The sequence below is a fragment of the Adiantum capillus-veneris genome, chromosome 3 (assembly GCF_014529385.1).
Source record: "Adiantum capillus-veneris isolate H3 chromosome 3, ASM1452938v2, whole genome shotgun sequence".
NCBI lineage: Eukaryota > Viridiplantae > Streptophyta > Polypodiopsida > Polypodiales > Pteridaceae > Adiantum > Adiantum capillus-veneris.
The window spans coordinates 154,434,568-154,578,746 of record NC_140933.1 but is presented as its reverse complement, the minus strand read 5'-3'; the positions used below and the strand labels follow the sequence as shown (position 1 = coordinate 154,578,746).

Below are 144,179 nucleotides of genomic sequence, written 5' to 3'. Positions count from 1 at the left end.
ACATCTTAAAGGTTATTCTTTCTTACTACTTGGAGTGACCATGATAGGTTTTACATGGGGGTTTTGTTCCAAGGTCCACCACTTGTCCAAGCTAACTCTATTGAAACATAGAGAGAAGCAAAGGTCCACCACTTGTCTAAGCTAGGGTCCATTGAAACATGGAGAGAAGGATGCTCCACCATTTGTCCAAGGTAGGCTCCATTGAAACATGAGGAGAAGCAAGGTGCACCATGTCTCCAAGATGCTAGGCTCCATCGAAAAACATTAAACCCACGATATGTCGTAGATGAGGGCTTTACATTCAAGGTCCACACTTGTCCAAGCTATTATTGGTAGTAGCATGAGTGGTTTGGTCTCAAGATTCACCACTTTTCCACTCTATGTCATTATATTAAGAATATGCGCGTGTTAAGGTCCACCACTTGTCCAACCTATAAGGCTACATCTTAAAGGTTATTCTTTATTACCACTTGGAGTGACCATGATAGGTTTTACATGGGGCTTTGGTTCCAAGGTCCACCACTTGTCCAAGCTAACTCTATTGAAGCATAGAGAGAAACAAAGGTCCACCACTTGTCCAAGCTAGGGTCCATTGAAACATGGAGAGAAGGATGCTCCACCATTTGTCCAAGATAGGCTCCATTGAAACATGACGAGAAGCAAGATGCACCATGTCTCCAAGATGCTAGGCTCCATCATAATACATTAAACCCACGATATTTCGTAGATGAGGGGTTTACATTCAAGGTCCACCACTTGTCCAAGCTATTATTGCTAGTAGCCTGAGTGGTTTGGTCTCAAGATTCACCACTTTTATTAAGAATATGTGGGTGTTAAGGTCCTCCACTTGTCCAACCTATAAGGCTACATCTTAAAGGTTATTCTTTCTTACTACTTGGAGTGACCATGATAGGTTTTACATGGGGGTTTGGTTCCAAGGTCCACCACTTGTCCAAGCTAACTCTATTGAAACATAGAGAGAAACAAAGGTCCACCACTTGTCCAAGCTACGCTCCATTGAAACATGGAGAGAACGATGCTCCACCATTTGTCGAAGCTAAGTCTATTGAAACATTGGGGGTTTACGTTCAAGGTTCACCACTTGTTCAAGCTATTATCACTAGAAGCATGAGTGGTTTTGTCTCAAGATTCACCAATTTTTCACTCTATGTCATTATATTAAGAATATTTGGGTGTTAAGGTCCACCACTTGTCCAACCTATAAGGCTATATCTTAAAGGTTATTCTTTCTCACCACTTGGAGTGACCATGATAGGTTTTACATGGGGCTTTGGTTCCAAGGTCCACCACTTGTCCAAGCTAACTCTATTGAATCATAGAGAGAAGCAAAGGTCCACTACTTGTCTAAGCTAGGCTCCATTGAAACATGGAGAGAAGGACGCTCCACCATTTGTCGAAGCTAACTCTATTGAAACATGGGGGGTTTACGTTCAAGGTCCACCACTTGTCCAAGCTATTAGTGCTAGTAGCATGAGTGGTTTTGTCTCAAGATTCACCACTTTTTCACTCTATGTCATTATATTAAGAATATTAGGGTGTTAAGGTCCACCACTTGTCCAACCTATAAGGCTATATTTTAAAGGTTATTCTTTCTCACCACTTGGAGTGACCATGATAGGTTTTACATGGGGGTTTGGTTCCAAGGTCCACCACTTGTCCAAGCTAACTCTATTGAATAATAGAGAGAAGCAAAGGTCCACCACTTGTCCAAGATAGGGTCCATTGAAACATGGAGAGAAGGATGCTCCACCATTTGTCCAAGATAGGCTCCATTGAAACATGAAGAGAAGCAAGATGCACGATGTCTCCAAGATGCTAGGCTCCATCGAAATACCTTAAACCCACGATATTTCGTAGATGGGGGGTTTACTTTCAAGGTCCACCACTTGTCCAAGCTATTATCGCTAGTAGCATGGTTTGGTCTCAAGATTCACCAGTTTTCCACTCTATGTCATTATATGAAGAATATCTGGGTGTTAAGGTCCACCACGTGTCCAACCTATAAGGCTATATGTTAAATGATATTTTTTCTCACCACTTGGAATGTGCATGATATGTTTTACATGGGGTTTTGTTCCAAGGTCCACCACTTGTCCAAGCTAGATCTATTACATATATATTATACATACAATATTCAACTAGATTCCCTACCTATCATGTCCAGTAGCATGGATGCTCTAGCTTTAAGGTCCACCACTTGTCTAACCTATACTCTCTTATGTAAGGGAGATCTCGCTATAAATTCAAAACCTTCCCGCCTAAATTTAAAATATCCCTCCCAAATTTTAAATATCCCGCCTAAATTTTAAAATATCCCGCCCAAATTTAAAAATTCAAACTTTTTTGTAAAATCTAAATTTTACCACTTAAATTTAAAATATTCCACGCGAAATTGATTTTAAATTCAAGTTTACCACAAAAAGATATCATTATACCACCTAAATTCAAATATGCAAACCTCAAATCATTATATTGTACATAAATTCAAACAAATTCAAATTAACAAGACTAAACTGATATTAGTTTGCATAGATGAATTTATCACACCTAAATTATGTCACCATGTTAGAGAGAGTGGTTAGAGAATTTGAACAAGGTCCACCACTTGTCCAACCTAGATACCAAGAAGGATTGAGTGTACAAGGTATTGTTTGGAGGTCCTTATAGTCCACTGGTCTCAAGGTCCACCACTTGTGGTAAGGGTCACCAAAAAGTGTATATATTCATCCAAAAAATACACGTATTTTTGGTCTACATGTCCTAGTTTCAACCATTTATGTCCATTAGGTGTATCACTAAACAACACTACTTTTTTTGAGAAACAGAAGTTACAATCATATCTACAAATGGATTAGAGGAAAATCAGCTCAACATACATCCAGAACTCGCTACAAGAATCGACTTTAACAGATCACGCAAGTAAGTCTTCCATTCAATTTTACTAGTATTACAATGTGTTAGTTATTTGTGATATTTATGTATGTATATCTACTATGTGTGCATATCGTAATTAAGTGTAATTGTGTATCTGCATTATGTATGAGTATTACAATGAAATAACACAAATATACATACATACACATAGATAACACAGACGCACACATACATGAGCATGTATTTTCAAGAGAGAGATAGCAAGATACAGAGATAGATAGATAGAGAGAGAGAGAGAGAGAGATAAATACCTGTTTTTTAGAGAGAGGAGAGAGAAAGATAACAGATTTCACTGTGTTTATGTATGTGGAAGAGAGGAAGACGATGTATGGGAATATGTGCAGGTATTTTCAAGAGAGAGACAACAAGATAACAGATTTCATTGTGGTTATGTATGTGGAAGTGAGGAAGACGATGTGTGGGAATATGTGCATGTATTTTCAAGAGAGAGACAGCAAGATAACAGATTTCACTGTGGTTATGTATGTGGAAGAGAGGAAGACGATGTGTGGGAATATGTGTATGTGTGCAGGGATACTTTTAAACTATGTATCTCTATCTTTTGACGAGAGAGTGTGTGTGCAAGAAGAGTTACAGAGAACCATCTTCTCTATATGGAGAAAGACAGAGAGTGAGAGAGAGAGAAATACCTGTTTTTTCTCTATTCGTGAGGTGTGCAATGTCTCGTGAGAAGAAGCTATGCCCGATCCTGCCCTTCTGGAAAGCGTTGTGTACGCTGCTGTTTCTTTATCTTGTGCGCGAACTTTCAATCCTGTGCACTCCACCTGTGTGTTGTGTACGATGCCGAGCTTGCTCCTCTACGCGCGCGTATACTCCAACTGTGTGCGATCCATGTGCGCTTTCTGTGTGTTTGCTGCTCGCCTGATTTCTCTGTGTGCGTTGCTCGTGCGCTCTCTGTGTGCCTAATCTTGATAGGGTTTATTAGAATGCCACGTATGCTACAAGTCCATGTTTTATCATAGGATTAAAAAAAACAAAAGCAATATAAAACATTAACCAATTCACACGGCCAAAATTAAAGAAATCATGGTTGAAAATATGAAAAACATGCGTAAGGGGCTGCCGCCCCTTGACCCCGCCCGGGGCGCTGCCCCAAGACCCCGCCCAGAACAATATCCCAAAATCAACCTCCCAAGCCCCGCCATCGAGAGCGCTATATTCCACATCCCCATCAAGAGCGCTACCCCCAAACCTCACGTGGAAGCGTTGCCTTGTCACCCCATTGTGGCATTGCCCTAAGACCCCGCATCTGGAGTGCTAAATGGGAACATTCTTCATTAGTGAAATTTTGAACATAAATTATATTAGCATATACTTAAATATAATACAAATATTAACATATTAACTATACTACTAATTTACTATAGCAGTTCTAGATTATGTCCCATACTATATTTAAGGTGCCAAAGGTTTGGCCTTATGGTCCTAGATTTAGCCAAGTGGTCAACACATATAGGACCAAGTGCACACTGTGCCACAAAACTTGGCCACCACTTCACTTGCCAAAGTTTAGGCCACATGGTCAATCCTAAGTTTCCAATGTTCTTATTATGTCACCTTTTGCCTCGTGGAAAACCTAGGCTTGTTTTCACATACTCGGGCACTTCAAGCCACAATAAATTTTCATTACTCTTCGGCAACCCTTTTGTTCAAGTCTTTGAAAAAACATTGTTTAAGGCCACCCTAAACCATTTTCATTTAGGGGTGTCTAAAACTAGCTTTTTGGCAATTCGAGAAGAAAATGGTCAAAGTTTTATACTTAGTTTTAACCACTTGACCAATTCAAATATTGGAAAGCAAGGTCTTGTAATACTTTTCTTTGGACATCACACATTAAAACTAGGTCCCTCACTTGTCCAAGCTATGCTCTAATACAATAAAGGGCTTTTGGTTTCAAGATGCACCACTTTCCCAACCTTGATTCCATTAAAGAATCTAGCTCTACTTAGACATTTAATAGCAAGGTCCTGCAGCAGTTCAGATTGAACATTTTCCATGGCAGCTAGGTCCACCACTTATCTAAGCTATGCTCTAATAGAGTAAGGGGGTTTTGGTTTCAAGATCCACCACTTGTCCAAACTTGATTTGGGAAGCAAGGTCCTATAATAGTTTGCTTTGGACATTCACCATTACAACTAAGTCCACCACTTCTCCAAGCTATGTTCTAATACACTAAGGAGGTTTTGGTTTCAAGGAGAACCACTTGTACGACTTTGTTTTTGGAAGTAAGGTCTTTACATAGTTCACCTTGGACCTTGGACATTGGATACTACAACTAAGCCCACCACTTGTCCAAGCTATCCTCTATATATAGCCAAAGGGTTTGGGTTTCAAGATTCACCACTTTTCCAACCTTTCTTCCATTAAAGAAAGGAGGGGCATTATAACTAGGTCCACCACTTGTCCAAGCTATGCTCTGATATAGAAAGGGGATTTTGGTTTCAAGGTCCACCACGTGTTCAACCTTGCAAGACTCAAGGGATACTTGGACATTGGAAAGCATAGTCCTATAGTAGTTGATAGGTGGCAGTGGGTATTACAACTAGGTCCAACCTATGCTCTCATATAGCAAAGAGGCTTTGCTTTCAAGGTCCACCACTTGTCCAACCTTGCTTCCATTAAAGAAATGAGGGGCTACGTAAACATTGGCAAGCAAGGTAGCACGGTCCTAAGGTGTTTCACCTTGGATATTGGGCATTATAACTAGGTCCACCACTTGTCCAAGCTATGCTCTGATAAAGAAAGGGGATTTTCGTTTCAAGGTCCACCATGTGTTCAACCTTTCTAATATAGAAAGGGGATTTTCGTTTCAAGGTCCACCACGTGTTCAACCTTGAAAGACTCAAGGGATACTTGGACATTGGAAAGCATAGTCCTATAGTAGTTGATAGGTGGCAGTGGGTATTAAAACTAGGTCCAACCTATGCTCTAATATAGCAAAGAGGCTTTGGTTTCAAGGTCCACCACTTGTCCAACCTTACTTCCATTAAAGAAATGAGGGGCTACGTAAACATTGGCAAGCAAGGTAGCAAATTCCTAAGGTATTTCACCTTGGATATTGGGCATTATAACTAGGTCCACCACTTGTCCAAGCTATGCTCTGATATAGAAAGGGGATTTTTGTTTCAAGGTCCACCACGTGTTCAACCTTGAAAGACTCAAGGGATACTTGGACATTGGAAAGCATAGTCCTATAGTAGTTGATAGGTGGCAGTGGGTATTACAACTAGGTCCACCACTTGTCCAACCTATGCTCTCATATAGCAAAGAGGCTTTGGTTTCAAGGTCCACCACTTGTCCAACCTTGCTTCCATTAATATAGCAAGGAGGATTTGGTCTCAAGGTTCACCACTTGTCCAACCTATGCAAACCTTTTTCATGTTGTAGCATGATTTTTTGTTTGAAGAGTATTTTTCTATAGCTATGGATTTAACAATGTAATCTTTTTACTTACAGGATGGACTTCGAATCTGGGGAGAAAGTACATATGATACTTGACAATGAAATCGTTGGTATTGGTTGTGTGTGTAGAACAGATCCAGATTCCACTTGTGGTGGTACAAAGATAGGGTTGGGAAATGTCTCCATACTAGTGGAGGAATGCTTGAAGGATGTGGTCCTACCTTTTCCTACAATGGATACTTCATCTCTCCAAGGCTCATTATGGAGTGCTGTTCGATGGTCAAAGCTTCTTTTGCAATCTTTTGTATTAAATGGGAACTTAATTGATCCACACGAAAGCTACAATGGTGATGAAGAACATGATCATTCTGATCCTCTAGTTACAGATGCAATACCTATGACAAGCCCAGAATTTGAAGCAATGATTCGAGAGTCTTGGAGAAATCAGAGGGTCCTTTTAAAAGATGACACAATGATGCAAACCATGAATGAAGGGACCATCTTATATGTATTTCCACATGATTATGTCAACTTTCAGGAACTTGGTCCTGATTGTGTGGGTGTGGGTATTGAAAGAGAAAATGCAAGCATTGATGATGTGGTTGAAGTGGGTAGCATCACTTTGCTAAAGTGGCCCATCAAGCAGACAACAATGTTGAATGGGAGCCCATTACAACGCTTTGTTCCTGTTGATGGCATGCATGCTACATATGAGGATGTATCCAATGATGGCAATGTTGGAAAAAAACTTGATGGGAGTAATGTTGTCCAGTTGTCAAGGAAGAGACGATACACTTTCATGAACAGGACTCAAAAATCAAAAGCAGCACCAGCTTCGACTTTTTACCTTTCAAACAAATCAATTCAAAGGGTATCATGCATTGATTGTTGTGCACAAAAATGCTGCCAATTTGCAGATCGTGATATGGTGACAAGGTTACGACAACAATTTTGGGGAGAGTCTCAAAAATCACGCACTAATTATGTTTATGATGTTCTTTCTATATGTTATCAGAAAGATGAGAAGTCACGATACCAATTCAGGCTAAATGGCTCTATTGTTTGTTGTAGAGCATGGTATGAGCTACATGGAATACCAAAGACATCATTTTATCGATACAAGGAGAACTTTGAAAATGGTGTGCGCCAATATGTACATGGGAACACATGTACATTGAGAAGGGGACTTCAACATACTAGTTTAGCAAGAGCACTACTAAATGAGTTTGTGGAAAACAACTCTGAGAAGATGCCACATAGAAGTAGAACACTGCTAGATGGCTCAAGAGAGACTCAATTGGTGATTCCATCAACATACAAACAAGTGGATATTTTATGTGAAATCAACACGACACTTGACCAAATGGGCTATGAGAAGAAGCTATCCCAATCTTCTTTTGGTAGAATTTGGAACAAAGAGTACCCACATGTCACTTTAACAAAGACGAGTGAGTTCTCTAAGTGCAATATTTGTAGCTCAATCAAGGCAAGGTTAGAAGCTAAACCTTCTCTTGAAGAGAGAGCTCTTCTCTTGAGGGAGAGAGAAGTTCACATGGCACAACAAAAGAGTTGCAGAAGCCTATATTATGCATGGCGCACGTATTCAGAAACTCAACCACAAAAATATGTATGCATAATCCATGATAAGATGGATCAAAAGAAGACTGCCATTCCTAGATTACGCATTGTTCCCAAGGGTGTGGATTCAGGATATAATCTGCAGGTGGCATTGATTGGCATGATCACTCATGGACATGGAGAAGGTCATTACGGACACTTTGTCTTGAATGGTTTGTGGCCAGCTGATCCAAATCTTACAATTGGCTCAATTGCTAATTGTTTACATAACCTCGAGAGGATAGATAAGCATCCTCTTGGTGATCTAGTAACAAATGGACTTCCAAGGAGCAATATTTCACTACTACATGCTTTGAACTCAAGGGATGCTTTGGACTACCATAACTTGAGTGATGGAAAAGAGCCCATTGTGCAGTCGTCAGAAATTGCAGAAGAGGAATTGGGGTCAACATTTCGCAGATTGCCAGAGAACTTGTTATTACAATTGGATAATTGTGCAGGGGAAAACAAAAATCGATACTTATTTGCCTATTTGTCAATACTTGTTGCAAGGGGTGTTTTCAAAACCATCCAGCTGGGATTTTTAATGGTTGGGCATACACATGAGGACATAGACGCCATGTTTAGTAGGTTTTCAGAGAAGTTGAGAGTTACACAAACCTATACTTTGCCACATTTGATGGATACATTATGAAATAGCTCATCTTCATCTCCAGCTCCATTTTTTCTCACAAAGATCCCCGATTTCAAGCAATATTGTGATGGCTATCTTTGTGATGGACAAGACATACTTGTTGGACATTCCAAACCGCTTTAGTTCAGGTTCTTTATGCAGGATGAGACACCAATGATGCAATATAAGGCACATGTAGGTGTATCAAGTTGGAGTGGAAGTATTCGCCTTTGGAAAACAGACACAGAAGGCAAGCCAATGTTACCACATGGAGATCCACCTCTAGTACAAATGGCGGAGTATGTCAAGGCCCACGAAGAAGTCATTTTGGGGCTAAAGAACTATATAAAATTTTGGAAAAATTTAGGGAATGGTTCAAGTATTCCGCGATATTATAGACCCGTGATAGATTATTGGAGTAAGGTAATTGAAGAGATTGGAAAAGCAATCATATCAGAGTGAGTCTTGTATGAAATGTTTTGGCCAAAAACTCAAGAATATTCTCACCTACAAAGCACTACAATGAATTTGCAACAAGGAGCAGAAAGATTCCTAGGCCTTGAAGAGTTGAACGATCATTTTTGTGGGCCTCAACGAGATAGGCCAAGGGAAGAGTTTGACCCTATGTCTGATGTGCACCAAGGTGACTTTCTTATGCTTGTTCCGAGTGACACAGAAATCTATCCAGTGTGGCTTGCAATGGCTTTATCTGACATTGATAAAGAGCCTACATCACCAAACTACAAAAAACTCTTGATTCAATATTGGGCACCTTGCGCGAGAAAAAGTGGGATGACAGATACTCAAGCTTACAGTAATTGTTGGAAGGGTTATTGGGCTGTCAACTATAAGGACCCACAAGTGTGGGAAACTATAGATGCAATTGTTTGGTCCTGGAGACCCAACAAAGAAGGACCATTTTCTAGAATAAAGATTCCAGAAAGACATGCTCTAAAAGCCAAAGTCAAAGTTCAGATATGGTATCAAATGTGGAGTAGAATTATGTAGAGCTTCTATTGTGACTATACTAGCCCATTTGTAAACAAAATCTTTTTTGTATCTTCCTTTGTTTTATGTAATTTATAGTTATTATTCAAATCCATGTGTTGTACATCCTCTTGACTTTTGGTGTTTATCAACACCACAATCCTATGAGATTTTCACTTTATTTACTAGCCACACACCTCAATTTTTCCCACTTTAAGTGGAAAATTCCCAAATTACATGAATTCAGTCGATTTGGAGATTCCCATAATGTGAGATTTTTACCAAAATACCTAATATGGTCTTAAAAGGAGAAGGCTTGCATGTCCATGCCTCTACTTAGGGTTGTCTCGTGTTGAGTTAATGCATGCAAATAAAGGGCTTGTTATCCACATTATTCACACACATACACACACACAAAGGATAAATTTTTAACACCCAAAAAATGATGTGGCAAGGAGAAGGGGCGAGAGAAAGATAGAGCAAAATGTTAAAGGGTACATGAGCAATCTACAGAGACATTAAAGTTCTACATGGCAGGTCTTCAACAATTGAATACTTGTGGCTACTATTGGGTTCTCTCTCTCTCTCTCTCTCTCTCTCTCTCTCTCTCTCTCTCTCTCTCTCTCTCTCTCTCTCTCTCTCTCTCTCTCTCTCTCTCTCTCTCTCTCTCTCTCTCTCTCACACACACACACACACACACACACATCGGCACAATGTTTGTGAAAAAGGTTTAATGTATTTAAAATTGCAAAATCTTAAGTAGATTTCAAGCTTGCTTCGACAGAATCCAATGGGTCACGCTTCATACATTGCACTACAGTAATGCCCCCAACTACAAAACCATCGCCCTTATATGCTTGAGATTATCCTCTTGTCTCACTGGTACACACTGTCTCAATCATTCGGCTTGGCTCCCACTCCTCTCGCTGTGAGACGGGACATTGGGGCAATGGAGAAGAGTCACGTCAACTATGCACATTATGCTCACTACAAGTGCAAAAGTATAAGTAGCACACACTACTAGAGTGCTCAACGTTTGCTCACATTTGAACTTGCTTCCCTCACACTTTCAGCCATGACTTAGGCCTACATACTTTCCAATGCTAGCCAGAGTGTGGGATCAGTCTCATACTACGATCTTGGAGCCTTGATATTCACTTATAAACCCCATACAAAGTACATCATTGGTATCTTTGGTCCGATAGGCCATGTTTGAGGAGCTATTTGTTGTTTGGGATGTTGTCTCTTGAACTTCATTGATAGATGATATGCCAAACAAGGGCAAGGCTAGGAATCTTTGGGCTGTTTTCAACGGATGCAAAGGGAGGGCCTCTCTCCTCCAGATGCAATCACTTGTGCTTGCATCTCGAAGGCATGTGCCACTACTCTGGGATGTTGTCTCTTGGAATTTATTGAGTGCAGTAGGTGCTGAATGGGGGGGAGGCCAGAAAGATCCGGGCTATTTTCAACCGATGCAAAGTGAGGGCATCTCTATTGATGCAATTGCTTATGCTTGCATATTGAAGGTATGTGTCACCACTCAAGATGCTGATATGAGCAAAAAGATTCATGACGAGGGGCTGATTAAAAGCTCTTGAGACGGGCTAGGCACACACAACAATTGAAAATGCCAATTTTGCTAAAGTCAGGAGCAGCTATTGAATGTAAATGCAAGTTCCTAATGGAAAATTAATGACCTCTTGTCATAAAATCGAATATCTAACCAACCCAAATGATTTTCTCATATTAAACTAATCACTTAATGTGGGAGAATAAACGGGAACAAGGGTTAAGATACAGATGTGCTTATAGATCTATTTCAACAGAGGGCCAATGGTAAAGGGGCCCAAATGAGAAATGGTCTATCAAAGACCAAGGCTAACCAATGTAGCAAAAGACCTTAGGGTTGGCTTCATTAAAGCCTCCAAAGGTAAGTGTTAAAAGCCTTAAAACATAGTCTTTAATTTTAAACTTTAGTCAATTAAGGTCCAAGCAGGAAAGGGGGCAGCTTGCTTAAGCAAGGGTTGTGCTTATGCAGGGGGGCTGCCTACTTACCAAGTTCAAAGAACTTGCTACAAAGAAGGGGGCGAGCCCTACAAAGGAGGTATGTGAGTAGTATGTATGCACCTCACCAAGGGCCCATACTCTCATGAGAGGAAAGGGGCCACATGTCAGGTGTAGAGGCACACTGCTCAAGCAGGCAAGGGCTGTGCTTAATCAAGGGGGGTGCTAGATTAACCTCACAAGAGGGAAAGAAGGACACTTCTCAAGAGACTACACAACTTGCCCCAAAGGGAGCCAAGCTCTCATTGGCTAGAGGGCTACATGTCCCAATGAGCTTTAAGGAAAGCCTAGGAAAGGGGGTCGACCAAGCTACCTCTCTCTCTCTCTCTCTCTCTCTCTCTCTCTCTCTCTCTCTCTCTCTCTCTCTCTCTCTCTCTCTCTCTCTCTCATTTGAGCATCCCACGATCCATCTCTCTCTCTCTCTCTCTCATTCTTCTCTTCACACACTCTTGTGAAGCAAGAACTCCATCTCCTTCTCCAAGATTGAGAAGTTGAGTGCCTACTACAACAAGCTCTTGGCTATGGATGCAAAATCCACACAAGAGAATGCTTATGCTTGCTTATCAATCTCTCTAATCTCCATTATCACTATGCTAAGCTATGCTACAAGATCTATGAGTGATTGTGTGCAAGGGGGTATTGCTTTCTCGTAGAGCTACTTCTACTTCTCTCTTCTTCCTCACTCCCTACCAGCTCTCCTCACCTTTCATGGTGTTTGAGGTCTTGGGATTGAGACTGGGTATTTTTCAAGTTCATGCTAATCATGTTTATTGTTGTTGTTATGCTAATTCTTGGTGAGTGAAGCTTGCCATCTTCACCTCATCAAGAAGATTTCAAGGAAACACAATAAGTTGTATTGTAAACAAGTCTTCCGTCATGGAAGAATCTATAATACAAATGCCTATTCGAGGGGGGACCAGCTCCAACTAATCCAGTCCTCTATTGGTGTCAATTTCTATGAACTCTCACTCTCTTTTACAAGTATTGTTCATGCCATGTTAATGAAGTATGGTGGACTAAGAGGCAGCATTGTATGCCTTTACAGGCAAGCACCCAGGCTCGGTCCTCTCCCACTGTTCCTTGAGCCTAGGTCAAGGGTTGACAAACCTAGAGAAAATTGTAAAATCCCTCAATGGCGTCAAGTCAGCCATTTGCCCCTTACCCACAGATATAATTTGTAGAAAAACTAATCGACCATGATGTAATATCCAAATCAATAAAGAATAATTGTTTTTGTCAACGATTTATGTCACCATTTAGTACTTGTTTTTTTTTTCTATTCATATTGTCCAATAAATTTCATTTCTGTACCACATGCACAGAACCTTGATCATGCAGCCATCGGGTGGTCGAGGGACACGTCTCGGTGATTCTTTTACAAAATGGGGCAATGGGGGAGGCGTACGGGGTCAATCAGACGGGGCAAAAAAAGTCCCTGTGCGCCGAGCAGATTTGGCAGTGCCCATTGAGGAGGATCATCTTCATACTTTTTCCTCCTCTCCTCTTGGGCTTCTTGCTATTCAGGTGTCACCTTGTCCTTTTTTCTCTTTGCACATTGTTTGGCTCTCTGAGGAATTTTTGAAGGCCTTGAGCTCCCAACCTTTGCTTGTTGGATGGCTTGAGCTCTATCCTTTGCCGTCTTTATCTCTAACTCTGCTCGTGCTTGTAAGTTTGCCAAATGAGCTCTCTCGGCCTCTGCTCTCTCCCATTCCTCTTGCTCTCTCTATCTTCTTTGCTCTTATTGTACTCTCTGCACTTCCTTCTCAGCTGCCTCTTTCTTTTCCATCTCCCCCATTCTTTTCCTCCTCTTTGCATCTCGTGCTTTAGAAATCGGGTCGCCTGGTATAACCTTGATTACTCTTTGCTTGACTCGCGGTGGAAAATTTCACGGCCTGGTTTCTGTGGTGGCTTGAGCAACGTTGTTGTGACAACAGGCGAGGGGGCCGGATTTCAAACGGACCTCGGTATTCTTCTTCTATTTCTCTTGTTTCTTGCATGGCTCTGTGTAGAGGTAAAATTGGTGGGGGATCTGACAGAGGTGTGCGAGTGGCATGGTTTATATCGCCGAGATCCCCAAAAATATGTTGCATGGTGGTTAAATCATCTGGATTCGATGGTTGGGGAGGCTCTGTTAGGAAATATGACGTAGCTAAGTAGATGTTTGAGTAGACTACTTAATGGAGAGAGATAGATTTCATACACAAGAGATTATAGAGTAGAGAGAGAGAGAGAGAGAGAGAGAGAGAGTACACACGATATACGTGTTTCACCCAATGTGGGCTACGTCCACGGGAAAGCAGCCACTCAATGGCTTTAGTACTTCAAAACAAGAAGTAGTTTACAAAGGGATTATACCCTTAATAGAGCTCCCACCTTGCTTCACTCTCACCACCTCACACTCACTTTGTTGCATCAACTTCACACTATGAATGTGTGAAGAAATGGCCTCCTTTTATAGGCCAAAAGGGGTTGCCCTCTCTCATGAGAGGCAGCCATATGTAGCCGCCCTTGTGTAGATAAGTCCGAATCGGACCCTCCAATCCGTCCATGTGTGGCCGCCCTTGAGAAGACAAGTCCACTTTTGACTTCGGCCACTGGCCTCCGGCTATTGACTTCCGACCACTGGCCACCGGCCATTGACTACTGGCCACCGGCCAACTGACCGGTCGTTTTTCGACCACTTTTCGGCCGCCGTCCGGCCATAATATTCTGACGAAAAGGAATATTCCGACGAAGGAAAAAAAAGGCCCCTAAAGTTGCCCCTGAATTTTGGCCGTGAAAATTTTGGTTTTTGACGAGTGATTTTCCTTCACGTACGATGGCTTCTCCTCATAATGGGGTCCTTACAAATATGCGTTTTTACCATAGAAAATTACAAGGGATAAATCAGGCTCCATACTTAACAATCTCCGACTTGGAGACTAATCTCCAAACCAAACCTGTGACTGCTTTCCATCCTGGCTTCTTATCCTTGAATGCCGATTGAAGATGAGCAAAAGCTCAACTTCTCCTTGTTGACCACGTTTGTAAACATGTCTGTAGGATTTTCACTTGTATGTACCTTTCTTAACTTTAGTTGTCCCTCTTCCAAAAGAGTGCGTATAAAGTGATATCTCACCTCAATGTGCTTTGTCCTTGAATGAAAGGCTGAGTTCTTCGCAAGATGGATAGCGCTTTGGCTATCATTGTACAAGACACAATTGTCTTGTTTGAATCCAAGCTCTTCTAAGAATCTGTGAAGCCACAAAATTCTTTGCTTGCCTCCGTCATTGCTACATACTCTGTTTCCATGGTAGAAAGTGAGACCACTTTCTACAGCTTTGAAGACCAGCTTACTATTGTGCCTCCAACCGTGAAGACATAGCCAGTAGTGCTCCTTCGAGTATCTTTGTCACTTGCCATATCTGCATCAACATACCCTTCTAGAAATATATCAATTCCTCCAAAATACAAAGCATTTGTTGTTGTCCCTTTTAGATACCTAAGTATCCACTTCACAGCTTGCCAGTGTTCTTTACCTGGGTTGTCCATGAACCTACTCACAACTCCCACTGCATGTGCAATATCTGGCCTTGTCCAAACCATAGCATACATTAGAGAACCTACTGCTGCTGCATATGGAACTTTAGACATATAGGCTATCTCCTCTTGTGTCTTTGGACACATATCCTTCCTTAATTTAAAGTGACTAGCCAAAGGTGTAGAAACTGGTTTTGCATTTTACATTGCAAACCTTTCTAGCACCTTCTTGATGTAATCCTCTTGAGATAGCTTTATTGTCTTCTTTGTCTTGTCCCTTGATATTTTCATACCAAGTATCCTCTTTGCAGAACCTAAATCTTTCATTGAAAAAGATTTAGACAGCTCCTCTTTTAGGTCTTTAATGTTTTGCATGTTAGCACTTGCAATCAACATGTCATCAACATACAACATTAGGATGATGAATTTTCCATCTCCCAAATTCTTTGTATAGACGCAGTGATCCGAGTTGCATCTTGTGAATCCTGATCCAACATCCATCGATCAAACTTCAAGTACCATTTTCTTGATGCTTGCTTTAAACCATACAAGCTTTTCTTTAATCTGCAAACCATTTTCTCCTTACCTTTTACTTATACCCCTTTGGTTGAAGCATGTAAATTTCCTCCTCTAAGTCACCGTGAGGGAATGCCGTATTTACATCCATTTGCTCAAGATTTAGATCATGAGCAGCCACAAGGCTTAAGACAAGCATAATTGAGTTCATTTTTACAACAGGAGAAAATATTTCATTGAAGTCAATACCTTTCTTTTGAGAAAATCTTTTTACCACAAGGCTAGACTTGTACCTTTTCTTCCCACCTTCTTCTTCCTTTAGCTTGTACACCCATTTATTTTAAAGTACCCGCTTACCTTTAGGCAACTCAACCAACTCCCATGTTTGGTTGCGATGTAGGGAGTCCATCTCTTGCATGCTTTTCGTCCATTTTTCTTTGGATTCGTGTTGCATAGCTTCTTCGTATGATTCCGGCTCTCCAGAATCTGAGATCAAGAGATGGTTGAAGGAAGGACCAAAATTTTTTGGAGGTCTACTTGCTTTTGTAGATCTTCGGGGAATAGGTTGAAGCTCCTCATTTGGTTGACGTTGTTGCACATTGTCACCGTTTGCAATCCTTGAGTCTTCATCGTCCTCAAGCTCCATGTACTCATCACCTGTTTCTTTTGTTTGTTTTCTTTCTACGTAATCTTTGTACATATATTGTTCGTTAAAAACTACATCGCTACTCCTTAAGATTTTACCATCTTCAGGATTCCATAGGCGATACCCAAAGTCACCTTCTCCATAGCCAATGAAGAAACACTTTCTGGACTTTGCATCTAGCTTTGATCTTAGGCTTCTATCTATGTGCATGAAAGCCTCACACCCAAACACTTTGAGGAATGCATAATTCACCGGTTTACCTGTCCATGCCTCTTTTAGAACTCCCCCATCCAATGCCGTTGAGGGTGACCGATTGATTAAGTACACAGACATACTTACAGCTTCCACCCAAAGCTCAAGTGATAGGCCTGCATGTAGCCGCATGCTTCGTGCTCGCTCCATGATTTTCATGTTCATCCTTTCAGAAATTCCATTTTGTTGAGGTGTCCTAGGGTTGTTCTTTGCCTCCGAATGCCATTGCTAGCACAAAAGCTTTCAAAATCTTGGCTGCAATATTTGCCTCCATTGTCGAATCTGAGGCATTTAACCTTAGTACCTATTTCATTCTCCACAAAGGCTTTCCACTTTTGAAATATGGAAAACACATCGGATTTATTCTTCATTACATAAACCCATGTTTTCCTAGTTGCATCATCTATGAATGTTACATAGTACAATGATCCACCAAGTGATGGTGTACTTGCAGGATCCCAAACGTCAGAATGAACCAACTCAAGTTTTTAATTTTTTCTTTCATTTCCTGATTTTTGAAATTTTACCCTCTTTTTTTTAGCATAAACACAATCTTCATAGAACTCTAAGTCCACTTCTTTCCAACCTGGTAGAAGCTTCTTTGTTTGAAGGATTTGCCTTCCTTTGGTACTCATATGCCCAAGCCGGTAGTGCCACACCTCACAGTCAACTTCTGTAGTTGTTGCACAAGCTGAAGCTTACTTGCTCATAGTACACAAGTAAAGTGTACCGACCTTTTCTCCCTTGGCAACCACCAAAGATCCCTTTGAGATCTTCCACCGTTTGTTTCCGAATGCAATGTTGTGACTTTCATCGTCCAATTGTCCTGTAGAGATCAAATTTTTGCGAAGAGAAGGAACATGCCTAATATCTTTAAGCTTCCATTCATTTCCGTTAGCAGTTTTGACATAAATTGTACCTTTGCCGACAATCTCACAAGCTTCATCATCTCCCAAGTATACATACCGAAAATTACCTTTGGTGTAATCTTGGAAATGTTGCTTGTGTGGTGTCGCATGGAATGAAGCCCCGGAATCTACTATCCAGGAATTAGACACATTCTCTAATGAGAGAATTAGAGCATCCTGCTCTACTTTACCTGCCACATTGGCCTCCGATGTTGGCTTGTTGTCTTGAGACTATGTCTCCTTCTTCTTCTTGGACCAACAATCCTTCTTGACATGGCCCTTCTTGTCACAGTTCCAACATTCAAGAGCTGACTTTGTGTGTGACTTGTTCCGTCTTGAGCGATCACGACCCTTTTGGATTTTGAACCTCTCCTTAGGCCTTCCTATTGTTTCCACTGACAGTGCAGCACTTGATGATTCTCCTGTGCTTCTCCTTCGTATTTCCTTGCTTAGGAGAACACCCACAACATCATCAAACTTAAGAGTATTTGTGCCAGAGATAGAATTACTTACAGCCATCACAAGGCTGTCCCAACTATCCAGTAGAGATGATAGTATAAGGAGAGCTTGCACTTCGTCATCGAAATTGACTTCACCGATCTAAGTTTACTTATGTTTGTGTTAAATTCATTTAGGTGTTATGCAACTGAACCATTCTCTGTCATCTTTAGATTGAACAAGCACTTCATAAGAAATACCTTATTGGATGCCGATGGTTTCTCGTAGAAGTCGTCAAGTGACTTCATCAAGTCCTCCATGGTCTTGATCTCTGAAACATTGAAGGCCACCGTTGACGCCAAGCTTAATTGGATTTTTCCCAGTGCCTTTTGATCAAGGACAATCCATGCTTCATCTGCCATCGTTGCAGGATTCTTTGCAAGACCGCCTGGTGGCAAATAGAGGTCCTTCTGGTAGAGATAGTCTTCAATCTGCATCTTCCAATGTTGGTAGTTTTTTTCGTTGAACTTCTCAATCTTGAGATTCCCTTCCTCCGCCATAACTCCCACTCAATTCAAGGAATCCTTTCCTTGAGATAATTTAGCTACGAGCAAACCTTGCTCTGATACCAGTTGTTAGGAAATATGATGTAGCTAAGTAGATGTTTGAGTAGACTACTTAATGGAGAGAGATAGATTTCATACACAAGAGATTATAGAGTAGAGAGAGAGAGAGAGAGTACACACGATATACGTGGTTCACCGAATGTGGGCTACGTCCACGGAAAAGCAGCCACTCAATGGCTTTAGTACTTCAAAACAAGAAGTAGTTTACAAAGGGATTATACCATTAATAGAGCTCCCACCTTGCTTCACTCTCACCATCTCACACTCACCTTGTTGCATCAACTTCACACGATGAAATGTGTGAAGAAATGGCCTCCTTTTATAGGCCAAAAGGGGCTGCCCTCTCTCATGAGAGGCAGCCATGTGTAGTCGCCCTTGTGTAAATAAGCGCGAATCGGACCGTCCAATCCGCCCATGTGTGGTCGCCCTTGAGAAGACAAGTCCACTTTTGAATTCGGCCATCGGCCATTGAATTTGGCCACTGGCCACCGGCTATTGACTTCCGACCACCGGCCACCGCCATTGACTACCAGCCATCGGCCAACCGATCGATCGTTTTCCGACCGCCGTCCGGCCATAATATTCCGGCGAAAAGGAATATTCCAGCGAAGGAAAAAAAAAGGCCCCTAAAGTTGCCCCTGAATTTTGGCCGTAAAAATTTTGGTTTCCGGTGAGTGATTTATCTTCACGCACAATGGCTTCTCCTCATAATGGGGGCCTTACAAATGTGCGTTTTTACCACTGAAAATTACAAGGGATAAATCAAGCTCCATACTTAACAGGCTCTTGGGTGTCTGGAGCAGGCTGGGATATTGGTTTATCCACTTGTGGTTGGGGATGTATATTTGAAGCCGTAGATTCTACATGGGTTCAGGTTGCATATTTTCTTCGGTGTGAGTGGTTGTGGTGGTATTGTTATATGTAGTGCCAGTCTGCTCGTGCGAATCGTCCATGTGATGCAAGATATGAGTGTGTGCGCGTTTGTGCTCGAGTGGATCTTTTAGAATATGCAAACAAGAAATGAACTTCAAGTTGTAAGTTTTGACTTATATAGTACTAAATTTTAAAAGAAAAACTTAAAAACTCAATAAAATTTAGTACTATATAAGTCAAAACTTACAACTTGAAGTTTTAAAAAATTTTTAAAAATCAAAATTATCGAAATTTGTTACATGGAATCAAAGATTGGGACGTCAACAAATCACGTGGCATTACAATGTATGTTTAATATAGAAATAGTTAGTGTCAGAAATTTATTGGTTTTTCACCCAACGCCTACCATTTCGTCGCTTTGTCGCCAACTATGATCGGAATCGATCTTTTGCATTAGAAGCATGATATGATTGTGATCGCCTCACGCTAACCACTTTCTCTATTCTGCATTTCAAGCTTCTTTGCACTCTAGTCTTCTTCCTTTCTCTCCCCGCTAAAACTCTGTAGAACCAATTAAACATTTTGTGTAGAGTATTGCTCTTTTTTCTCCCACCTCCATGCCATGTATTTTTAAAATACACTGCTTTTGCTTAATAGTGTGAGCGCTCCATTCCTTGGCTACTCCAGATGCCCAATGAACCGAATGTGTCGAGAAAAAATGAGCTATGAGCAAAAAGAATGTGCTGCAAAAACATAAAACTTTAGTTCAAACACTAATGTTTTTTTACTACAAGACAAAATATTCAACCCACCATGTAATGTGTTATGTGTGTCTCCCCCCAGGCATCCACCATTTGCGTTGTGAAACTATTGATTACAAACTTTAAGGTGGATATCTTAGTAGAAGTTAGCTTTGCCTTTTCAAGCAAACGAAAAATATAATCTACAGACTGCCACACATGCTTAATTCTTAGGGCTGCTTTGTTACCTCTGTAGGTGGTAATGTGACACATCTTTTTCCACAATTGAAACTCATTGAGACTTTGAGAGTCAGAATAGTTTGAAAGCATATGCTTAGCTTTACTACCACTCATACATATTTTATTAGGACGATCCTATGTGCTTCCAGATACCTTCTTGTCCTTTGATAACTCTACTGCACCCCATATAGGCCAAGACTTGATAGAATAGATTCAAGTTCTCTGATACACTCTTCTCTTATTTCTACAGGCTCCATATTCCAAGCATAATTACTATGGAGCATAAGCAACTTGTCAAGAATTTGTAGACGGGCATGAAGAGTGGACACATGCACCTTTATCAGAAGAATCGATAGAATAAGATCCCAATTTGGATCGTCCATGTCTCGATTAGAACATACACTCTGGTTACAATTGAGGATACCTTAAAACCATTGTTGTAGTGCTTTACCCACTGTTTGTGTAGTGGTCATACCTTTCGCAGAATTGACTGCAACTTTGCCACCCTTATCCTTACCCTTTCCCTCAACACTAAGGAGACTTTACTGTGGCAGCAATAAATGCATGGAAAGAGGGTTATTTCACCTTGCTTGCATACTAACATAAACTTGAGAGTTTTCAAGTCTCCTACCAAATGCCACTCCACTTGGAATGTACCTAGACCTGAAACCTGCAATCGTTGTCCTTCTTGTTGTTGTCGAATGACGTCAACGATTAGGGTGTGATTAAAATACCATTTGAGAGACTCGTGTGTCTCATGTGGGAAATGAAAAGCTACCAACCACCAAATATTCTTCTCAAACTGAACACCTAAACAAGATTTTCCTTCTCGCTACCATTTAGCTCAACATCAACATCCACCAAGGCTCTATTCATAAGTGTAATGCTTACCCTTTCGAGCCGTTGACCTTTGATAATCTGGTACTCATCAAGCTTCATCACAAATATAAATTTGCCATCACACTCTTCCTGTGTCAACTCATAAAATCTAATCATTGACTCCTGGAGCTTCAATAGACATTATTGAACTCGTTGTAACAAAAGGATTTGTTCTTTTCTAATGGTAGGGCATCCTCTATATATTGAAATCCACCCAACAAGCTTGTAACATCATTATTAGCGCACCTTTTTGCAACGCTAATACTATAAGGTATTGGCATCAATCTAAAATAACCTTGTGCTATGTGACCTAGTGTGACAAGTCTATACAAAGCTTTGTAGGCCTTGAAACTTATTCTTGCGCTGTCACACACCTCCATCATCTCCTGAGGCGACACAATGCTCTTTAGCTCACTGAAATACTCATGGCGCAAAACATTAGCAATGCCAGCATTGGATGGATCATCCAATAGCTCCACCAACTCCTCTGGTTTGATGATATGCTGCAGCAGGGTATGTCCAGTCGTTTCAACATCGGAATTGATTCCCATCATCATCCGAGCCAAGTTTCTTCATATTGAAATAATATTACAGCAACCTGCAAAAAATGTATGAAATTAGAAATTTGTATTCCTACCAAGTTTGACGGATATGTTTCTTTCCAGCTCCACCGCTTCAAGATAGCTTAGACATCGCATGTCTCTTGCGCTTGCGAATGTGATAGCCCAATGGAATGCGTGTGAGATGATTGATTCGCGGGCGCATATTACGTGCAGTGTGTTGTAGCTGAACATAATTGTCTAGATGATACTCTTGCTTTATTTTTTGATGCTCTGCTTTTTTAATAAGCTTTGACATCTCGTCGTTTAGCCACTTCGTCCTCTCGTTGGCTTCCTCTCTGACTTGCTGGATGTCTTTCACGTACTTCTCTTGCAATGATGAATAGGCAACACAGAGATGTTTTTTTGCTTCCCTTTCATTGACAAAAGCTGAATGTAATTTTCAGCAGTAGTCAAACAATTCGTCTCTTCCATCTCCAATAAAACGCAGTAGCTTAGTGACATTACAAAAAGGCGATGATGCATTGGTCATTGGATCGCCATGGTAAATATGGCCATCAACCCATAAGTTGATTGCCTTGCATCCATGGTTTCGTAGTTGATCTCCAGCATTGGGATTAGATGTACCAAGTCGCACAATAGGGTACTCCTGCTCTAAATTAGCATTTAATCGATATCGTTTTGACTTGTTAGTAATGTCTTGCAGTGGTAGGGGATTGAATGACATTTGTGTTAGTTAATCAAGCAAATTAGTGAGAATGTGTAATGGTGATTGCTACAAGCAAGTGAAGGACGCTACGGAAAAAAGAAGTGGAAAGTACTCAGAGATAAGAGAAAAGGATTATGTTGTGGATGGAAGAAAGAGGAGGAGTGCAACTCAATCTCCTTTGAATTTGAATTGTTGATCATGAGTGTAGAGAGAGAAATGTTGTTGCACACAGAGTTAATGGAATTTTCCATTGCTCTCAATTGGGATTGGAGTGGGAGAAGCATGAGAGAGAGAGAGAGAGAGAGAGAGAGAGAGAGAGAGAGAGAGAGAGAGACAATAAAGGAAGAGAGAGTAGGAGAGAGGGTAGATCTGCAACCTTGGAGGATCTGCACTTTTTCAAAAAAAGGCAGTCAAGAATGTTCCTTAATGATTGAGAGAGGAAGTGACAAGAGAGAAAAGGAGGAAAACAAAGAGAGAGTTGGCTCATGCTTTAGAGAGAGAATGCAATGAGAATGTGAAAAATCTGCTTTTTTGGCAGAGGAGGGGTTGAAAAGTGTCTCCTTTATTGAGTTCTAAGTGAGAGAGAGTGTTTTATATGTTAAGAGAGAAAAGAGGGGTGGAAAAATGACATTTTAAAGTTCATTTACTCATCTCTCTTTTGGGTTACTAACTACACTATTTTCAAATTTAAAATATGGAAATGACTATTTTAAAAATCTCAGCATAGGCTTTTTTGCCCTCTCTTTTAGGTTTGGTCAAACTTGGCTTAAGCTTTAAGCATTCCCTTAAACTGCCAAATAAAGTGGCCCTCCTATACCCCATTCGCTTCCTGATGGATTAAGGAATGCTAATCATACTAATACGCAAAATGCAAAATAACAAAGCTAGCTAGCATACCCGTGCTCTGATACCACTTGATAGGAATGGGATCATGCTAGCTAGGGTGGATGAAAGATAAACATCGTGCACGCAAGTGAATGTGTGTTGGCTAGATTATCACTCAAGCGAATTACATTTGAAGATAATATGTGAATTGCCATGCGGTCCTTTAAAATAATCTCTCTCTCTCTCTCTCTCTCTCTCTCTCTCTCTCTCTCTCTCTCTCTCTCACACACACACACACACACACACAACATACACATTGTCTGTTAAAAACCAAGATTTGATGTATTTTTAATCGGTTGAAATTGCAAAATCTCGGGTAGATTCCAAGCTTGCCTTGTAAAAAACCTACAACATTTCACAAGTTTGTGTAATCACCGACAAATTCTTGAGTTTTTAACACTCGTATTTTTTGCATATTCAATTGCTTCTCTCTCTCTCTCTCTCTCTCTCTCTCTCTCTCTCTCTCCCGATCTCTTGTTAGATCCCCCCCCCCCCCTGTCATGCTCTTGCTACCCATCTCAAAACCTATAACTTACGATAGGGACTTGGACGAAGGCAAACATGTTGAGTGCGAGAGAGAGAGAGAGAGAGAGAGAGAGAGAGAGAGAGAGAGAGAGAGATTGCAACCACATTGAATGGCCCTTTGCCTTCCTCTTTCAATTGCCAAAGGGCCCATTGCCTTCCTTCATGACTAAGTGGCACGGGCATGGGAGGGTGGGATCTACGACGGGGGCATTGTGGGCCGTAGATCCCAAATGCGGGTACCCTAGATTAATTTTGTAATCTAGGGTAAAAAGTAATCTAGGGTACCCGCATTTCGGAAGTAATCTACGGTACCCCCATTTTGGGACGTCGGGTTTGAACCCGGGACCTCACGCATGAGAGGCGCCTACCCTAACCACTACGCCATGCATGCGTTGTGAAACGTGAGGGCCCTAATTTACTTAAAACATGTAAATAAAGGGCGGACGTCAAAAGTAAATTAGGATACCCTAAATTACTTTTTATTATAAAAAGTAATCTAAGATGCCCTAGTTTACTTTAAGTGCCACCACTGGGATCTACGGCCCACAATGCCCCCACCATAGATCCCACCCTCCCATACTCGTGCCACCTAGTCCTGAGGATTGCCTTCCTCAATCAATTGCCAGCCTAGCGCTCTCACCTCGGGTAGTGCACAAATCCCCCCCCCCCCAAGCTTGAGGTGAACTTGCACCCTTCTTCGAGCCCTCTCTCTATCTCTTGGCATCGACTTCCTTGAAATGAGTGCTCACTCCTTGAAGAGGGCTACCAAGATCCAGTTACTTGCGCACTTGACACTAAGTTTGCAAGAACTTGGGACTATATACACCTTGCCCCCCAGCCCTCATATCTCAACAATAGCGCTACTTACGTCCGGATCTGCTTGCCTCTGTGCTTCTGCTACTCATGGACCACCCATCCCCCATCAATCATCCCCATCTATTAGCTCATTGATCATCCCTCCCTATTGTTCATCAATTACACATCACGGGTGGGACTCTCACCTACGAAGTTGTGCCACCTTACTCTACTCGGTTGTCGGCATTGCAGACCAAGAACGCAAAGATTGTTTGTAAAATTAGATACCACTAGGAGTTGTAGATTATTTCCAAGAGAAGAAGAAGCAGAAGAGAATTTTAACATCATAGAAAACTATCCCGAGAGAGAGAGAGAGAGAGAGAGAGAGAGAGAGAAATGAAATGAAATGAAATGTTATATTAATGTCTTCAAAAGGCCAAAGTGACCTATGAGACCAGAAAGTTACAATGCGGTGTATTTGATACAAAGTCAGATTAACAAAATAAATTAAACTAGGATAACAAAGTATAAATACTGCGGGATTGTAAACTAAGCAGTACAATGTGAAGGCAATATGGGAGGGGAGTAGAGATCCATCTTCATAGGGATCCATCTTCATCTGCACTGTGGACGACGAAAGAGTATGGCTCGAATCCTTTGCTATAGCCTCCTTCGAAACTGTGTAGCTCCTCTTCCCCATCGGGGTCGTCTAGATCTCCCTAGCTCCAATGCTCGGTCTATGAGAATGCCATTAGTGTGGGTAGACCTCTCCACTGTTGGCTGCTCCTCTGTCTGCTCTTTTGGGTGTACAATATCTAGTGTAAAGAAATCTGTGATCTGTCTCTGGGGTTGTCGCTCTTCAGCTCTCCTCAGTAAAGTTTCTCTATGCCTGTGTAACTCAAGTAGATATAGCCCAAGACATCTCTAATCCTCATAACTCATGACCCTAGATAGAGGCCCAAAACCTTCTCTGAATAGACAATGAAAACGGCCTCGTATCTCATAGTACACTGTGCAATGGCATATGTAATGTACTTCTGTCTCTGGCTCTAGATGGCATAGGCGGCATATCCTGCTATCTGCTGGTGTCCCTCTGAATCTGCCAGTCTCAATCTCGAGTTGATGTGATGACGTGCGTATCTGGCCAATGGCACAGCGCAAACCATGAGAAAGATGCGTGTCCATATAGCTAGGTCGAATCACAAACCCATCCCTCGTGAGGTGGAGAAGATGCTCTCTATAGAAAGCCCTCTTTGTGCCCAACTCCTGTAACGGCTCTATCCATGTCCTCCTCGTGTCCAACTGGATCAGATCCTGACGAATAAGTCTATTAATCTCTACCCGTGTCAGAGACCTAAGGGTGCCTGTAGAGAGTATTGAAAAGGAGGCAACCTGTCCATGGTGAAACCATGTGTCTGAAACCATGACGCCATCTGTGCAAACCAGCATGATGTATCCCCATTAAGAGCTAATTGTCTGGAGGACTCTAGAGCCACCCTCGCATATCTGTCTCTAGTAGTATCCCACAGGCTGTGTACAAAGGAGACTGATCTGGTAAGCGCCTCAATCTCCATAGGGGGGGCAGCTAATTCCGCTCGAATGATATCATGCGGTACGGAAGCCTTGGCTCTAATTAGCCGAGGGATCATAGATACCAGGGGCTTCTCCATACGCCTCCAGCCATCTTGGCCTATAGAAGGTCCCCAAACCTGCACCCCATATAACATAGTAGAAGCAACCAAAGTATCAAAGAGCCATAACTTTGTCATAGGTTCCTGGAACTGAACCTGCGAACACATCCTCTCCATTCCTCCCAGAGCCACACCAGCTCTAGTTAGTCTAGTCTCTGCTGTTCTTCTCAAAGAAAATCTCGGCCCAGTAAAGACTACCCCCAGGTAAGTGTATGCATCTGTATACTCCACAATCTCCTGACCATATTTGAAGGTAGAGAGAGAGAGAGAGAGAGAGAAAGCATAGTTACCCGGAACGAGAGATTGGAATGTGGCACGGGGAACGCCAACAGGCGTGAAATGCCATTCCCTGTTACGGAGACTCACGTCTGAAACACAGAACGGGGATTCGGAATGGGAAGTTGGAATGGGAATGGGGACCGAAGACCTGAAAATTTGCCATTCCCTCTAACTATCAAAAAAAAAAGAGAGCATAGTCACAATGGCCTACATAAGATGATGAGAGAGAGTATGTGACCCCCAAGTTAATGCCCCCTCTTAAACACAAAATAAGATGATGAGAGAGTGTGTAGCCTCTCTCTTAAACACTCAATCAAAAATAGGAAGAAGCATTGCTTTTGCCAGGGGCCTTATTCAACAAATCTTAATCCAATGAATGGTCCACAGTAACTCTCGAGGGTTTCAGTATTTTACTACGACCTTCTGACCATGCTGTCTGGTGTAAGCAATCAAGCCACCAAGCTAAGCAAGTCGAGGCAGATCTTGCTCAACTCACAAGTCCAAGATACATGGGCTTGGAGGGATGCTTTTGTTGATTCTCTACCTAGTAATGTGCTTGCCAAGTTTCTTGCTTCTCTTGTATCTTGGCAAAATTTGGGTCATCAGTACAGCAAACAATATGGCTCCGATGGTTGCAAGCACTACATAAACACTGAATCCCTTCAAGTAGGAGGGTGTGTGATGATGAAGCACCGCATGGACTAAGAGTATGTCAATACCATAGGCGAAAACTATGCTTCCGGACATGGTCGGCACAGACACTATCTTGCGTAATCCTTCCACTGGGCCAACGCTTGTCAAATTGAGCTGCATAGAACACAACTAGATGTCAGTAAACCTTGATAACATAAAAAATCTTGATATTTCACAGCTCCAGAAAACTGACAAGACAATGTGAATAATTACATGCCTTGTGCTGGTTCACTACATGGTGTGCGACAGAGCCATAATTGTATTTGAGGTATTCAAAGTGTTTACAGAGCACTGCATATGTAGTGTTCACAAATAAAAAACAAAACAAAAAAACATAAAAAAATCACCAGCTAAAATTGCAAAATCTCAGCTAGATTTTGAGCTTGCCTTAAACAAAACCGTTAAAATTTTACTAGCAAATCCTTCCAATTTTGACCTAGAGTTTTAGGTGTATCCTTTTTCTTTTTGATTGTAAAAGATGTTTTTTGTCAGCCCTGCATGTGCATATGCGTATAAAAGTCCAACATAAATGTAAAAAAGAGCCCGCATATGTGCAAAAAGACTTCTATGTAAAATGCATTTGCATCAGAGGTGCATCATCGATAGAGCATCAAAAGACACAGTATTCTGCAGATTTTTTCCTCAGCAAAAGACAAAATCAAAGTTAAACAGACCTGCTGTGCTAAGGAACTGCCTAAGGATCTCATCCATTTCGAGATAGTGCCTCCTTTGCTTGTATCATTTACGTAATTCATGCCCGACAAGGTGATCTGGTTGGAAACGACCATTATCTTATAGCGGGTAAAGTACATATATATATATTTGAGAGCCCTCACCAATTCAACAGTTGTCGTTAAATACCTGTCCATCAAAAGCTCCAAACAAGAACCGTCTTGCATTTTCCGTAGAACCTTCAATGAATCCTAATGCTTTTATGTATGGGATGTTCACTGCATTCTCTGATCTCAACATTCTACTACCCTTTTTTGATTGATTCAAAGCACTCGCATTCATCACAGTACTTTGGTTTTGAAAATCCTGCAAAACACAAAAAGCTAAAGGAAAATTCTATGAAAGTACTGCAAAAAATACAGCAAATCCCATAAGAAAATTGTTAACAAGACAGAGAATCACGATGTTAAAGTTTTACTGAAGGAAGCACATCTTTTTGTAGATTTGAACAACAGTAACAAACTTATAGCACATTAGCTTTGCTACAATAATTCAAAGAAGAAAGTTACAAAATAGAAGGCGCATGCCCTATTCATAAGGCAGCTATCAGATAACTTACTACATCTTTCCAGAACAGATAGCATGCAACCATTACCGAATGTAAGGGGTACCTCACAGTTTGTTTCAAGGATCTCCAGTGTTGAAGATTTGTAAGAGCGAGCTTGAGAGTCAAAAAAGTAGTATGCAAACCAGTTTTTGTCCTTCACCTGTGAAGCGTAAGGAGAGAAACACTAAAGTGAAGATCCACACCTAATCTTACAACCAAACTAAATGAACCTGATAGATAGCATACCATGTGGACTGGCCCTTGAGCTTTTGAATGCCAAACACTGTGCCAGATTTCTCCCGTCATTGCGTCCATGACCGAAAAAGCTAGCCCACTTTCCTTAAAAGAGTCATTCTCACCAACCTTCGAGATTGATATGGAAGTAGTTGCTACAAGCATCAGTGTATTCCTCAATACTCCACACAGATCATGACGCATCACTCTGTTGCTTTCAACCTACAAATCAAATGTGAGCAGGTGGCACACTACACATCAGAGTCTAGGAGGTACGAGGATATGCCTAAATAGCTACTTGCCTTGTCAATTTCAGATGCAGCTACTAGCCGCTCTGACCTTTGCAAAAAATCTGTCTTCCAAACTTTCTTGGATATAAACACAAGGCTGGATGGAATTTCTGGGTTAGATTGCATCTGGGCCGATAAATTAAAGCCATAGCCTGAAATTACGCTCTTATCCACATCAACAACTGGAAAAACAAACATCGAATCCTGGCCTTGGAAAACTTTAAGGCTGTCTGGCAATGTAGGGAATACATGAATGTTCCTTTTAACATCCATGAGCATGTAAAGGTTCTCTGTTTGGAGAGCATTCCTTGCTAAAGGAAGAACATCCTCAATTGCATGACGTAGACGCACTGAATGCAATTCGGTTCCTGTGTAACTATCCACCCATGCAAGAATACCTGAACCATCAGCTTTAGAACCAGAATTTCCGACCACAAGAACCATTGGATTTTGAACCTGTGCAGGCTCAATAGAGTGGTACCATGGGAGAAGTTTGAGCATGACAGCTTTACTTTTTTGTATAGATTTCCGAAATGAAGAGATTAAAAGAGACCACACTATTTTGCTGCTTCCACTATGAAGTGCAAACAGCTTTCCTCCTTTTGTCAGTACAATCAAAAGCCTTCTAAATCCATGTTCATCCTGAACTAGTTTCAATTGGCCTCCTTTCTTTTTCTTCAAAGAAAACTCTTGAGCACCTCTTCCTTTAATTTCTGCCATAAGTTTCTCTATTTGTCCCTGCATTATTATAATTGTCTTAGAAACCAATCTAATTGTCCACAAAAATGTTTTTTCCATGGAAGAATAAGATGAATTCAACTAAAATATAAATCACCTAAAGAGGAAAGTGCAAGTTATAGACCCATGGTAGCCATCCGCATAACAATGTAGCCCTCATCTTGCTTACTATGATATCCTCACTTGGAGCAATAATGCCCAACAGTAAGTGCAGCAGCTCTCTCTCTCTCTCTCTCTCTCTCTCTCTCTCTCTCTCTCTCTCTCTCTCTCTTTACTGGGGAGAGGCAGAGAGAGGCAGTCCCAGAGACACATTACAGATTTCTTTTCACTAGATATGGGACAGCCAGAGGAGCAGCCACCACTGCAGAGCTCGTCCCACACTCATTCGACCACTACTGGCACTCTCATCGACCGAGCATTGGAGCTACAGAGATACAGACGACCGCGACTGAGGAGAGGAGCTACACAGCATCGACGGAGACTACAACAGAAGATTCGAGCCATACTCTCTCGACATCCAGAGTGCAGATGAGGATGGATCCTCACCATTTCTTCCATCTTTGTTTCACACACTGTTACATCCAGTTTACCGGGTACCTATTGTATCAGCTGCTACACCCACGTAGTTTTAGATTGTAGTAGTAGTAGTAGTATTTTGTTCCACTTCTAGTTCTTTTCTAGTTCTTTTGTACCCAGACATGGTATTAGATTCACTATTTTGTAACTGATTGGTCTCATAGGTCATTTTGGCCTTTTGAAGACGTTAATATAACATTTCATTTCATTTCATTTCTCTGTGACAGGTCTCTCACTGTTTTAAGGTTCGTCACTTCTTCTTTGCTGTTTTTATGGTTTCAAAACTGTTTTTTAGGGTTTTGTCACCGTTTCTTGCTGTTTTTTAGGGTTTTGCCATTGTTTTGTACTATTTTTTAGGGTTTCAAATCTGTGTTTTGCCGTTTTTTAAGGTTTCACAAGCGTTTCTTGCTGTTTTTAAGGTTTCCTGTATTTTTTTGTTGTTTTAGAGTCTCTCTCTCTCTCTCTCTCTCTCTCTCTCTCTCTCTCTCTCTCTCTCTCTCTCTCTCTCTCTCTCTCTCTCTCTCTCTCGTCGGATAGATCTTTGAGGTCTCTTGGGATAGTTTCCTACGACGTTATGAAATCCCTTCTTCTTCTTCTTCTTCTCTCTCTCTCTCTCTCTCTCTCTCTCTCTCTCTCTCTCTCTCTCTCTCTCTATCATGGGAAGCATCAAAGAAGTGTTAACGGCTTCCCCCACGTGTAAGAAGACGCATCCCTCGCCAGTCGCCCACAAAGCCTCTTTCATGAGCACAGGGAAGAGGATGTCGCAATAGAGAAGGAAATGAGAGAATGGAGAAACGAAGTTGAAGAGTGGAGGAAGGAGAGGAGCCATATTCTTCAAAGATGGACCGAAGAAAGAGATGGCATGTGTAGGAGGATCGCTTCGCTCGAGGAGAAAGTGGTCATCCAAGATTCCATTATCCAAAATCTACAAGCAAAAAGTGGGCAGCTCGAAGAAGGCGAAATTCAACCATCCATGATGGAAGAATTAAATACCATGAGAGAGGAAATGCGGGTTATCAAGGAAGGTGAGGAGAAGAAGTCATGGGCCGCGGTCATCTCCGCAACACAAAAGAAAGTAGAGGAGGCCGAAAAATGGATTGAGGTTGCCAAGACAGGGAAAGGTAAGGAAGCTCCTTGTACACCCACTCTTATTAACATGACCCTCGAAGAGGAACACAGAAGGAGGATACGGGCTCTACATGTGAGGGTAACCGGCCTCAAGGACATAAACAATGTGGAAAAAGAGGTCACAAGTCTCACATCCATGATGGGGGTGGACAAGCCTTCACACACAAAGGCATGGAGAGTGGGCAAGAAGAGTGATGACCCGGGAGAATTTTCAAAAGGGAGAGCTCTTATACTACGCTTCCCCTCCTTGGAAGAGAAGAAGGAATTCTTGAGAAAGAGGCCTACCCTCAAGAAGACAGGTATTTTTCTCGGTGATGATCTCACTCTCTCACAGCTTGCGCATATGAGAGAGGTAATGCCAAAGATTACAGCGGCAAGGGAGAAGGGGAAGATGGCCTTTTACAGAGATGGTCGATTGCAAAGCGGTGTTCTACATGAAGGTGTGAGACCTATGGGACCACACTGAAGATGGCTACTTGCAATTATAATGGATCTATGAGGTTGGACGTTGGTGCCTTTGAGGACAGTTTCAGAGACAAGGACATTGTTCTCTTCTCAGAGACTCATCAAGCCCCAGGACAGCTTATGCCACATGTGGTGGGATACAGATGGGAGACAGCCCACAGGACAATCGCAAGATTTGAGCATAAAAGTAGAGGTTCAGGAGGAGTAGCAATGCTATTTAGGGAGGAGTTACAGCCACTACTACATATTGTACGGAGAGATAATCATGCTAGATACATGTGGGTGAGGCTGATCAGAGGCCAATTTCTATACATTGCCATATGTTACTTTCCCCAAGTACGTCAGTATATACTGCATCCAGAGGACAGTCGCCTTTCTCTATACTAGATGATGATATATGACTTCAATGCCCAACGGGCAACTCTCAGACAGTCTTCTACGACACTTCAGATGAGATTCTTAGAGAGCTAGATGTGGGTGAGTTGGGGCTTGACAGATGCTCACATGACAGAGAGTAGACAAAGTATGGGAGATACCTCACGGAGATGAGTTAGCCATACTTAATGACTTACAGCGATTTTCCTCGTTCATCTCTCACCAAAGTGCTCAACAAAAAGAAGCCAAATCAACATTATAAGTAGGTCCACCCAGTCCAACACTCTAGACTTGGCACTCTATCCATGACAATCCTGTATGCCCTAGACTTGGCACTTTGGTCCATGACAATCTTGTATGCCCTAGACTCATGTTGTGCTTTGAGCTCCTCCACCTCCTACCTCAGCTAATGCACCACCTCTGTGATGGGTTTTAGGGTTAGGGTTTTTGCGTCAAGGTCATAGACGCATCTGATCAGTGCGTTTGTTTAGCAAGTCACGGACTCTCTCTCCCTAGAAAGGTGGTCCATGCCAATATCTTTGTCAGAGCCAAAATCCTCCATGTCGCACATAGATCTTCTCTCCTCATTTATGTCCTGTACTTGCATCCGTAATCGTTTGTATGAAACTAGAAACACTGAATGATTCTTGAAATGACCCTCGTGCTTTTGAACTAACTTGATTGAGTTTTATAGATCCTTGGCCGAGGGACTCAAAACCTTGCAGAAGAAGAAGAAACATAAGACCTACCAACTCACTGAAGATCGAGCTAGTGGCCTAAAGATAAAAACAAGTTAGGCTTAAAAATCCTAGCCTGACCAACTTATAAATCAATGGTCAAGAGACCTAAAAACCCCTAAAGTCAAAGAAAACCTGTTTAAAGCGCCCCAGAGTGGCCGAAACGAAGTTGGACAAGTTTGATGATGTGGCACCTGTGCGGACATCTTGAAATTTGTGGCAGATTTTCATGGAATTCCCAAAATATTAGGAAACTTTTTTTTTTGGTGTAAATTTTTCATATCTGATGCATTTTGGCCTTGGGCCTTTAAATATGAGCCTTGGGGGCTCTCTCTAGCACTCTATAGAGCGTAGAGTGCAGAGGAGGTGCTCCCCGACTGTTGTTGCGAATCATCAATAATAAAGAAATACTGAAAGTGGCGCCAATCTTTGGGGCCTCTGCTGTCTAGGAATGGAACTCCGCCACTCCGTTTGTGTGTGTGTGTGTGTGTGTGTGTGTGTGTGTGTTATGCGTAGCCTCGAAGCAATTCTTTAAGCATTTGCATCATACAAGGGTCTCACAAGCAACCAAGCGGGTTATGCTTCCCTCGGGTGTTTGGACTTCTTCGAAGCAGGAACCGTCCTTGCTACAAACTCATCAACCTCCAGGACGTCCTGTCATGAACGAGTCAAGGGTAAGAAAAAGACAATGAAGGATAGAAAAAACAACATGGAAATTAGGATAGAGTTTACCTCCTGCTCCTTGTCCTCCTCCCTATTGCCCTTTCCACCCAAGTCGACGCTTGATTTCATCGCATCTACGAGCTTTGGATCATCAAAGGGGGGGTTTTGTAGTGGAGTAGGAATCCCAACGGACACAACCTTGTCTTGCGTGGCCTGGGACTCTTCCTCAACCACGTGCAACTGCTCTACTGCCAGGACCTCTGCACACAAAACTGCAATAATGTGAGTAACAGAGTCCCAAAGTGGGAAGAGCTTGCTTTCAAAGGCATCTGGCGCACTGTCTAAGGGAATTTATCAATCTTGAGTTATCAATGGGGATCTATCAGTGTCTAGTCTATCAGTGTCTAGTCTATCAGTGTCTAGTCTATCATTGAGTCGCATCTACCACATCACATATGCCTGCACTATCTAGCCTTGATACCCCCCTTCTATCCAAGTAGCACAGTCCGTGGTCTGGAGCTGAGCATGCTGCCAGCCAATGTCTTTACTATGGTCCTTTGCAGTGCATCAAGTCTGGGTTGAGCAGTGTGTGTGTGTGTCTCTAGTGACATCTCTATTTCTGTTCACTGGTTCCATTGCGTCTTTTTCACAGTTTCATACAGGTTGAGTTATCATATCTGAGTAGCACTAAAGGCTAGCGCATCCTTGTTAGCACTTTGAATGAGACTATGAGCATACTGCTTCGAGCCCATCCACGTCACGCTCTGAGCACTTGTAAAGATTTCTCTGCTACAAGATTTCATCTTATCTCCATGCCATTTCCACATCTGTTGATTGAGCAGTAGACAGAACAACACTCTCACTTGGTACCTATACAGGCTAATGTGGTATTTCAGTGGAGGTGTTTGTAATGAAGACTGTTTTTCACATAGAGAGAGGGCATTCATAAACCACTTGGGTTATATGCACACAGATAAGGATACACTCGATGTAAACTTGCTGATTCTGCTGTCTAATAAAAAGATACTCTGAACAGATGACATGTGCAGATAATCTTTACTTATAGAATGACCTGGTGCGGAAGACCCTTTGCTACAGAAGTGTAAATTTTATGCAAGAAACCTGTTAGACACCTTGAACCAATGTCTGTGAGCTCCATTTATATGCTTGATTTCAGCTTTCTTTGGTGGCAATTCTTCTGCCACAAAAGCTGCAATGGCAGCAAGCCCATCCTCTCTGGTCCATACGACTTTGCTATTTTGCACAAACACTAAGGAATGGTCCTCCATGACAAACAGTGCCCGAAAACCACATGACTTGTCTTTGCGTAAGTAGCCACTTATGTGAACCTGCTGCACCAAGCCTCTCTCACAATCGAGATCCAAAACATGACTAGAAGTTTCATCCTTGTCACCTTCAATGGTAACAATTCGTAATGCCACTTTGCAATCTTCAACCAATCCCACATGCTGAACTGCCATTACAGATGTTTTGTTGCCCAGAAGCTCCAAAGTATTGCTGATGACAGCAGGGCGTTCAAATATTTCAAGGACCTTCAGATTGTGATCAGTTTTCCCTATCTTTATGAGTACAATCTGATCGGTAAGCTGCAAGGCAAAAACTCCTTCAAGAGTTGATCTCAAAAGCCGGGCTTTCCCAAAAGCATCAGGAACAATACTTTGAATAGGCGTTTTATGTATAGAGAAACTGTTGACTGGACCTATGTGGCCAGTGAATATTGTCTTTCCATCGCAATCTAACCCAATAACAGTATGCTTGGTAACCACTAGCTCATCTGTGCAGATATTAGCTTTGATTGTAGCAGCTTCCTGCATAACCAGGCGCCCTGTGAATAGATAGATTTTCCATACACAAAACCCTGAAGCTCCTGTGAAGCCTACTCCATACAAAGAATTTTTATCTTCGCCAGTTAAAACTCTTCTCAAACTGAACTTACCACCCTGACTGCATACAAACATCACAGAATGAACACCTAACTCTGAAGACCTTCAAAATCAAGAGTGGCTAAACTTCAATACTAAGATGGTTAGTAACAAATGATAATCAATAGTTACAAGCAGTAGCACAGCCCAAAACATAAAAACCAAAAGTAAAATTGGTCGTTTGATCTGCACCTTGCATTGGCAGTATTTGTTCTCCAAAGGATCTCTCCATCAGCACTAGATACACCATATAATTGCAGTCCTCCAAAAATTAAGAGCATTTTGGCTTGAAGATGATGTATTTGAATCTGAGAGTAGAACTGGCATAAGAAGCTGACAAGCTGTAAACGATTACAGCTAATCATTGAGTCATAGCTTACAGGTGTCACATCAAGTGTGGGAGGAGAAGCAAAGGGAGGGAATCGAGTCTCCCAAGTCAAATCTCCATTTGTAATACTCCATGCTCGTAAAGTAGTCCCTCCTGAAAGTGTTATAAGATCTGAAATGTACCAACCAAAGAGCTGTTTGACAATCAATTCAGGTCTTCTAATACTGAATGTGATGGCCAAAAGACAGATACTAAATAGTTCTGTGTTTGTGACAACATATGGAGCTCACAAATGCAACCATCTTTGATATATTAGCTTGGTCGATGATACCAAACTCTTCTTGTCTAAGTACATATGTTATCTGATGATTAGTTAAATGATTAGATCCCTTCCGATGTCTAAGGACATATGTTATCTAATGGTTAGTTAAATGATTAAATCCCTTCCGATGTTTCTACAATTGATTAAATTTGTTCTTCTTTGGCCTCAAAGAAATCTTAGTGAGCTGAAGATTTCAACTAACCTGTAACATTTTCGGTTGATAGAGAGTTTTTACTGTGGTGATATTTCAAGGTGAGGGAGCAACTTTAAGAGCTACAAAACTGTGCACATCAGCCTACCTAAATCCACTGTTGTTGTTAACAGACATTCCACACCGATTCAAAAAGCATTAATTGTACTATTGATGTTAAAAGAAAGTCCACACCCTTACAGCATCGATTGTACATGTCTAAAGAAGCAGACTCCACACAGATGCCATCTTTATCACAAACTTAAGGAAGGAGGATACTTACACTTTCCAGAAGCAATGTCAAGTCCATTTACTTTGTCAGCATCTCCTAGCATCCGCCTCCAGACTGGGTGGGTACTTCAAGATTAGTCTTCAATGTACTTTACTAGCTCAAAAGCAAAATGGAAGATGAGTGAAGCTCCGTACTGATTTGCCCATCTCGGATGTTGAGAGATGCTAACACGTTCTGCTCTGTTGCAGCCAACAATAGCTTTTTACCTTTGGCAGAAGTGTGAAATACAGCATGTTTGACCCTTCCAATGTACTTGTGGTACCTGAGCGTGCAATATCAATTCAATGACCACTTCCAAAACTCTTAAAACATTTTCATGGTAGTAGATTTCTGTAGAAAAGTTGCCGGTTCAAAGGAATCACTAAAGTCCAGCAAGATGAGATTTAGAATTAGTGTCCTACCTTCATATGGTCAAAAAAATATGAACTCACAAACTAAGACGAGCATTAGAGGAACACAAGAGCACAACAACTACATTTCCACTTCACAAAGAATCTTTTGATACACTCATAAGTCGAAGAAAAGAATGATTTGACTGTAGTGCAAATAGTGTGTCGTGCTCTCTACAGTGGGTGCTCCTCAGTGCAATGTGCGTGACAATCTCACTCAAAACAGACTGAAAACAGGAAACAATAGACAACAACTGAGCTCACAGAGACACAACAGCAACAGTAGACCACAACAAATGACTCGACTATCTCAAAGAGCTGATACAGACTCTGGCGTGACAGCACACTCAGCTCCAGCCCAAGACTCTCAAGTACAATGGGGTGTCGAGGCTCAGATGTGCAGGGATGGTGAATACGTGCTCTGTGTATAGACTCACTCTAAACGACTATGTAAAGATACCGATGACCAAACCGCTACTACTCATATATACAACCATAAAGAGCCACCAACAGCTCATAAATGACAGCACCTAAGTCTATCTCCACTGAGTGGTGGTGGTGACCTGGCCACGATGTCCACTAGACCACCGTATCCCTGCCACGTGTCACTGCGCAACGAGTCCGTCCAGTGTGAACCGACCAACCAAAGACCAACTGTAAAGTCCAAACTGTACTAATTGTCCTGTGAAAGTGACACTGTAGCCTGCTACAAGTTGCCTGCCACAAGACCGCTCACCGTCTCGGTGAGAGGAAGACTGAAACTGTGAAAGAAAACTACTAGCTACTGCATATGTACAATGGTGAGCTCCTGAATTTGTCATCCAAGAGATAGAGTGGTGTCCACTGCTGCACCCGAAGTATCAGCCTCTGGAGGTGGAGCCATCAAATCAATTGTGGGGCCCTGCTGTATGTGAGCTCTCCTGTCAGTAACTGGGCCCCCTGGGAGAGACCAGCCACTTGCTGCTGGGCAGATGGTAGCACCTGTCCTGTAGTGTACTGAGGACGTCGAGTAACACAGCCATGGCGATGTGCTCCAGCAATTCCGTCATAGCAAGTCACATTTTGCATCTGAGGCAATGATGACGACTGAAATCCCTGAGGAGGATACTGTTGTGGAGGATACTGTTGTTGTTGATTGTAGTACTGAACTGGAGTCTGTGAGTGAAGTCCCATAAATTGCTGAGAAGGACCCGTTGCTGCATGCTGCACTGGTGTACCTGCTCCAGTCCACCGATACCCCATACCCATCATCGTAGCTTGGGTTGCCCTATTTTCATGTAAGAGCAATTCTCTAAATCCTTGTACTTGATTTTGAAGGTCACTAATCACTTGAGACTTTAACTTCAGGGCCTGTTGGAGTGCGAAAATAGTGGCATCCCTATCGGCGATGGCGCTCTCAGCAACTCGCTGAGATCCCTCCATAGCTGCATAAGTAGTTGCGTGACGCTGGTGTGTAGCTGCTAACCGCTCTGCTCCAAGCTCAATGGTGGCAATGGCTTGCCTAGACTCCTGCAATATATCTTCAGATAGCTGAAAAAGTGATGTAGAGTCTGACACTGTGGAAGGTCTTGTAATAACAGTGTCGGGGTGAAGAGAGCTAGCTAGTGGTACAGCTGGTGGGACTGGTGTGGCAAGTAGCACTGCTCGTCGTGGACTGGGAGTATGCCTCTCTGTCGGAGTAGACATGGTGGGAGTGGTTGCAGCAAGACTAGGCATAGGAGAAGAAGCAACTCCCACTAGAACTTGGGAGCTAGTCACTGTGGTAGGGGTAAAAATAGCAGCATTAGAGAGAGGAACACACACTGTAGAAGCCACAGCTGTGACATGCATAGTGTGATCTGCAACACCTGAACTTACCATCGAATCAGTAGCGGAAGTATGCGAGGAACGTCAAACGGGTTGCTTCACTTGAAGCTGCTGGCTTTCCGAAACTGGCAGTGATACTAAAGATTCTACTGTGTCCTTCACTACCTTTGCCCTCTTTTTCTTTGGCTTCCCAGGGAGATCCATTGTCTGTTCAATATCTTTCCCTTTTGTCTTAGAGCTTTTACGCCGCATATCCGCATCCACATCCATAGGACTAACAGGTATGTTAATGACCCAAGCCAACAAATGAGTTGCAAAGCATTGAAAGCTAGATTGCACAGATTGCACCTGAGCTCTGAATCTTTTTGCCCGCGACTGTAAAGAGGTTAATAGAATTTGATGAAAGCCACATGGGATGGTGTGGATCAGGCAGTATAGGCATTCGCAGTGCGAGAATATAGTAGGCACGTCATATCTGCCCTTGCTTACTTTAGCAGCTCTGACCAAAAAGTAGTACTAGAAAATGGCCCAGAGCTTTTTATTCCTTGCATAGTCAGCATGACTCGTACTAAGTAGCTCTTTGCATGCCTCAATGGTCGCATCTTTCGAAAGTTGTGAATAGGTTCTTGTAGCCGGTTTTACTGTAGGAAAGGTTGTCATCCCGAAAGCATGACCAATGCGTGTAGCAATCAGTGGGTGTCCTTTGACTTTGGGAAAAAACTGAGAACCTCGTGCACCATATCCATGGGAATATCAGAAGGCAGATCGGCCTCTGCTAATGCTAACAGACCTAGCGTATGTAGCTGATCTTTCGATAAGACTTCTCAAAGAGACGGATGAGGCTGCTGCAGATGGAAGTTCAAAGTGAATTTGGTTTGAGTTTTGGAAGAAGGAGGCTGAGGAATTTGATGGCTCAGTACCTGCATGATGGCTTTCCTCTTCTTTTCGTTTTTCACAGCATCTTCGCGTTCATCATCTTCCTCTTCCTCTTGGCTAGAAGACTCTATGTCAAAGTCCGAAGCAAAGCCAGAGCCCGAGTCAGACGCTTTGTAATTCTCATCGCTGCGATCAGTGGAGGACAGATCGGTGAGGCCATGGCTGGAGGTATCCACATCCTCTTCCTCTGCAGAACTTTGGGATCTTTCAATTGGCCTCTGTCAAGACAAAGCTTTCTTCTTCCTAACTTGTTTGCTTGTACCAGCCATCATGAAGTGTGCTTGCAAATTTCAACCCTGAAAAGCGTCAGTTGGTCCGAAAAGCTAGCTGCCTGGCCTGGCCAGTGTGCAGGGTGAACTCTGGAACTCCCAGATTCAGAGATGTAGCGCTGCACTTGGCAAAAGCTTGATTACGCAGGAAGACGAGTAGGGGGATGCAGGAAGAGGAGAGTGGGCGAGGGGATTGGTGAGGACGAGGAGGGTTGGGGTATGGGCACGTTGAGTAGGGGCGAGGGGTATGCTGGGTATGGGCGAGGGGATTGGTGAGGGGCGAGGGGGTTGGGATAGGGTAGGGGCGAGGGCCAAAGAGGAGGCTAGGGGCGAGGGGGTGTGAGAGGGTGGGTAGAGGAGAGGGGAGTAAGGGGAGGGTAGAGGCGAGGGGGTGTGGGAGGGTGGGTAGGGGCAAGGGGGAGTAAGGGGAGGGTAGGGGCGAGGGAAAATGTGCAGGGCGAGGGGAGGGGTTGGTTAGGGCGGGGGGTAATTTTAGGGGTAGGGGCAAGGGGAAGTTGGTTAGGCTAGGGGCGATAGGGAAAGCAAGTAGAAAGCAAGCAGTTCCCAAGAGGCTCATCAGAAAGAGTTCGGTACTGAGCTCCGGCTCCACTTAGTAAACGGAAGCAGAAAGCTGCAACAACAAAAGGAAACTTTTTAGGTAGGTAGGTAGGCAAAACTTTCTAGGTGTGTGTGAGCACGTGTGAGAGAGATACGGGACAGACAGATAGAGATGCACCAGAGTAGTGCTAGGAACATACCAAGAAAAATCGATATTCTATCCGATTAGAGTTGCACCTCGGACATTTTAAAGAAATCCACAAGGACACACACACACACAGAGAGAGAGAGAGAGAGAGAGAGAGAGAGAGAGAGAGAGAGAGAGAGAGAGAGAGAGGACAATAGAGAGAGAGTTGTAAGCTGTAAGGACTAGAGATAGAGATACCCAAGGATACAGATAGACACGGATACAGAAACAGGAGGAAGATGATTATCCAATCTATGAGTGGATTCAACTAATAAAAAGAAAAAAATTGAATCGTAGCTGGAATCCAACCCGAATTATATCAATGAGATGACATGAGATGAGAAGCAATTTGATGCATGCAGTAAAACAAGGAGAATGTTAACGATAACACGGATTACAACTGAGATGAGATAAGGTAAATCTGAGAAGAGGGAAAATGGAAAGCCGGCGAGAGCCGAGGATTGAGGACGGGACAGTCATAATGTTGTAGGTGGGAATTATAACATAACCAGATTCTAAAGAGTCGGGCAAGTGAGTGATAGCACTTTATTCTTGATCTATTTACCAGTGGCAAAGGAACGCCTGCCAGAGTGACTAACTGGACAGCCCCCTGTGGCAAAATCTCTTGTACCATGAATGGCCCTTGCCAGGCTGGGACCATCTTCTTAGCTTTCTTCAGATACTTAGCTTGATAGAGTAGCACCAGGGAACCCTACGTTATTGTTGGCTTTCTGAGATGGCGATCATGCCACGCTTTGCGACAAAGTTGCTCAGCTTGGAGAGCATGTGAAGCTAACCTCCTGCTTTCTTCTAACATTGAGAGACGAGAGAGGTTTGCTAAAGCAATCCCCGCTGTGACACGAACACTTCCCACTCTTGCTGAACTTGAGTTGAACTCATATGGTGCAATTGCTTCTAGGCCGAAAGCTAGCTGGAATGGGGTGTAGTTAGTGGTTGCCTTGAAGGAGGTGCGATAAGCCCAAACTGTGCCGATAGCCTGAGCCCAAGATGTTGGATGCAGGTGACAAGATTTCTTGAGAAGCGCGATTAGCACTTTGTTAGTGCTTTCAGCCTGCCCATTTGCTCTAGGATAGTAAGAGCAAGACTTGCGATGAAAATCCTTGTAATACGTGAGGAGTGTGGAGATTAGGTCGTTGACAAAATGACTATCTCGATCACTGGTGACTTCCAGAGGGCACCCAAACCTGCAAAAAATATTTTCATACAAAAATTTTGCGACAGTAGCGGCTGTACAGTCGATGGTAGCCACCACTTTGGCCCATTTTGTTGCATAATCTGTTCCTACCAAGAGATACTTACGATTGCCTGGTTGAGCAAATGGAGTAACTGGATCAACAAAGTTCAAGCCCCATCTCTCAAAGGGCAACCACGCCATAGATACCTATAGAGGGCGATTTGATTGCTTGCTAGGCTTGGGCGCACATCGGTGACAGACATCACAAATCTTGACATGAGCAATAGCATCTCTAAATATATAGGGCCACCATAATCCTGTTTGTAAGATTTTTTGCGCCGTGATGTGACCAGGGTAGTGGCCACCTATAGGACCACTGTGTGCATCCTCCAGAATGTGGTCTACTTCATGAGGGGAGACGCACCTGTGCAGCACACCATTTGGCCTAGATTTGTAGAGCTGTCCGCCAATCAAACAGAACGGTCTAGATTTCAGCAAGAGTCTTCTTTTTTGCAAGGGAGAAGCATTCTCAGAATATAGGCCAGTAGAGAGCAGATGTAACACATCTCCATACCATTCTGGGGTTGTGTCCACCTTAAAAAGATGACTATCAAGAAAAATCATCATCAACCCCAGTATTGGGCTCACCTGTGTGTATGCGAGAGAGATGGTCGGCCATGACGTGCCGCTTGCCTGGACTAAGAACTACTTCGAAGTCGAACTCCTAGAATATCAGTAGCCATCTCCAGACTCTTCCTGCAACTTGGGGTTTATTCAGAAGATAGCGTAGCGCATGATGATTTGTGATGATAGTGAAGTGAACCCCTAACAAGTAATGACGAAATTTTTGTAAAGAATACACCATAGCCAACCCTTCTCTTTCTGTGGTGCTGTAGTTGCGCTCTGCTTTGGTGAGCAGGCGACTTGCATAGTGAATAGGGCGATCCAGGTTGTACTCTTTACTAGGCTGAGTCAGCACAGCCCCCACAGCCAATTGACTGGCATCCATATGCACATGAAAAGGGAGAGACCAATCTGGAGCCACTAAAATAGGTGCTTCAGTGAGACGCTTTTTGAGGTATTTAAATGCTTCAGCCTCGGGTTTTGACCATTTAAAGGGTATTGTAGCACTAGTGAGTCGGGTCAATGGTTGAGCCACCTGTGCATATATTCATATGAACCTACGATGATATCCTATGTGGCCTACAAAGCTCTGAACACCTTTCGGGTTGATGGGAGGTGGTAACTTCAAGATTGCCACGATCTTCTCTGGGTCAGGTGCTAAACCTTTGGCAGACACCACATGGCCTAGAAGAGTACCCTCAGTTACCAAAAAGTGACATTTGTTAGGCTTGAGTTTTAGCCGTGCCTCTCTGCACCTGAGGAAGACGGCAGAGAGTTGAGCGAGATGCTCCTCTAGATTTTCCACTGGGGTTGAACATTGGGCACCTAAGAAAGTCGAAAAATCGTCCATGAAGATGAGAAGATGACCCGTAAGTAAAGGACAGAATATAAGATATGCTACTCGATTGAAGGAAGGTGGAGCGTTTTTCAACCCAAACGACATCCTAGTGTAGATAAAAATACCCCAGGGAGTCACAAAGGCTGTTTTAAGCTGATCACCTGGATGGATGCCCAACTGATTGTATCCACTGAACCCATCCATAAAATTGTACAATATATGCCCTGCTACATCTTCATGCACACGCTCAGTGAAAGGTGTGGGGAAACCATCTGGGATAGTTACCTTGTTCAGAGCGCGGTAATCTACACACACGCGGATTTTATTGGACTACTTCTTGGGTGCTATCACCATGGGTGATAACCACTCAGAGTGCTCCACCGGTATAATGATCCCTACCTCTTGCATTTTTTCGAGCTCTGACTTGACAGCCTCTACATACTTTGGGTTGAGCTTGTAAGCTCGGCCTTTGACAGGCCTAGCCCCTTCAACTAGAGGGATAGTGTGGAGGACAAATTTTGGTGGGATCCCTTCCAAATCCTTGTAGGACCAAGCAAAAACATCCTTAAAAGAGTGTATCAAAGAAACTACCTGATCAAGTAATGCGGGATGCTCCCATAACCAAGCTGCTAAGAGGACGTGCTGGGGGTTGTCAGGGTCGCCCAGGTTGACTTTTTTGACCGGGTCAGGAGGTGTAACTGTGGAGGATACTTCAGAAGTTGAGAAATGAGCTACCTCTTGGAGCTTCGAGACATCATGTGCTGGCGTTTGATCGATTGGAAACTCCGCATACTCTTCTTGTAACCATCCTGGTGGAAGCTCATCGAAGGGTAAATCTTCAGACACAGACATAACAGAGTGCTTTTGAGTGGGCGGGGCGTCCGACCTGGGAGATGTTAGAGGAAGGGGGGAATCATTGACGAGTTCATGCAGAGGAGATTTTTCCCCCTTCGGTGATGTGTTATAGGTTCCCTGAGGCGGAGGGCTTCCATAGGAGGATCATCTGAATCATGAGAATTTGGGGCTGATCCACTTACTTCTTTGACTGGTCCACTGTCTGCTGTAGGACTACTGTCTGGTGTAGGACTTGGGACATTTGTGTCCGCCTGAGGAGTTGGGAGAGAGAGTGTTACCGGCACATGTGAGTTTTGAATAGACACCACATAGTATGGCATCGAGGCAGTAGCTTCCAACCATTGCAGCAAGTCTTCGTCAGACCCGTCATGTGGGATGGGCTACTCAGGGTCGGGGTTGGACTGTACTGACAATGAGCTGTGATGAACCAATGGATCCATACCTCCTTCGAGCCGAATTGGTTGCATGGGAGAGCCAGGAGTATGTATCCACATGGCGTCGTTTCCCCAATCATGAAGTGCCGCTTGAGCCTTGGTGAGTCAAAAGTTCAAGTTTGACAGACACAAATCGGCAAGACTCCTACAACCTTTACCTATTCTTGACTGACCTAGGGAGAATATAGCAATTTGTCTTCTGAAGACTCAGAGTGGTACTTGGACCATAATCGACAGATTCAACAAGTAGGCTCACTTGATACCAGTAAAGAAGACAGTGAGAGCTGACCACTTGGCTAAATTGTTTCTCTCGCAGATTTTCAGACTACATGGCATGCCTACTTCTATAGTGTCAAATGGAGACCCCAGATTCAAGAGTTTTTTTTGGAGAGTATTGTGGAAGAATATAGGCACTCAACTTGGCTAAATTGTTTCTCTCGCAGATTTTCAGACTACATGGGATGCCTACTTCTATAGTGTTAAATGGAGACCCCAGATTCAAGAGTTTTTTTTGGAAAGTAGTGTGGAAGAATATAGGCACTCAACTTAAATTCTTGTCGTTGTTTTATCCAAGACAGATAGGAAATTGGAGATAGCCAATTCAGTGGTTTTGGATTTGTTGAATTCTTATATCTCTAACAATAAGACTCAGTGGGAAAGTATTCGCCTCTGTTGGAGTTTGCTTACAACAACATTGTTCACACGTCTACGGGGAAGGCGCCATTAAGCAAGGCCCAAATAGTTGTGTAGCTTATGCTGATATGGCAGCCAATGCAATTTGTGCCACAGAATGCAGGCCAGCCGTATGGATGCTACAAAGCTTTTTACGGATGATGTAGAGCTTTTTACAGACAGTTTTTGGCGAGCCCTGATTTTGGGTATCAAGTGCTTTTGGGGGCACCCAATTTTAGCATCCCCTGTGTAGCCTTTATAAGAGTGCCTAGGGTCTTCTTCTCTCGCATGTAGCTTGGGAGTAGTACAGAGAGGAGACCTATGGCTGTTGTACTTTGTGAACCATTAATCAAGAAAGAAATACCAAAGGGACGCCAATCTTTGGGGCTGGTGCTTCTCTCTCTCTCTCTCTCTCTCTCTCTCTCTCTCTCTCTCTCTCTCTCTCTCTCTCTCTCTCTCTCTCTCTCATATTGTCTTCACATTGTACAGCTTAGTTTAGGATCCCGCAGTATTTATATTTATATTTTGTTATCCTAGTTTAATTTATTTTGTTAATCTGACCTTGTATCAGATACACCGCATTGTAACTTTCTGGTCTCATAGGTCATTTTGGCCTTTTGAAGACGTTAATATAACATTTCATTTCATTTCATTTCTCACTGTGTGTAACAGACTTGGATACTCCAAGTCAAGAATCTACCGCGACAACACCAAATAACCACTTCAAAACAGTTCACAGTTCACAATTTATTCGACAATGGCCCGGCGGAGTTCCGTGCCTAGAGATATTGGCCCCAGAGACTGGCGCCCCTTTCGGTATTTCTTTTTGTATTAATCTGAGTTCAAAGTACAAGAGTGCGGGCAGGCGCTCACACTTATACTCTTCGTCCAGATGCTCTGAGTTGTGAGAGGCCAGCCCATTTATTTAACGATTACATGGGATGTTAAAAACAAAGCCCCCAAAAGCTGAAAATCAAAAGCTTTCTAAAAATAAAGCAGAAGACTTCTCTCTCTCTCTCTCTCTCTCTCTCTCTCTCTCTCTCTCTCTCTCTCTCTCTCTCTCTCTCTCTTGCTTAATACAAATAAAGCAAAGAGGCTTTCTCTCTCTCTATTGCGTAGAAAAAGAAAATCCAGCATGCGTAACCAAAAGCTGTCCATGCGATTGTGCTTTTCCCACATGTTACTGCCACGTCATCAGCCATCCGCAATCAGCGCCGCAAATCACGGAGGCGTCCGTACAGTCAGCCCTGCCACGTCAGCAATTTCCGGGACTGTTTTTCCCGTCAGCTGGGGTGTGTGTGTACTGCTGCCCCTAGTCAAGACATGCTACGTTACTGATTTGTGACATACCCCCTCTTGAAAGCATTGTAATCTCCCTCGATTACGCGTGCAAACGTCTTAGCAGACACTGACTGTTAGTACCTACGTACTAGGAACACACATCTAGCACATGTACCAATCGACAATCACGTCACAGGACATCACTAGACATCACAGGACATCACATGACATTCAACATTCATTCGGATCTTAGACCATGATTTATCGGCAATGTAGCTAGCAATCGCATCTAGATCCAGTCAGGACCTCATAGATGTCCGATTGACTAACCTCTATTGCAACCATGTCTATTCGAGATCATTTAGACCAAAATGCTGCAATCATTTCGTCTATCAGTTCCTGCACTTAAACAATTCAAGAACAAGTCAGATTCATATTTTCCGGAATTCCATTTCATAAAGTCATCCAGCAGAATACTGTCAGTTGTCAGTATCCCTGAAGCTCAAAGAGACATCAATGACTCTAGTATTCAAAAATTCGAGGCATCTGTTGACAAAGGAGCGGAGTAACTCCCCTCTTGTGCAAACCCACTGCACCAGATCTCCCCCCAAGCTGAATTCTGGGTTCCATTTGGAATAGACTATGCTAAACCAAAAGTTTCAAGGTAAAGATTCACATTCTGAGGAATATCTGCTAGGTCTTCCTCCTCCATTCGCTTCGCATCCATTGCGAAGTAGGTCTTGAATTTAACCAAGAACCGTCAGTTCGCTTTACCTTTTTTCTTTCTCTCTGTGCCAATTTTTGTTCTGGAACGAGTATCTGCTCGTTTTCGTCCAATTCCGGTTGTTCACCAACAGGCACATCGCCTTCAAAAGGATTCAAGAGACTCACATAAAAAAAACATTGTGAATCCTCCAAGTATTCTGGCGGCTTCAGTCCAAAGGAGATATCATTTATCTTTTCGAAAAAACCTGGAAAAGTCCACACTATGTCATGCTAAGCTTACAAAGAAGCTGCTCCTTTCCCTTTTGTTTTCTTTCTCGGTCGTGCCTTCCCATAATGTAAGAGCACCCAATTCTTCTCCTTCAATTTCAAATCGCGACAATGGCGATCTGTTGCCTCTTTTTGTCTTTTCTGAAATTTCTGCAAAGCCTTCCGGACCTAGTCCCTCGTGAACTGGTCGGCTTCAAAGAAAAATCTTATTTTTCGTGCTAAGGAAGGGTAGAACCTTCGTAGCAAATTCAAAAATCTCAAATGGCATCTTCCCCATCAAACAGTTAAACTTGTTTCTGTAGACATATTCCACCAAAGGTAAAACCTTTCCCAAGTAGTCTTCTGATCAAAGACTTCAACAAATCCAGTACCACTGAATTAGCAATCTTTGATTGCCCGTCAGTCTGTGGGTGGAACGATGACGAGAACTGCAACCGCGTGCCTATGTTCTCCCAAATAGCCGTCCGAAACAAACTCGTGAACCTGGGTTCCCTGTTGGAGACAATTGTCTCAGGCATGCCATGTAATCTTAAGACCTAGGCAATAAACAATCGTGTCCACGCTGTGTTCTCGGGAGATGAAATCCATTGCAATACTCCCAAGGTGGGTGGGTATGGGTAAAAGGCTGGAACAATCCCTGTGCTTTATGCCTGTCAAACTTGACCTTCTAGCATACCAAGCAACTGCGCACAAACTCGTCCACATCCTTCTTGAGTCTCGGCCAAAAGAGGTATCTCTCTAGAGTATACTCCTTTCAAGGTGGTAGCAATGCCACGGTGACCCATAAAAGGCGGACACTGGCAATCGGTTAGAACCTTTTCCCTCAACTGCTATGTAACGCACAACATGGTTTTCTTCATCAAGTAGCCATCCTGAATGGAATAATTCGCTACTATCTCCCCTTCTGTATTCAACTAAATACATCGGCAAAATCTGTTTTGTGGCGTACTGACCGACCTTATCCTCGAAGTTCCTATGATGTATCGCAGAAATAGCCAGAACCAGCGGCTTTCGGGACAAAGTATTTGCCACCCATTTCTTCTGTCCCTGCACATGGACAATCCGGAAGTAAATTGTGACAAGATGTTAGCCCATCGCATCTGCTTTTCCGATAGCTGCTTCCATGACAAGAAGTAGCATAAACTCCCATCGTCTGTGAAAAACCGTAAAAATCGACTCCGAGTAGGTAATGTCGCCACTGAATAAGAGCCTGGATAGCCGCCAAAAGCTCTTTCTCACTAATCTGAGCTGTCAATTCCGGCCTTGAGAACAATCGGCTCTCGTAGGCAATGACATTGGACTTCTTGCATTAAGACCGCATCCAGACTACGACCACAAGTATCACAATATACTTCAAACGACTTCTGCAAGTCCGGCAAAGTCAAAACTGGTCGCGTAGTCAATTTCTCTTTCAAAGTCTGAAAGGCAGTCACCTCTGTGGGTCCCCACGAGAAAGGGACTCCTTTCTGTGTTAAGATATGCAAAGGGGAAGCAACCTCTACATACTTTCGAATGAACCGCTTGTAGTATGAACACAATCCCAAGAAGCTTCTAACTTCATGGACATTCTTCAAATCGGGCCAATCATGGATAGTCTCTATCTTGGCCGGATCCATTTGCACTCTTGCTGCTGTCCCAAAAAAAAGTGTATCTCAATTCACTTTTTTTCGCATTAATCACTAACTTGTGATCTCGTAATGCTTGAAAGACCTGAAGCAGATGATCTCTATGTTCTGCCTCATCCTTGGAAAAAACAATGATATCGTCAAAGAAAGTGCCAAAAAAAAGCCTGTACTCTCAAAAAATCATGTCCATCATCCGGTTAAATGTCGCAGGAGCATTGGTTAAACCAAAAGGCATCACCAAAAACTCAAATAACCCAAAAGTCTTCCGAAAGGTTGTCTTGTAGACATCTCCCGGCGCGATTTGGATCTGATGATATCGACTCTTGAAATCAATCTTGCTAAAACACGAGGATCCCTGTAATTTGTCGAGTATATCATTGATCCTAGAAATAGGAAATCTGTTGTTGATGGTGATTTTGTTGAGAGCTCTATAATCGATGCACATTCTCCAAGATCCGTCTTTCTTCAAAACCAACAACACTGGAGAGTAATACGGTGAAGTACTAGGCTGGACAAGACCCTTTTCCAAGAGGTCTTTCACGTGGTTCATAATCTCTTCGTTCTGGGCTCGGCTCACACGGTAAGGTGGCCGGTTCTGTGGTGTGCTTCCTGGTATCATATCAATAGCATGATCCTAAGGACGAGTGGGTAGTAACTCGCCTGACAGGTCCTCTGAAAAAGCAATCGGCATGAGTGTGGAGAAAAATCTTGGCGTTCTTTTGTTCAGGTCAAAACATATTCGACCTTTATCCATCATTCAGTTCTCTCCCAAAAAAAAAAGAGTAAAGAAACTGAAGTTCATCAAGTACAATCTCTGAGCCCTTCATTTGTCAAAGTCGCTTTCTCGGCCCGATAGTCAACCACGGCGTTGTTGTTGTGGTACCAAGGGATTTCGAGTAGAACATCACAACTTTCCAAGGAAAATACGTAAAACTCCTCGTGCCCCTAAACACCCCTGTCATTGGAAACAAAGTTTGCCAAAGCTCGGTGTAATGGAAACATCCTGTCCAGGTGCCACTCGAACTACCTTCGCCTGTGGCCTTAGCCTATCGGGCGTAATTCCAAATCGAGCCGCCGATTCCAAGTGAAAAGAAGTTGGCCTTGGCTCCTGCAAAAGAGCTTCCTGATCTTTCACTTTGCCACAAAAGCGGCAAAGTTGTACTTTCATTCATTTGATTCGGTTCAGGCCCCACGCAATGTGGTACCAGTTCTGCTTTTTATTTTCCTTTTCTGCCACGTCTCTCAGCTGCCTTGTTAGGGCACTTCGCGGAGATTCGGTGCCTTGTTAGGGCACTTCGCGGAGATATGTCCAGTTTCCCTGCATCCAAAGCACTTCCCTCCTTTATATAGAGAGCCCTCTCTTGAGGAGTAATCTTGGGTCGTGCATCCTTTTCTTTCTGTTCTGGATTGCTCTTTCTTTTTCTACTTTCATTTTTCGAAGTTTGTTCGGCTCTTTGCGTCATGATCTCATCTGTGGGGTAGGTCAGACTGCCAGAGTGAATGGAAAAACCCCGTTCCGCACGACTCGTCAATACCTGAATGGAAGCTGACTTTTGTTCCAAGCAGTGATCTCGGATCTCTATAGGTAGACCCAAGGTAAACCGCTCAATTTGTTCCTTGAACGAGATCTTCTTAAATGAAGAGGCGGGTAGAAAAGAGCTCCAGAATCTCTTGCAATAAGCGTCCACTGTATCCTTCTTGGTCATCCGAAGATGGTTCCAAGCAGTTCGTATATCACGTTCATACTCTCCAGTCAACCAAGAAGAAATAAAAAGCCTCTTGAATTTCAGCCATTTAATTGGCGTAGTCTTGCTTAATAGAAGCATCGACCACCAAGTTCAAGCATTCCCCTTAAAGTAAGAGGCAGCTCTCCGAATCTTAGAGTGCTTTGAGTAACGCCCTCCCGCGAAAGCGATGTCAAACTGCTATTCAAAAGACAAAGCCTTCGAAGCATCTCTATAACCAAAAAAAGTGTCAAAGTTAATTGACTGTCCACCTTCCTTAAACTCTCGGACTTTCTTGCTTTTGTCTTCCAGAAAGTCATACTGGTTGGCTTTGTAAAAATTCTTCTTCTTTGCATAAAAGTTGTTGTCGTCAGAGTCTAAACTGTCTATAGACGAGTCCTCTGTAGAACTGTCACTCACTGGGCGAGATTTAGACTTCTTTGCCTTTTTCTTGCCCTTTTCAAAGCATTGTTTCTTGCTTTGCTTTTTGCCTTTTCGGTCTTCTTCGCTCGAGTTAGATGAGCTAGAAGAATTGTCATAAGAAGACGAACTGGGTACTTCAAATCGAACACGCTTCTTCTGTTTCTTTGCCTTTTCAAATGTTGACTGACGACCCAAATAATTCGGGAAGTCAATGCCTTTCTTCTGCTTTTTGCCGTGCTTTTCAGCTTTGTTTTGCGCGTCAAAAAGCTGAGCAATCTGTGCATCAACCACCTCTTCTAATTCCTTCTCTGAATACTTCTTGTGAGCAGAAGGTTTCTTGAGAGCGGGTTTAGGGGGTGGTGTTGTGGTTTTCTGCCACTGCTCGTGCACCTCCTAGAAAGAAGTCTCGCTCATATATTTTGCAAGTTTTGGGTCCTTCGCAAAATTGAGCATCATCTTTGTTGTAACGCCGATCAATTGACGACGCTCCATCTCTCGACGCTCCGCCTGAGTAGGCTGAGGCGGGCCATACTCCTTGCCGGAATCTTCGTTGTGACCCCTTCCCGCATCTCCGGATACAGAGGGAGTGGACTGATCTTTGCCTGAAGCCATAGGTGCCGCGGAAAAAAATTTGGGATCGGATTTTCCCTAGAAGAGAAATCGGCCGTGCTCGGATACCACTATAATAAACTTGGACACTCCAAGTCAAGAATCTACCACGATAGCACCAAATAACCACTTCAAAATAGTTTACAGTTCACAATTTATTCGACACTGGTCCGGCGGAGTTTCGTGCCTAGAGATATTGGCCCCAAAGACTGGCGCCCCTTTCATTATTTCTTTTTGTATTAATCTGAGTTCAAAGTACAAGAGTGCGGGCAGGCGTTCACACTCAGACTCTGCGTCCAGATGCTCTGAGTTGTGAGACGCCAGCCCGTTTATTTAAAGGTTCTTTGGGATGCCAAAAGCAGAGCCCCCAAAAGCTGAAAATCAAAAGCTTTCTAAAAAAAAAGCAGAAGACTTTTCGCTCTCTCTCTCTCCATGCAGGGAGATACAGCATGCTGGTATGGGGAGATGACATCATGGTTTCAAGCGCATGGGTTCAGCATAGACAGATTGCCTCCCTTCCAGTACTCACTGGATGCACCCTCTCTGACTCTTACACAGTCCGAGATCACCAGGCTCATCGGCCAGGACTTGACTCAGCTAGACACCAGGAGAACATGGATACAGCCAGCACAGGAGCTGGGCACGAAGATGGCTTTCTACAGAGAGCATCTCCTCCAGCTTACGGTTGATGGCTTTGTGACGAGGCTGAGATACATGGACACCCACTTGTCTCATGGGATACGATGTGCTATCGGCCAGATACGTACATCTTCACACCAGCTGCGGATCGAGACTGGGAGATACAGCAGAGTACCAGCAGAGGCCAGGACATGCCCCCTGTGTGACATTGAGCCTGAGACAGAGTTGCACTACACATGCCACTGCCCCGTCTACTATGAGATACGAGGCCGCTTCCATTGCTTGTTCAGAGAGGGCTTTGGACCATTCTCCAGAGTCATGCAATACGAGGATCAGAGATGCTTGGGCTTGTTTTTGCTCGAGCTACGCAGACACAGAGAGAGCCTGATGAGAGGAGAGGCTAGCCAGTCCCAGAGACAGATCACAGATTTCTTTAGAGCTGTCACTGGACACCCGGAGGAGTTACTACCACAGCAGAGCTTGTCGTCTCACACCAGAGGCACACTGATCGACCGAGCGACTGAGCTTGGAAGATCCAGACGCCCACGACTGCGGAGGACTACACAGCATCGACGGAGGCTGCATCAGAGGATTCGGATAACGTTGGCTCGACATGCACGACGCTCGGTCAGACTACTGACCATGGAGGAGATTGATGAGATCCGCCAACGACCGATGCTGGATCTCTTGTGATCTAGATATCCCAGCTAGCTGTTGTTCACACCTAGTAGTTTAGGATTCCATAGTATAGTAGTATAGTATTTTATTGTGGCATTTGTCATTTCATTTTTGTCATTGTTGTCATCTTGTTACTTTGACTCTGACTTTGTATCAGATCCACCACATTGTAACTTTCTGGTCTCATAGGTCACTTTGGCCTTTTGAAGACGTTAATATAACATTTCATTTCATTTCATTTCTGTCTCTCTATTGCTTAATACAAATAAAGCCAAGAGGTTTTCTCTCTCTCTATTGCGTAGAAAAAGCAAATCCAGCATGCGTAGCCAAAAGCTGCCCACGCAATTGTGCTTTTCCCGCATGCTGCTGCCACGTCATCATCCATCCGCAATCAGCGCTGCAAATCACGGAGGCGTCCATACAGTCAACCCTGCCACGTCAGCAATTTTTGGGACTGTTTTCCCTGCCAGCTGGGGTGTGTGTTGTACTGCTGCCCATAGTCAAGCCATGCCACGTCACTGATTTTTGACACTCTCTCTCTTCAAGTTAAGTTGTTGCAGTTTTTGTTCATGTGTTGCTATTGATTTCTGGCTTGGGTGTCCAAGCCTGTCACACAAATGATATAGAAACTTACTTATAGGTTGTGTTCCTTCCACGAGATCTATGACATGATCCTCAAGTCACTTGGGAGAAGTGTAGGAGGGATATCATCTTGGAGAAATAAGTGCTCAAAACTTTGGTAAACAACTCACCATACTTGCTAGGAATATCCAAGCTCTTTGATGTGAGGTTGACATTGATGACCGCCGCTTGGGACTGCTTGACGTAGCTGTCTCTTTGACTGGATGTGAGAAATGAGAGGGAGAGAGGGAATCCCGCTCTCGTCTCGAATGAGGATAGACTGAGTAACATTCTCGTTGATGAAAAGCGTAAGCTTATCCCAATTGATATGGGTTTAAACTTGCGAAGCTACTTCATGTCCAAAATGACATCACACCCTGCAAAGTTAGAGACTACAAATTGACGAGTAAATTGTGCTTGTTGAATGACCAAGTTGACATTGTAACCGTAGAGGGCACCACTCACCAACTGAAAAGAACAAAATTGAAATAAACTGTAGCACTTCAAAACAACTTGAAACCGAGAGAGACTCCACACGGTAGACACGGAGTGACAGAGCTCCACTCCTAGATGCAATGGCCCCAAAACCCTAGCGTCCCTTTTGGTATTTCTTTTATAATGATCTTCATACAGTACAACCGCAGGGAGGAATCTTTCGGATCTACAACTGCAAGACTTAGTTTAGCCTCCCCCAAGGCTCAAATTTAAAGGCCACTGGTTGAAAAGCATCAAGCACAAAAAGCTGACATGGGCCAAAAGCAACTATTAAAAGCTCACCGTCCAAAAGCATCTTTTTGGCTCGCAAAAAAACTACCATGTCATCACCTAAAAACGCGCCGTGATTTTTGGATTTCCTTACAAGGTCGCCATGTCATCTCCTTTCGCAGATGCCATGTCATCAGTGGACAATCTTCATTTTTAGGGTATCTACTACGTCATCTTTGTTGAGATGACTAACATTGCTATGCCGGGATATCTGCAGACGTGACGAGGATGAGATGATCGAATAGAAATCTAAGTGTGCAAGTGTATGTGTGATTGATGCTAGAGAATCTATTGTATAGTGTTGATGTTCATTGGCATGTATCCATGAAGGCAGTGTCTGCTAAAGACTCGGATTGACTTTTTGTAGGTGTAATTGTAGGTGATTACTTTTCCTAGAGGGGGATATGCCATCTCTACAGTGCAGCATTTCCTCACAGCAGCCTTGCATAGTACTTGTGACCATGCAGTGTGGCAGGTTTCCTCACTATGCTCTTAGAGCATAGTGATGCCCATGTGGAAACCATGTCAGAGGTCTCTGGACTGAGACATTGCATGATGCAGCAGCAGATGCTTACCCACACACTCAGCCTAATCAGAGAGGCCATTCTTGGACCATGCCTCAGAACAGTTGGTCTGACGAGGAGTGTAGAGAGACGAGAGCACAGCTTTAGAGGGATCTTCTCCTAGGGGTCATCAATCACAGTTAAAACAACAAACCGTGCTCTATGCAGGAATCCCCCTCTCTTGCTCATAATTGAGGATAGCTTCAGTCACGTCTGTAACAATCAATTCGTGGTGGTAAAATGGCAGGACAGATCATTGCTCTCTCAATAAAAGGTGTCAAGATGCCCTTTCAAATTGTAACTAGTTGCTCTCCATGGAGTGTTTGTCAACAAACAAAGACATTTACCGATAGTAGCTTGGGCAAACATGTTGGTTGATCTCCTTGTGCCACGAGCCCAAGGATGAGGACTTTGGCAAGAAGAAGCAAGCTGTTGAGGAGGTCTTCACCCAGTCTAATTGCCAAGTTAGTCTGGAGAAGGTGGGCTAGCTAGTGAAAGGGATTGAGCTTGACACGGAGATGTCATGCCAACAAGCCTGCATCACCTTATGTGGATAACCATTGATGTTTCTTTCATACTTTGGGTTGGGTTTGAGCAGTTCAATTGTAATGGGCCACGACCTACTTTGGTATCTTCCTCAGTGGCCAATTGTCGCGATCACTCAAGTGCTAGTTGTGCATATTTGTCGTGTGCGAGCTCCCATGTGCTATGAATGAAAGACATTGATCTAGCAAGATCCTCCACGACAATCGATGGTGGACTCATCTCAGCTTTGATAATCTCATCGGGCACTGAGGCTTTCGCCCCGATCATCTCTGAGATCATGGATATTAGTGGTCTCTCCATGAATCTCCATCCATCATATGTGCACCTTGATCTAGTATGATGATGCAAGCTTGGTCCCCATATCTACACCCCATAAAGCATGGTAGAAGTGACCAAAGTGTTAACCCCTCTATCCCTTGCAGGCTCAAGATAGGCAGAAATTGGCTTTGAGAAGGCAGGAGTCATCTGAGGAAGGGAGCTATATTTAGTACCTCTAGAGAATAGGTCTTTCAAGGAATCAGAAGGCAGAATAGAACAATCAGCAGTAACTAGTTACTACATGACCCAAAGTCTATTTACATAAGAAGAAAAGGCAGCTTTACTACAAGGGCAATCAATACCTGAGTTTGCTAGTCTTTCTTGCTTTTTAAGATTACATCCGATGTCACTATAGTTGAAATCTTTTTGTTCTAAAGTTTTCACATATTTGAAAGCTACGATGGGATTGTTCAATACCTTTCTCACACAAGGAGAGAGAGCATCCAAAGCTTCTTGAGATCTCAAAATAGAAATTAATCCAATCTTTTTTTCCGAGAAAAAGGTCCTATTAGTTAATGAAACTGCCCATAGGGCTACAACCACCTCTACTAGAGAGGGCTACAACAATCATAAGGGGGAGACTCTCCCAATAAAAAACCAGCATATGTACAATGAGGCTGAATCAAGAGATGGGAGGAGGGAAGAGCCACACAGGTAGACGGTAGTGCCATCTGAGCACACCTTGGACCATGGTGAAGAAAGGCCACACCTTGGACCATGGTGAAGAAAGGCCCAGGGCGCCAGAGTTGAAGGAAAGCCTCTCTACGCTCCCACATGCGGTCGGAGCTGCCCTGGAGTCTCTCGAAGTGTCCTCTGAGAGTATGGATCAGCTCTAGCCAAAGATCTTGAACTATCTCTGCTGGTGGTACAGGGCGAGCCTCAAAGATGCGGAAGCAGCGGGCCCGCCAGATGAACCAGAGTGTCAGGCCGCAGATGAGCTCCCAACACTCCTCTCTCTCACTGCACCACTCCTGTGGAGTAAGCTTTGTAGCAGGCTGGAGTGTAGGTCGATCCCCCTGCATCACTATCATCCTGCTGGTGGAGGATAACTCAAACTGAAGTGCCGGGCCCGTGAGAGTGGACCAAGCAGCTGCCTGCCGTGCTGTGGAAAGAGCTGGCATCAGCCGAAGGACACGAAGCCAAACCTGCTGTGCCAACGGACAGTCCCAAAGACAATGACGCTGACTCTCCACGGGATGGTCACAAGCTGCACATACTACCGAGAGACCACTATGTACAAGCGAGCTCCCAACTGTTGTAGCTCGATGTGCAACCAGCCAACACTGGAACAAAGTGACTCGCCGCGGTTGTCTGGAGTTCCACAACCTCGCCCAAAAAGCTGACAAGAACTCAGCTGTGAGACCCTCCTTCTGCAAATGAGGTGCTGCAGCAGGACGAGCCTCTCTCCTTGCTGCCAGTATGTGACGTCCCAGTCGAATAGTGTACTGAAAGAAAGGGACACTTGAATGGTCGGCTGAGGAGAAAGGGTCCCTCCAAAACCACTCTCCAGGATCCCACTACACTCGTGCTAGTGGACAGCTCTCCCGAGCCCACAATCCCCAGTGGCTAGTCTCAAGAGCTGCTAGGTCAGGATCTACGACACAAGTCCTCCCACAGATGCCCACAACTCTGAGTGTTGTGCCTTGACCAAAGGAAGTTTTTGATCAGCCTCTCTACTTGACTGATGCAGGAACGCGAAAAGATTCAACAAGAAGTGATTTACCACATAGTAGCCAACAACACCTGGTTGGCCACTACATTTCTGCCTACCAGAGAAAGTCGTGCGGAGCTCCAATGTAACAACTTCCTCTTGATGGACAGGAGGAGGGGAGCAATCTGCTGCTCAGGAGACAAGTCCAAGCCAACCTGACAAGCCCAAGTATCGAACTGCAATCCTTGGGGGAATCCATCTGAAACCCTCACTTGGCAGCCAATCAGACGTAGGAGCACTACCAACCGAGAAAGCCACGTCTTTCTCGAGTTGATCAGTGCGCCTGATGCACAACAAAAGGTCTCAAGAGCTTGCTCACACCTGTGAAGGTTGGCCTCGTGGCCCTCCAAGTACAAGGTTGACTGGTTTGCAAACTCAGCATCCAGTAGCTCATCTCCCCGAATAGGGAGCGCTAAGCCACGTAGACCAACCTGCTGTGAAACCAAAAACCTGCGCATCGCGTCAGCATAGAACAGAAAGAAGAAGGGCGCAAGAGGGCAGCCCTGTCTGACCGTATGTGTAAGCATGAAATGATTACCTGTACCACCTGACAAAAGTACTTGACCGTGTGCCCGTCTGCAAAGAGCTGACACACCTCCGATGTCGACCATGAACCTGCTGCCAACCCTCCTCCGCTTGAGCCCCAGGCTCGGAGGGTGGCTCTGCTTGCGTATCCTGTGACTCTGTCTGCTGCTGCTGCCAGCCCTTGAAGGCTAGGGCTGAGCATTTGGTGTAGGTCGGGGCCTCCTCCGTGGACAGGCCTTCGCAAGATGGCCCATCTGACGACAATGAACATTGATTCGGGAGGCCCGAATACTCCACGCTCTGCCGGAACCAACCTCCACTTACCCGAGGTAGTAGGATGACCTTCGTGAGAGTGTGGGTGTCCTGAACCAGAACACGTACTGTGGGGATGCCGTCCGCCTTGGCAGCTATGGAGACTGCCATACGAGGTGTCTCGAGGACAGTCCCAATCGCTAAGCCTATCTTGGAAAGGAGCAGAAGGTACTTCCTCCTCAGGCCAGGGAAGCAGACTGAGATGGGCAGGTCTGCCTCCTCGTCAAGAACGTCGGTAGTCGGGTCTAACCGTGGTGCCACTGTCGAAAGTGTGCTCGAACTGCATGGATGGCCAGGAGGCTCATCGCAATGACCTTGGACGCCATCTCGGGAGTTTCAAACTCTATCTGGTAGTAGTTACGTCCGAGAAGCTGAACATCGAGAATCTTTCCCACCTCTGCGAGAAGGCGAGCTTGAAGGAGATCGTGCACTTCCCCTCTGCTGGGTCTGGTGTCGAGAATCTTGCAAATAACAGAGGTGGCCTAGAGGCGCGCCACCTCTGCCTCTAAGCTCGCATGCTCTGTCAGCGAGAGAGCAAGTCGGATGGTGGGTTCTGCGGGGTCGGGCGAGGGGGCTGCAGTGGAGTCCCTCTGTGGCGGAGCAAAATCCTCCATTTGTCTGTTGCTGCAGAGGCGAACGAAGGGGATTCGAAGGCGACGAAATGGGCGACGAGAATCGGTGCTGTTGTGAACCAGCTTTGACAGAGATAGAGACTCGAGGCAGGGGGGATGGCACAAGCAGGAGGAGCTGGGGGGAGGGAGCAAGATGATGGGTAGGGGCAGCAAGAAAGGGTGGGAGGGGGGCAGTGCGGACAGGGTGGGAGGGGGTAGCGGGACAGTGTGGGACGGGGCAGCGAGACAGTGGGGGAGGAGGCAGCGAGGCAAGGCGAGGTGAGGGGGGGGGGGGGGGGGGGGGGACGAGGCGAAGGGGGAGCGCTGTGATTGGGGTTGGGGGAGGGAGGGCTGGGCCGGCGATGGCGGGCATAGCAGGTGAGGCGCACAAGGGAGCAGCAACAACGAGCTCTGAGTGTGCGTGTAGTGTGAAATTAATCCAATCTTGTCTAAGTTAGGGAAGTTAAAGATAGTTATCGACAAATCTTTCTTCCAACCAAGGGATTTTTAGACTAAGATACTTGGACTTCAGAAATTTACCTAACAGTACTCGAAGTTGAGTACTATGAGACTTTCTTAACTCCAAATCGTGAGAGTAGTTCTCAAGGGTATATACGAGTGTAGCAAGGCTACATTGTCACTTGCACAGGACAGACAATTACAGTTGGTCTGGAGTTCACACTGGACAAACTCTCGCCTGGACAGTGACACGTGGCAGTGATATGGGCGGTGGTCTAGTGGACACCGTGGCTAGATCACCACCACCACAATTTGGAGATAGACTTAGCTGGATTGGGATATTTTCTAGCCGTTGGTGGCCCTTTATGATTGTATATATGTGTGATTGGTTCTAGTCGCCATATACACATCATCAACTTGCTATGTCTAGCGTCGTGAGTCTTGAGTCTTGGATCCAACACTGCACATCTGCACTCTCCCTGCACACTGGAGCCTCGACACCCCCATTGTACCCATGAGTCATGGGCTTGGAGCTGAGTGTGCTACCAGCCAGAGTTCGTATGGTTCTATGAGTTTGTTGAGTCCCATTGAGTCCTGAGTTTGCTGTTGTGCTTTGAGTTGTTGATCCATTGTTGTGTGATGTTTTCTTTCTGTTGGAGTGAGGTTTCACACATATTGCAATGAGGAGCACCCATTGTAGAGAGCACCGCACACTTTCCCTGCTACAGGTACTCTCATTTTTGGCACGCCCGGTGGGACTTCAACTGAAGTCTCACTCCACTCCACTGAGCATACAGGTTCAGCCCCTCCGATGGCCTAGTCTCCTTGTGTTGTCTAGCTTGGTCTAGACCATGTTTGTCCTTGTCCAGCTTGGTCTAGTCCATCTTCGACTCGTCCAGCTTGGTCTAGTCTCTCTTGTCCCTATCTAACATGAGTGGTCTAGCGAGTCTAGCATGGTCTAGTCGAGTCTGGTCCAGTGGGTCTAGACTTTCCAGCAAGTTCAAGGAGCATCGCGCCCAGAGCTTGGGTGGGTTTGTTGCTATTGCATGACACATACAAGGCAGTCTAAAGATCGACAAAGCCCACTACTAAGCCCTCTAAAGTATTACCAAAAGAAGCGTCAACCTTTTGTGCCGAGTAGAAGTCCACCAACCCCGTTACCCCTACCCTTCTACGCATTTACCTCCACTCCCTCAACCAATTCTTCACCTCCCAGGTCACCTTCTCCTGTCACAAATCGGTGACGTGGCATGGCATGGCCCTGGACATTGGGGCAACAGAGCACACGCACACCCTTCCTGGCTGGCAAACATCCCCCGGAAAATTGGTTGAAATGTTGATGTGGCACTGTTGTATGGTCCCCCGGAAATTGCGGTGGAAAGCGCGGCGCAAAAAGCGAAAACTTGTATGGACAGCCACGTGGCAGCAGCGTACGGACACTCCCGCGTTTTACGGGTAGCTATACGGATTTTTCTCTACGCAAAGGCTGAAAGTCTACACAAGCTGCTTTGTTTTTACCAAGCAAGCTTGTGAGAGGAATTGCTTTATTTTGGATGCTCTTTATGGGCAGCTTTTGGGGCTCTGCTTTTGGCATCCCTTGTAAACCTTTATAAGTGGGGCTTGGGCTCCCACTTCTCAGAGCATCTGGACGCAGAATCTGAGAGTGAGACCCTCCCACTCCCTTGTACTTTGAGCACAGATTTAATACAAAAACAAATACCAAAAGGGGCGCCAGTCTTTGGGGCCAATATCTCTAGGCACGGAACTCCGCCGGGCCGTGTCGAATCAATTGTGAATTGTGAACTGGTTTGAAGTGAATCTCTGCTGTGTCGCGGTAGAATCTTGACTTGGAGTGTCCAAGTTTGTTACAATGGTATCAGAGCCAAGTTTCGATCCTGGGACCTGTGGGTTATGGGCATAGTTACATGGGGCGGCGGGTCGGGGACGGGGACGGGGACGGGACGACAAAAGTCAGGAAACAGGGGCAGGGGTCGGAACGGCAAAAAAAAAAAAAGATTTTTTTTGGCATTTTTTGACCTACACACATGCCACACACATAGAGCATCACTTTGACCACAAATTTACACTAAATAGATCAAAGAACATAAGTCATATAGACGCAAACGTGCTTATAAAACATCGAGAAATGAGGACCAAAGGGTGGCTTTTATTGCCATTGGGGTGCTTCAAAGTTCAAACATATGGCTATTGGAGAGGAACTAGCCACTAGAAATGATCAGTTTTTCAAATTTTAAAAAAAGTCCCCTGCCGTCCCCTCTTGTCCTGCTGCCGTTCCTTGCTGTTCCCGGGACGTTTTGCCTGCGTTCCCACTTGGCAACCCATTTGCCGTCCGTCCCCACCCGTCCCCGTCCCGGAATCGGGCGTCCCCCGGCCCTAGGGTCCGTCCCCTCTGTCCCCTGTAACTATGGTTATGGGCTCTAATACCACTGTAACAAACTTGGACACTCCAAGTCAAGATTCTACAGCAACACAACAAAGATTCACTTCAAAACAGTTCATAGTTCACAACTGATTCGACACGGCCCGGCAGAGTTCCGTGATGTCACTAATGGGTGATGTGGCATGGCATGGCCCTGGACATTGGGGCAGTAGAGCACACACACCCCCTTCCCGGCTGACAGACATCCCCGAGAAAATTGGCTGAAATGCTGACGTGGTACTGCCGTACGGTCTCTCGGAAATTGCACGGAAAACTTGGCGCAGAAAGCGGAAACCTGTACGGATAGCCACGTGGCAGTAGCGTACAGACACCCCCGTGTTTTACGGGCAGCTGTACAGATTTTTCTCTACGCAAGCTGCTTTATTTTTACCAAGCAAGCTTGTGAGAGGAATTGCTTTATTTTGGATGCTTTTTATGGGCTCTGCTTTTGGCATCCCTTGTAAACCTTTATAAGTGTGGGCAAGGCTCCTGCTCTGAAACCTCCTACTCCGAGAATGTTTACAGAGCAAGATTTAGAAGAGGTGGTTGATACACGGATTACACAGCTTTTTGACGCATCCAACAAAGCCAAAAAGCACGACAAAAAGGAGAAGAAAGGAATTGACTTCCCGGGTTATTTGGGTTGTCAATTTGCTTTTGCCTCGGCAAGAAAGCAGAAAAGCATGTCAGATTTGAAGGAGTATCCAGTTCTTCTTCTTCTTCTTCTTTTGACAGTTCTTCTAGCTCTTCTGACTCGAGCAAAGAAGACAGAAAAGACAAACAGCGAAGCAAAAAGCAAAGCTTCAGCAAGGGCAAGAAAAAGGCAAAGAAGCCTAGGTTTCGCCTTGTTTCTGACAGTTCTGCAGAGGACTCGTCTTCGGATAGTTTGGACTCCGATGATCACCGATTTTATGCACAGAAGAAGAATTTTTATAAAGCCAACCAGTATGACTTGCTGGAGGATAAAAGCAAGAAAGTTCGAGAATTTAAAGAAGGTGGATAGTCAATTAAAATTTGACACTTTTTCTGGATTTCGAGATGCTTTGAGGGCTTTGGCCTTCATATAGCAATTTGATATAGCTTTCTTTAGAGGGCATTACTCAGAGCACTCCAAGATTCAGAGGGCTACCTCTTACTTCAAGGGAAATGCTCGAACATAGTGGTCCACCCTTCTCTTGAACAAGAAAGCGCCAGTTAAATGGCTGAAATTTAAAAGGCTTTTCATTTCTTCTTGGTTGACTCGGGAGTACGAACGCGACATACGAACTGCTTGGAACCATCTTCGGATGACCAAGAAAGATACCTTGGACGCATATTGCGAGAGATTTTGGAGCTCGTTTCTACCCGCTTCTTCATTTAAGAAGATATCGTTTAAAGAACAGATTGAGCGCTTTACCGTGGGACTGCCTACGGAGATCCGAGATCACTGCTTAGAGCAAAAGTCAGATTCTATCCAAGAACTGATGAGTCATGCGAAACGGGGCTTTGCCATTCACTTAGGCAGTTTGACTTATCACAAAGTGATGATGTGTCTGCCCGAGAGCATGCGGGACTGCTGCTGAAAACCCTAACTCTGCAAACCCTAAAATCTGCCAAAAACCCTAACCCTAACCCTAGGCAGCAGGACAGAATTACCGGAAATTGCGCTAGCATGCTGACGTGTCACCATACGGAAAATAAAGCACAAGCGACGCAAATTGCCAGCTTTTGGCTACGCAAATTGAAGCTTGAGAGAGGGAGAGCTGATTTGCTTTATTTTTACTCTCTTGAGAGAGAGAGAGAATTTTTGCTTTTGTTTTGGAAGCTTTTGGGGCTCTGCGTTTGGGCATCCCTTGTAAATTTAAATAAGCGGTGAGGGCTCCTAACTGCTCTCTTGTACTTTGACATTGATTAATACATAAAGAAATACCGAAAGGGGCGCCAGTCTTTGGGGCCAATATCTCTAGGCACGGAACTCCGCCGGGCCAGTGCAAGTTTATTGTGATCTGTGAATTGTTTTGAAGTGGTTATTTGGTGCTGTCGTGATTGATTCCTGACTTGGAGTGTTCAAGTTTGTTACAGTGGTATCAAAGCACGGCCAATTTCTCTTCTACAGGAAATCCAATCCCCAATTTTTTTTCCGCGGAACCTATGGCTTCACGCAAGGATGAGTCGACTCCCTCTGCATCTGGAGATGCGGGCAGGGATCACAACGAAGATTCTGGCGAAGAGTATGGCCCGCCTCGGCCTACTCAGGCGGAGCGACGAGAGATGGAGCATCGTCAATCGATCGGCGATGCAACAAAGATGATGCTCAATTTTGCGAAGGACCCAAAATTTGCAAAATATATGAGCGAGACTTCTTTTCAGGAAGTGTACGAGCAGTGGTGGCAGAAAACCACAACACCACCCTCGAAACCCGCTCTCAAGAAACCTTCTGCTCACAAGAAATATTCAGAGAAGGAATTAGAAGAGGTGGTTGATGCACGGATTGCTCAGCTTTTTGACGCGCAAAAGAAAGCCAAAAAGCACGGCAAAACGCCGAAGAAAGGCACTGGCTTCCCGGGTTATTCGGGTCATCAGTCGACATTTGACAAAGCAAAGAAACAGAAGAAGCCTGTTCACTTTGAAGGAGTGCCCAGTTCTTCTTCTTCTTCTTCTTCTGACAGTTCTTGTAGCTCTTCAGATTCGAGCGAAGAAGACAGAAAAGGCAAAAAGCGAAGCAAGAAACAACGCTTTGGAAAGGGCAAGAAAAAGGCAAAGAAGCCTAAATCTCGCCTAGTGACTGACAGTTCTACTGAGGACTCGTCTACGGACAGTTCAGACTCCGATGACGGAAACTTTTATGCGAACAAGAAGAATTTTTATAAAGCCAGCCAGTATGACTTTCTGGAAGATAAAAGCAAGAAAGTCTGAGAGTTTAAGGAAGGTGGACAGTCGATTAAATTTGACACTTTTTGAGGATACTCAGATGCTTCGAAGGCTTTGTCTTTTATACAGCAGACATCGCTTTCGCGGGAGGACGCTACTCAGAGCACTCCAAGATTCGGAGAGCTGCCTCTTACTTTAAGGGGAATGCTCGCACTTGGTGGTCCACGCTTTTTAAACAAGATTGCGCCAGTTAAATGGCTGAAATTTAAGAAGCTTTTTATTTCTTCTTGGTTGACGCAGAGTATGAACGCGATATACGAGCTGCTTGGAACCATCTTCGGATGACCAAGAAAGATACAATAAATGCTCACTGTGAGAGATTCTGGAGCTCTTTTCTACCCGCCTCTTCATTCAAGAAGATCTTGTTCAGAGAACAGATTGAGCGGTTCACCTTGGGTCTACCTACAGAGATCCGAGATCACTGCTTGGAGGAGAAGTCAGCTTCTATTCAGGAGTTGATGAGTCATGCGAAGTGGGGCTTTGCCATTCACTCTGGCAGTCTGACCTACCCCACAGATGAGGCCATGACACAACGAGCCGAATAGACTTCTGGGAATGAAAGTAGAAAGAGAAAGAGCAACCCAGAGAAGAAAGATGCACGACCCAAGCTTACTCCTCAGGAGCGAGCTCGCTTCATCAAGGAGGGGAAGTGCTTTGGATGCGGGGAACATGGACATATCTCCACGAAGTGCCCTAAAAAGGCACAGAAAGAACAGAATGATATGGACGACGATAGGCCTGAGAGTTCGAGAGCAGCTGAGGAACGTGGACGAAAAGGCAAGATGAAAACATGACTGGTTCCAGATTGTGTGGGTACCAATCCCAACACCATGGACGAGAGTACAGAACTTTGCCGAGCTTGGGGCAAAGTGAAAGATCAAGAGGCCCTGATCTTCTTTGATGGAGGAGCCAAGGCCAACTTCATTTCACCCGGAATTGGCGGCGCGGCTCGAGATCACTACCAATCGGATGGGACCACTTGCGGAGGCAGTTCTAGCGGCACCCCGCAGGGACGTAGTCATTACACCTGTCATTGGCAAACTTCGGTTGCATTGTCAGGGGTATTTGGGGCATGAGGACTTTTTCATAATGCCTTTGGAGGGTTGTGATGTTCTCTTAGGGATTCCCTGGTACCACAAGAACAACGCCGTGGTCGATTATTGGGCGAGGAAAAGCGACATTGACTACAGAGAAGGGCAGAACAATTGTACTTGATATTAAACTGAAGGGCTAGTCTGTCCCTATTGTATCGGCTTCGGTTATTTCTAAATTGATGAAATCCAGTCTGTTTGTTTACTCGATCTTTATGAAAGAATTAAGCGATAAGGATTGGACAAATATGTCTAAACTTGATAAAGAACGCCAAGATTTTCTCCACTCTCACGCTGGTTGCTTCTCAGAAGGCCTACTAGGCGAGTTACCACCTGCTCATCCTGAAGATCATACCATTGATTTGATACCTGGAAGCACACCACCGAACCGGCCACCTTACCGTGTGAGCCGAGCACAGAATGAAGAGATTATGAACCAAGTGAAAGACCTCTTGGATGAGGGTCTTCTCCAGCCTAGTACTTCATCGTATTGCTCTCCAGTGTTGTTGGTTTTTAAGAAAGACGGATCTTGGAGAATGTGCATCGATTATAGAGCTCTCAACAAAATCACCATCAGGAACAGATTTCCGATTCCTAGGATCGATGATATACTCGACAGGTTACAGGGATCTTCGTGCTTTAGTAGGATTGACTTGAAGAGTGGATATCATCAGATCAGGATCGCGCAGGGAGACGTCTACAAGACAGATTTTTGGACGACTTTTGGGTTATTTGAGTTTTTGTTGATGCCTTTTGGCTTAACCAATGCTCCTGCGACATTTAACCGGATGATGGACACGATTTTTCGAGAGACTATTTGTTGGCACTTTCTTTGATGACATCATTGTTTTCTCCAAGAATGAGGCAGAATACTGAGATCATATGCTTCAGGTCTTTCAGGCATTACGAGATCACAAGTTAGTGATTAATGCAAAGAAAAGTGAATTTTTCCTACCAGAGATACACTTTTTGGGACACATTGTCTTAGCAGCAGGAGTGCAAATGGATCCGGCCAAGATAGAGACTATACGTGATTGGCCCGATTTGAAGAATGTCCATGAAGTTAGAAGCTTCTTGGGACTGTGTTCGTATTACAGACAGTTCATTTGAAGTTTGCAGAGGTTGCTTCCCCTTTGCATATCTTGACACAGAAAGGAGTCCCTTTCTCGTGGGGATCCACAGAGGTGACTGCCTTTCAGACATTAAAAGAGAAATTGACTACAGGACCAGTTTTGACTTTGCCGGACTTGCAGAAGTCATTTGAAGTGTATTGTGATGCTTGTGGTCGTAGTCTGGGTGCGGTCTTAATGCAAGAAGGCCACGGCATTGCTTACGAGAGCCGACTATCCTCAAGGCCAGAGATGAAAGCACAGATTTATGAGAAAGAGCTTTTGGCGGTTATCCATGCTCTTACTCGGTGGCGGCATTACCTATTCAGAGCGGATTTTAATGTTTTTACAGACCATCAGACTTTGCGCTACTTCTTGTCACAGCGGAAAAGCAGATGCGGTGGGCGAACATCTTTGTGCATGTTCAGGGACAGAAGAATGTGGTGGCAGATGCTTTGTCTCGGAAGCCATTGGTTCTGGCTACTCCGCGATACATCATAGGAGCTTCGAGGATATGGTCGACTAGTATGCCACAAATACAGATTTTGCAGATAGTTTCACATGGATACGGGATCGGGAGACAGTAGCAAGATACTCCATTTGGGAAGGCTACTTGATGAGAAAAACCATGTTGTACGTTACACAACCATTGAGGGAAAAGGTTATGATTGAATGCCACTGTCCACCTTTTACGGGTCACCGCAGCATTGCTACCACCATGAAAGGGGTAGAGAGATACTTCTTTTGGCCGAGACTCAAAAAGGATGTGGAAGAGTTTGTGCGCAGTTGCTTAGTATGCCAGAAGGTCAAGTTTGATAGGCATAAGGCACAGGTATTGTTACAGCCTTTACCCATACCCACCCGCCCCTTGGAAAGTATTGCAATGGATTTCATTTTTGATCTCCCGAGAACATAGAGTGGTCACGATGGTATCTGGACTGTTATTGAAAGATTTAGCAAACAGGCTCATTTCATTCCAGTGAAGAAAATAGTCAAGCCGGATCACTTAGCGAGACTGTTTGTGGCCCAGATCTTCAGATTACATGGCATGCCTGAGACGATTGTCTCCGACAGAGACCCTAGATTTCCGTGTTTGTTTTGGAAGGCAATTTGGGAGAACATTGGAACGTGGTTGCAGTTCTCGTCATCGTTCCACTCTTCGACGGCAATTTACCTACAATAACACGATACACTCTTCGACGGGGAAGGCGCCATTTGAGATTGTTGAAGGTGCTGCGAAGGTTCCACCCTTCCTAAGCACGAAAGATAAGATTTGTGAAGCGGATGAATATACGCGAGACTTAGGTACGGCTTTTGCCAAGGTTCGCGAGACTTTGCAGAAGTCTCAAGAACGACAGAAAAAGGCAGCGGATCGCCATCGTTGCGACTTGAAATTGAAGGAGGATGATTGGGTGCTCTTACGTTTTGAGAAGGCACGCCTAAGAAAGAAAAAGGGAAAGGAGAGGCTTTTTCCAAAGCTTAGTATGCGATACTATGGACCTTTCCAAATCACTGAAAAGATAAATGATGTCTCCTTCCGATTGAAACTGCCAGATACTTGGAGGATTCACAATGCATTTCATGTGAGTCTCTTGAAACCTTTTAAGGGTGATGTGCCTGATGATGGGGAGCCTGATGAGCAACCCGAAGTGGAAGAAAACGAGGAGATCCTTGTTCCTGAACAGATTTTGGCACATAAGGATACGAAGAATAAAGGTAAAGTCCAAAGGCGGTTCTTGGTTAAGTTCAACAACTATCCTGCATTGGATGCGAAGCGGATGGAGGAGGAGGACCTAGCAGATACTCCTCAAATTGTGAAACTTTACCTTGATGCTTTTGGTTTAGCATAGTCTACTCCAAATGGAACCCAGAATTCAGCTTGGCCGGAAATCTGGTGCTGTGGGATGCACAAGAGGAAAGTCACTCCGCTCCTTTGTCAATAGATGCCTTGATTTAGATACTAGAGTCACCGATGTCTCTTTGAGCTTCAGGGATACTGAAAGCTGACAGTAGTCTGCTATATGACTTTATGAAATGGAATTCTTGATTATGATACTGATTTGTTATTGACTTCTTTTAAGTGCAGGAACTGATAGACGAAATGACTGCAGCATTTTGGTCTGATTGAACTCGAATAGACATGGTTGCAATAGGGGTTAGTCAATCGGACATCGATGAGGTCCCAATTGGACCTAGATGCGATTGCTAGCTACATTGCCGATAAATCATGGTCTAAGATCCGAATGAATGTTGAATGTCATGAGATGTCCTGTGATGTCGAGTGAGGTCCTGTGATGTCGTGTGATGTGACTATCAATTTAGTACATGTGCTAGATGTGTGTTCCTAGTACGTAGGTACTAACAGTCAGTGTCTGCTAAGACGGTTTATGGCCTCTGTCTGTTTTGTAGGCGTAATCGAGGGCGATTACAATGCTTTCAAGACGGGGGTATGTCACAAAGTGATGATGTATCTGTCCGAGAGCATGCGGGACTACCGCTGAAATCCCTAATTCTGCAAACCCTAAAATCTGCCAGAAACCCTAACCCTAACCCTAACCCTAAAACCTGCAAACCCTAAAATCCCTAACCCTAACCCTAGGCAACAAGACAGAATTACCGAAAATTGCGGTGGCATGCTGACGTGTCACCGTACGGAAAATAAAGCACAAGCGACGCAAATTGCCAGCTTTTGGCTACGCAAATTGGAGTTTGAGAGAGAGAGAGCTGATTTGCTTTATTTTTACTCTCTTGAGAGAGAGAGAGAGAGAGAGAGAGAGAGAGAGAGAGAGAGAGAGAGAGAGAGAATTTTTGCTTTTGTTTTGGAAGCTTTTGGGGCTTTGCTTTTGGGGCTTTGCTTTTGGGCATCCCTTGTAAACTTTAAGTAAGCGGTGAGGGCTCACTCTATAGAGCATCTAGACGTAGAGTCTGAGAGTGAAACCCTAACCTCTCTCTTGTACTTTGACATTGATTAATACATAAAGAAATACCAAAAGGGACGCCAGTCTTTGGGGCCAATATCTCTAGGCACAAAACTTCGCCGGGCCAGTGCAAGTCTATTGTGATCTGTGAATTGTTTTGAAGTGGTTATGTGGTGCTGTCGTGATTGATTCTTGACTTGGAGTGTCCAAGTCTGTTACATGACCTACCCCACAGATGAGATCATGACGCAGAAAACAAAACAGACTTCTAAAAATGAAAGTAGAAAGAAGAAGAGTCCCCAAGATCATAAAGATAAGGATGCACGGCCCCGGCTCACTTCTCGGGAAAGAGCCAACTATATCAAAGAGGGGAAGTGTATTGGATGCGGGGAACAAGGACACATCTCCGCGAAGTGCCCTAAAAAGGCACAGAAAGAACAAGACGAAGATAGGCAAGAGAGTTTAAAAGCAACTGAGGAACGTAGACGGAAAGACAAGATGAAAGCAGGACTGGTTCTCGATTGCATGGGTATTGACCCAAGCACGATTGTTGAGAGTACAGAACTTTGCCGAGCTTGGGGAAAAGTGAAAGATCAAGAAGCCCTGATTTTCTTTGATGGAGGAGCCAAGGCCAACTCCATTTGACCTGAATTGGCAGCGTGGCTCGAGATTACATTCGATCAGATGGGGCCACAAGCAAAGGCAGTTCTAGCGGCACCCAACAGGGACGTAGCCATTATACCTGTCATTGGCAAACTTCGGCTGCATTGTCAAGGGTATTTGGGGCACGAGGACTTCTACATAATGCCCTTGGAAGGTTGTGATGTCCTCTTGGGAGTCCCTTGGTACCATAAGAACAACGCTGTGGTCGATTATCGGGCAAAGAAAGCGACTTTGACTGCAGAAAAGGGCCGAACCATTGTACTTGATGTAAAACTTAAGGGCGAGTCTGTCCCTATTGTATCGGCTTCTGCCATTTCAAAATTAATGAAATCCAATCTGTTTGTTTACTCGATCTTTTCGAAAGAGTTGAATGATGATCATAGGACAAATATGTTTGATCTAGAAAAAGAACGCCAAGATTTCTCCACACTCATGCCAATTGCTTTTCTGAGGGCCTGCCAGGCGAGTTGCCACCAGCTCGTCTTGAGGATCACACCATTGATTTGATACCTGGAAGCACACCAACGAACCGGCCACATTACCGTGTGAGCTGAGCCCAGAATGAAGAAATTATGAACCAAGTGAAATACCTCTTGGAAAAGAGCCTTATCTAGCCGAGTACTTCATCTTACTGCTCTCCGGTGTTGTTGGTTTTGAAGAAAGACGGATCTTGGTGCATTGACTATAGAGCTCTCAACAAAATCACCATCAAGAACAGATTTCCGATTCCCAGGATTGATGATATTCTAGACCGACTACAGGGATACTCTTGTTTCAACAGGATCGATTTGAAGAGAAGATATCATCAGATCCGAATCACGCTGGGAGATGTCTATACGACAACTTTTCGAATGACTTTTGGTTTATTTGAGTTTTTGGTGATGCCTTTTGGCCTAACCAATGCTCCAGCGACATTTAACCGAATGATGAACAGGATTTTTCGAGAGTACAGACTATTTGTTGGCACTTTCTATTTGACGACATCATTGTTTTCTCCAAGGATGAGGCAGGTCTTTCACGCATTACGAGATCACAAGTTGGTGATTAATGCAAAGAAAAGTGAATTTTTTCTACTCGAGATACACTTTTTGGGACACTTTGTCTCAACAAGCAGGAGTGCAGATGGACCCGGCCAAGATAGAGACTATCCGTGATTGGCCTGATTTGAAGAATGTCCATGAAGTTAGAAGCTTCTTGGGCTTATGTTCGTACTATCGGCGGTTTATTAGAAAGTTTGCAGAGATTGCTTCCCCTTTGCATATCTTGACACAGAAAGGAGTCCCCTTCGCGTGGGGACTCACAGAGGTGACTGCCTTTCGGACATTGAAAGAGAAATTGACTACAGGACCAGTTTTGACTTTGCCGGATTTGCAAAAGTCATTTGAAGTATATTGTGATGCTTGTGGTCGTAGTTTGGGTGCGGTCTTAATGCAAGAAGGCCATGTCATTGCCTACAAGAGCCGATTGTTCTCAAGGCCGGAATTGACAACATAGTTTTATGAGAAAGAGCTTTTGGCGGTTATCCATGCTCTTATTCAGTGGCGACATTACCTACTCGGAGCGGATTTACTGTCTTCACAGACCATCAGGTTGTTATGTTATATTAACGTCTTCTAAAGGCCATATTGACCTACGAGACAAGAGAGCTACATCATGGTTTCATGAATTCGATAAAAAGAAAAAAAGAAACTAACTAAACAGAAACACTACTAGAACTATAAAGGTGGGTATCAAGAGCTTGAGAGAGAGAGAGAGAGAGAGAGAGAGAGAGAGAGAGAGATGAATTCGATAAAAAGAAAGAAACTAACTAAACAGAAACACTACTAGAACTATAAAGGTGGGTATCAAGAGCTAGAGAGAAATGAAATGAAATGAAATGTTATATTAACGTCTTCAAAAGGCCAAAGTGACCGTATCTGAGCACTAAAAAAGAAATACTAAAATGAATCTTGTAAAGGGAAATTCTCCTTGACACGACGAACAACTTTCCTTCGCACTTCAACTTGAGATTAGGTCGGCGCCTCTTGTTAAGGTTTTTTCACTACATGCTCTACTCGAAGGGCAAAGGTAGTCAGGCTTCCTTTCCATCAATATCATCAACTCTTTGCACCTTGCTCAACAACCATCTTTAAAAAGCTTTAGTTCATGAATGCAAAAGAATCTTGTAGATGAATTGTAAAGGGAGATTCTCCTTGACATGACGAACAACTTTCCTTCACACTTAAACTTGAGACTAGGTCCGTGGCTCTTCTTAAGGTTTTTTTGCTATATGCTCTACTCGATGGGCAAAGGTAGTTAGGCTTCCTTTCCATTGATTTCATCAACTCTGACATCATTTCTGCAGTGATGTCAGCAACCATATTGCCCCCTCTGTAACTTGAGCTAGAAGAAAGGTTTGCACAAACCCTTTGGTGATGTTTTTCTTCACAACAAGTGGAGCATTTCATCTTTTTACACCTTACAAAGATGATGCCTAGATGGAGAGAAATTAGCTTTGCAAATCTGGTGGCTGCACAAATAGCTTGAAATTCCTCCTTGACTTTAGGACCATTTTCACCAGCAAGTCCAAATTACTGTTGAGTATACAAACTTGTAAGAGTGATCAAATACACATCCAAAATCATGTAATGACATGCCATGCCATCATCACAAGTCCTCTATGACATAGATCCCTCATGCCATATTCCTAAGAGATTATTTATGTAAAGAGATGGTATGGACTTGTATACTTCAACAACCTTCTTCTTAGGATCCACAAAGCACATGGATCATAGGCATGCTATAGCCTATGGAAGTCAACTTATGACAAAGACAAAGATGATTTCTATAGATCAAAGAGAAAGGATGCAGAGAATTAATTTGGTCTTGTATGCAAGAAGCTAAGTGAAGCAGGAATTGCGTGGGTTGTATGCAAGTGGTTTCCATTAGTTGGAGGCTGTACACTCATGGATGTAAGTGCATCATAGGTGCAAGCCAAGGGTAGATGCAGTGGTGCACCAAGAAGGTTGAGGCGGGTCATTGCAGATCAAATCAAGGGTTGTTTTGGACCAAGAAATGTAGAGATACAAGAATTCTTTTAGGTCAGGTTCTTCAAACAAATGAGTTTTTGTTGGTGAAAGCAAGAGACAAAGGATCTTGAAGCTCAATGTGAAATGTTGAGCATATCCTTGTTGATGTTGCTCTATGTATGCATGTGACAAGTGATTCACATATTAGTCATGACAGAGTTGTTTGTTGATTGAGCTTGAGAGAGAATTGTTTGCATCACTGTATCTCTGACTATTTAATGCATCCAAAACATCCCGTTGAGTCTGATGTGATCACTGATGACTAGTTAGTGAAACTAGTGCATCTGATACATCCTGTTGGGTTTGATGAGTCAAACTTGGATTTTATGACTAATTAAAGGGATAACCATTCTATCCAGAGCATCTGGATGAGTCTAATATGGAAGGTTGGACCAATATGTGATGGGTAGTTATGTGGTTGTAGGTATGATTGCATATGGTTTGAACACCAAATGTGTATTGTATTATCTTGCCTAGTGAGGTTCACAAGAGAACTCTAGACAAGATAACTGTCAGCATCTGTGCACGATGTGGAAGTTAGCTAATCTGTTGTAAAGTATATTTTATGGTGTGTGCCAGGTTGACACACGAGCCCTTCATGCATGACAGGTGGACACACAGGCAATTCATGCATGGCAAGTGGACACATGAGGCTACGTGATGCCCACAAGAGGTAGGTATGTGCATGGAAAGGGTCATCGGCTGCATTCTATCTCAGATATCCATCCACACCTATTTAAACGCCACAAACGAGTTCTTTGTAATCAGAATTCTCAATTTTTGGGGCGCCATCTCTCCATGAGAGCTTCAATGAATTTATCTAATGAAAGAGCCTTTGGCTGCAAACATATGAATGAATCTCTGATAAAAAGCTAATATATCCCAGAAAAGATCTAAGTGTGAGGTGGAAACAGGTATGTCGTGCTCTTTACTGTGGGTGCTCCTCAGGGCAACGTGCAAGAAACCTCACTCCAACAAAATGGAAACTCAATACAATAGAGCAATGGAACCAAGAAACCAAGAAAACTCAAAGACTCACAATAAACTCCAAACTCAGTGGAACTCCACTAACTCATGGAACCAGTACATGCTCTGGCTGGCAGCACACTCAGCTCCAAGCGGAGGACTCACAGGTACAGTGGGGGTGTCGAGGCTCCAACTATGCAGGGAGAGTGCAGATGCGTGGTGCTAGACTGAATACTCAAGACTCTAGACTCATAGAACGTCTAGGAAGCATACCACTACTAAAACAAACTGAGCATATGTACAACCAAAAAGGGGAAGCCAATGGCTAACACAAATATCTTTGACAGTCCAGCTACGTCTATTTCCGAACTGTGGTGGTGGTGAGTCGTGACCTGGCCACAGTGTCCTCTAGACCACCACTACCTATGTCTGCCACGTGTCACAGCCCAGGCAAGAGTCCACCGGTGTGAACCCGAGATTAACTATAACTGCCTGTCCAGTGCAAGTGACATTGTAGCCCTGCTACAGGTTTTCCCGCCACAAGACCACTCACCGTCCTGGAGAGTGGTGGTATAGCTATTTTCTGACTGTAAAAACTAGCAAAAACTATCATAGGTGACTAGTCTCTCAACAAAAACTCTTGTAGCGACGAATTCCCCAATTGCATGCATTCCCTTCATGCATAAATTGCTAGTGTTTTGTTGGGGTATAAAGCCCAATGTGGTCGCCCAGGTAAGTGGGCGGGCCGCCAGGTATGTACACATATTCTTTTGTAAAAACCTAATAAGAACTCACTATGCTCTACACATTTCAGTAGAGCGAGTTCACCATATCGTCGTGCTCTTCTTCTCGCACTCTCTCTCACGTCGCACTTCCGCTCGTACTCCTTCAACTGGTATCAGAGCTCAGATCGAGGCTCGGGGCAGCACTGCAGGAGGCTAGAGTCACCAGCTCAGATTGGAGTGAAATTCGACAGGCGAAGACACGGCCCCAAATCCTGTGGGTGAGCCCGAAGGTCACGGTGTTGTCAGAATGATTCTGAGGTCATCTCGGCCACCGTTCAGCTTCGACAAAGGTCTGCGCAGGCCATTTTCGACTACGTGGTCTCGACGGGTGCAGATCCGACTCTGCAAATTTAGGGTTTTCGGCCTACGACTGCAGGTGCTGAGGATATCGACACTCCCAGAGTGTTGATTTGTGGCTGTCTACACATCGAAGGACGGCTCACAGTTCTTGGAGGCGTGTCACATACGACACGGGCGCATCTACACACAGACTGTAGGCGACATCCACTAGTTCATCAGGTAGCTTGTGTTTACTGCTTGATATTCCAGATTTCATCCTGACATTGCAGGTACTTCCACATGGGATGTATTGTCAGAGATGATGTATGTCTGTTGAGGGTTTGCTGGCTGTGAGTCACGCAGCAAACAACCGCCGCAGCGGTTACAGCATACAGTGGGAAATTTGTGGATGTATGACTTTGTGGGAAGTCTATGTACTGTCAGATTTACTGCAGCCTTTGTTGAGGGTCGAGTGAGGTTTTATTGAGCTGGGGGATTCTCGAATGTTGAGATCCTTTCGGTGATACAGGTCTTGGAGCGATCCCTCGAGCACCCTTAGATAGGCAGCTAGGATGTATTGACTGTGAGTTAGACAGTTGGGATTGCATCTTTGCTTTACTGCCGTTGAGGCATTGTCGCAGTCTATGCTTATAGGACAGTGACAGGACAGTGAGAAACAGTACAGGTGCAGGACAGGTTTACCCGCAGCTTACAGTGTCAGAGAGACAGTGTTTTTTGAGCTGTTTTTTGGTCTATTTTTAGTACACCAGAGCCATTTTACAAAGGAGACTCTGCCAAAATTTCTGCAGAATCTGAAGCTTTCTTGGTTCATTTGACAAGTTGATATTGGTTCAGAGGTCAGTTTACAGGGGAAACTCTGCCGAATTTTTCCCAGAAAAGTAAACTACTGTGAAGCGTAGCTATGGCTGGATCACAGGACACTGCTCTTTACAATATCAAGAAGCTGGATGGAACCAATTTCCCATTGTGGAAGAAGCAGATTTGGCACGTGTTGGTACAAAAGAAGCAGATAAAACCTATAAAGCTCAAGGGGATAAAACCAGAAGATATGGACGAAGATGAATGGAGCGAAATGGATGAATTGGCACTTTCTACCATTATGCTGACTTTGGCAGAAAGCGTTTACTTCAATGTAGCAGACGAGATGTCGGCTTATCAAGCATGGTTAAAGCTGAGTGATCTTTATGAGAAGCAGAGTGCAGCTTCACAGGTATATTGGCTTAAGAAGCTTGTTGACTTGAAGATGAAAGAAGGGACACCTATGTCCAATCATCTGAATGAATTCAACACAATCTATAGTCAGTTGTCAGCTCAAGGTGTCAAGTTTGATGAACCTGTTAGAGCTATGTTCCTGTTGATCACATTGCCGGAAAGTTGGGACACTTTTCGCACAGCTTTGAGTAATTCTGCACCTCCAGATGGTTTGAACATAGCAGTTGTAGAAGGAAGTCTGCTTACTGAAGAAACCAATAGAAAGACAATGGACAAAGGCAAAGGAACAGCCTTAGTTGTCAGGGGAAGGACCAAAGAAAAGTACAAAGGTGGAAAGAGGAATCAGTCTCGTAGCAAGTCCCGCAGTGCTAAAGGCAAGAGTGACATAGAATGCTACCATTGTGGCAAGAAGGGTCACATGAAAAGAGACTGCAGAGAATGGAAAGCAGAAAAAGGCAAAGAGAAAGCTGAAGACCATGGTGAGAAGAACTAGTCCTCAGTGAAGATTCAAGAAATAAATGTGACAAACACTGTTGCAGAGGATGACAGTCTAGTGTCAGGAGACATCTACTTCTTGAAGAATACAATGGACTCAGCTCTTCTTACAGCATCTGATGGAAATGCACTGAGTGACTGGATAATAGACTCAGGGGCATCACTTCATGTGTCTCCAAACAAGGAGTGGTTTACTTCTTATGTGACCACTAAAGATCATGTTCGGCTAGGCAATGGGCAGACATGTGAGATCTTAGGTGTTGGAGATGTTCAATTGAAGTTTCAGAATGGCTCTTCTTTCACGCTGAAGAATGTGAGACATGTTCCTGCAATTACAAAGAGCTTGATCAGCACAGGTTTACTTGATGATGCTGACTACGTCACCACTTTTGGACAGAACATGTGGAAGATATCCAAGGGTTCTATGACAGTAGCACATGGAGTAAAGTCTGGAGGACTTTACATGATTTATGTATCAAATGTCTCTAAAAATGTAATCAATGCAACCGAGCAGCCGAACGTTTCTTTGTGGCATAGCCGGTTAGGACATATGTCCAAGAAGGGAATGGAAATCTTGTCTCGTTCTGGTTATTTGCCTGGCTTTTCATTTAATGATTTTGAATTCTGTGAACATTGTCTGTATGGTAAGCAAACACAGCAGCCACATAAGCATAGAAGCAGTAGAAGAGATACACAGTTGGCACTTGTTCATAGTGATTTGTGTGGACCTATGCCTAACCTATCTCTAGGGGGAGCTTCTTACTTCATGGCATTTATAGATGATTACTCGAGGAAAGTATGGGTTTACTTTCTCAAGCACAAGGATGAAGCGTTTAGTGTTTTCAAAACGTTTGTGACACTTGTGGAGAATCAGAGTGGCAAGAAGCTTAAATGCTTACGCACTGACAATGGTGGAGAGTATGTTTCAAAGGCCTTTCAGGACTTTTGTGAGTCAAAAGGTATAAAATGTGAACTTACTGCTCCTTACAATCCTCCTCAAAATGGTGTTGCTGAGAGGATGAATAGGACCATACAAGAGAAGGTCAGAAGTATGTTGTCTAATGCACAGCTGCCAAATGGGTTTTGGACTGAAGCTGTATCAACAGCTTTTCATCTTGTAAATAGATCTCCTAGCAAGGTTTTGCAGAAGGATTCAGTGCCAGAGATGGTATGGTCAGGCAAAATGCCCTCATACAAGCATCTCAGAGTCTTTGGCTGTGAGGCATATACTCACGTTCCAAAGGAATTTAGGAACAAACTTGAGCCAAAGAGTAGAAAGTGCATCTTTCTAGGCTATGGTAATTATGGTGAGATGGGGTACAGACTTTGGGATCCCGAATCCAGAAAGGTTGTCCGCAGCAATGATGTTCACTTTAATGAATCCAAATATCATTCTAGACCAGAGAGGGTTGAGGAGATTAGAAGAGTTGTCTTCCAAGAAGATGGACCTGCACGTGCAAGACAAAATGTCAGAGCTCAAGAGGAGCAAGGACAGGATAGAGTGGAACCACAAGTTGTGGCTGAGCCTGAGCCACCTATTGTGCGTAGATCTGGACGTGTCACGCGACCTCCTGATAGGTTTGTTCCATCTATGAATTATGTCATGTTGACTGATTGCAATGAGCCTTCATGTTACAAGGAAGCAGTGCAAATGAAGGACTCCGGGAATTGGCAATTGGCCATGCAGTCAGAGATGACAGCTCTGCATGAAAACCAGACATGGAAGCTAGTCAAATTACCACGGGGCAAAAAGGCTCTACCCTGTAAATGGGTTTACAGGTATAAGATCACCGCTCATGATAGTCAGCCAAAGTACAAAGCAAGGCTTGTTGCCAAGGGCTTTAAGCAAGAACAAGGCATTGACTTTGATGAAGTCTTCTCTCCGGTGGTCAAGATGACTACATTGAGATGCTTTCTTGCATTGGTTGCCATATTAGATTTGGTGTTGCACCAAATAGATGTCAAGACAGCGTTCTTGCATGGTGATTTAGATGTGGAAATTTACATGCAGCAGCCAGAAGGGTTTGTTGAGAAAGGCAAGGAAGATTGGGTATGCCAGTTGTTAAAGAGTCTTTATGGCTTAAAACAATCACCGAGGGCATGGTACCATAAATTCCACAAGTTTATGCTTTCTCAAGGCTACAAACGTAGTGAGTTCGATCACTGTCTATATACAAAGAAGGCTAAGGATGGCAGTTGGCTGATCCTTATTTTGTATGTGGATGACATGTTGATTGCTGGCAAGCACTTGGAAGAAATTTCAGCTTTGAAGTCAAAGATGGCAAAATCGTTTGACATGAAAGACATGGGTGAGGCAAGTCATATACTTGGTATGCGCATTGAGAGAGACAGATCAAAGAAGTTGATCTGGTTATCTCAAACAGAGTATATTGACAAGGTTTTGCAACGTTTCAATATGGAGAAGGGAAAGGCATTGAGTGTTCCATTGCCACCATATGTGAAACTTAGCAAACAAGATTGTCCTATGTCTGAGGAAGAACAGGCTGAAATGGATAAGATTCCATATGCGTCTGCAGTGGGTAGTTTGATGTATGCAATGATTGCTACTCGCCCAGACATTGCATTTGCAGTGGGAGTAGTAAGTCGATACATATCAAACCCAGGCAAGAAACATTGGGAGGCAGTGAAAGGAATATTGAGATACCTGAAAGCTACAAAGAGTATGCGTATATGCTATGGGAGTCAGGAGCTAAGTGTAAAGGGTTTTACAGACTCAGATTATGCAGGTGACTTAGACAACCGAAGGTCTACGTCAGGGTATGTCTTTACATTGGCTGGTGGAGCAGTATCATGGCGTTCTAGATTACAAGATTGTGTTACTCAGTCTACTACAGAGGCTGAATATGTTGCAGCATCAGAGGCATGCAAAGAATCAATTTGGCTTAATCGACTAGTAACAGATTTGGGAATCAGAGAAGAAATGCCTGTGTTATATTGTGATAGTCAAAGTGCTATACAATTGGCTCGCAATCCAGTTTATCACTCAAAGACAAAGCATGTGGATGTGAAGTATCATTTCATCAGGGAAATGCTCGAGGATAATGTGAAGTATCATTTCATCAGGGAAATGCTCGAGGATAAGCAACTTCAGCTTGTCAAAGTTCACACCACAGAAAATCCTGCTGATCTACTTACAAAAGGACTTCCCTCAGAGAGCTTTGCACATTTTCGCAAGCAGTTAGGTGTAGGGTAGTACATCACTTCTCTACATCTCTTGTATATTAGCTTGTATAGTAGCTTCTCTCACACTTAAAGTACCACATTGGACTTTAAGTGGAAGGTTGTTGGGGTATAAAGCCCAATGTGGTCGCCCAGGTAAGTGGGCGGGCCGCTAGGTATGTACACATATTCTTTTGTAAAAACCTAATAAGAACTCACTATGCTCTACACATTTCAGTAGAGCGAGTTCACCATATCGTCGTGCTCTTCTTCTCGCACTCTCTCTCACGTCGCACTTCCGCTCGTACTCCTTCATGTTTCAACCACAACTAGATACATATGAAACTGGAACGAGCTTAGCGACTTCCTTGCACTACTTTGCTGTATGTGCCCCTGGTACGCAGCTGGCCTGGCTGTGTGGGGCAAGAGGAGACCGCCAATACGTGTTCTATCATGCGCTGATAGTGGAAGCTGATGGTGGGATGGGCAGGCATGAGGTGGCGTGGGGGCCTTAGGTGCTTGTAGTGGGGCTAGAGGACTTCATTATAGCCTTGCATCGAAGCTTCACATATGTAGCCAATACATGCTCTAATTGCATTCGAGAAATGTTAATTATAAGTAAGAGCTACATAACAAAATGAATTGGCACACGAGGTGAGCAAACCGTACCAGGCCGAAACGTTGAAGACTTGGCTTTGTTAGATAATAAGTGTTGCAGAAGATATTTATAGGAACGAGTAAAAGTTGATTGGGGATGAAAGTTTTGCGTACCACATGCTGTCTAAGAGACGATTGGGGAGAAAGCTATGGTAGGAAACAAGTGAAATATATTATGTTATAGGACCCATGGTATTGTGCTACCAACAGACTTTCTGTGCAGCAGCAAGTGGTGCACACGTTTGGCAATGACTTTTCCGAGGAGGATGGTAGTTGTAAATATGACCTCCAATCCACAGAGTAATCATGTCACGAATCTCATGTGTTTTTCATGGAATTGATCAAGTATATGAGCGTGCAGTTTCATGTTTACCTGAGCATCCAGGACTTAGAACACTACATGTACAATTGCATAGATCTAAGTCAATGTAGCAGGCTACAGTGTCACTTTCACAGGACAGTTAGTACAGTTTGGACTTTACAGTTGGTCTTTGGTTGGTTGGACTTTACAGTTGGTCTTTGGTTGGTCGGTTCACACTGGACGGACTCGCTGGGCAGGGATACGGTGGTCTAGTGGACATCGTGGCCAGGTCACCACCACCACTTAGTGGAGATAGACTTAGGTGCTATCATTTATGAGCCGTTGGTGGCTCTTTATGGTTGTATATATGAGTAGTAGCGGTTTGGTCATCGGTATCTTTACGTAGTCGTTTAGAGTGAGTCTATACACAGAGCACGTATTCACCATCCCTGCACATCTGAGCCTCGACACCCCATTGTACCTGAGAGTCTTGGGCTAGAGCTGAGTGTGCTGCCACGCCAGAGTCTGTATCAGTTCTTTGAGATAGTTGAGTCATTTGTTGTGGTCTAATGTTGCTGTTGTGTCTTTGTGAGCTCAGTTGTTGTCTATTGTGTCCTGTTTTCAGTCTGTTTTGAGTGAGATTGTCACGCACATTGCACTGAGGAGCACCCACTGTAGAGAGCACGACACACTATCTGCGCTACAGGTGCTCTCATTTTGGCAATCACGGTGGGACATCAAGTGAAATCTCACTCTGTGAGGTACAAATCTTGAAGCTAGTTGGGTCTATCTAGCTTCGCCTACCTTGCCTAGCTTCGCCTCCCTTGCCTTGCACTGTTCTCCTCTCGCCTGGTCTAACTGGTCTAGTCCTCCCTCGCCCTAGTCATCTCTCACCCTGGTCCAACCAGTCCTCGTCCTGGTCTAGTCCTCCTCGACCCTGGTCTAGTCCTCCTTATCCCTGGTCCACCCTGGTCTAGTCACTAGCCTGGTGTAGTAGAGTCTAGACCAGTCTTCAGCCAGTTCAAGTTTTTTTTGTCCAAAGGTTGTTGGATTGGTGGTCACTGCATGACACATACAAGGCGGTCAGTCGAGCGTCAAAGCGCACCACTGAGCCCTCTGAAGTACTATAACAGAAGACGACCTTTGGTACCTAGTAGAAGTCCATCAACCTCATCACCCATACCTTCACATACATCACCAATTCCTTCATCCGGTTCCACATCTTCCAGATCACCTTCTCCAGTAAAGCTCTCTCCTATTTTGCTACAACAGGCTACTGAGCAACAGGCTTAGCAAGGGGCCATGGAGCCGTTGGCTGGTGTTTTGGCCAAGGTAAACATCAAGTTCCCTACATTCAAAGGACTCTCTTCAGAAGATGTTGATGACCATGCAAGGAGGTTTGTATCTCTCTGTAGGGGTCGTGGTCTTAATAGGGAAGATGCTTATTTGGTACTCTTTCCATCCACCTTGGATGGCTTAGCAGACAAATGGTACAGCCAGTTTGCAGAGAACCATTTTGCAACTTGGGCAGCCTTAAGACAACAGTTCTGTGCAGCTTTCAGGCCAAGTGACTACCAGGAGAAGGTGTTGGATGAGTTGGCCAACATGGTGCTCCAGCCAGAGGAGACTTTTGCAGAGCTTATGACCAAGACCAAGTCTCTGGTTGCCAAGCTTCCCCAGCAACCTGGTGAATTCATGGTTAAGAAGTGGGTAGAGAAGGCGCTTCCCAAAACATCTCAGCAAAAACTCCGAGAGAGTCTCTGACCCGACGCCACCTTGGAGGAGTCCATCGCAACTGCTACTAGGATAGAGGGGGCTAGGAAGCTGTTCAACAACTCCTCTCACATAGAGACCCCCTCTGTGTTTTCGGAAAGTCCTGCTGATCCATTGACTTCTTTGCGTAGAGAACTTGAAGCCCTGAAACTACAATGCGCTCTTCAAGAGGAGAAAAATATCTCTCTTCGCCAGGAGAAACCCCCACATCTAGAGGCTTTGGATCAAATCAAGAGAGAGCTAGAAGAGCTTCGGTCTCACCAGGAGACTAAGGCTATGGTATGGTGCAGCTCGTGTCGCTCTCCAGGACATCCTCCACAAGACTGTCCCCTTCGGGCTTATTGCCACTTCTACGAGAAGTCTGGGCATGAAGACAAGGATTGCTACTATATCAAGGGATTACGGCAGATACAACAAAGTCTAGGTCCGTCTCTCCAACAAGGGCTAGCACCTGCATCAAACATGGTGTCACCATATAGCCATCAGAACCAAATGCCACCTCTGTTGACAACACCTCCTATGCAAGGTATGCACAACAACTTTACATCCCCCAACTTTTATCATGCTAATACTCCTTCAGTTCCCCAAAGCTTCTACACATCAGCATCCGGGCCCATGCAGCAAGGGCCGAGACAACCTCGCCCCTCAAATAGGCCAATTTTGTGCTACATGTGCGGGGAGTATGGACACTATCAGAGCAAATGTCTCCTCCTTGCCGACATTGCCCTGAAGCTAAGGATCACTATAGTAAGGATTGCCCAAAACAACGAGCGTCCACATCTGCAAGCACAAGCCAACAGGAGTTTACATTTCCAAAGCTTAACCTCATCACAGTAAACTCCATTCCACAGGCCCCGCCTTCCACTCTTGTAGTTGCCTCTCGAGATGGGTTGAAGCAAGTGGAAGAGCCGGCTGGTGTGCTCACACGAGCACAGAGAGCTGCTCTTGGCCTCAGCCTCCCTGGCGGTCCAATCTTTCCATCTCCTGTCACACAAATGAGTCAAACTCCATTAGTAGCTGACAAACCAGCAGGTAGTGTCAAGAGCCAACCTACCTCGCTTCTATCAGATATTGATGGTGCTTTCATGGAAGCAGTAGAGGACTTGCAGAAGCTTAAGATACCAGATCAAGATCTAATCAAAGGAAACAAGCCCACAGCAGAGTCTATCTTGAAAAACACTTTTCAGCAAGTGTCATTGTACGACATGCTTCGACTTTATGTAAATTTTAGAAGTGACACCCTTTCCATCATCCAGTCTCTGTACCCTGGTGCACGGCCTAGGGGCGGGTACCTACCTTTGCAGCCCTTGGAGTCCTACATGATATCATATCCAGCTACGCCCCTCATCGACTACAAAAGTCCTCGTCTCACTATGTCTATTCTTGGGCATCAATTCTCAGGCGTCATAGTGGATGGTGGATCTGGGATCAACCTGATGCTAGAATTTACTATGTTGGCCTTAGGTCTGCAGCCTACCCGCCCTGTTCCATTCACTGTTACATTGGCAGACCAGAGGACAGTCTACCCTGTGGGCATAGTAGAGAAGGTGCCTCTGATGGTACAAGACTTCACAGTTAGCTTAGATTTTGTGGTGGTCAGTCTTCCTCAGGTGGAGGGAGGATTTCCTTTGCTGATTGGTAGACCATGGTTGCAGCATACTATGTGCACACTCGTCTATGTCCTTCTTGAGCTAAGGCCAGTAGAAATACTTTTCCACCCCTTCATCAACATTTTGGGGTGGAATGTGGCACTTCATCAACATTTTTGCCTCAATCTACGTTGGTGCAACCAAAGTTGGTCGATGGTGTGAGCAGTATAGCACAGTGCTATGGGTGTCTACACGTACATGGCAGGATGCTAGAGCACGTATAAAGGCCCTAGGCAGGCAAGTGGTAGCTGAAATGTATGCCTGATGCGGTTTTTTAGGCCAAAAGGGCTCCACGGTGGGCCAATTAGAGTGATGGCTCCAATTGCCCGGAGTGCTGGAGTGATGCCTTGGAAGGTGGTGTTTGAGGTGATCTACATGTCGGTCCAGACGGCTTCCAAAACGAAGCCACGGTGTGGGAGATATCCAAATTCAAAGACCAAATGCATAGCAGATTCCTACGGACAAGGCAAGTTCAGATGGATGGTCAAAGCTGGTGTGAGTGGATAGGATTGAAGTACTCGAGTTGTAAAGCATTCTGATCTCTCCGGATCATCAATCGGAGCTCGCATAGGCAAGTTATGGTAAGTTGAGATTTGTCGAGGACCAGTTATGTGCCAAGTTGACCGCATTGGTAGGCGTGTCATCTGATGTTTTCTCGGCCTCGCTAGGATTCTAGAGGATGGTATGCATCATGTGAAGTCAGCAGGAGTTGACAGCTCGTCGATCCAAGTCACGGTGGCCAAGATACGCCAAGTTGAAGTTAGCTACAGTTGCCCGCGGGGCGGAACCAGATAGTTTTTCTCGTTTTTGGGCCCTCGGTTTATTGCCACGGCGAAGTCGAAAGGCGACGAGGATGGGGGAGTTCGGAGCCGATACGGTGGAGATCTGGCACGGCTTTGCGGCTCAACCACCAGATGTCTGAGCAGAGAATGGCAATACTTTGGTGGTGATGAGCGCCAACGGCGCTGTTCGATAGTGCCGGTAGGTGATGACGTGGTAGCTCTCATAAAGGGCTTGTTCCCACAGCTCATTTGGCCGCATTTTATTGAAGGCAGCATGGGAGCACTAGCGCCCCACTTCCCGAGATCGCAAGGGTGTGGCTAATGAGAGAGAGATCTGAAAGTCGACCAAAGATGCCAAGTTCGTCGTTCGATAATTGCCAAGTCCAGAGTCCGAAAGGGCCAATTAAAATCAGAAGTTGCTAAAAATGGGCACTGGCCCCTATAAAACCAATTTTTTAGTCATTTTTAGGACTTGGCACTGTCGGTGATCTGTGAGAGCCAAGGGAGGAGCCCGAAGGGCTGTTTTTTGTTGAAGCTTGCCATTTCGGCGTGATGATGGTTGTAGAAGCACTCTCCTAAGCAATATTGAGCCATTCCCCCCCCCTTTTCTCTTGCTCTTTGTGTGTGTCGGTGCTGACGGAGGTGTGTGCCCGCGGACCATTGTGTGGTGCAAAGAGAGTGAAATTGAGGTGCAATGTGTGTCGAAAGTGATGAAATGAGCCTGTTTGTGTTGAATGGTGGTCTTGCCAAGCGTGTGTTGAGAGGTGTGCAAGTGGTGGTCTACTAGTGTGTGTTGTATCTTTTGAAGGTGTTTCTGAGGAGGACAGGGGTGTTGTGAATGCCCTGGGCTAAAGAGAGGCATTTGTGTGTGTACTAGGTGTGTTCCCCATTCCCCCTTCCCATGTTCTGGTGCCCCCACAGAGGAGCATACTGATTGCTCCAAGGTAGACCAGAAGGCGCAGGTTTTTGCATTGGTGGACATGGCGTCACAAAGTTATGGGCCGATTTTTACAGGAGAAGAGAATCTAGACAAGTGGATTGCAGGTTTTAAGTTGTATATGATGTCACCAGTGTTATCGGGGAACGCGTCCCATGAGGCCTGGAACGCCAAAACAGCATTCCGGCAGGGGAGGGTGGCAAGGAACGGCCCGGAACGGATGGGCTTTCCAAATGACTTGCTGTCATCGAAACGGTTGGCCGGAACAATGGGGAAACGGGTCGGAACGCGCCAGAACACCACCAACTAGCAGAAATGGGCAAAATCCAAAACGGCCAGTTTTTTTGGAGTTTAAAGTTTGGGAGCCTTGGAGGGGAGCAAAGCTTATAAAACGCACCCCCCCCCCACCCCTTTCCTTCACTCAAGCCTCAAGCTCTCAAGCTCTTTCTCTCCATTGCTCTACGCCGCTACGGTCTACCCCCAAGGCTCAAGCTCTCTCTCCCTTACTCTAGCTCTCTCAAGCTCTAATCTGTAATTGCATGTGTTATTGTGTATGGGCATTGTGTCTGTTGTGTATGTACTATGACCGCGGCGCCGCACATCACAATCAAGTCATAAGTAAGATTGAATGGTCTTCAAATCGTGTTTTTTGTGGGTATTAGAGGCAAAGGAATCTAGTACTAGTATTCAAACATATAACGCTAAAAATTGCATTATTTTGGTGTTTTTTATGCCTCTCGTTCCGCGTCGTTCCCATTCCGGACCCCTTACCGTTCCCCTATTATGCAGGGAGGCCCCTAAGCCGTTCCCGTTCCACGTTCCGGGTAACTCTGGATGTCATTGCATATACCTAACGAGGACAGCAAGATGCAGACTTTTCCATTGGTGATGCGCGATAAAGCTAAGGTATGGTACGAAGCATTGGAAGGCGAGCCGAGGCATTTTTGGCCGGCTCTACGGGCACGGTGTTTGCACGATTTCCACAAGGAGACGTCCCCAGTCAAGATGGATGCGTAGCTTAAAGCTCTCAAGCAGGATGTAAGTGAAGATTTCAATCTATTTTTGGATCGTTTTGAAGCACGTTGGGCAGAATTAGCGACAGCCATGCAGTTGGCTAATGGCGACCACTTCAAGCTAGACAAGTTCATGGCGTGCCTACACCCTAAGGTGAGGGAGAAGGTGGACTTTGAAAGCCCATAGAATTGCAACAGTGCAGTGATGATTGCACGGGCAAAGAGCAAAAAGATCAAAAAGAAGATTGAGCAGGGCATGTCGGCCTACGAAGCGGTGGTTCCTACCCAACCTTAGAGCCCCCGAAATGTTGTTCATGAGAAGAATCGCGGGAATCGCGGCATAGCAATGGTCCCACAAAATTGGGTGTGTATAGTACAGGATTTGTCCGAGCAAATGCAGGAGTTGCAAATAAGCGGGATGGATAGAGGACAACCAAGAGGAGCAAGAGGTAGGGTGAGGCCATTGTCGGACAGGTGTTACAATTATATGGAAGAGGGACATTATGCGTCGGACTGCCGCCATCCGCCTAGAGAGAGAGAAGAGGTATGTACCCGTTGTTTGGTAGAAGAAAAGGTCAAGGACAGTTTAATGGCCAAAGAGAGCAGGCAATCGAGAATCCAGTGCATCCATCTTTGCCAGATGGTGGTGAAGTTCTTAGAGTCAACATCATTGGAGTGGACAAACAGGATGCGGAGGTTCTAGACAACAAGAGAGCAAGAGGTGAAAGGGAAACAAAGACCGAGAGGGAGACTAGAGCTCGCAAAGGTAAGGAGAAAGTGTACGAAGGTAGAGAGCAGCCAAAGACTAGCAAGAGGAGAAGGCGTCGCAAGAGCAAACGGTGGACTTTCAATTGTGACGCGGCTACCCCGAGAATGACCTAGTAAATGATGTGCAGAGTCAACTACTTTTGGGCAGCTATTGGCTTTGAATCCTAAGCTAAGGAGGCAGTAGTCCACGAGTGTTAGCACAAGGCTGCCAAGAGCTAAAGGCAATGTGCATGTGGTGTAGAATATGGCCTAAAGGGTGGGAAGTCCAGCTAATGTCCTTTGTAACAAACTTGGACACCCCAAGTCTGTAATTTGTCGCAACACGAGAGAGAGATTCACTTTAAACACTTCACAAATTTAAGTCACAGTTCAATTGACTAGACACGATCCGCCGTAGTTCCGTGCCGACAGAGATTGGCCCTAAAGACTGGTGCCCCTTTCGGTATTCCTTTTGTATTAATAATTGAGCAAGTACAAGTGCCCTCAAGTCTCCTCTGCTCACCAACTCATCAGCATTGAATGAGCCTGAGAGAGCCCTGCAGTCTTATTTAAAGGCGCTTGGCCTTGGAAAAGCAGTTTACATGAAAAGCTTCACTTTCAAAAGCATCTGGTACCAAAAGCTTGTGCTAAAACAGCCCAGCGCAAATCGCGGAATTCCGTACAGTCTGCCACGTCAACAACGCAATTCGTAGGCGTCCATATAGCCAACCACGTTCTTCGCAAAAAAAATTAATGCCTTGTGTCACTTAGGCCCCGTTGGCACTTATCCATAAGTTGAAACAACTTATATTAGGAAGTCCTATAATTTATTGTCCACAAGTCATGCTACGTCATCAGTTTGTGACATCCTTCCTCTTGTGGATGTTGTCATTGAGAAGAGGATGCACGTACAAGCCTACATAGATGGTGGAGCGTAGGTATGTGTCAGGTACAAGCCTACATAGATGATGGAGCACAGGTATGTGCCATGACGGAAGCAACCATGAGGGAGACAGGTGTCAAGGCAATAGCTAGGTCAAATGTGCGCATGAGGATGGCCAACCATGCTAAAGTTAGGTGTTTGGGCATGGCTCAGTGTAACAAGCCTGTTAACTTCAAAAAGGACGGTAGACTTTACTCCAAACCTTGATTTAGCTTTCACCCATTATTAATCGTCTATTCTACCTGTGCTATAATGACACAAGAGAGGGGAATGGGATACAGATGCTAGAATGCATCTATATGCGAGTCAGACACCAGATTGGCCCCTAAATAGGCGCCCCTTTCGACATTTCTTTATTCTTTAAAAGAGGGAATAAAAGCTGTGGTTCCCTACAAGTTGCCCCGCACAATCTGGGCTGAATTTCTTCTGTTCTGGCCCGATTTCAACAGCATAACTGTACTAGGATCCTTCACAGTCAGTATCCCCACACATTGGATGACTTTCCCGACGCATACGGGCACTTTGCAAAACCTGGCGAGAATCTGCAGCACGCTGAATTCTCTGTTTTCTGCCCCGAAAATGCGTCAGATCACCTCTACAACGGTCCCCTCGCGTCCCCGAACTTCCTGGAGGTATTAGGGTCCGTTTAGGGCCGAAACCCTAAACCTGCAAAAATACACAGCAAGCTGTAATTCACTGTTTCGGGCTCCGTTTCGCGTGCCAGTCGCATCCGTAGCAAGTCCTCAAGCTCCCGCACTTGTAGGGCTACTTGCCCCTTGAATCGGACAGGATTTCGCACATGAAACCTCTCCGAATTCACCTGTACCTGCGGGGGATTAGCCGCTAGCTAATCCAATACCTGTGCAAGAGGCTCTTGCCTCGGCAATCGCGCATGAACCCACACAACTGTACATTGGTCAAATGAAAACCCACTAGAGGGGCATAACCATAAAGAATAGGGGAGAGAGAGAGAGAGAGAGCAGTGAGAGATGTGCAGGTCATGACATCCTGCACCTCACTGTACATAGAGGGTAAGCCAGCACTCCATGAAGCTCTCCCACCTGTGACAACACTCAAAAACGAGCTCACAACTGAAAATCACGTTTTTGCCTTCTCTTTAAGTAGAGTGCCAAGTGTCACTCATTTGTGCATTTTCCCGCTTTAGACCCTCGGGTCTAAAAATATCTCATCTGCAGCCTCTGCTGACTTGGCCACAGAGTAACAAAATGATCCCCATGTCAAACTGCACGTAATGACGCGAAGACATTTTGCCGTCCAAAAATAGCAGTCCCTAAACTTTAGGAGTTTCTGCCATTACATTCTTCTAGGTCATCTGACCCTCTTTGTACACTGCAGCCACACCCAAAACTGAAATGTAGCCTATGTAGCAAAGGATTCCGCTTTGGCTGGCCAATGACCCCACTTTGGCTAACCATAGTCCTTGTCCAACCTTAGTGCTCTTTAGCCCTCAGGACTCTCTCTGAACAGTTCCACACTGGCTATGCAATGCAGGGCAGTTAGATTTCCAAAGGGGTGTTTCCAAAAGGTAAAACAAACGAAATTCCCCAAAGAAAGAGAAAATAAACAAAAATGGAATTGCCACTGGCTGGTGACACTCAGGACGTGAAAGTTAAGGTAACGGGCATAGAGTGTCTAATCGACTTTTTTGTGATGAAAGAAGGTGATAACTATCACTAGGAGGTGTATTTTTCCTGTTGCCTTCAATAAATAAGTACTATATATTTTTATTTATTTTTATTTTTACTTGTTTCCCCGGGACCCTCGAAAAGGTGCAAGTGGACATTGCATGGCCAGTGTGAAACAGTTGCGGCCAAATAGGTTTCTCACATTGGGAGTCTTGGTCGGTCAGTCTGGGACTGGTCGGGCCAATTAGCACTAAATTCTGATGAGTATGGAAGCCTATGTGCGCCAAATGAAGTCTGGGCCACTCGGAAAGTCACTTATAATTTTATAAGTCAGTGGGAACTAGAGAATTAACTCAAAGGGGCAAACTGGACACTTGGCACGAGGAGAGCTCCCTGCAAGACACCTCAGCTAGAGGAGGCGCCCAAGAGAGAGAGGGGGCTGATTTTTTACTCGCAAGTGACCTACAGTGTGTGTGTGAGTAGTGGGTGCAGGTCTACAGCTTTAATGGAAAGCTTGCCTTCTCCTCTGTCTCATGTAGCACGATGACTTGCTCTCGTGCATCTCTCTCTCCCCTTTGGCACATATGGTAATGCTCCACTAGTTGGGCTACTCAGATGAACATGTACAGTTCTGGGGTTTATGCGCGTTTGCCAAGGCAAGAGCCTTCTGAACAGGAACCGGATTAGCTAATTGCTAATCCCCCACAGGTATGCACAGTTCCATCACGAAAGATTGCGAGTTCGGAGAGTTTTCTCGCGTGAAAACTCGTCCAATTCACAGGGGAACTGTCCCATTGCGTGCGGGAGCCCTTGGGACACGCGTAGGCGTGTTCGCTCCGATAAAAACGATCCGAAACAGCGAATTACAGCCTGCTGTGTTTTTCTGCAAGTTTAGGGTTTTGCACCTAAACTACAGGGGAACCCGGGGGAGTCTCGTGAGAGCCTTGGGATGCGTGTACAAGCTTTTGGGCACCCGGCAGTGAAAAACAGGGAATTACAGCCCGCTGAATTTCTGTGACAACTCACCAGAAAGCTTCCAGATAGCGAGGAAATCCGTCCTAGACAGGTGCTTTTGACCTACAGGGGTTTTTACGCCGTTATGCTGCCAAAATCATGTCAAAAACCTGCGTTTTCAGCCCTCGCCAGGTTTGGACAGCTTTGTGAAAGCTTGTGCTAAGTGGTCGGATCGTCTACCTTAATTTGAATAAAGAAATACCGAAAGGGGCGCCAGTCTTTGGGACCTACAGGGTGTCGGTCTCGTGTGCGCACTGACATTCTAGTCGCTATATGCAACTGTGTTCTCTTCCCTTCTCAGTGCTCTGTGTAAAGTTAACAGGTAATTGAAATAGTACCACCCTCTACGTTGTACAGGCCGGTTACATGGTTCCATCGCCGGGATAGTCACTTTTTCTTCAAAAAGTGCAGCATGGATTGTTGTGGGTGAAAGCAACACAGAGCTTGTCGTTATGGCAGAGAAGAGAGACTAAGTACCTGAAGAGGGATCTTCCTCACATGGCACAGAGAAAATTCCTTCAACTCTTCAAGAAGAGGACAGGTTGTTTAGAACTCAACTGTGTTGCTGCATGGACATGTTTCAGCAGTTGGCTAACAACCCAAGGATGCAGGAGTTCTTACAGGCTCCTACAAAGGGTTTTCAGCCTCCTACACAGGACATGACTGAGTCTTTGTAGGAAAAGGAGATTTCCAATGCGCAGAGGACTCGTGATGCTCGAGGGAAAGCCCATGTGGTTGACCAACTAGCGGTGTCCAATGATCCAAAGCAACTTGCTTTAGCTGGACAAGAACCGTTTGTGAATGGTCAAGGGAGTAATGAACAGGCTATGCGTCAGACCCTTCCATTACCTATTACTTATCCTGGTTATTTTGGAGGTGATTCAGTGTTTCAAGCTATGGTTGGACCTTCCACAGGTTATATGCCGGGGAATGTGTTCGAGACAATGCAAACAGGCATGGGTAACCCTATGTACGCGAACATGGGTGTCCAACCAGGTTTTCAGGGTGCCTATGGCCAGTTTCGAGTGCCTGGAGCACAATTTGGTATGGCTGGTTTTTCGCAGCCATACGTAATGCCGATATGACAGGTAAAACAGTTGATGCGAGTGCTGGAATGAACAATCATGGAGCACCACTGTTACAGGCACCTATTTATGATAATGTGGCTCCTTTGAGTCAGCCTAAGGATTACAAGGAAGGTGCACAGGGAGTGAAGTTTGAAACTTTCAAAGGAACTGAGGATCAATTGAAGGCTTTGACCTTCATACAGCAGTTCGATGCAGCTTATGCTGGAGGAAACTTCACGGAATCTTCAAAGATACGCAAGGCTGCCACTTTCTTGAAAGGGAATGCGCTTCAATGGTGGACCGCGTTGTTGAACCAGGGTCAAGCCCCAACAACGTGGGTCCAATTCAAACAGCTTTTTGCGCCTGCATGGTTGACAAACACTTTTGAAGTGGATGTGATGACAGAATGGCACGAATTGAATGCTAAACAGTGTGCGAAGCTGAAAGAGTACAATAAACAGTTTTGGGCCGTACGTTGCCAGTCACCTCTTACAGGTTTTTCCCATTGTCAGAACAGATTGAGAAGTACTGTTGTGGATTGCCCAAGAAAATCACGGACTACTGCACAAAGACTACTGTCATGAATATGTTTCAGTTGATAGAGAATGCAAGAGTGGCCAGCAATCTGTCAAAGGGAGATTCCGATGGATTTAATAGCCACAAGAAAGGGTCCCAGGGCAAATAGTTTTCAGCCAAGGGCAATGTTGTAGCAAAGCCTTCTGAGCCTCCCACAAAGAAGCCCTCCACTGAAGAAGGTGATACGTCCAAGAAGCAGTCTAAGTCTTCTTCGGGACGAGGAAAAGGACAAAAGAGGCATTTTTCTGGCAAAACTTTTGAAGAACGGAAAGCTCTTAGGGAGGCCAAGAAATGCTACATTTGTGAACAGGAAGGACATTTTACAAATGAATGCCCACAGAAGAAGTCACAGGATAAGGATGACAAGTCAGACCATAAAGGGAAGAAGCCAAATCCAAGTGCAGGACTTGTTCTAGATTTGATTGGAGACCAGCCAAACACAGATGCCACGGAGATGTGCAGAGCTTGGGGCAAAGTTAGAGACCAGACAGTGCTGGTTTTCTTTGATCCAAGAGCCCGTGTAAATTTCATATCACCAGAATTGGCATCAAAGTTGGGCATTCGTGCAGAGGAGATGGGTATGACAAGGGAAGCAGGTTTGGCATGCCCAGGTCATTCAGAGCCCGTTACTCCCATTTTGGGTAAGCTTCGTCTGCACATTCAGAGCTATGTGGATGCGGAAGAATTTCATATTATGCCACTTGAGGGTTGTGATGTGTTACTGGGTATCCCATGGTGTTACAAGTTGCATGCTATCGTGGATACTTACAACAAAAAGATTACCCTTGTACATAGAGGAAAGACTCATGTCCTTGATGTAAAGCTTAAAGGCGAGTCTGTTCCAGTTGTTTCTGCTTCTGCTATTTCATCTGTAATAAAGAATCATCTTTCTGCGTACTTGATCTTTGCAAAAGAAGTACCTCAAGTTGTATCTAATTTGTCTACCTTAGATAAAGACAGGTCAACTTTTTTGAGTGGTTTCAGTGATTCTTTTTCGGACTCTTTGCCATGGATGTTACCTCCTGAGAGACTTGAGGATCATACTATAGATCTTGTGCCAGGTTCTAGTCCACCAAATAGACCACCATACAAGGTTAGTGCAGCCCAGCAGAAAGAGATTATGAGTCAGGTCAACGAGCTTTTAGAGAAGGGGTTGATTCAGCCCAGTTCATCCCCTTTTTGTTCGCCTGTACTCTTAGTGCAGAAGAAGGATGGTTCATGGCACATGTGCATTGACTATCGCGCCTTGAATAAGAATACCATCAAGAACAGGTTCCCCATACCGAGGATAGATGACATTCTTGATCGGCTTGAGGGAGCGTCATTGTTTACAAAAATAAACCTAAAGAGTGGGTACCATCAAATACGCATTAGGCTAGAAGATTTCCATAAGACTGCGTTCAGGACAACATTTGGTCTCTATGAGTTTCTTGTTATGCCATTTGGTCTCACGAATGCTCCTGCCACGTTTAATAGAATGATGGACAGAATTTTTAGACCACATAGAAACTTCGTGGGTACCTTCTTTGATGACATGATTGTCTACTCGAAGTCTGAAGAGGAGCATAGGGATCACTTGACTGCAGTTTTCAATGAGTTACGTAACAACAGACTACTCATTAATGCGAAGAAGAGTGAATTCTTTTTGCAAGAGATTCACTTCCTTGGGCACATTGTTTCAAAGGATGGGGTACGCATGGATCCCGCTAAAGTGGAAGCAATTAGGTCATGGCCAGACTTGAAGTCCGTACATGACATTCGAAGCTTTCTAGGCTTATGTTCCTACTACAAGAGGTTCATCCGAAATTTTGCTGAGATCGCTTCTCCACTCCATGCACTGCAAGGAAAAGGAGTTACTTTCAAGTGGACAGCCAAGGAAATTTTAGCTTTCAAACACTTAAAAGAGAAGCTGACTTCAGATCCGGTAATCATTCTGTCAGATCTTTCGAAACCTTTTGTGGTTCAGTGTGATGCGAGTGGCCATAGTCTTGGTGCAGTTCTAATGCAGAATGGCCGAGTAGTCGCATATGAGAGCAGAATTCTTTTGAAGACTGAAAGAAACTTGCAAGTCTATGAGAAAGAATGGTTGGCAGTAATTCATGCTCTCACTAGTTGGAAACACTATCTGCTAGGGGCTGATTTTGTTGTCCAAACAGATCATCAAACCTTGCGATATTTTCTCACATAGACGAAGTTGTCCGAGAAGCACATGCGATGGGCAAACATCTTGTCAATGTTCCATTTTCAAATTGTGCATGTGCAAGGGAAAAAGAACGTGGTGGCTGATGCGTTGTCACGAAAGCCCCAAATTTCAGCAGTGTCAATTCCGTACCATTGTGAACTAGACGAAATGAAGACACAATATGCTGAAGATTCAGATTTTTCAAGGATCTATGACCAGCTTGTTGATGGGCAACATCATGGGCACTATATGCTTAAGAATGACTTTCTCAGATGCATGGAAAGTTATGCGTTACTAAACAGTTACGGCCAAAGATTTTGATGGAAAGTCATGCTCCACCTTATGCTGGGTATCGTGGAATTGATGCGACAATGAAAGGAGTTGAGGCATTCTTCTATTGGCCAGCTTTGCGTCAAGATGTTGATACGTTTGTAAGATCATGCTTAGTTTGCCAAAAAGTCAAATTTGACAGGCAAAAGCAACCGGGATTGTTGCAGCCATTGCCGATTCCTGATAGGCCATGGGAAAGCATAGAAATGGACTTTATCTTTGATCTTCCAAGAACGCAAACAGGCAATGATGGGATTTGGACTATCATTTGCAGGTTCAGTAAGCAGGCCCATTTCATTCCTGTTAGGAAGAAGATAAAGCCAGAACACATGGTCAAGATATTTATGAGCAATATCTTTAAATACCACGGGATGCCTCAGTCAATTGTCAGTGACAGGGATCCACGTATGACGAGTCTTTTCTGGAAGGCATTGTTTGAGAACATGGGCACTACGCTAAAGTTCTCTTCTTCGTTTCATCCGCAAACTGATGGACAGTCAGAAGAGGCAAATTCTACTGTCCTGGACCTACTCAAATGTTATGTGTCAGAGCACAAGGAAACTTGGGAACACCATCTTCCATTGGTGGAATATGCTTACAATAACACTGTGCATACATCAACGGGTAAGACACCATTTGAGATAGTGGAAGGAGGGAAGAAAGTCCCGCCCATTTTGCAGACTAAGGACAAGATATTTGAGACAGACAAGTATGTGCAAGATAGCTAACAAGGCTCAAGAGTCATACTCTAGGCATGCTAACAAGCATCGTCAAGATGTCTCGTTTATGGAGGTGACTGGGTGTATTTGAAGATCATGAAGCAAAGTCTCAGGCAAGTTAGTAAGCATGTCCTAAACTCTCTTTTCGTATGTATAGTCCGTTTCCGATCATAAAAGAGGTAGATGCTCTTTCCATGCAATTATCTTTGCCACCTTCTTGGACAAATGCGTACTGTGTTCCATGTTTCTTGGCTTAAATTGTTTCAAGATAACCTCCACGGAGCATTCCCAGAGTGGATCAACCAGAGATAGTTGATGAGCCAAAGTTATGGAGCCAGAATAGATTCTCTTGCATCGATTCAAGCCAGTTAAAAAAAACAAGAAAGCAATATTTCCTAAAGTCCAAGGATTAAGGGGCACATTAAGCTGATTTTTCATCAACTATCCAGAAATGCTAGCCTCATACAAGGGCTTGCTAAACCGTGAGACAAGCAAATGACCCGGGGAGAAAAAAAACGAAAACAACAGACAGGGTGAGAATAGGAAGAATGCCTTCAAAGCCCAACAAAACCCAAGTATAGTAGCCCAAACCCGCAGTCTTCTTCGATGACAGCTTGTGAGAGAGAGAGAGAGACAGTGAGAGAGGAGTACCAGTGCCATGAGCTGGCGTCATGCTGCTGCGTGGGAAGCGAACAGCAGCTTTCCAGCAAAAGGGTGAGGGTGGTGACGAGCAGCAATTTCCTCATCAAGATTCACCAGCGCAGTTTTTGCCAAGTTAAACAGTTGCAATTTTCCGGCCTAAAATTCAAATTGTTGGCCATCCACGTGGCTGAATTTTCAAACGAAGTTAATTTTTGCAATATCAAAATGGCTATTTGCCTCCTTCAGACAGGCAAGAGGGTCGGTCACACGATAGCAGGCTATTGAGCAATGAAGAGGAGGGTGCAACGGTCTAGGTGTGGTTGCAGGAGACGTGGCCATAGGGCCTTAATGGGCTGCAATCATTATCTCACGAGGAAGGCAAAGAGGAGGTGCATACCCAAATCTAGTGGCTAGAGATCAAAGGCTTTTGTAGTATCAATTATAACCCCAACCCTGGTGCCATAAGGCTCGGTGCTATTTTCATAAGATGCAAAGGAAGGCCTTTCTTCGGGAGTCCGGTCTTTGAGCGAGTTCAACTGAGCGAGTTTTTTTTTTCGGGGGGGGGGGGGGATGGGTCACCCTCCCTACCTCCCTTGCTCCTCCTCTTTAGCCTCCTTCTCCAACATCCTCCCTCTCCTCCACCTCCTCTCTCCATCTCCTCCTCTAACCGCCCTCCCTCTCTCCATCTTCTCCTCCTCCAACCGCCCTCCCTTCCTCAAGGTCCTTCTCTTCTCCCACTCACTGCTTCCCCTCCCACCCTCTCACTCTATAACCCCTCTTCCTTCATCCCTCTCGAGTCTCCTTTGGTCTCTCTCTCTCTCTCTCTCTCTCTCTCTCTCTCTCTCTCTCTCTCACACACACACACACACACACACACACACACACACACAAGGGCGGGAAGGGCTCTCTCTCCTTCCTTCCAGCGGTGAGAGGGGGGGGGAGAGGGGACGGGTGAAAGAGAGAGAGAGAGAGAGAGAGAGAGAGAGAGAGAGAGAGAGAGAGAGGCGAGAGGGACGGGGGGGGGGGGGGGGAGGTTGCCGCGACAAACGTCTCTAGCATAGCTCTTTGACACTAACATAATGTCAATACTCATGGAAGTGATTCGGATGGGGCACGAAGACTCTTTGAGGGTGTCAACCTCAAGAAGCGAACCTACAGAATGAAGTCATCTCTCACACTAGCAAATCTATCACTCTCAAACCTAGAAATTTGTATATGTCCTATGTCATCGTACTCGGTCGTCACGCCATTTCGTCACTCAAACGAAGTCCAAATGCTACGAAACTTTAGGAGGAGGTCTAAGACACCTAGGGTGCTATCCTACCAAGTTTAGTCGCAATCCGAGGAGGTATCAAAATCACGATCCATCATGATCAAGCTCCTAAAAACTACAACAGAACATACCATAAAGGTCACCCTATGGTCTAGGAACACTCTCCAATGGTCGAAACGTCAAAAAACAACCATTAACGCATTCAAAACAGCTGATTTAGCTCGCTAACACATAATCGCGAACCACAACGGATTTGACAATATCACACTTAATTGAAAGAGGAATAGATAAGGAACACAATGAAAGTTTCGGAATCGAAATCAGATTATTAGAGCTCAAGAAAGATTGATTACAAAGCGCATGAGAGTAGCCACTCTCAGTCGTACGCTCCAAAACTCAAAAGCCTTTGATAATGATAATGTGTGTCCTTTCCCACATACAAAAAATGAGCTTTATGCCTAGAGCTTTCTTGGCCAGGGGGGCCGGCTTTACAAGGCTTAGACTCATTTACAAACTTTACAACTTAGATTTGGCATAAACTCACTCAGAGGTTGACAACAATCGGAGACTCTCAATTAATACAAAGCTTTCCCTGATAAATAATGATGGGAAATCAAAAATTTAGGGGTCATAATGAAGGGTTCGACTAAGAGGGTGCCCGTCTTGTCCATCTACCAACTTTCCTCCCTTCCCAGTCTTTTCACGCCCTCCTGCAAACTTGGTCCTGGTCTTTGTCTTTGTCTTTGTCTTTGGCTCTGACAACAATTGGTCTTCACTTTGATTTGTTAGAGTCTTTAGTAGTCAAATGTCCTTCTTTCCAACGTCTTTGTGAGTAGATTGAACTTGTCTGCTCACGTCACTTGTCATAATAACTAATATCTAATTCTCCTAAATGATTTTCTCATGTTAAACTGATCATTTAATATGGGAAAGTGCCAAGGGAGAAAAAGTTAGAATATTGGTTAAGCTGGCAGACCGTCCACAGTAGGGATCCAAAGGAGGAAAATAGGGATCCAAAGGGGGGGCCATCTGCAAAAGAGAAATGTGCAACAATGGGGTTTAAGACCCTAAGGTTTAGCCCATTAAGACTTCCAAAATGCTAAGGTTCCAAAAATCAAAGGTTGTGTCCAATGGTCAAAGCTTAGTTAAATTGGATGCTTTGTGTGTGTACAAAAAAGTCTTCATGATTCCTACATAGGAGGGGGCGAGCCCTATAAGTAGGGGATGAGAGAGAAACACACACACACACACACACACACACACACACACACACACACACACACACACTCACAAGCTTCCTTTACACAAAGGGAATGAGGGACACATGTCAGCTCCCTAGCCTAGATGCCCACAAGGTGCACTCAAATCCTATTGGATGGCCATGGAGGTGGACCAATGAGAATTAGGCTAGAGTAAATCTAGTTTAATTAAATTAAAAACACTTAATAAAAGAACCAATAAGAATTAAGCTCTCTAGAAGACTATTGGACAGTCTCCCAAGGGGTCCAATGAGCATTCAGCAACCCAATGGCTTGCCTGATTCCTATTGGCCACAAGATAAAGGGGTCCAATGAGAATTTAGTTGCATTAATTAATTACCTAAAGCTCTCACAAAAGGGGAAAGGGGGAACATGTCAGAAGACTATCACTTATGCTACTTAATTCTCATTGGCTAAGCTTGGAGAGGTCCAATGGGGTGTTAGCATGAGTAATTTGCATGAGGGGTCGACCAAGAGAGAGAGGGGGCTGAATTTCTCAAGGCATTATTCCACACACACTCACACTAGCTCATGTGTGAAGCAAGAAGACTCTCTCTCTCCTTCTCAAGCTTTAATGAAAAGCTTATCACCTACTCCAAGCTTGTGACAAGGGAGGCCTACACCAACAACTCTTGGCTTTGTGATGCAAATCCAACCAAGAGCCAAGCTTCAATGCATGCTCATCTCCTCTACCATGCTAATTACTAAGCTATGCTATGCTAATATGAGTGATTATATGAGGAGATGTACATCTTTCTCATAAGACTACTCATTCTTCCTCTCAATATACTCTCATATCCCGCTAGCTCTCACCATCTTCGAAGGTGTGTGAGGTCTTGGGTCTGAGACCGTGAGGGAATTGATGTTGTGTTTTATAAGTGTTTTGCTTAGTGCTTGAAGCTTCCATCTTCATTGCACTAGCTAGTTATTGAAGGAACACAAAGAATTGTATTGTAAAATGTCTCTCTTGATGGGGGAAACCTATAATACAAAGCCTTTTGGAGGGGGGTCCTGCTCCATGTAAATCCGGTCAACTGTTGTCAATAGCTTAATTTCTCTCTCTTTTGAAGTTTTGTTCATGCCTATCTAACTAGGTGTTATGCTTTTTGTTGCTCTCTCCACCCAAGCACTCTTGTTATGCTCATTAGGAACCTATTCTAATGAAATGCTCACTATGTTCATGTTATTTTCGCTACACACAAGTTACTAGGCCATTAATTGTTACATTGGTATCAGAGCACAAGGTTTCTCTTTTCTTGCTCAAGAAGGGAGGTCCTCAAGCTAGCTATAAATGGTTGTTATTATTAATTGTAATTGAGTGAGTAGAATAGGGATTTTTCAACCTTGTAGTGTGCCTGCCTTCGTGCAGATAACGGGGCATCACCCGTCGAGAGCTATGGTCTTAATAGTGGAGTCCTATTGGGCTTGCCTACGGCTTAACCACTATTGAGCTATTAGAAGCTTGACAGGAGCCAGTGTTGTTTGGTGTTGAAAGACCCTCTCTTTTATTCCTTGCAATTAATGGTATTCGAGCCACGGGTACAGTAGCTTGAGTGCTTTTCTAAAGGGGTAAAGAGGAGTAGCAACTAGGGCTTGAAGTGCCAAAGTATACCTAAAAAAGTTTACACCTAAAGTTGTTAGAATGGCTAACTATAGTAAAGACAGTGAAATTAATGTTGATAGCTTTGATTTTGCTAATGAGCAGGCTACTAATGATGCCCCTATGCTTGTTAACTACCTTGTTTCTAGGCTTCAACAAGCCATGGGCAATCCATCCCTCCAAAGTGAAGTGCAATGACAGCTTCATGCTCATGGGATTCTCCTAGCTCCCCACCATGACGAGAGAGTACCTAGGAAGCCTCCTTGTGAGACTTCCAAAAGAGGCCTCTCTCCGATTCGGGAAGAAGAAGAGGAACCATACGAAGGGCTCAAAAATTTTCTTCTTGATGATGCATCTCCTTCTCAAAGGAGAACTCAAGAGCCCCCACCGAAGGAACGAGAAAGAAGTGAGTCTCCTACCACCTCGACGGAGATGGCTCGACGAAGACAACGGGCAAAACGCTCTCCATCACCTCCTAAACGGAGAAGACCATCGCACACTTCTCCACACCATAATTTAAAGAGGGATGACAAAAAGCAAGAGAAAAAAAAGGCGAGAAAGAGGTCACCCTCTTCCTTATCTTCTTCACCTTCTTCCTCTTATGAAGAAATTGATGGTACGGACAAAGAGAACCAAGGCAAGAAAAAGGTGAGAAAGAGGTCACCCTCTTCTCCATCTTCCTCAAATTCTTCATCTTCTAAAGAAAGCGATGGTGTAACTTTGAACCATAAAAAAGAAGAGGCCATAGGAAATCCTATGCCGCGTGGAAGAGATCGTCCAAGCTCAATAAGTTCAAAGAGGGAGGAAAGAGCATCTCTTTCCTTACCTACGATGGCACCTTTGGTGCTACGGAAAAAGTCTTGGCCTTTATCCTACAATTCGATGCGGCGTTTGGAGATGAGGGCTTCACGGAGTCCTGTAAGCTACGCCATGTAGCTATGCACTTTCAAAAGTCCGCCAGGCAATGGTGGTCTAGCCTATGGGCAAACGGTGAAGTTCCACGAACATGGAAAGCTTTGAGAACTTCCATTATGAAGCAATTTTTGGCCATTGATGCCAAAGACAAAGTACTCACTGAATGGCGAAGCTTAAAATTCTCTCCCTATAAATCCATTCACAAATATGTAGACGTCTTTTGGGATTTACATCTCAAAGCCACTGTCTTCAAAAAGATGGATTTTGGAGAGCAAAACAACAATTTTGTGCGGGCTTAACTGAAGAAATGGCGGAGTATGTCAACTCCCAAAGGCCACGCACCATATCTGCTTTTATACACCATACTATGGTGGCTTCTCAAATCAATTTCCAAACAGGGGCTAAGAGAAATTCTAAGACCACAGAAAACAAGGGTTCCAATGAGCCTAAGGGGAAGGACAATGTCCAAAAGTCTCGTAAGGGCAAAAAGCTAAGGAGAAGGGAGTTTACAAAGGCAAAAACAAACTTTCTCCTGAAGAGCTTGAGCATTATCGCAAGGATAACCGATGTTTCAAGTGCAGTGAGCAAGGGCATGCGTACCACGCTTGTCCCCAAAAGAACACCCGCCATGAGCCTCCTAGAGCTACCTTGGTTGAAATCCAAGAAGAGGAAGCTCACCACAAAGGATCTCCTCTATGCCATGCTTGGGGAAAGGTAAGAGAACATGATACTTTATTCTCTTTGATCCTAGTTCTACTCACAATTTCATATCCACAGAGTCGGCCACCAAGCTACGCATCCAAGCGTATGAGATGGGAGATGTCCTACCCTCAGATGGGGTGCTTTCAAGGGGCAAGAAGCTTCAGTCACTCCCTTAATTGGGAAATTGAGGCTCCATGTCCAAAGATATGTGGACAAAGAGGACTTCTCTATCTCTCCTCTCAAGCACGAGGATGTAATCCTAGGGGCACCATGGTTTGATTGCATGGCTGCCAATCTACTTTAGGTTCAGGGAAAAAGATATGTCTTAGATGCTGAGGAAATGGGTAACACCATACCCATTGTACCTATGCAAGCTTTTAATAAGTCAATAAAGAGCTCTATTTCCGTGTACATGATTTTTGTTAAAGATTCTCAAAATGAACCTAATGCTTTACCAAAAGAAAATATAAACAACCACAAGGAATTAGAGTTATCCGATTTTCTCAAGGGGTTTCAAGATGTCTTTATTGACGACATCCCTTGTGAACTACCTCCTAAACGAGGCAATGATGACCATACAATTGAACTCCTTCCAGGAAGTTCACCGCCTAATAAACCTCCGTATAGAGTTTCTCAAGCTCAACAAGAGGAGATTATGCGGCAAGTGCATGAGTTAGTTGAGAAGGGCATGGTTAAGCCTAGCTCATCTCCATTTTGCTCACCCATGTTACTAGTGAAAAAGAAAGATGGCACATATCGTGTGTGTGTCGACTATAGGCCACTAAATAGGATCACTATCAAAAATAAGTTTCCAGTTCCACGGGTAGAAGACCTATTTGATAAGCTACAAGGGTCCACCTACTTCAGTAGGATTGACCTAAAAAGTGGCTACCATCAAATAAGGATAGTTGATCAAGATATTGTAAAGACCGCATTTTGCACTATGTTTAGTCTTTACAAATACATTGTCATGCCTTTTGGCTTGACCAATGCACCAGCCACATTCATCCGCTTGAGAGAAGCTATTTAGGCGTCACCGAACCTTCACTGGAGTGTTCTTTGATGATATTATCATCTACTCTAATTCACTAGATGAACACAAGCAACACCTCCAGTTAATATTTCAAGTCTTAAGAGATAATAAACTTTATGTTAATCGAAAGAAAAGTGAGTTTTTCTTACAAGAGATCTAGTATTTAGGTCACATAATCTCTCAAGATGGCATCCAAATGGATCCATCAAAGTTAGAGGTAATAAAATGATGGCCTAAACCAAGGAATCTTCATGAACTAAGAAGCTTTATAGGTATGTGTGTATACTATAGACGCTTCATAGAAAAGTTCTCATTAATAGCAGGACCATTACATGACCTAACAAATAAAAACGTTAGGTATACATGGTCTGCCGAGGAGAACAATGCTTTGGATAAGCTTATCTCTCAACCTGTGCTTACACTGCCGGATCTCTCAAAGCCATTTGAGGTCTAGTGTGATGCTTGTGGTGATTGCCTTGGAGCTGTTTTGCTCCAAGAAGGGCACGCCATAGCCTATGAGTTGAAGGCTCGACCCTGTTGAGCAAGCTCTAGGCATATATGAAAAGGAACTCCTCGCAGTTCTACATGCCTTAGACTCATGGAAGCACTATTTATTGGGGACTCCTTTCATTCTGCGGACGAATCACCAAAGCCTTAAGTACTTCATGACGCAGACCAAGCTCTCTGACAAACAAATGAGGTGGGAAAATTTCCTTTTGCAATTTCATTTTCATATTGCTCACATTGCTGGCAAGCATAATCAAGTAGCCAATGCACTCTCAAGATGACCGAGAGTGAATTCGATTTCCATAGCAACTCACAATGATTTATCCATAGTATGCTATTGATCCCAATTTTAGAGATGTGATTTCAGCCCTTGCACTAGGGAAGAAAGAGGAACCATTTACTTTACAAGATGGTTATCTTCTCTACGGCAATAGGCTATGCGTTACTAACTCACCACGTGACAAAGCAATGTATGAATCCCATGCTCCTCCTTATGCAAGGCATAGAGGGATTCAGTCTACCCTAAAAGGGATTGAAATATATTTCTATTGGCATTACCATGAAAGCAAACATACAAGAGTATGTTTCTAAATGTGTGGTATGCCAAAAAGACAAAGTTTGATAGAGGGAAGCAACATGGATTGCTTCAACCTTTGCCAATCCCTAATTCACCATGGGAGAGCATATCCATGGATTTTATCTTTGGATTGCCTAAGTCTATCCATGGGAATACGGGAATATGGACGATAGTAGACAGGTTCGGTAATAAACAACCTCATTTTATACCTATCAAAAAGACTATCAAAGCCCATCAAAGGGCAACCCTCTTCATTTCACAAATTTTCAAGTACCATGGCATGCCAATGTCCATAGTGTCGGATAGAGATCCTAGAATGACCAGTAATTTCTAGAAGGGTCTCTTTGAGAATTTGGGGACAAGGCTAAATTTCTCTTCGGCCTATCACCCGCAAACGGGTGGCCAAAGTGAAATAGCTAACCTAACAATTCTTAATCTACTAAAAGCCTATGTAACGGAAGTAGATCAAAGGTCCCAATGGGAGAATTACTTATTCAAAGTGGAGTATGCCTACAATAATATTGTACATAATTCCACGGGAAAAGCACCTTTTGAGGTAATTGAGGGAAGATAAAAAAGTCCCTTGCTACTCAAAGATCTTCGTTGCAGATGAGTACAGCCGAGACCTACAAGAATCTTTCCAAAGATTAAGGATGCTATCTCTATCTTACAGCAAAGGCAAAAGGCTGCTGCTAATAAGCATAGAAGAGCCCAAGATTTAAAGAAAATGATTGGGTCTTACTTAAATTTCCAAAGGCTCGATTAAGGCACACGACGGGCAAGAATCCTACAGGACATCAAAAGTACTATGCTAAGTTAGTAAAAAGGTACTATGGTCCCTTCCAGATTCTTAGATCAATCAATGAGATGGCCTACCAACTCAAGTTGCCCAGCCATTGGCTCATACAAAATGCTTTTCATGTGAGCCTACTAAAGCCTTACAAAGGAGAGCCACGTCAAGAACCAACTATTGAAGACCCACCAGAGATTGAGGACCAAGAAGAGGTGTTGCAGCTCGAGTCCATTCTCCAACATGAAGACAAGGTATTAAGGGGTGGTAAGACTATTCGATGATATCTTATTAAGTTTAAGAATTATCCTTTTGAAGATGCTAAATGGATGCAAGGCATACAATTAAAGGATAACCTAAACCTTGTCAATGCTTACAATGCTTCCCTAGAGTAAGAAAATGTACAAATGTTTAAAATGCACAAAGTTTTTGTCTTATACAACTCTCTTTTTCTTTATTGTACACAAATGTGAAGTAGTATACATGCTTAGAATCAAGTTTGCGGAGACGACGTCTCCCAAACACCAAGTAGAGCTTGTCACTCTACTATGGAAGATTGATAGGACTAATGTGCAGACATGCTTGCAACAGCTTAGACTCTCAAGCGCCAAATGGACTAGTCATCCATTTTGGAACGATGTCGTAGGGTACGATAGGGATCCTCTACCCGCTAGAAAAAGGACTAATGAATAGGGTTTATCTTCTCTACCCCATAGTCGACGACGCCTATGATTTCAAGAGAGAGGTAATGTCATAATAACTAATATCTAATTCTCTTAAATGATTTTCTCATGTTACACTGATCATTTAATATGGGGAAGTGCGAGGGGAGAAAAAGCTAGAATATTGGTTAAGCTGGCAAACCGGCCACAATAGGGATCCAAAGGAGGGAAAATAGGGATCCAAAGGGGGGGGCCCATCTGCAAAAGAGCAATGTGCAACAATGGGCTTTAAAGACCCTAAGGTTCAGTCCATTAAGACTTCCAAAATGCTAAGGTTCCAAAAATCAAAGGTTGTGTCCAATGGTCAAAGCTTAGTTAAATTGGATACTTTGTGTGTGTACAAAAAAGTCTTCATGATTCCTAATAGGAGGGGGCGAGCCCTGTAAGTAGGGGATGAGAGAGAAACACACACACACACACTCACAAGATTCCTTTACACAAAGGGGATGAGGAACACATGTTAGCTCCCTAGCCCAGATGCCCACAAGGTGCACCCAAATCCTCTTGGATGGCCATGGAGGTGGACCAATGAGAATTAGGCTAGAGTAAATCTAGTTTAATTAATTTAAAAACTCTTAATAAAAGAACCAATAAGAATTAAGCTCTCTAGAAGACTATTGGACAGTCTCCCAAGGGGTCCAATGAGCATTCAACAGCCCAATGGCTTGCCTGATTCCTATTGGCCACAAGACAAAGGGGTCCAATGAGAGTTTAGTTGCATCAATTAATTACTTAAAGCTCTCACAAAAGGGGAAAGGGGGACACATGTCAGAAGGCTATTGCTTATGCTACTTTATTCTCATTAGCTAAGCTTGGAGAGGTCCAATGGGGTGTCAGCATGAGTAATTTGCATGAGGGGTCGACCAAGAGAGAGAGGGGGGCTGAATTTCTCAAGGCATTATTCCACACACACCCACACTAGCTCATGTGTGAAGCAAGAAGACTCTCTCTCTCCTTCTCAAGCTTTAATGGAAAGCTTATCACCTACTCCAAGCTTGTGACAAGGGAGGCCTACACCAACAACTCTTGGATTTGTGATGCAAATCCAACCAAGAGCCAAGCTTGAATGCATGCTCATCTCCTCTACCATACTAATTAGTAAGCTATGCTATGCTAATATGAGTGATTATGTGAGGAGATGTACATATTTCTCATAAGACTACTCCTTCTTCCTCTCAATCTACTCTCATACCCCGCTAGCTCTCACCATCTTCGAAGGTGTGTGAGGTCTTGGGTCTGAGACCGTGAGGGAATTGATGTTGTGTTTTATAAATGTTTTTCTTAGTGCTTGAATCTTCCATCTTCATTACACTAGCTAGTTATTGAAGGAACACAAAGAATTGTATTGTAAAATGTCTCTCTTGATGGGGGAAACCTATAATACAAAGCCTTTTGGAGGGGGGACTGGCTCCATGTAAATCCGGTCAATTGTTGTCAATAGCTTAATTTCTCTCTCTTTTGAAGTTTTGTTCATGGCTATCTAACTAGGTGTTATGATTTTTGTTGCTCTCTCTACCCAAGCACTCTTGTTATGATCATTAGGAACCTATTCTAATGAAATGCTCACTATGTTCATGTTATTTTCCCCTACACACAAGTTACTAGGCCATTAAATGTTACATCACTATCTCTGTCTGGGTTGCCAACTCCGTGAAAGGGTTGTTCATTATGACGCTTTGATAGGCAATGTGGCGGGGCAGGTAGATCCTTTGTCATGGGGTTGAAGATGGTAGAATCCATCTCAAAGAATGTGGTAATGAATGCCTCTTTGAATGTTTGTAGGCATTGTGAGGGCAGGAACATGACGCGAGCGTACAACCCCATGATCACATCGGTTCTGGGAATTTTTGTCTCCATATTCCAACATAAACCTCTTGTGCCCTCCAAGAACACGTGCCATGGGTGTTCTGCTGCCTCGATGACCTCAAATGCAGTGATGCAGGTAAGCCTTTTGGCAATTTTACAAGCAACTGACACATGAGATCTGGGACATCACGCATTTGTGTTATTACCCCTCGTAGCGAATGAACCATATAGTGTTATGAAGGTGGAAAGTTTTCGGTCGGATTTAATATGATTGGGTAATTTAGTACCAATGATCTTTTGCTTTGCCAGGCATAGTAGATGTCCCAGGATCGCCTTCTATTGGTGGGACAAAACGTCGAGTTGATCATGAGATGCTATAGTGCATTTATGTATATGGTCTCATCCTGTGGCCTCTTTTATCGAACCATCTCTTTCACCATAGGGGTTGATTCTCTAGAACTATGAGTGCTTGATCTACTATCACCGATACGTCTTTGTAATCCCCCTTTTGGTTTGGCTCGAGAGTGGGCAATAGATTCTTCTTCCACAGGATGGCCTCTTGCTTCATGAGTGGTAGTGGAATCATGTCATGGGAAAAATTATTTACCACTTCATCTGGCCTAATCATCTAATTCCAGTACCTTGAGCTAAGTTGCATTTATACGTCTGAATAATGAATTTTATAGGTATAAAGTGTGATTAAACATTGTATTCCCGTATAAAATGCATTTAACTGTGTAAAGTATTTATAGTTCGATCGAAAAATATTTCAATCAAATTTTTTTTTGATCGAACTGCTAATTTATATAAAAAAGAAAAAGGCGCCGACAGTTCGAGCGAACGATCATGTTTCAGCTTTTGTTGACTAGTTAGAGCACTTGGAGAGTACCTACAGAACACTTAGAGAGCTACCTTAGGTGATCATTATGTCATTTCTTAATTGTTTTTGTTATTTTTAATTAACTTTTTATCTTATGATAACCCTATTGTTGAAGAGCACAGTCTCACACTTTGGGGTTGGTGTGCAGGTCAATACATTGTTCCTGACTGTGTAGACCAAAGCATCACATTGCAGAAACGGTTTAGCTTAGGTTGTTTTCCTGGTTGTGTAGACCATCGCATGCAAGAGAGTTAGAAAATTCACATTTTTTTCTAACTGTGCAGACCATTGTGTCGCGCTGTAGGAAAAATACAAAGAGGGTTAGATTCAACAACTCTAGTTGTGCAAACTGTCGGGTTGCACTGTAGAGACGGTTTAGGGTTTAGTAATCGATCTATCTCTAGATGTCCTCACACTGTAGAGATGGCGCAAAAGTTGATACACTTCTTTGCAATGAAGTAATTGATCACTTGGTCAGTACAAGGCATTACAAATTCAATGAGAAATAAAATGTTGCATTGTCACCACATTATTATATTTACGCACACACAGATGTTTAAATGCTTGTTTTTAATCATGTTTGAGTGTGTTTAAATATGATAGATATGTCAATTGTGTATGTTTTCTATTCCTCATTGAATTTTTAGTCGTTTATTTTGAACAAGTGACATTAATACATAGTCCAGATAAAAAAAACGCTTTGTCTCTGACCGTGCATACCACCGTATCGCACTGCAGGGAGGGCTTGAATACAAATGCTCTACCTTTGGTTGTGCAGACCATCGTGTCGCACTGTGAAGAGGACGTCACTAGTGATTGACGTACAATGAAGTAACTAATCTATCCAAAACCATTCATTACAACATCATTTTGAAATAAAATTTATGCGTTATTTGTGCACATCTTCTATTTCTAACCGAGTTTGTAATCGGTCATTTTGGAAAAGGTTACATGCTTTATTTTATAGTCCAAATAAGTGTATGTCTTATCTCTGACTAGGCAGACCATCGTGTTGCACTGCAGAAAGGACCATGGTTTATATATACACCTTGTCCTTGGTTGTGCAGACCTTTGCATTGATTGTAGGGAGGGTTGTGTTTTTTTAAGCATTTTGTTTTGAGTTATTTACATCAATTAAGATCTTTTTATGTTTATGTTTCATGTCCTTTATTTTTATGACATTTTCCTGTATAAACATTTAGATTTACTTCTCTCATGTGCTTTTCAAAATTCCAGCCATGGTAGAAACAAAGTTGTCACTTGCTCAACCTAAAGTCGTAATTGATGATCTTGTACTCTATCTATACCATGTTTTAGAGGATCATCTACGATGAACATTTAATCCACTTATGTCAAAGTTTGAGGATTTCATTACGAAGCTTGTGAGACATTGTTTCATTGAGCTCAAAGCCTCATTTTCTTTGATGCAATATGACCCGATCATACTGACAAATGGAGTCATGCATTTAAAATCGTCAGGACCTTGGAGAGTATCCAACGTCCTGAGACGCCCAAGACTCTCCCAAGGATTCTAGATCGAAGGCAACTAATTTCATAGCTACATTCAGGGTTTAAGGGCAAAAGCAGATAAGAAGACTCCTCCAAACATCCAAGGACTGAAGAGGAAGGTACAACTGCTCATGGAGCAGTTGTTGAATCTATCAACCAAACTCTAGGAGTAGTCACATCTTCTACATGTCCCTCTATTACAGAGGAAAATGCTATAGATGAAAGCCTAACCCCCCCATCCTTCACTTGCTTGGAAATTTTTTTGTTTTTCGCCTATACTTGGCAAAGGTCGCTTTGCTGTTGTGAAGCAGGTGACGGTGACACATCCAGAATTCAAGGATGTAGTGTATGCGGCCAAGATTTACAAGCTCATGCCGCATGGAAAATCTCCCATACAAATGGCACTAGGAGAGGGCACTGCCATGACTATTCAACATCGTGGTATGATCCTCACAAAAGCTCTTATGCTCCATAGCATAAAGCCAATGCTCAATGGATACAAGGATGCCATCACAATGGGAGCAAATTATCCATAAGAGAGGTCCAATACACCTCTGGCAACTTGGAGCTGTTTATTGAGAACATCTTACCAATCACAAATTCCCTCTTGCAAACGCTAAAATTTTTGCACAACCAAGATGCTAAAATTTCTGGCAAGGGACGACCGGAAGAACAAGTCCACGCTCAAGAGAAAAATGGAGGAGAGCCTCCGCGCAAGAAGGGATTCACTTACCTCCTCAAAGAGACAGCAAGCCTTGAGCAATTGGCTAGCCAAGGCATTGAACTTGCCAACCAAGGAGAGACTATACAATCATTGCACGCTCAATGTGAAGCATTAGAAGCCGAGAATATTGGATTGAAGCAAAAACTATCATGATATGAAGCAAAGTTTGGACCCTTTGAAGAAGATATATTGCAAGCAGGGACAAGTGAATCCATGGGAACATATGAGTTTCGCTTGTCGAAGATCATGGGAGATTACACCCAAGATCTAAGCTAGATCTTCTCTAATTTCTCTTTTCGTAAAAGTCCACACTTTTAGAAATAACCAAATTAATGTAATTACTTTTTGTTAGAGAGAGAGAGAGAGAGAGAGAGAGAGAGAGAGAGAGAGAGAGAGAGAGAGAGAGAGATGTCTAACACTCAAGAGATTTAATTGATTAATAATGTCGCTTATACATAATTTGGAGTGTCAATCATAGGCACCAAGTCATCTACTTCCTCCGCATTTGAACAATTTGGATCCACATCTTCAAGATCCACTCAATTTCATCATCAGAGGGGGCTTCATTTCTGCTCACAACCACCAAATAGGTGCACTCATTGTCTTGATTGCATTTATGTGCCATGGATCTCCAAACATTCTTTCCTTGTTGGTGTAAACTATCTTCTATAAGCAACCCTGCCATCTAAATCACCCAGTAATTGAACACACACTTTCTTAAAATTATTGATGACCTTGTTATTAGATTGATTGTGCATTTGAAACTTTGGATCCAACACAAAGCTTGCTCCATGTAATGGGGTGTGTAATTGATCACACCATTTCTCAACAAAAGAGACCATCATGTTTTTCTCTCTTACTACAAAGGACATACTCTCTTTCAGCTTGTGAACAACTTCATGCATGTACTTGAATAACCTCGCCCAAATATGAATGCATCATGGTCAACCAAGCACACTAGATGCACGAAGGGATCTGTAACATTGATAATTTTTTCCACATTTGTCCAAAAAATAGGAGAGTCCACAAGCTGAAAGCACTTAGTGACTGCAGGCTCATAGTGAGGATACTTGTCAATCCAAATATCCCATCTTCTTTTTGAAACTATTTCACAAAGGGACGGCTTTACCTGTTGCAACGTATCAAGAATGTAAAAAGTTGTTGCAAATCGTTTTTCACAAAAGATCTACAAATTCTTGCTAGCTGATTTAGTTTTAAAAAGATCATTTTTTTTTACTCACAAGATCTACAAATTCTTGCTAGTTGATTTAGTTCTAAAAAGATCATAAGTAAAGGCATGCTCTCTAATGAACCTGACAACATGATTAGCGTCTATTAAAGTCCGTCTCAATGACGACACTTTTCCAAAGTCTTTGAGAAGAAAATTCAAAGTGTGGGTAGCACATGGAACCCAAGGTAAGCTCAGGATACTTTCTTTCAATTGCGCGCCCTCCACCTTTATACTTAGATGCATTGTCTGAGACAATGGCAGTAACATTTTTGGACCCACCAGCTTTCAAAATTGCACCACTAAAAAATTGCTTGTTTTTTCTTTCAAAGATGTATCAATTGCTCCAATGAAAATGGATCCCCTAGGACAAATTAACATCACATTTATCAAGGGGTTTTTTTCTAGAAAATTTGTCCATCCATCAAGAGCAATTGTACATCCATACTGTGGCACATACTCAAGCACTTTGCACTTCAAAATACTCTCTATTGAAGCTTTGACTTTGTCTAAATATTATGTATGCATCTTGTTATAATCAGGTGCCACAAACCCTTTCTTCGATGTGATCATCAAAGCATCTTTGAAGATGGGATTACGGATAACATTAAAGGGGATTCCGCAAGCGACAAAGGCTTGAGTCCACTTGAGATGTAGCTCAAGCAACCATTGCTTGTCAATTTCTTGATGTAAAGTAGCAGTACTATACGCATGTTGACCACAAACTGGTGCTACACCACATCCTTTTAAATGGTAAGTGGTAGGTATGTGGTTTGAACCACCAGAGGCTTGATTGTATGTAGTAGTAGCATGGGAGCATTGTTCACCCCCTTCTGCACACACGAGGGACTGGCTTACTTCATCTTCAAAAGTCATCTCCACATCCCTCTCGCTTAATGAATTAAATATTTTTGAATCAAACCTTTTTTTCCCCTTCGGCAAGTATTCTCTTTTCTTTGAGCGCCCATTCATGAAATTTTTCAACGATACCTTTTGGGAGTTTTGCAAGCTAGCACATTTCTAGGTATTTTGAACACATGTTCTTTAATTTTGTGTGCATTCCCGCTAAATTTTTGGCCACAAGACTTACACCTCAACCTCAATGAGGTATTTCATGCTAGCAATTCATTTACCGATGCTATTTTTCTTGCAAAAATCACCTCCAGTGTGAGCATTGCTCTATACTTGGCAGGCAATCACTAGCTTAGTTTACTTAAGTTACTTTTAAGTGTGAGAATGGCTCAACATAAAGAAGTAACTACAAAATTAAATAAAATTAAATTACTTTCAAGTGTGAATTTTTCTATACATGGTGAGCATTCACTAAATCTACTCTAGCCAATAAATTATCCACAAAATATAATCCAATTTATCTAAATATCAAATTTAAACCTAATTTTGTATCTTTTTACTAACATAATCTTACTTCTAAATGAAAACTCAATAAATACAAATTTTTTCCTTTGATTTTGGTTTTTAGAGTTCACCTTTAGGTTGAACTCAATGCAATTAGTTCAATAAAGAAGCCTACAATGGAAAAGGACTCGCGGTTCATGTAAATATAAAACAATTTATTTGATCAAAATATAGTTGGATCCAACTATATTTTGATCGAACTACTAAGCAATCAAACTATACGGTGATTTTACTACCAACCAGATAAATTGTCAATCCAACAAATAGAGAAGTTGACTGGCCACTACATTGGCTGTCTCAAAAGAATTACCATGTATGCAATGCAAGCTCAGCCAATCTATTATGTAGCCTACTCTACTTGGAACACAATGTATTCTCTTTCCTACAATGCAATGCAACCTGTTAAGCCAAATGTGCAATACAACTCTCTACTCAATGCAATAAGAAGGGATGTATATCCTCCCTGACTGTAGGATGGAGACAATATGTGTGCACAAATAACTACCCCAATCCTGCTCTTCTACTCTATACCTACTATTATGCACAACCTAATTAGCAAAACTAAGATTCAAAATACACCACACATTTATTAAGCAAGCAAGATTTAGAACCACCATTGATTAGCTACATCAAAGACACATTGCAATGATAAAGAGAGCAAAAATCATTTGTTGTATCGCATAAGCACACCCATTTCATAGAAGCGAGATGTAGGACTCAATAGATATAAACAAAGTGAAGCACTTGAAAGAATATGGAAGCTATGATCTTCTTGGTGAACACAAAATCTTTTAGGCTCTTGATGTTACTAGCTCTCCAACTTTGGAACCCTCAAAATGACTCAAAAAGAGCTATTTAACAATGGGATCATAAAACTAGGGTTCATACATGACCAGCCAAATCCATTTTAAAAATGGTTTTTAGGGCTCTCTAAACACCACAAAATCACATAAAGATTACACAAGCTTCTTGATCCTCTTCCAATTCCATTTGATCCAAAAAATAGAGTTTACTTACACAAGAAATAGGGCTAGGATAGTTACAATCACTTTGGGCAGAATAGTGGCTCTTGGCCAAAATCTTCAACAAAAATGCTGACTTTCTTCCCCTTGATTCCAATCCATTGCAATCCCTCTTCACTTTGTATCTTCCAAGCGCTTTAGCAGCTTTTTAGTGATTGATATACATTTCTAACTTATGTGCACTTTTGCGCACACAACTCCCCTTGGTGAGTCAGCACTTAATCATGGGAGGCTGTTTAAACATTGATTTACATTAGACTCGGAAAGGAAGTGTGGTGAATCATCAACCTTCTGATTTCTCTTGTATCTTCTTTTCCCCATACATCCTATTGGTGGTGGACATGGTTGACACCTCTCTGATGGTGGTGGTGGCGATAGGTCTAGTGTCTTTTGCATGTCAAGTTTGTTTTTTATTTGAATTGCAATGGGCAACATGCTTTGGAGGTGCCTTGTTTTGGTGTGATCACTTTCCAAAGCCCATATCATATCTCATGAGTTAATAAGAGAGGATTATTAATACTCAAACTTGTATAATTTTATTTATACATTAAAGGGGTTGGGGGTTTTAAAATAGATCTATAGTGTTAGATATAGCATGTATATTGCAATATTTCTATTACTCTTTTGAATGCATGTTATATAGGGAGATTTTGATGAGTGATCACCCCATGTGGCTTGTTAGGGTGTGCCAATCAAGCTAGGTGAGCTTATCTCCTCAAGGGAGAGTGGCACCCTTGCTATCGAGCCTTTTGTCTGGCCATATCTAAATCATTGTTTTCTAGTTGGTCAATATGTCCTTGAATATTTGCAAAAAACTTTGACTAGAGTTGAGGCATAAAATTTCTCTCCGGCTCTAATGATGCCAAAGCTTGGTTTACCTCGTTATATCTTCTTTTTCTTACCTCAATGTCCCCTTGACAATAAGGGTATAATGGCCTTTCTTTGCGTAGTGCTTCCAATCAATGCATGGGATAGGAATTGGCATTGAAAGAAGCATGGGTCTCAAAGAACTGAAAAAGCCCAGTCTCGAACAAATCTTCAATTGCAAGAAGTTAATGGCCTTGCAAAGATTTCTTGCATGATGCATTCTGTCACAAATAGGTTGTTTGTCTCAAAATCCATACTCTGACGGGGTTTGAGCCATCAATTTCTCTTAGACTCCAATGCTGCTAAGGCTTGGTTCACCTTGTTTTACCTTCTTCTTCTTTTTACATCCCCTTGCCAGTTAGGGTATAATGGTCTTTATTTTGGTGTTTGGCATAGTGATTCCAGTCAATGCATAGGATATGCATTGGTGACCTTGAAAGAAGCATGGATCTCAAAGAACTAAAGAAGCCTAGTCTGCACCATCTCCTCACCTGCAAGAAGGTGATGCTTAGGAAGATTTGTGCCCTTGCAAAGAATCTTTGCATGGTGTACTCTTCCACCAGTAGGTTGTTTGGCTCAAAATCCATACCTTGCTCCATGACACTCAATCTATAGTGAATGGGGTGCACTAGTGCTAGGTCTCTGCCATCTTCAATTAGTTTTATGAGCACCGACAAGAACTTCATCATTAGCTAGACTCCAACCTCTACAAGGGATGCTCACATTCTTGGCATATCTCTTGCCACTTGAAGGAACCATTCTTCAATCAATTGTTTATTGGGAGGAAGTGGAGAGAACTTTGGAATTTTTTTTGCTAAGGGATAGTTATTTCTTACCATCCTCATCTCATCACATGTATGGTGGAAATGACTAGGGTAGTACGTGTGATCAACCCTCTTTTCCCTCATAGAACTGTAGTCAACTTTGAAAAGTTTTTGCTAAGGGATACTTCTTTCTCACCATCCTCATTTCATCACATGTGTGGTGGAAATGAGTAGGGTAGTATGTGTGATCAACCCTCTTTTCCCTTGTAGAATCGTAGTCAACATTTCAAATTTCAAGGAATCTTCTGAATAATCCATCTACCACTCAAACAAACCTTCACTAAAACTCTTTTTTGTTATCATTCTTGAACGGCCACCAAGCAATTTGTATCCAACTTGTGTTGGAGAAGCATGATACATTTGCCAATATTTCCACTTTGTTGATCTTCATTCTCAAAATTGCCTTGGGCCAATAGATGACATCATTGTCAAGTTGTTAGAGGCAAAGATCTTTCATTGTGTCTAGGAGTTTAGCTATTTCCACCACTTGTCTCTTTTGAACCATTGTCAAAACACCAAAGGCTATTCGTACATACTTCCATGGCTACCTTGATTCTTCCAAGTCCCCGCTAGCTTTCTTTGAAAGTGACCAAACCTATATATCCACAATAGAAGCTTTTGACCCCATCTGTAGTGCTTCCATGTATGTGGTTCTCTTAAGTTGCTCCACTTTCAACCTTTCTCAAATCTTTTGTTTCTTTTTCTTCCTTTTCTTTGGCTTCTTCTATTTTCTTCAATATTATCTCTTCATTAATGGCCCTTGTAGCTTTCTTCACTCTATGTATAGTCTCTTTCATGGCAGTTTATTGAGCTTGGTTAGCCAAAATTTTATTCTTCTCCATTTCTTTTTCCATTACTTGGAGTCTTTGTTTCAACTCTTCATTTTTTCCACTCAGTCTAGCTCTTTCTTCTTGATCTCTCTTGAGAATTATTGCATAATCCTCGAGTTTCCTTTTGCATTCACTAACCTCCATGTATGAGACTGAATGGGTGGTTGAGGCCTGAAATTGTAGCTTAATCTATTGTGAATCAAGGAATCCAAGGCTGTCACATTGGTGTTTCTTGGGTAGACACAAGCTACATTTATAACAAAGCATTGTCCTATTTTGCTAAGTTTTTACCTTCTGAGCAATAGCTAGTTGAGCCTTAATTTATTCGTCGCGGGGTCCTCTCTTATAAAAAGAGCATGCCACCTTCTAGCAGAGAGTCTTAGAAAACCCTCTATTTACACGTGGTATATGGTAATTATGACCCCCCTTCTTATTCTTATGAGACTTGTAGTGAACAATGTTATTATAGCCTTATCTTACATATAATTTGAAAGTACACTAGGATGATAGTGTTGTGTAGTAAATCTCTCTTTTGTGATTTTTGGCATTAATTTATGTGAATATACCTTCAAAAGATTCTCCTTATTTTTAAGCCTCATATAACCCTAAAACCATAAGAGATAACAAAACTTAAGAAGTACTTGAGATGCAATCCTCAATGGAAATGTGTTGGTACAGATAGACTTGAGTTGATCTATGTGAAAAGGGTCTAGGTTTTATAATATCAGAAACTAACTTTCGACCAATATTAGATAAGAATAATAAATATTGAGCTAGCAGTGTTGGTGTCTGATGTATATATCCTACTCTTTGTCTATATATCTGAAGGGGAGATATATGGTTTTGATAGTCTTCATAGAGACAATATATGTTCCTCTCCTTCCAATACATCTCTATCGCTTCTCTTTCCCCTATCCTCTTTCTCCCTCATGTGTGACTTGTATCCCACCCCCTACTTATAAGCTTGGAAGATAAAATAATAGGGGCCCTACAAGTAACCTACATGCTTATCTAGCTTTTTGAACACCCCCCCCCCCCCCCCCCCCCCCCCCCCCCCCCCCCCCCCCCCCCCCCCCTCTTTTTGCATTTACATAATATGATACGTTTTCCATGGTTGATCCCCCAAGAATTCTTCATTTTATTTGGCAATCACCTTTGAAAACTTTGTTGCTTCTTTAATGTCCATTAACATTTGCTTCTATCTTTCCATGATCTTCTATTTGTTTTTTTTACCATCCTTTTCCTTATTCAACTATTTCTTTAGGATCCTCTTTCTTTCTTGTGTTCTATGAGCGGCTTTTCAAATTCTATTATTGCAATCTCCCTTTGGGTGTCCATGATGCGATTTTTGCAATGTATTGCTCTATAACCGACAATAGGATTTTTCTCTATTGGAGGCCCTTTCTCTAAATCGTGTTATGTCATAGAAGCACCTATTTATTAGATTCCCCACAATACCTAGCTTCGGTTCTCCTAGATCCTTGGGTACAAGGAAGGCTAGATAGAACTTTCTAGCCTCCACTACCTTTTTGTTATGCTCAAGCAAAATTGGTCCACTGGAAAACGTCATTGAACAATAGCCAAACCAATGGAGAAAATGCATTCATGATCATGCAAACTTTTACGTCAATATCTCGTCTTTAGTAGGTGGTCCTTCCTTCATTTGTTCTTGTTGTCTCTGCAAGCTCTGTGCCAGTTTTGTATCATCCTTTTTAGATCATTTACCCACTAGTCTACATGGTATTGGAAATCTAGATTTGATTCCATGGATAGTTTGTCGGCTATTGTTTCTTAGTCTCTAGCTCAATTTCTTCATCTATTACCTCCTCTTGTGTCTTCTTGACACGGTATTTCCCTTCTACAAGCTAGAGAATCTTTCATGGATTTCCCGTCTTGTTGAGCTCTTGTTCCACCATATTTTGACTTCCGTTATCGCCATAAATCTTCAACTTTTCCTTTTGTGCTTCTTTTAGGGAATCCTAATTCTAGCATTGAGGAACATATCCTCCATCTTACATACCTCATCTAGAATCACTTAGACAAGCATGTTCCTCCCACTGAAGCAACTAGCTCTCCAGTAAAGGATGCCACGTTTTTTGGTGCCTCTTGACCACTTTGTCTTTGAGTTTTCGCAACTCATTTTCCCCTTTAGCTTTGAGCTTGCTTCTTCGTTTGGATTATATTGTAGTATTAATTTGCCTTTGTCTTTAATGGTTGATGTGGCTTCCTTCAAATTCCCTTCATCTTCCTCTTCTTCAAACTCTACCTCCCCACCATGATTCAACATCAAAGTGTGCAATCTTGTGGGTGGGGTGGTGTTTGGGGGAAAAACCAATCTTTCCTTTACCAAATGGTCAAACTCAACCTTTGTGCTATCAAAAGATTGTTGTCTATCTTTATGGGCCAGGGATGGTTGTACTTTTGTGTTTCCTTAATAAATTTCCTCTTTGTTTTCTTGTTGCTCTCTAGGTGTGGTAGTAGGTTGCTCTTGAGATGGGATCTACCCTTCTTCCATGTTTTTCTTTTGTTGTTCCCCTAGGGGTTCCACCACTTCCCTTGTAGATCATTCCATGTCTATATCTTGTGCTTCAAAAGGAGGGGATTAAAAAACCTAGAATGTTACATTTCCCCCAAAATATAGCCTTTGAAAACGTCCTTAGATGGTGCCTCCAAAGTAGGAAATGAGGCAACAATATCATATCTATGCAAATACATCGAATTGACAAAATTCAAGTGCCTAAAACATGCATCCCGTACTTTAGCATCTGAAACATCTTTAGTATCCATAACTACATTTACAAACTTTTCCACACACTCACCATTAGAGTTGAGCTTGTACAGTGCACAAGACAAACTACTTGATGTTGTGATAGTATTATTTAAACTAAGATTATGAACCATGCATCTGCCATCCGCAAACTTTACAACAAGATCAAGTCTTTCTAATGTGGAAATGGATAATAGATTATTCTTAATCCCAAACACAAAAATTACATCAAAAAGTGAGTAGAAACTTCCATTAGCTATAGCAAGCACAAACTTTCCAAGTCCCTAAACTAGGTAAGCGGCATTGTTAGCACAAGTGAGAATATTTCCATTAGGAACAACATCAAGAGAAGTAAACAAGTCACAATGAGATATTATGCACTTCGTAGCACCACTGTCAAAATATGCCATGTGTGAATCTTCAGCCTCAATCATGCATGCATCGTAGATAGAAGGTTCATATTGACACTACGTGTTAAATGCCCATTTTGCATCAAAAATAGAAATTGCAGATTCTACAATGGTTGCATTTAAAGAAGATTCACTTTCTTTACTGTATGCCTCTTTAGCCTTTAGCTTAGGAAATTTCTATATTAGAAGACCAACAACATTGCAATAGCTGGATGCACAACTTTTTCTTTCCTCTTTTGACCGATGCATTGTTGTTATGGGAGGCATTTTTTGTAGATGGTTTGCTACTTCAAGAAGGAACATTGAAATTAGCATCATTGTTATTGCTACCTCTTCTTGTGCAACAACAAAAGCCTGATTAATAGCATGTTGCTTAGTCTTTTCTTTTATTGACATAGCCTTTTGAAACATCAAAGTGACCAACGTATCAAACTTAACAACGTTACCATTTCCATGTACAACAAGCCCCCAAGTAGAATCAAAAGTCTGATACAAATCTAGTAATGCATCTACGACAGTCTACACAAGTGAATGGTCGGGAATGACTTTACCTATATCAATGACTTGCTCATTGGAATCTTTGATTTTAGTAAGAAAAATATCCATTTCATCTTCCTAATGCATGACCTTTGATTGTAGCTATTTGTGAAAAAATGATGATTTTTGCCTCATTGCGACCTGCATACAAGCTAGCTAGAATGTTCCAAGCCTATTGTTTTGGCTAAAAAATGGTGAGGAGTAATGGTACACTTGACAAATAGTGTAATCAATGCATGCACTTATGCATACCTACTATCCCAACAAGTGTGTTCATCTATAAGTAAAATGACACTAGCAATAGGAGAAAGACGCTAGAGCTAGTAACATCCTCCACAGCATTTGTATACATAGAACTTGGACATACATCATAATCTTTAACAATGTTCTATACACCCTTGGAAGAAAGTACATGTTGCATCATGTATGCTCACACTAGATAAAAGTCTCAGTCCAATTTGTCTCATCAGCAAACATCAGCCATAGTGAAAAATTGAACAAGAAAATGCTCAAACTGGGTAGAAATTGAAGGGAAAATTTATATGCTATATAGCACAAACCTTAGTGGACTGTCAAAGACTTGTTATGCAAAAAAATTACAAAGGAAAGAAATTTTGCACAAAATGATGAAATTGTCTACACAGTAGTACCTGTCGTAGTGGAAACACATACCAAAACAAGCACATTAAGCTCTACAAGTTCATCCGAAGTATATATCAACCTACTGACACTTGTCAAAGCACACCAAAATCAAAGAAAGTGAGCAAGAGGGTGTTGGAGATGTCTGCGACTGCTTGGGAGGAAGCAACTTGATCTTACACCAATTGTAGGAGTTAGGATTGCAAGAACGCACACACAACTTGGAGATGGAGAGAAAGCTCAATGCATACAAATAGAGAATTGTGCCAACACAAGATAAGTTATCCCTAGAGTTATGGGCATATATACAAAGCACAAGGGAAAAAAACCCTCTTAGTGAGGGAAAAAAGTGCCTTGGTGTCCTAAGTGTGTTCACACACATCACTACCATATGCATGGTAACACTCTTTGGCACTTGCTATTGCATCATAACACCACATGTAATTGACTTCACGTGTGATGGCACGTGAACTTCTTCAACATGAAACCAACATTGCCAAAATCATAAAACACTTTGCTTTGATACCATTGTTAATTCAAGGAATGAAGAAACCACAACTATTCTACTCTTTGCTCACATACACAAACCATCTCCATCATCCATTTCAATTTGGATGTAGATTTTCTACAATTCAATAATGCAACAATACTCTCTCTCTCTCTCTCTCTCTCTCTCTCTCACACACACACACACACACACACACACACACACACACACACACACACACACACACACACACACTTGGTCACAACATTTAACCTGGATAGCATCTATGGGGCTTGGATAATGTCCTGAATCATTATTTTTGGCTACAAAATATGACATCCAACCTGTTACACTCAAGCTATTTTTGAGTTGTGGCCTTAGGGGAGTTTTACGTTATGCTTTACATATTAAAATACTACCTTCTTTTTCTATAGGGTTGTGGTTGCTCTAGCATCTCATCTAAAGGGAGTTGTTGACTATACTCTGAATCACAGTAACATCCAACTTTATGAGCTCGAGTTGAAAATTTTAGTTTCTGCCTTATGGGAGATTACCTTGTTACTATACAGCTGCTAGCTTTTTTATTTGGATCACATTGGTTGAATTAGAGCTATTTACCATAAATTTAAATATATATTCTTATCCAAAAACCCTCCCAACATCTTGTTTGGGCTACCTTATGGGTACAACCCCCTAATTTATCTCTTACCTGTTTTTAGTAAAAACCCATTCTTTGGCCTCTTACCTGGGCGCCTTTCGAGTTGATTGGTTTTACTAGGTTTTTATCACTATGTCGCGGCACTCATACTGCATCACGACCTCGCTCTGATAACCTTGCGTAATGAAGGGTTGCTCGCCACAGATTCGTTGCCTCCCTCTCATTGAATGAGTCTTACCTGGAAAACCTCTTACACTCATGAGAATGATCAATGCTATGCTGCCATGGCACCGCCACAAGTGACTATTTTTTGGAGGTCTTCCCTGCCTCTTCCACTATAAAAGGTGAGGGGTTCTTCCCTTCACTTAGGCTTAGTCTCCCTTGGCAACTTGGAGAATTACTTGGGATTGCGTCTGCTCACAGGTTTTTTATCTCAATGCTAAAAATAAAACCCATGCTCTGTGGTCTAATTATAAACATGATTTTTTAACTTTTAGACTATTGGAAGAATTGTTTATTTGGGTTTTTCGTTAATAAAGGAATAAGAAATGAGAAACTGGGTACAATTTTTTACACATGAGTAAAAGGTTTTTTTTGGCTTCTTGCCTGGTACTGACTGCATACCTACTTAATCTTCTGGCTTATTACTTCTACTGGGATGGATTAGCTACTGAACACTGGTTTTTTGTGAGGGCTTCTGTCTTGCTCATTTTTACTCTCTAAAGTAATGGCTTACCATGGAAACTTATGAAACATTGGGGCTTTGTGCATTTACTTGATACTTATGGTAAGTATGATATGGAAAGCCTCTTACATAGTGCCCCGTGTAAACAACTTCACACACACACACACACACACACACACACACACACACACACACACACACACACACACACATTCACATTCTAGTAAAAGATACAGAAAAAAAACAAAGATCCATAGATATAATACTAAAACAGTAGCATTACAGAGAAGAGAAGACAAAATCTGTACACTATCGACCTCAAATCTTAGTCCCCAAGTGCATGACACACCCCTCTTTTTACATGTTCAAGACGTTGATGCGGGGAAACAAACTTATGATTAATTTTTCATTCAAGGTCTACACAAATTCTTGACAAGCTTTTTGAACAAGGATTGGAGGATTTTTCCTGAGATGGAATCTCTTTGATTGCACTTATAAGAGGATATGCTCAACAAAGCCTAACAAAGGCACTCTGGACTATTTTCAATTGACGTAATGGAAGGGCATATTCTTGAATAGAATCACGTTAATTGATGTTAAAATTTCAATGGTCTAGGGGATGAAAGCAAAAAAAATTGGATAAAGAAAACTTATGGCATTGCACTTAAAGAACAATATATTTAAAGTTTGGACATAGGTTGACATTGCCATCAGCTAATCATTCGTTAGTTTGATCTGGTTTTCTTGGTGGAGAATAAGAATTTTGGATAGCATGTCTGACATATCTTGAACTTAAATTGTCCCAATTAGGATATTCCCCCCATTTGCATTTGGTCTCGCAAAACCAATCTGTTGATTTCAAGAAATCACCATAGTATTTCACAGGATCACTCGCCTCTCTTGAAGGTAATCAATGTTGGAGCTTTCCCTTTTTCTTGTTTTGTGTAGCAAACACTATCTTTAAAGTGATACCTAGAGTCTTGCTATAGATTTGTAGTGTTGGATCATAAGAATCGCATAATATTACCCCAAATGAAGTTGTTCTTAAGTTCATGCTTTCAATTATTACTTTTCATGTCCTCTTGATGGGAGCATGGTAAGGTTTTTGAAAACAAGAAATATTTTGTAGAGATTATCAATGGTAAACGAAAAGTTGTGAAAATTTGTGTACAAAAAGAGACTTCGTTTCCAAAAATGAACTTTTTAAAAAGGTTAAGGTTATGGTTGCTAGGGTTTCTTTCTTTGGTTTGTGTCTTCTAGATGGGAGAGAGGGCGCACGCACGCACTCATGCACACACTTTTTTTGTAATGTCAGATTGAATAACTAATAAGAAACCTCAAATTGAGGAAAACCCATAGAAAAAATTACAAGCGATAAATAAAAAACAATCAAAGTAGAGTTCGTAATGGCTAGAGGGGAGCTCATCCAATAGGCAACTTTAAGAGAACGTCGAAGAGATGTTTTGAAGAAGGATATATAGTCCACTTGAATCTTCTGAAACATGAGGAAATTACGTGCTCTCCACATTGTCCATAGCACCTAGAATCTAACCCAGCTGAAATAGTATGCATACGGCCAAAGTAATGGCAGAAGCACTCCAAAAAGCCAAAAAAATCGACCAAAATCTATCCTAGGGAAGTGCATGCAAAGAGATGTAGAGATTCAATCCACAAATGGTTGCATTCGAGAACAAGACCACAATAAATGTGGAATATTCTCAATGCCTGCACCACAACAAACACATCACGAGGAGGCCAATCTTCTGAAGCGCAAATTTTTTTCAGTTGGGAGAACCCCAATGATGCATGTCCACATAAATAATAACTCCTTTCGAGGAAGCTTAGCATGCCATACGTTCATAACTTTACTTTGCCACCATGTAGCACCCTTATTCATATTCCATACCTTATTACAGTGTTCTTGTATCCAAGAAGATGACTGCAAATGACAATACACCTTCTTTATAGATATAGATTGAATCAAAGAACCAACGTAATGCCAATTACAATTTTGATCCTCCGCAACCAACGACAGAATGGGAAATATGGAATCAAGCAGATCCTTAATGGTGTTCCACATGTCTCTGTAGTGCATTCCAAGCCCAAAAGTAAGAGCAGCCTTTCTAAACGAGAGCACCTATCCAATACCCATCCATCAACATTGTCATAAAATCTAATATCTAACCAACCCAAATGATTTTCTCATATTAAATTGATCACTTAATGTGGGAGAATGAACGGGAACAAGTGTTAAGATATAGATATGTGCTTATAGATCTATCTCAACATGGGGCCAATAGTAAAGGGGCCCAAATAAGAGATGGTCTATCAAAGAGCAAGGCTAATCAATGGAGCATAAGACCTTAGGGTTAGCTTCATTGAAGACCTCCAATAATGTGTGTAAAAGTCCTTTGACCTTAGGTAAGCTAGGTCTGAGCTTGAGGTGGGAACCCAGCCCAAGCTCGAGGTGCTTGTCGTGCTTGAGGTGCTTGATTAAGGTGATTGAGGTACTTGACCTGCTGCATGATTAAGGTACTTGAGGTGCTTTGACATGCTTGCCTGAGATGCTTGTGGGAACACCCCTAGTCCAAGTGCTTAGTCATGCTTGATGACTAAGGTGCTTGAGCACCAAAGGTCGAAAAGATCCCTACAAAGAGGGGGGAGAGCCCTTTTCTTAGGGACTGGAGAGAGAACACACACACACACACACACACACACACACACACACACACACACACTCTCGAGGAAAGCCCAAGCTTAAAGAGGCAACAGGGACACATGTCAAGCCTTACCCATGTTACCTCCATGAGGTGCTTGAACTCTATTGGCTAGGATTAAAAGGGGTCCAATGATAATTTACAACAATTATCTAATTGTTTTTGCATTTATCAAGTCCTCTCTCTCAAAGGGGAAAGGGGGGCACTTGTCCCAAGACTACACCTATTGCTAGAAATGGCTCAAGCTTGTGATTGGCTAGGCTTGGCATGAGCCAATGAGCTTCAATGATGAGCTAGAAGAGGGGGTCGACCTAGCAAGGAGGGGGGTTGCTTAGGGGGTATACTCACCCACACACACTCACAAACACTCTCATTGTGTGCTATGCAAAGTGCAAGAGCTCCCTCTCCTTCTCCAAGCAAGTAGAGGTTGAGAGCCTACACCAACACTCTTGGATATGGAGTGCAAATCCAACCAAGAGCCATGCTTCAATGCTTAAGCTTGCATCTCCTTCTTCTTCATTCCTATGCTATTATGTATGCTAGCAACAAGAGTTATGATAAGTGAGGAACTAATTCTTTCTCCTACGAAATGTTTCTTCTTCCTCTTCCCTACCCTCATTCCCTGCTAGCTCTCTCCACCTTCGAAGGTGTTTGAGGTCTTGGGACTGAGGCTTGGGATAGTTAAAGCTTTCTTCAAGTTTATGTTATGTTGTGATGCATGAAGCTTTCCATATTCATTGCATCACCTAGGTCACAAGGAACACAAAGATTGTATTGTAACAAGTCTCTCTTAATGGGAGAAATCATAATACAAATGCCTATTGGAGGGGGGACTGGCTCCACATAAATCCGGTCCTCAACTGTTGTCATGTTCTCTAAATTCTCTCTCTTGCAAAAGTATTGTTCATGCCAAGTTAACTAATTGTTATAATTATGTTGCTATCTTCAATTATGTTCACCCGCTATGCTCACAAAGTCATTTCTCAAAAGTACTCTCATTAATTTTTGCTACTCTCAAATTAAATAGGCCAATTCCATTACATTGGTATCAGAGCATTTGGTTTCTCTTTTCTTGCTTAAGAAGAGAGGTCCTTAAGTAGCCTATAAATGGTTGATGTTGTTAATTATATTAGGGTAAGTGGAATTGGGATCTAATATCGGTTTTGTTGAGCCCACTATGTGGAGGATGGTGCACACCTCGGGAGCTTTGGACTTAAATAATGGAGTCTTTTTAGACTTGCCTACGGCTTTACCATTATTGAGCCATAAGAAGTCCGAAAGGAGCTAGCCCTTGGCAACTCTGCTATGTTAGACCTACTCCTCTACTCTCTATAATTAACCACTTCGAGCCGTGGGTATAGATACTTAAGAGCCGATTTTCAAAGGCTAAGAGGAGTGGCAACCAAGGTTTTGAATTGCCATAGCATACACTAAGTACATATATAAATTTTGTTAACATGGCTGACAATAATCAAGAGAGTAGAATGAACATTGATAGCTTTGATTTTGCACATGAAGGTGCTAATGATGATGCTTCCATGTTTGTGAATTATCTCGTTACTAGGTTGCAGCAAGCTATGGGCAACCCTGCTTTGCAAGCCAAAGTTACTCAACAACTTCGTGCTTATGGAATTTCCCTTCCTCTCCAAGAGGAGAGAGAGCTTAGGAGGCCTCTTGAAGAGACCCCCAAAAGAAAACTCTCTCCCATTCGAGAGGAGGAATCCAAAGAGCGAGAAAGCAATGAAAGTTGAAGTTCCTCTGAAGATGTGGCTCCACGAAGACGGCGGTCTAGACGATCGCTCACTCCTCCCAAGAGGAAAAGATCAACAAACAGTCCTTCTCCTCATCACTCTGAAAGGCAAGAGAGGAAACAAAGTAAGAAAAGGGCTAGGAAGAGGTCACCCTCTTCTCCTTCTTCTTCACCTTCCTCCTCTTCCGACGAAAGTTATGGCTATTCTCCTAGAGAATACAAGAGGGGAGGACATCGCAAATCATTTCCTGCACGGCGAAGGTCACAAAAGCTAAAGAAGTTCAAGGAGGGAGGAAAGAGTATCTCTTTTCTCACCTATGATGGCACCTTCGGTGCTACCGACAAAGTGTTGGCCTTCATCCAGCAATTTGATGCGGCCTTTGGAGATGAGGGCTTCACAGAGTCCTCTAAGCTACGCCATGTAGCTATGCACTTCCAAAAATCAGCTCGTCAATGGTGGGCTAGCCTTCGTGGAAATGGTGAAGCCCCAAAGACATGGAAAACTCTACGAGTTTCCATCATGAAGCAATTCCTTGCAAGCGATGCAAAGGACAAAGTGCTTACCGAATGGCGCAGCTTGAAGCTCCTCTCCCACGAGTCTATCCACAAATATGTAGACAAGTTTTGGGATTTACATCTCAAGGCTACTGTCTTTCAAAAGATAGACTTTGCCGAGCAAAGGCATCAATTCTGTGCCGGATTACCTGAAGAGATGGCCGAATACATCAACTCTCAACGGCCTGGTACTATTAACAAAGTAATCCATCACACCATGGTTGCTTCACGCATCAGTTTCCATCAAGGGGCTAGACGTAATGTCAAGCCCATGGAAAACAAAGACAAAAATAATGCAAAGGGGAAAACCAATGTTCAAAATACTTCCCAAGTCAATTCCAACAACAACAACAATCGGTCCAAGGAGAAGGGAGTTTACAAAGGTAAAAACAAACTCTCTCCTGATGATATCCCTATGGACTTACCTCCAAAACGAGGTGATGATGACCATCGTATTGAGCTCCTTCCTGGAAGCTCACCACCTAACAAGCCTCCTTATCGAGTCTCACAAGCTCAACAAGAGGAGATTATGAGGCAAGTACAAGAGCTGGTAGACAAAGGGATGGTGAGGCCTAGTTCCTCTCCCTTTTGTTCTCCAGTCCTTTTAGTGCAAAAGAAAGATGGTACATACCGTTTTTGTATGGACTATCAAGCACTAAACCATATCACTATCAAAAACAGATTTCCCGTACCTCGGGTAGAAGATCTGTTTGATAAGCTACAAGGCTCGACCTACTTCAGTAGGATTGACCTTAAGAGTGGCTATCATCAAATAAGGATAGTGGATGAAGATATCTTAAAGACCGCGTTTTGCACAACGTTTGGTCTTTATGAATATCTAGTCATGCATTTTGGCTTGACTAATGCACCAGCTACGTTCAATCGTTTGATGGAGAAAATTTTTAGACCATACCGCAAATTCACTGGAGTGTTCTTTGATGATATCATCATCTACTCCAAGTCTTTGGAGGAACATAAGCAACATCTCCAAGTGATTTTTCAAGCATTGAGGGAGAACAAGCTTTTCTTAACCAAAAGAAAAGCGAATTCTTCCTTCAAGAGATTCAATACCTAGGTCATATTATCTCTAAAGATGGTATCCAAATGGATTCATCAAAGTTAGAGGTAATAAAAGCATGGCCTAACCCAAGAAATCTACATGAGCTAAGAAGCTGTGTTGGTATGTGCGCATACTATAGACGCTTCATAGCAAAATTCTCTCAAGTAGCCGGACCACCACATGACTTAACTAAGAAGAACGTTAAGTTTGTATGGACTGCTAAGGAGCAAAATGCTTTTTTAAAGATCAAAGAGAAGCTTACTTCCCAACCAGTCCTCGTGCTTTCGGATCTCTCAAAGCCATTTGAGGTCCAATGTGATGCTTGTGGTGATTGCCTTGGAGCAGTTTTGCTTCAAGAAGAGAATACCATAGCATATGAGAGCCGAAGGCTCAATATTGATGAGCGAGTCTTGGGCATTTATGAGAAAGAACTTTTAGTTATTCTACATGCCCTAGACACATGGAAGCACTACCTATTGGGGACTCCATTTATCCTACGAACCGACCACCAAAGTCTCAAGTATTTCATGACGCAAACCAAGCTTTCCGACAAACAAATGAGGTGGGCAAATTTTCTTTCACAATTTAATTTCCATATTGCTCACATAGCTGGTAAGCACAATCAAGTGGCTAATGCACTTTCACGACGACCCAAAGTTAATGCGGTGTCTATAGCTACTCACAATGATCTATCCTCTATGATAGATGAGTATGCTACTGACCCGGACTTTAGAGACATAATGTCATCCCTTGCTTTGGGAAGAAAGAGGAACCGTTCACCTTGCAGGATGGTTATCTTCTCCACGACAATAGGCTATGTGTTACCCATTCCCTTCGTGAGAAATTTATGTATGAATCCCATGATCCTTCATATGCGGGGCATAGAGGTATTCAACCTACTCTCCGAGGAGTAGAGACGTACTTCTATTGGCCTACCATGAAAGTGGACAAACAAGAGTATGTTTCAAAATGTGTAGTATGCCAAAAGACCAAGTATGATAGAGGGAATCAACCTGGATTACTCCAGCCATTGCCTATTCCAAATTCACCATGGGAGAGTATATCCATGGATTTCATCTTTGGATTACCCAAGTCTATCCATGGGAATACAGGAATATGGACAATAGTTGACAGGTTTAGCAAGCAAGCACATTTTATTCCTGTCAAAAAGACTATTAAGGCACATCAAATGGCAACTCTCTTCATATCTCAGATTTTCAAGCACCATGGATTACCCACATCCATCGTGTTAGATAGAGATCCTAGAATGACCAGTAATTTCTGGAAAGGTCTCTTTGAAAATCTAGGAACAAGATTGAATTTCTCTTCGGCCTATCACCCACAAACGGATGGCCAAAGTGAGATAGCCAATCTTACGATACTCAATCTACTCAAGACTTATGTTACCGAAGTAGATCAACGCTCACAATGGGAAAAGTACTTACCTCTTGTAGAGTATGCCTACAATAATACTGTACATACTTCTACGGGAAAAGCACCTTTTGAGATCATTGAGGGAAGACCTAAAAGTCCCTTGCTACTCAAAGTACATGGGAAGATCTTCGCCGCCGATGAGTATAGCCGTGACCTACAAGAATCTTTTCAAAAGATTAGGGAGGCTATATCCATCTCTCAACAAAGGCAAAAAGCTGCTGCTGATAAGCACAGAAGAGCCTTAATGTTCAAAGAAAATGATTGGGTCTTACTCAAGTTTCCTAAGGCTCGATTAAGGCAAACGACGGGCAAAAATCCTACAGGCCATCAAAAGTATTATGCTAAACTAGCAAAAAGATACTATGGTCCTTTCCAAATCTTGAAGCCCATCAATGAGACGGCTTATCAACTCAAGTTGCCCAACCATTGGCTCATACACAATGCCTTTCATGTAGGCCTACTTAAGCCCTACAAAGGAGAGCCACCAACTGAACCAATTATTGAAGACCCTCCCGAAGTTGAAGACCAAGAAGAGGTGCTACAACCCGAAGCTGTCCTTCGGCATGAAGACAAGGTACTACGACATGGTAAGATTATCCGACAGTATCTTATTAAGTTCAAAAATTATCCTTTTGAAGATGCTAGATGGATGCAAGGAATACAGCTTAAGGATAGTATGAACCTTGTCAATGCTTACAATGCTACATTGGAGTAAGCAAATGTACAAATTTCTTTTAAATGACTCATGTTTTTTTCTTATAAGACTAGTCCTCTTTTTAATTGTGCACAAATTTAACTAGTATGCATGCTTAGAATCATGTTTGTGATGACAACGTCTCACAAACACCAAGTAGAATTTGTCACTCTACTTTGGGAGAATGAAATGGACTAAAGAGCCGACATGCTTGTGGCAGCTATGTCTCCCAAGCACCAAATGGATTAGTCATCCATCTTGGAAAGATGTCGTAGGGTAAAAAGGGATCCTCTACCCGCTAAGTAAAATTGACTAATGACTAAAGCTTTATCTATTCTACCTCATAGTCGAGGACGACTATGATTTCAAGAGAGAGGTAATGTCATAAAATCTAATATCTAACCAACCCAAATGATTTTCTCATATTAAATTGATCACTTAATGTGGTAGAATGAACGGTAACAAGTGTTAGGATATAGATATGTGCTTATAGATCTATCTCAACACGGGGCCAATAGTAAAGGAGCCCAAATGAGAGATGGTCTATCAAAGAGCAAGGCTAATCAATGGAGCATAAAACCTTAGGGTTAGCTTCATTGAAGACCTCCAATAATGTGTGTAAAAGTCCTTTGACCTTAGGTAAACTAAGTCTGAGCTTGAGGTGGGAACCCAGCCCAAGCTCGAGGTGCTTGTCGTGCTTGAGGTGCTTGATTAAGGTGATTGAGGTACTTGACCTGCTGCATGATTAAGGTGCTTGAGGTGCTTTGACATGCTTGCCTGAGATGCTTGTGGGAACACCCCTAGTCCAAGTGCTTAGTCATGCTTGATGACTAAGGTGCTTGAGCACCAAAGGTCAAAAAGATCCCTACAAAGAGGGGGGCGAGCCCTTTTCTTAGGGACTAGAGAGAGAACACACACAAACACACACTCTCAAGGAAAACCCAAGCTTAAAGAGGCAACAGGGATACATGTCAAGCCCTACCCATGTTACCTCCATGAGGTGCTTGAACTCTATTGGCTAGGATTAAAAGGGGTCCAATGATAGTTTACAACAATTATCTAATTGTTTTTGCATTTATCAAGTCCTCTCTCTCAAAGGGGAAAGGGGGGCACTTGTCCCAAGACTACACCTATTGCTAGAAATGGCTCAAACTTGTGATTGGCTAGGCTTGGCATGAGCCAATGAGCTTCAATGATGAGCTAGAAGAGGGGGTCGACCTAGCAAGGAGGGGGGTTGCTTAGGGGGTATACTCACCCACACACACTCACAAACACTCTCATTGTGTGCTATGCAAAGTGCAAGAGCTCCCTCTCCTTCTCCAAGCAAGTAGAGGTTGAGAGCCTACACCAACACTCTTGGATATGGAGTGCAAATCCAACCAAGAGCCATGCTTCAATGCTTAAGCTTGCATCTCCTTCTTCTTCATTCCTATGCTATTATGTATGCTAGCAACAAGAGTTATGATAAGTGAGGAACTAATTCTTTCTCCTACGAAATGTTTCTTCTTCCTCTTCCCTACCCTCATTCCCTACTAGCTCTCTCCACCTTCGAAGGTGTTTGAGGTCTTGGGACTGAGGCTTGGGATAGTTAAAGCTTTCTTCAAGTTTATGTTATGTTTGTGATGCATGAAGCTTTCGATATTCATTGCATCACCTAGGTCACAAGGAACACAAAGATTGTATTGTAACAAGTCTCTCTTAATGGGAGAAATCATAATACAAATGCCTGTTGGAGGGGGGACTGGCTCCACATAAATCCGGTCCTCAACTGTTGTCATGTTCTCTAAATTCTCTCTCTTGCAAAAGTATTGTTCATGCCAAGTTAACTAATTGTTATAATTATGTTGCTATCTTCAATTATGTTCACCCGCTATGCTCACAAAGTCATTTCTCAAAAGTACTCTCATTAATTTCCGCTACTCTCAAATTAAATAGGCCAATTCCATTACAAGCATCGATCACATCTAATATCCTTTCAAGACCTTTCCATCAATGTCGATCATCTGATATCCTTTCAATACCTTTTTGGGAGAGAAAATAAGCCTATCTGGGAGACTGCTAAATAAGAGTGTGATAAAAGAACCCGACTCCAATGCAAACTCTCCAATCTGAGTGAATTTCCACTCGTGTCATCTCGACCATGCAACATCAATTCCTTTGTGACTATTTTCCAATCAGCTATAAAACTGGAAGCAAGGGGGCATCCACGTATCGTGGTTTCAAATTTACCAAAAACTACATCCCAGTATGAAGGCTGCCAATAACCAAAAGTTGGTGTAGAAACCGCACGAGAACATAGAAACACAACCATTTGCGTCCAGGGCTGTGTTTGCTCTACTAGTACCAATAATAAGGTGGCCTTCCTCGCTATAACATGAGAACACAAATGTAAATTATTCAAACCAGCACCATGGTTTGAGTACACAACTTATCCAGAGCAAGCAGTCGTAGGCCTTTTTTCTTGGAGCAAGTAGACCAAAAATGCCCAAAATCTGAGACATGAAGGCCTAAAGATGACAGGGTGGCCAATGCAACAATGGCAAGAAAAATTGCATATATGCCACCAAGATGGACTACACTATTCCGAGTCTTCCATGCAACGGCCAAGTAGACAATTTCCAATAGTGCAATTTAGACCTAAGTTTATTCTCAACCCAATCCAAGAATTTGGCATTGTTCACTGACCAAGCCAGGTATCCAAGATGTCTTGCAATTTGATCAGGCTTCACTATCTCACCTGTCCATAATGTAGACTGCTAATTCATTTTGGTGCAACGGCAACAGTTTATATTTTTGAATTAATGTGAAGACCTACAACCAATCCATAAACATGTAGAGATTTTGTGATACATCAAACATCCTCTGATTGATTTCTAGGTTAAAACATGGAGTCATCCACAAATGCTTGCACCACAGAATCATTACAAGATGGTCATTTCAAGCCATGTAAATGGCCAAATGCCGTAAAGGAGTCAAGATACAACAATAGAGGATGTGTAGCAATAGCATACAACATAGCACTTAAAGGGCATCCTTGCCTGGCCTATCAACCAAGATCCCATAATTGAGTCAGCTCCCCGGGGCAGTCACTTATCAAAAGACCCCTATATCACGTGGTTTCAAGAGGTAATTAATAATACCCCAATATACATACTATACTTACAGTGTGAGCCTATTTAAAAAAACCCCACCCCCCTCTGTATGTATACATTTTTATACCGTTTTGTCTTTTAATAATCCTCTCCGGTTAACTCACGTGATATCATACACATTCTAAAAAGTGACTGCCCCGGGGTCAGCTCACCATCAATTATTCCCGTAGATTGACTATGCTCATAAAGAAAATAGACCACACGATGCATTTTGGACCCAAAGCCCAAGGTCGCCATTATCTGTGCAATGAAGTCCCTATGAACAATGTCAAATGCTTTATCTATATCAATCTGCATGATAAGTACATCTTATTAAGTATATTATGCATACTCAATTTAGATGAAAGCATTAGCAATATTATCCATAATTTGTCGACGAGGAATGAATCCATACTAAGCCGGATGTATGCTAGAGAACAAATGATCTTTAATACTACGTGTAGCTATCATTTTTGACATCAATTTGTAAATGGCTGGCATAAGTGTGATAGGACACCGATGTGAGAAGGATTCACATAGTGCTTGCTTGGGAAACAATTTCATCAGTCCTTCTTTCCACGATTGCGGAAAAGATTGTGTAGTCCATGCATGATTTATTATGAAAAGTAGAGGCTCCTTAAGGAACTCCCAAAAGTGGAGGAAAAATTCAATGGTAAGACCGTTCCATCCAGGTGATTTCCAATGACCAAGATATAACAAACTATTGTGTAATTTGGCTTCAGTAAAGTTGGCCTCAAGACTAGCTACATCATCATTGTCAATATAGGATGTACATATGACAACAGTAACTGTCTAGCTTGCAAAAACTCACTTGAGGGCGCCTTAGGAATGGGAAAAACCTGTTAAAAATGATCCACCATGGAATTTGCTAATTGAGCTTTATTGGTTGTCCATTGCCCAACATCGTCCTTCACCCTTTTAATAGCCAGACATTACTGCAAATGGTGCAAATGCTTCAAGAACTATTTTCACGAACAACCTTTATCCATAAAAGCATATTGTCTCATTCTAACCTTCCATTTTTCAAGTTTCCTCTTGTTATTATGTATCAAAGAGGCTTTAGTCGCACATAACTTCTCATGTTCCAAATCAATAAGCGGTCTAGTATCTACAACACTTAAGTTGCCTTACCTTCATGTACTTTGTCTCTTTGCTAATACATGTACTACAAACCATAATCCTTTATGACTGCGTGGATCCGCATAACAAAACGATACCAAGCCACGCCCACATCAATAAACATATGTGAGACAAGTGGAAGAATCACCACTTCAATCAAGCTTTGGAAGGCTTGGTGTGAGAGATATACATTATTAATATGCAACAACCGCTTGCGGGAAAGAGGGATGCAGTGTGCCTCAAAATGGACCAAGAGCCAAAGAAGGAAATGATAAGATAGAGTAAAAGAACGATGGATCCTCATATCATATTGCGGCGTGCCCAACACAAACCAACGATCCAATCATGCTCCATATCCAATGGCCCACAAATCCAAAATACATGTATTACTGACCATAGCATCCTAAGAAGAACACTTAGATCTCAACATATGCGAATGACCAGATGTATTGTATGTGTTTGTGGGTGAATTATTTAAATCCCCACACCAAAAAGAATGCGAACGCTAGGGGTATTTGGCTAAATCTTGCCAAAGGTGACTTCTTTGTGCCGAGGAAGTATAAGCATAAACACCACCAAATTCCAGTATGTTTCCTTGTACAAGACACTGAACAACCATCCAATGTCCCATCGGGTCATTATGGGCTAAGACTGGCCGCAACTCATGCAGCACCATCATCAAAACACCCAAAAAAGAACTAGCACCAACATAAGCAATCCAAAATCCCTCATAATACAAAGATTAACCAGCGAACTCGTGTTGATTATGCTCCTATAATACTACTATGTCTGCTTTATGTATATGTATATAATGCCAAGTTAGTTTCCACTTGTCGTGGTTGCACAACCCGCACACATTATACGTGAAACATCTAAGAGGAGAATGCATCTATACAACATTTACAAGAGAACCACAAGGAACAATCATCAAGAAGAGTTTCCCCCATAGGCACATCTGCCTCCATACTAACAGTCAATAAAGCAGACTCCACATGCGTTCCTTGCGAGGGATTTTGATGCATAGGCAATGACGTAGATGTGGAACCAAGCATACCATCTTTATATGAGTGAACCACTCTATCCCACACTTCAACTAGTGACTTATAATTATGAGATGCAGATGCAGACGTCCCACCACTTCTCCCATCCGAAGAAAGTACATAATTTCTTGAGAGAGGTGAAACATAAAGTTCATTAACATTCTTCTTTGGAGTTTTCCAACCATCAAATGAATCTCCCATTTTGACTTTACAATTGGTATCAAATTTTGCACTAGAATGCACATTAGCCAAAGTCTTAATTTTGTCTTTATCTTGCTGGACCTTCATGTTTCCATTAGAATCTCCCAACTTTTTCCTCATAGATGAAGAGGAGGAAGAGGCAGCATGAGTTACAGATGTAGGAACAATGGAATGTGGTAGTTTCAACAAAGGTTCTTGACATTCAAACTGCATATGGCCAAATTTACTATAGCTAATACATGTCCTTGCAAACTTCCCCCATTTGAGTTGAACTGGCCTTTTGCCTACTACTCGATCACCAGAGTCAACCGCGATTGAAGGTGTCGGTTTATCTGTATCTTACAGCACATAAAATCTATTGGAATTAGTATCCAACCTTAGGGGACATATCACTTTGCCCAACTGAGCAGGTAAAAGAGGCAAGAAATGCTTCCAAGTTTGTGGAACTCTAGCTATTTCCACCCAAACTGGACACCTATGTCCTATCAAATTGTGATAGTCTTTAGTAAGCGCCCATGGCAATACATGTGTCATTTGCATGTTGAAAAACATAGGCGACATTTCCAACAATTGAGAACGAGAGTCCATGTTTGCCAGTAACACCTCATAAAAACCTCGGGCACCAAAATATACTCCTCGAACTGCTTGTATTTTCAACAAAAATAAACCTACTAACCTACGTCTTGTGCCAAGGGCATCTTGCTAGGGAAAAACAAGATACCGCATTCAACGCATATTGTGCAGCCGGATCCATAAGCTGTTGAACTGGAATGACCACTTCAATAGTGGATTGCTGATCTTCCCAGGCATTCCGAGCATCCACAAAATCCTCTGACAAACACTCTTTGATGATGTTTGCAACATCCATCGAGGAGAGATCAATCTGCTTGCAACGTTTATATACAACTTATTTTTCCATAAATCAACCAACTCAACACCTTCTACAAAGGAAGCTCTACTGTAGTTAAAGTCTACGGCTTCAAGGATACACTAGTTGAGCACTCACTTTTTTTTTGTTATATCAAACTTTATCTCTGTAGAAAACCCACAAAAAATTGTACATAAAGTGTCATAAAATCCAATATCTAACCAACCCAAATGATTTTCTCATATTAAACTGAACATTTACTGAGGGAGAATAAACAGGAACAAGGGTTAGAATATAGACGTGCTTATGGATCTGTCTCAACACGAGGCCAAGGTTAAAGGGGTCCAAATGAGAGATGGTTTGTTAAAGAGAAATTCTACCTAATGGAGCTTAAAGACCTTAGGGTTATCTTCATTAAAGACCTCCAAAAGTTAGTGTTCAAAAGTCCTTTGATCTTAGGAAATCTAGGGCTGACCTTGAGGTGGGAATCTTACCCAAGCATGAGGTGCTTGTCAGTTTGCTAAGTGTTAGTGGGAACCTTGCCCAAAAGCTTCAGGTGCTTCTCACATGCTTAAATGACTAAGGTTCTTGAAGTGTTCAATTCAAAGATAAATTCTCAAGAAGCATCAACTTTTCCATGCTTCATTGACTAAGTGCTTGAAGTATTCAATTCAAATAAAGTGACTGAAGAAGCATAAAAGACATATGCTCAAAAAATTCTCCACATGTGGCCCTCATGATGTGCTTGAATCCTATTGGATAGGCTTTAAAGGGGCCCAATGAGAATTGAGATGCATAAAAATAAATAATTAGGTTCTTTCTCTCAAGGAAGAAAAAGAGGACACGTGTCTCAAATAATATAATTAAATATTACTAGAGAGAGAGAGAGAGAGAGGTGTGGACCAAGCATGAGAGGGGGTATACTCTCCCCCACACACACACACATTCTCTCACTCGGGGAGTGCCCCATGTAATCACGTTAATGTATAACGTGAGTTCGAAAGGAGGGGCTTTAAAATACAAAAAAATTAAGCAATTTAACAGAGATACATTAAAATAAGGGGTTTTTATATTCAATTTTGAAAATTTTTCCTAAAATAAGAGGTCATTTTATTCATTCTGACATGTTAAAAGAGGGTTTTTTAAAACACCTCGCGAATGCACGTTACATAGGGGAGTACTAAATGGTGAACCCCCCGAGTTCTCTCATTGTGTGGAGTGCAAAGTGCAAGAGCTCCATCCCCTTCTCCAAGCTTGTTGAGAAGTGGAGAGTCTACACCAATACTCTTGGCTATGGAATGCAAATCCAACCAAGAGTCAAATGAAAATGGTAGGAATGAAGAAGAGTTAGACTTGTCTAATTTTCTAAATGAATTCCAAGATGTTTTCATCAATGACATCCCTATGGACTTACCTCCAAAACGAGGGGATGATGACCATCGAATTGAGCTCCCACCAGGAAGCTCACCGCCTAATAAGCCTCCTTATCGAGTTTCCCAAGTTCAACAAGAGGAGATCATGAGGCAAGTACAAGAATTGGTAGACAAAGGGATGGTGAGGCCTAACTCATCTCGCTTTTGTTCTCCAATCCTTTTAGTGCAAAAGAAAGATGGTACATATCGTATGTGTGTGGACTATCGAGCACTAAACCATATCACTATCAAAAACAAATTTCCTGTTCCTCGGATAGAAGATCTGTTTGATAAGCTACAAAGCTCTACCTACTTCATTAGCATTGATCTAAAAAGTAGTTATCATCAAATAAGAATAGTGGATGAAGATATCCTTGAGACAGTGTTTCGTACAACGTTTGGTCTTTATGAATATCTAGTCTTGCCTTTTGGCTTGACCATGCACCAGGCACATTCAATCGTTTGATGGAGAAAATATTTAGACCGTACCGCAAGTTCATTGGAGTGTTCTTTGATGATATCATCATCTACTCCAAGTCCTTGGAGGAACACAAGCAACATCTCCAAGTGATTTTTCAAGCATTGAGGGAGAACAAGCTTTTTCTCAACCAAAGGAAAAGCAAATTTTTCCTTTAAGAGATTCATTTCTTAGGTCATATTATCTCTCAAGATGGTATCCGTATGGATCCATCGAAGTTAGAGGTAATAAAAGCATGGCCTAATCAAAGGAATCTACATGAGCTAAGAAACTTTATTGGTATGTGTGCATACTATAGACGCTTCATGGAAAAATTTTCTCAAATAGTAGGACTATTACATAACTTAACAAAGAAGAACATTAAGTATTCAAGGATTGCTAAGGAGCAAAAAGCTTTTGACAAGCTCAAAGAGAAGCTTACCTCTCAACCAGTCCTCATGCTTCCAGATCTCTCAAAGCCATTTGAGGTCCAATGTGATGCTTGTGGTGATTGCCTTGGAGCAGTCTTGCTTCAAGAAGGGCATGCCATAGCATATAAGAGCCGAAGGCTCAATACGGATGAACAGGTCTTGGGCATTTATGAGAAAGCGTTTTTAGTTGTTCTACATGTCCTAGACACATGGAAGCACTATTTATTGGGGACTCCATTCATTTTACGAACAGACCACCAAAGTCTCAAGTACTTCATGACGCAAACCAAGCTTTCCGACAACCAAATGAGGTGGACAAATTTTCTTTCGCAATTTTATTTTCATATTTCTCACGTTGCTGGTAAGCACAATCAAGTGGCCGATGCACTTTCACGACGACCAAAAGTCAATGTGGTGTCTATAGCAACTCACAATGATCTATCTACTATGATAGATGAGTATGCTACTGACCCTGACTTTAAAGATGTAATGTCAGCCCTTGCTTTGGGGAAGAAAGAGGAAGCATTCACCTTGTAGAATGGTTATCTTCTCCATGGAAATAGGCTATGTGCTACCCACTCCCTTCGTGAAAAAGTCATGTATAAATCCCATGCCCCTCCCTATGCGGGATATAGAGGCATTCAAGCTACTCTTCGAAGAGTAGAGATGTCTTCTATTGGCCTACCATGAAAGTGGACATACAAGAGTATGTTTCAAAATGTGTGGTATACCAAAAGACTAAGTATGATAGAGGGAAGAAACCTGGAATACTCCAGCCATTTCCCATCCCTAATTCACCATGGGAGAGTATATCCATGGATTTTATCTTTGGATTACCCAAGTCTATCCATGGGAATACGGGAATATGGATAATAGTCGACAGGTTTAGCAAGCAAGCACACTTTATTCCTGTCGAAAAGACTATTAAGGCACATCAAATGGCAACCCTCTTTAGATCTCAAATTTTCAAGTATCATGGCTTGCCAACATCCATAGTGTCGGACAAAGGTCCTAGAATGACCAGTAATTTCTAGAAGGGTCTCTTTGAGAATCTAGGAAGTAGATTAAAGTTCTCTTTCAGTCTATCATCCACAAACGGATGACCAAAGTGAAATAACTAATCTAATGATTCTTGAATCTAGTAAAAGTCTATGTCATGGAAGTAGATCAACGTTCTCAATGAGAGAAGTACCTACCTTTTATAGAGTATCCGTACAATGACATTGTATATACTTCTATGGGGAAAGAACGTTTCAAGGTTAAAGATGGGAGATCCAAAAGTCCCTTACTACTTAAAGTCCATGGGAAGATCTTCGCTGCTAATGAATATAGCCGAGACTTACAAGAATCTTTTCCAAAGATTAAAAAGGTTATATCCATCTCATAGAAAAGGCAAAAAGGGTTGTTGCTAATAAGCACATAAGAGCCCTAGATTTTAAGAAAAATGATTCGGTCTTGCTAAAGTTTCTCAAGGCTCATTTAAGGCATACTACGAGCAAGAATCCTATGAGCCACCAAGAGTAAACTAGCAAAAAGATACTATGGTCTTTTCTTTTAAAATTCTTAAGTCAATCAATGAGATGACTTATTAGTTAAAGCTGCCCAATCATCATTGGCTCATTCACAATTCTAACCATGTGAGCCTACTCAAGCCTTACAAAGGAGAGCCACCAAAAGAACCAATAATGGAGGACCCGCTAGAGATCGAAGATCAAGAAGAGGTGTTGCAACCCAAATTGATTCTTCAACACGAAGACAAGGTACCAAGAAACAAAAACGTTATCCAATGATATCTTGTTAAGTTTAAGAATTATCCTTTTAAAGATGCTAGATGGATGCAAGGAACCTAGCTTAAGGAAAATATGAACCTTATCAATGCTTACAATGCTACACTAGAGTAAGCAAATGAAAATGCATTTTTAAATGAACAATATTTTTGTCTTATAAGACTAATCGTCTTTTGTGCACAAATTGAAATAGTATGCATGCTTAAAATCATGTTTGTGATGACAATGTCACTCAAACACCAAGTAGAATTTGTCACTCTACTTTGGCAGTATGATATGGACTAAAGAGCAGACATGCTTGCGGCTGCTACGTCTCCCAAGAACCAAATAGACTAGTCATCCATTCTGGAGTGATGTCGCAAGGTGAGAAGGGATCCTCTACCCCCTAAGAAACGTAGACTAATGACTAAGACTTTATCTCTTCTACCTCATAGTCGAGGACGACTACGATTTTAAGAGAGGTAATGTCATAAAATCTAATATCTAACCAACCCAAATGATTTTGTCATATTAAACTGATCATTAAATGTGGAAGAATAA

At 43.0% G+C, this 144,179-nt stretch overlaps 2 protein-coding genes across 9 annotated transcripts; one reads left to right on the top strand and one right to left on the bottom strand.

Annotated features, from left to right (window-relative positions):
• Positions 1 to 27,081: 27,081 nt before the first annotated feature.
• On the bottom strand, positions 27,082 to 98,516 carry LOC147461998 (uncharacterized). 8 transcript variants are annotated; one of them, XM_086509469.1, is made up of 13 exons: positions 98,305 to 98,451; positions 54,502 to 54,747; positions 37,149 to 37,276; positions 37,006 to 37,068; positions 36,263 to 36,381; positions 36,075 to 36,190; positions 35,073 to 35,904; positions 29,270 to 29,995; positions 28,980 to 29,189; positions 28,798 to 28,893; positions 28,316 to 28,492; positions 28,129 to 28,224; positions 27,082 to 27,568 (listed from the first exon to the last, which is right to left on the bottom strand). In XM_086509469.1, exons 4-13 carry the CDS (start codon positions 37,055 to 37,057, stop codon positions 27,302 to 27,304), a joined length of 2,691 nt encoding a protein of 896 aa, XP_086365595.1. In that variant the 5' UTR covers positions 37,058 to 37,068; positions 37,149 to 37,276; positions 54,502 to 54,747; positions 98,305 to 98,451; the 3' UTR covers positions 27,082 to 27,301. The 8 variants fall into 8 exon arrangements, 7 of the variants coding, with proteins under 7 accessions (XP_086365595.1, XP_086365598.1, XP_086365597.1 ...); XM_086509472.1 differs by having other exon boundaries at positions 36,263 to 36,363; XM_086509471.1 differs by lacking the exon at positions 54,502 to 54,747 and adding an exon at positions 37,277 to 37,375 and having other exon boundaries at positions 37,149 to 37,193; positions 98,305 to 98,450.
• LOC147461999 (uncharacterized) lies at positions 30,517 to 33,926 on the top strand. Its single transcript, XM_086509474.1, has one exon. The coding sequence runs from the start codon at positions 31,350 to 31,352 to the stop codon at positions 32,163 to 32,165; it is 816 nt and encodes a 271-aa protein (XP_086365600.1). The 5' UTR covers positions 30,517 to 31,349; the 3' UTR covers positions 32,166 to 33,926.
• Positions 98,517 to 144,179: the final 45,663 nt, after the last annotated feature.

Excerpts from the sequence above, each read along its gene's own strand:
- LOC147461999 (XM_086509474.1), top strand. The coding sequence starts at position 31,350 with ATGAGAGAATGGAGAAACGAAGTTGAAGAGTGGAGGAAGGAGAGGAGC.
- LOC147461998 (XM_086509466.1), bottom strand. The coding sequence starts at position 98,399 with ATGAGGAAATTGCTGCTCGTCACCACCCTCACCCTTTTGCTGGAAAGC. Across the intron at positions 36,191-36,262 it reads CCACACTTGATGTGACACCT|ATTCAAATACATCATCTTCA; the intron begins GTAAGCTATGAC and ends TTCTACTCTCAG. Across the intron at positions 28,225-28,315 it reads TTGGAGCTTTTGATGGACAG|ATCACCTTGTCGGGCATGAA; the intron begins GTATTTAACGAC and ends GTTTCCAACCAG.